Source organism: Phacochoerus africanus, chromosome 14, assembly GCF_016906955.1.
Source record: "Phacochoerus africanus isolate WHEZ1 chromosome 14, ROS_Pafr_v1, whole genome shotgun sequence".
Taxonomy (NCBI): Eukaryota; Metazoa; Chordata; class Mammalia; order Artiodactyla; family Suidae; genus Phacochoerus; species Phacochoerus africanus.
Window position 1 is genome coordinate 5,160,601 of NC_062557.1, and position 114,706 is coordinate 5,275,306.

The 114,706-nt window shown below is 53.0% G+C and overlaps 2 protein-coding genes across 23 annotated transcripts; both read left to right on the forward strand.

The window, feature by feature from the left end:
* The first annotated feature begins 10,213 nt into the window (after positions 1-10,213).
* RNF157 (ring finger protein 157) lies at positions 10,214-88,720 on the forward strand. 22 transcript variants are annotated; one of them, XM_047756675.1, is made up of 21 exons: positions 10,215-10,433; positions 32,204-32,322; positions 60,474-60,776; positions 61,039-61,127; positions 63,031-63,177; positions 64,502-64,619; positions 65,014-65,080; positions 65,336-65,379; positions 65,721-65,768; positions 68,185-68,256; positions 68,729-68,888; positions 69,029-69,141; positions 72,506-72,744; positions 73,464-73,572; positions 75,989-76,100; positions 76,693-76,880; positions 77,182-77,247; positions 78,036-78,084; positions 78,626-78,652; positions 80,691-80,801; positions 84,663-86,000. In XM_047756675.1, the coding sequence occupies exons 1-21, from the start codon at positions 10,346-10,348 to the stop codon at positions 84,740-84,742; spliced, it is 2,349 nt and encodes a 782-aa protein (XP_047612631.1). In that variant the 5' UTR covers positions 10,215-10,345; the 3' UTR covers positions 84,743-86,000. The 22 variants fall into 22 exon arrangements, 20 of the variants coding, with proteins under 20 accessions (XP_047612627.1, XP_047612635.1, XP_047612631.1 ...); XR_007131586.1 differs by lacking the exon at positions 84,663-86,000 and adding an exon at positions 86,951-87,083 and having other exon boundaries at positions 10,216-10,433; positions 76,746-76,880; XM_047756672.1 differs by lacking the exon at positions 84,663-86,000 and adding an exon at positions 86,951-88,720 and having other exon boundaries at positions 10,217-10,433.
* A 2,146-nt stretch (positions 88,721-90,866) lies between these two features.
* FOXJ1 (forkhead box J1) lies at positions 90,867-95,458 on the forward strand. Its single transcript, XM_047758775.1, has 3 exons — positions 90,867-91,128; positions 91,694-92,353; positions 93,987-95,458. Exons 2-3 carry the CDS (start codon positions 91,856-91,858, stop codon positions 94,752-94,754), a joined length of 1,266 nt encoding a protein of 421 aa, XP_047614731.1. The 5' UTR covers positions 90,867-91,128; positions 91,694-91,855; the 3' UTR covers positions 94,755-95,458.
* Positions 95,459-114,706: the final 19,248 nt, after the last annotated feature.

A 114,706-nucleotide genomic window follows, 5' to 3' on the forward strand; every position in this document is an offset into this window, starting at 1 on the left:
AGGGTATGCTGGGAAAAAAGTGGGGGAGGGGAAAGTAAATCCTGGAGAAAAGTTTGTTTAAAACCAAGTCCCCTGGGGAGGTCCCATCGTAGCTCAGCGGGTTACAAATCCCACTAGTGTCATGAGGATGCCTGTTGGATCCTTGGCCTGGCTCAGTGGGTTAAGGATCTGGTGTCGCCGTGAGCTGTGGTGTCCGCCACTGCTGTGACTGTGGTGTAGGCAGCTACAGTTCTGATTCAACCCCCAGATGGGAACTTCCATGTGCCCTAAGTGCAGCCCTAAAAAGCAAAAAATAAAAGTAAAACAAATAAAATAAAGCAAAGCCCCTGGGGGAAAGGTTGTAAACAAATTAATAAAAAAGAATTCTTAAAATTTCAAAAACATTGTAAATGAATGAATAAAAGATTCTTAAAAGTTTCAAAAAAATCATAAATGAATGAATAAGACTTTTCAAAATGTCACTAGGTACATAATAAAGCCCCCAGTTGTTTTTTGTTTTTGTTTTTGTTTTGCAAGGTTGGTGATGACAGGTGCCCTTGTCTTTCGGGAACACAGAGCCCTTCCGGGCCAGGGAGGGATGTATACCATTTCCTGACCCGAAGAGCCCGCGCCCGCATAGAGCAGGCACTCTTTGGCCCAAACCGGGTGCTGTTAGTAAACACGGGGGCCAGTCTTCCGCATAAAGAGGAAGGAAGTCTCTGCTGAGAACTGGGTTGTACAGCACAGAACTGGGAACCCAGCAGCACGCGCCTTGTCAGCAGCAATATCCGAGCCCATCACACCCTGGACCCCAAGAGCGATCAGAGAGAAAATCCTGTGACCTGCCCTGGGGGAACTGTCTAGACAGGAGCCACCCTCCCAAGCAGGCTGCGCGTGGAGCCCAGTCATCCGACAGGATTGTGCGAGGAGACAGGGTGTCTGTCCAGACCCGTGGGTAGTTACAAAGCACAGGTGCTACCAAAGTCTTTAGAGGAGAGACGTTTTAGGCCAAAAAGGACTTTCAGAGATGAGGGGTGGGGGTGGGGGGTCAAGGGACTTGTTGGAAAATGGTCCTAATTCAGCTGCGAGAGGATACGGGAGGAAGTGGGTGGGATAAGGCCGGCCGACCAAATTTGGAGAGAGGCGAGGGGAGGAGAAAGCCCCACGAATGGACCTTTGCTGCTGGTGCCACTACAGAGGAAACCACTCTGGCTCAGTGACCAGCAGGCCTGGCACGGGGACACGTCTCCCCCATGGAAGCTGGGAGGACAGACAATCTGTGGGTGAGACTCAGACGAACCTCAAACAGGTTTCTGCTGCCTGCCCCTGGTTGAGTAAGTGTCAGTCTCCTCACCTGGGAAATGGGAAGAAGAATCAAACTTATCTCTTAGGGTGGTTTTGAAGATTAAGTGAGACACTGCATTCGAAAGCTCTTGGAGGAAGTCATTGCTCAAAAACGATGATGCTTCATAAGTATTTCAAAAATGAGGATTCTTCGTAAGTATTTAAATAGCCGTTTATTTAATGGCCCTTGTGTATAGGAAACAATACGCCCAGTCCGGTCCATCTAGGGGATTTGAAGAAGACTGAGACCAGAGGTGTGCTGGTAAAGTGGCCCTGGGGAGTCGGGAAGGCCCGGCTGGCAGTGTTTGATGGTTTCTGTAGTTTAAACAGCCCCACTATGGTCAATTTAAAGCTACCAGCAGTTTGAAGTTTCTGTCGTGGCTCAGTGGCAACGGACCCGACTAGCATCCATGAGGATATGGGTTCGATCCCTGGCCTCGCTCAGTGGGTGAAGGATCTGTTGCTGCTATAAGCTAGCTGTGGTGTAGGTTGCAGACGTGGCTTGGATCCTGCGTGGCTGTGCCATAAGCCGGCAGCTGTAGCTCCGATTTGACCCCTAGCCTGAGAACCTCCGTATGCCACGGGTGCAGCCCTAAAAAGCAAAAAAAAAAAAAAAAAGTTACTGGCTGTTTAAGAAAATGGCTGGCAAAATTCTGAACAATCGGCTCTGGAGAGCCGTCCCCAACCCAAAGGGCTTTCTCTCTAGTTAGCAGATGACACATGAGTGAAAATTAAACAATGGTGGCTCACAGAGACCCAGCCCAGTCCAGAGATGGACGGCCCATCCGGCCGCAGGGGCTAGAGGGCCTTTGAGGGTGAGCTTCACTTCCAGTGCTGTGACTGGGGCTGCTGTGCTCTGGGGAGAAGGAAGGAGTGCAGACTGGCTTCTGCTCAGGCTGTTCAGGGGGATGGGGGGATGGGACCCTGGCATTTTGGGTTCCAGTGGGTGCGGAACGATGATGTCTCAGAAGATGCAAACCCTGGACTCTGCCTCCAGCCAGAGGGTCACAAACATCAGTTCCATCATCGGCATGATGAAGGCAGGTCTCGCATGCACATCCTGGCTCAGCAGATCTGGAACTCCGACTTAAAAAAAAAATCGCCTTTGGAATCCGATTACTTCATGCTGCACCTGCGGCATGTGGAAATTCCTGGGCTGGGGTCAAATCAGAGCTGCAGCTGCCGGCCTACACCACAGCCACAGCCACGCCAGATCTGAGCCATGTCTGTGACCTACGCCACAGCTCATGGCAACGCCAGATCCTTAACCGACCGAGCGAGGCCAGGGATGGAACCCTCATCCTCACTGGATACTCCTCAGGTTCATTGCTACTGAGCCACAAGGGGAACTCCAACCCTTTTTTAATTAAAAAAAAGAAGTTAGCATTTAATTAATTAAAAAAGAAGTTAGCATTCCTGCTGTGTGCCAGGAACAGTGCCAGGGCTTTTTACAGCTTGTCTCCCTGAATGTTCAGACAGCTCTTTGCTGTTCTCATGTTCATTTATAGAGGAGGAAACTGAGGCTCAGAGAGACAGGAGTTTCCTAAAACACACCGACCATAAGAGAAGAGCTGGGCTTTGAACTTGGTTCTGACTGGCTCCAGAGCCCGACAGGCCTTTTGCCTTTGGAAGCTGGGGACACCCAGCATATAAACATCAAGTGAGTTAGACAAAATTATTCACCCAGAAAGACTTCTGAGAAAGAAGAGCCATGGTTCTCGGAGGCAGCTTCGTGGCAAAGGTGAGATTTCAGCGGAGAGGGACTGATCTCAGCACACAGGTATATGACACAAGCAGAAAGGTTTTTCAGGAGCAAATACATGAGCAGGAGTGACAGGTGTTTTGGGGATTATGGGTACAAGGGTTTTTGGGGAAGCAGAGGGAGAAAAGGGTTCCGGGATGAAATATCTGTCTTGTGTAAGGTAATAGGGAGCCACTAAAGGTATATGAGCAAGGGAGGAACATGAAGATGGCTGCATATTAGGAAAGTTAACTTAAGGGGGATTTTTTTTTTCCCATGGGCCTCATCCACAGCATGAGGAAGCTGCCAGACCAGGGATCGAACTGTGCCACAGCAGCGACCCAAGCCACTGCAATGACAATGCCGGATCCTTAACCCACTGAGCCACAAGAAAACTCCCAAGAGTGATTTTTTTTTTTTAATTAATTTTTACATTTGGTCTGTACCTGCGGCATTCGGAACTCCCCAGGCCAGGGACTGAACCGGAGCCACAGCGGTGACACTGGGGAAGCTAGGGGAAGCTAGGGCCCTGGGGAACTTCCCTAAGAGTGATTTTTAATTTTTTTTTTAATTTTTATTTTTTTGTCTTTTGTCTTTTTTGTTGTTGTTGTTGTTGCTATGTCTTGGGCCGCTCCCGCGGCATATGGAGGTTCCCAGGCTAGGGGTTGAATCGGAGCTGTAGCCACCGGCCTACGCCAGAGCCACAGCAACGCGGGATCCAAGCCGCGTCTGCAACCTACACCACAGCTCACGGCAACGCCGGATCGTTAACCCACTGAGCAAGGGCAGGGACCGAACCCGCAACCTCATGGTTCCTAGTCGGATTCGTTAACCACTGCGCCACGACAGGAACTCCCAGAGTGATTTTTAGAATAGGTAAGTGCAGAGAGGACCAAGAGGCACAAAAACCGGAGAGGAAGCTCATGAGATGGCCAGACCTCTTTTCATATGCAGATTGCATCCTGGACTCTAAAACATAACAGTACACAACCAAGCACTGTCATAAACATACACCTCCTGGGACATAAAAGGGATCCGAGGTTTTTGACAGTTTGATTTGGGAGGCACGACAGTTAAGCAGGATCTGTGCGTTACTCTGTGAGACTCAGCACACTTTGAAGCGCCCTGGTGAGGAAGAATGGTGATCACTTAAACGAACAAGCAATTGGCGCAGGAATCAATGGCTCTCCGCACACAAAGTCTCGGCACGGGCCAGGGCTCAGACTTGAGCAGGGACGCGCTCTTAGTGTGGATGTGACACATGTAACCCGCTTGCTCCGGATCTGATCTAACCCGCTCTCAGCCCTCCTTTCCCATCTGCCCTTTGGTTTCTGTGCCTGGGAGGTGCCCCGTGACCGATCTGACCTCAGCTCCGGTTTCAGAGGAGGAGAGGCAGGGCATCGGGAGACGCTCGCTGAGAAGTTCCCCGGCATCCTATTCCAGCTTGAGCGCAGCCATGGATAATTTCCATGGGAGGGCAAGTTGATGGCATGTTGGCACCGTTATCACAACAGGTGGACATACACATGTGTTTGTGCTGGATCTCTGAGCTCGCTCCTTGAGTTGTTTGTCCTCTTAGACCCGCTCCAGAAGTCAGCCTACTCTAAAAAAAAAAAAAAGAGAGAGAGAGAGAGAGAGAAGAAACTAAGCCATCAGTGTGTGTTTCCCGAAGCAGAGTCCAGAGCACCGAGCCTGGGATCCCTAGGTTCTCAGCCAGGCTGCCACTGGCCCGGCCTTGGGCAAGTTCCCTCCCCTCTCCAGGCTACAGCTGCCTCATCCATCAGGTATGACAGCCTTTGGGCTTCTTCTAGATCTGATGCTCCAGCCAGGACTGGCGTTGTCAAGAAACCCCGAGAGAAGGAAGAGAATTTGTTTTCCTTTTCTTCCTTTGATTTTTCTAAGTAACCCCAGTTGAGCAGAGAGGTGTGGAGGCTGTCACCACGTCGCTTCTTCCCCGTTCTGGTTTCTTTGGTTGGCAGGAGACAGATGCTGGGCTTTTCGCCTGCTGGGAGTGTTTCCCCGGAGAAAAGCAGAGGGGGCAGCGGGTCCCCATAGGGCTGAAGTGTGAGTGGCGCCTTCTTTCACACCGACTGATCTATCACACAGCATGTGCAGCCCCAGATGGGGCTGAGCTCAAAGCCAAAAGAAGAGCAGGGAAGTGAAGGCAGAAGTGAAATGTACAGAAACGAGCTTACAGGTTCTCGGTGTTTGAGGGAAACAATCTGGGACTAAAGTAAAGCAAAAATAGAACCAACGCGCCTCGTTTCTAGAACCTACTCCTTGGATGGAATTCCTATCCTGGGTCCCTTGTTTCTCCCAAGGCCAGATGCCTGGGCAGCAGGGCGGGAGCCAGGGAGAGGCGCCTGCGTGACACTGCGAGTGATTGCCAGCTTGAGGGTTACACCCCAGGCACCTTACTCTCCCCGCCCAAGCCCAGCCACACCAGGCAGTGTAAACATTGTCTTTCACTTCGATCTCCGCTTGGAAAGTAGATAAGAAGCGACAAACCCAACTGAAGTCAGCCGCCTTGGTACGGTTCTCCTTTGTTGGAGGCACGCAGCTGAGCAGGAAATTAACAACAAGGCATTCACACATGGCAAGAAGCAAAATACGACAGGTCGATTGCTGATTTCCTATGTTCCTCCACAGAGAGCCTTAGGTTGCCACAGGAACCATTTGCTGGGTCCTTAAACATTAAGGATCAGGCCCTCTGTCAGCATCAGCCCGCTACACTGAATTGGAACAGAATGTGAATTTGCTGCTGGTGGCTTTAGCTTTTTGTTTTGTTTTGTTTGCTTTTTAGGGCCGCAGATGCGGCATATGGACGTGCCCAGGCTAGGGGTTGAATCAGAGCGACAGCTGCCGGCCTACACCACAGCCACCGCCAGGCAGGATCCGAGCCGCATCTGCGACCTACACCACAGCTCATGGCAATGCCGGATCCTTTAACCCACTGAGCAAGGTCAGGGATTGAACCTGCGTTCTCATGATACTAGTGGAGTTTATTACTGCTGAGCCACAATGGGAACTTCCTGGGGTTTTTTGTTTTGTTTTGTTTTATTGGCTTCACCCTCCACTTGTGGAAGTTCCCAGGCCAGGGATCCAACCTGCGCCACAGCAGTGACCTGAGGCACAGCAGTGACAACACCAGATCCTTAACCCACTGAGCCCCACGGGAACTCCTGATGGTTTTAGTTTTAATCCATGGAAGCCACGGGCCAAGGACCAAGGGAGAGATCAAGGGCTGTGTATTGCAATTGGGGTGCATCTTTGGGGTGCTCAGAACAGCCAGGGCTCTTCCTCTCCTAGCCTGGCAGAAGGGCCAAGGAAACAACCTAGAAAGGGCCTGTCTTAGCTCCTTCAGGCCCCCAGGCATCCCCCGCCCTGTTGCCTTGGGAACACTGTGCTACAAACAGGACAGCGACTGTCAGCTCTTCACCTGCGGACTCCGTCTCTCTCCTGACACGGGAATCTGTGAGAAGCATCAAAATGATTGGATGTGTGACAAAGGTGGTGACAAAGGCACATCTGAGCTGAAACCAGGACAGTCAAAATGAACGAACTTAAAAGCTCGAAGGGAACAGCTGACCTAGAAATTACTTGTTCCTGCACAAGTTCTCGCTGTGTTGCAGTGGGTTAAGAAACGGGTGATGCCCAAGCGTGTAGCATAGATCACAGCTGAGGCTCACATTCTATCCCTGGCCCGGGGACTTCCACCTGGCGTGGGTGCGGGAGGGAAAAAAAAGTGGCTTTTACCTCCTTGTCTTCCTTGGAAGCTTAGAGGAAACCCCTGAGACCTTGAAACCCTTGTCTGATATGATTCTAGTGAGGGCTGCATCCACAGGGTAGAAATGGACCGGATGCACTGAAGTTATTTACACGAAAGATGCAAGGTATCTGTGTGTAATTTCCCCATGCACTTATGGCCACCCTCCCTAGACCATCTGTTCAAGTTAAAAGTATTTTTATGGCTCTCTTGATGGCGGTCACTTCTGGATTTTTCCTCTTGTCTGTGCCATCTTCTCCCCTAGGGCCTCTCCTTGGCCCAGATCTCTGGCAAGGGAGTCAAAAGGCACCGAGGCAGGACCTGGGAGGAATGCAGGGCTGCCCGCACCCCCACACACACCCCATCCCTGCCCCCAAGAAGTGGCTCTTCCCAGGCTTTGCTTATCGCGCTTGGGCCCTGAGCCCTGGCTGAGGTTCTCCCCTCTTTTCCCAAACTGTAACACCATGCAATTTCATTGTAGACGACAGGGTTCTAACCCAATTCACAGAAAGCCTCTTTGACCTAAACTTTTCTCTGAACTACCCACCCCTTTCTCTTCTGCCTCGAGACCCTAGGCAGCTCATCAATACAATTGCTTCTTTTTTTAAACTGTCTTTTTTTTTTTGGATTTTTTAGGTGGTACCTGCAGCATATGGAGGTTCCCAGGCTAGAGGTCCAATCCGAGCTGTAGCTGCTGGCCTACACCGCAGCCACAGCAGCTCTGGATCCAAGCCGTGTCTGTGACCTACACCACAGCTCACGGCAATGCCGGAACCTTAACCCACAGAGCAAGGCCAGGGAGAGAATCCGCATCCTCACCGATAATAGTCGGGTTCGTTAACCACTGAGCCACGACAGGAACTCCTAGACTGTGTCTGACCCACTGATGGCTTCTTCACAAGAGCCAGTAAGGAGGAAGTTATTTCACGATCAGGGAAACTGCAGCTAAGGGCTCAGTCTCAAGTTACACAGCTGGTTCCAGCCTTCCTTTGTCCCACTCAAAGTCCAGTGCTCTTTCTTTGCCTCAGTTTCTTCAACTATAAAATGGGGATGATAATAACATGTATTTCATCGGGTCCCTGTGGGGGATGAGTACTTTAATGTGTGTAAAAGTGTCCAAAAAATGCGTAAAAATGTTTAAACTAGGGCCTGGCACATGGAGGGTGTTTAATAAATGCCCGCTCGTGTTACTGCACTATGCTTCATATCTTACTATTCCCGTCACTGGATTCATGAACCGTTCGTGGGAGGAGGGACCAAATTACAGGCTTGAGTGTTATCCAGGATGGGGAAGGAACCCGCTTCCCAAGCTCAGAGCTAGTTCACGGGGGATCAGAACAGATCCTTGCAATTAATCTGCTGCCGGGCTCTGGCTGGGACAAAGAAACCTGCAGACACGGGTAAACCCTTTCAGGGGATGGTGCCCCCTTTACCCAATGCTGAGGGCAGGAAGGACAAACAGAGGCGAAGATTCTGACTTCTTAGAAGAGTCTTAGACTTCTGAACAGAGTCTAAGATTATAAGGCCTTTTGCTCTGAGGCGGCTCTAGATTCTTCATGGCTTGTATTTTATCTTTACCAAGTAATTACACTGTAGGGTCTGGGTATGGTGAAAGGAGGGCATCAGTTCCCTTCCAAAGGTATGCCCAAGAGCTTTCTAGTGGTTAGGGTCAAGGGCTAGAGGAAGGGCTCTGAGCTCCGCCAGGGAGCCCTGGGTTTGAGAGAGGCTGCACATAGGTCTGTCTGGGCCAGGAACTTACCCTGTGGCTCAGGCCTGAGTCAGCCTGTCAGTCGATAAAAATGACAGACATGTGTTCCTGCCACCCTGGGGACCTTGGAGAAAAACCATGGCAACTGGAGCTGGTATCTGTGTGTGTGTGTGTGTGTGTGTTTAGGGCCACACCCAGGGTATATGGAAGTTCCCAAGCTAGGGGTTAAATCACAGCCACAGCTACAGCCACACCAGATCCGAGCCACATCTGCGACCTGTGCTGCAGCTTGGGGCAACACCAGATCCTTAACCCACTGAGCGAGGCCAGGGATTGAACCTGTATCCTGTGGATACTAGTTTTTACCACTGAACCACAATGGGAACTCCATGGGAGTTGGTATCTTTGTTACTAGGTATGAAGCTGAAAAGAGGGCAATGAAAAATACAAGAGGGAGTTTCCTTTGTGGCTCAGGGGGTTAAGGGCCCATTGTTGCCGATGTGAGGATGCAGGTTTGATCCCTGGCCTCGCTCAGTGGGTTAAGGATCTAGAGTTGCCTTGGCCTTGGCATAGACCTCAGCTGCAGCTCCTATTTGACCCCTAGGCCGGGAACTCAAATATGCCACAGGTGTTGCTGTTAAAAACAAGAAAAACACAGAGGATCATCAGGAAAGAGGCTCTATGGGTGGCTTTAAAAGCTTAATCAAGGGACCTTGACTCCCCAAGCTGTACTTGGAACCCCTTGCTGAAAGGTTGCTGAAACCACGTTCTTGAAATTGAAGTTTTCGCAGATCAGTTTACTCTCTCAGGAAAAAGCCCGCCAAAACAGAAATAGCATAAAGGGTTGAAAACACAAATGTCTGCAATTAGGTTTAGAATGAGGTCTTCTGCCTGCCCAGGTGTTCCACGGTTGGTGTGCTCTGCCTGGCCCCACTCCGGTTCCCCTGCATTAACGCTCTTCTTCCCAAAGTTTCCCAAAGGTGCGGTCCGAGGGGCCATGTCTCCTTCTCCTCTTGGGGCGATGGTCTCCCAACTTCAGGGTTACAGGAGCTGCCCAAGGGACCCGTAAACAGAACAAGTATAGAGCTCGGCGCCTTGAAAGGAACTAGGTGAGAGGGTTGGCGACGTTTTCCTGGAGGGCCACCGGCACTGACCAGTCTACCCGACCCCTGGGAGCCCCTGAGGGTCTGAGGCGCTGGGGGCGGGAACCCACCCCCACTGCCCGCCTGGGAGGCGGAGGGCGCCCCTCTGCGGGTTTGTGACCATCGGCTTTGGCACATGTCGAGGGACGGGGCTGGAGAGAGCCTCCGCCGGGCCGGGAAGCCGCGTGCGCCTTTCGGATGCTGGGGACGAAGGTGCGCGAACGCCCCTCGAGGAGGCGGCTCCCGCGAGGCCGCCGGAACCGCGCCAGCGGGCTCCGGGGGCGCCGCGTCCTCGGCCCCTCCAGCCCTCGCCGCGCGCCCGGCCGCCGCTCCGCCGCGTCCCGCCGCCCATTGGCTGGCGCCGCGCGGACCCTCCCGCCCCGCCCCGCCATTGGCCGTGGCCGCCGCGGTCCCCGCGCGCGAGCCGCCGCTGACATCACGCGGCCTGAGGCGGCGGCGGCGCCCCCGGCCCAGCCCGCAGCCCCCCTCGGCACAGGCGCCGCCGCGGGGCCCGGCGGAGGATGGTGCGCGGCGCGCCGGGGGCTCCCCGCCGCCAGAGCCGCAGCGCCGAGGCCGAGCGGGCCGCGGCGGGCAGCCGACCCCCGCACCCGGCGCGGGGCAAGCGGCCGCGGTGAGGCGCCGAGGGCGGCGCGGGCGCAGCGGCCATGGGGGCCCTGACCAGCCGGCAGCACGCGGGCGTCGAGGAGGTGGACATCCCGTCCAATTCCGTGTACCGCTACCCGCCCAAGTCCGGTGAGCGCGGCCCGGGGCTGGGAGGAGGTCGCGAGGCTCCCGCACCGGGACTCCGGGGGTCGGGGGGCCCAGGGGCCGACGGCGCTGCAGTGCGATCTTGGAGGGTGGGATGTCCAGTAGGAGGCCTGGAGCGGTGCTTTAGGGCCCGGGGCGGTCGCGAGGGTGGGCAGCCCCTCCGCCGGGGGACGCGGGCGGCCCGGACGCAATGCGTCCTGTGACAGAGACGTGCGCTGGGGAGACTGCGGCTCCTGAGGGGCGGGGTGCCTCGTTGCAGGCCAGGTCCCCGCCGTCCGCAGCACGGAGTCCGTTCCTTCCCGCCCGGGTCCCCGTTCCCCTCGGGGGGGCTGCGGCTTGGCGGGGGGGGGGCGGGCTTGGCGTCCGAAGCAGGCACCTGTGCTGGGTGCTGGCACAGGTCAGCACATCCAGGCCTCCGGTGAGGGAGGGACAGGCGCAGGTTTGAATGAGGTTTCTCCAGGGAAAGCTGCCACTGCCTGCTGGAGGGTGGAGGCCGAAAATGCCTTTTCCGTGGTGCTGATGCTTTTCGAGAGGCTGTCGGAAGAACAAGGGTGTCGAACAGAAATATTGGGGGCTCTACGTAGCAGAGTCACTCGGGTTGCTACTTGGCTGGAGGAGTGACAAGCCTGCTTTTTGGAATGAGGATGGCTCTGGGACAGGGCACAGGTATTTAAAATGTAGAGAAGGAGTCTCTTTGTTTTTAGAATCATTAAAGGGATAAATGTCTCAGCCTCTGGTTTGTAGCATAAATACTGGAGCTGGGGGAGGATTTTGACAGCACAAGAGGATCACATCAAGGACTTACTGTGTCGTACAGGGAGCTTGACTCAGGATTTTGTAATAACCTTTAAGGGAAAAGATTCTGGGAAAAACATATATTATATACATATATTATTAAACTATATATGTCTATATTATATCTATATAAAATCGAACCACTGCTGTACACCTGAAACTAACACGATATTGTAAATCAATTATACTTCCATTTAAAAGTTAAAAACATTGAAGAATAACTAAAAACAAAAAAGAGAAGAAAAGAACTAGCCAATTCCAAACTGCTGGCACATGACCTAACTCTCTGCTCTTCATTTTTCATTGCTTTTCTCAAGACTTCTGGGGACTCATGGCTCCCATCTTCTCTTTGGCTTAGGCCCCGTGGAGGATTTTCATGATCTTGGAGAGAGATCAGAACTGCAGCGGTAGAATAAAGACATGCTAATGAGAGGAGCTGGTTTCTCAGCGGTGTGTCCAGTTTGTGCCAGGTGAAAGCAGGGACCAGACAATGAACCTGCCCCCTGCAGGGTGTCGGCCGGAGCTGTGTTGCTCGCTGCTTTTGTGCCAGAGAATGAATCCTTGCAGAGATGAATATGCTTTAGGACAGGCCAAGATAAAGCCATGGGTCCTTAGTGTTTTAATAAAACTCCGGTTGATTATGACTGTATGAAACCAGTGCTCAGGAAAGCATGCGTCTTGCTTTTCCGTAGACGCAAGAATCTGTGGATTTTTCTTTTCTGAAGTCACTCTGCTTTTATCGATCAGAATATGGAGTGTGTTTTGCTGAGCTTAGGGGATTCAGTAAAGGTTGCCGCCTCAGAAGAGTGTGCACCACTCCTCACAGATGGGAGTAAACACGGGTATTTCACTGGGAGGCTGGTCCCCAAAGGACATTAATACAAGTACGAATCTTGGAGGATAGTAGTGAAAGGGTAATGGACCAAAACTAAAACTTTTCTTTACCAGCACCGTCACTTCAGTGCCTGTGGCCGTATATTGTCCTTTCTACTCTCCCAGTCTTTTAAGTTTTATCTAACAGGAAGTTGTTTTAAAAATTATTATTGGAGTTCCCGTCGTGGCGCAATGGTTAACGAATCTGACTGGGGACCATGAGGTTGCCGGTTCAATCCCTGGCCTCGCTCAGTGGGTTAAGGATCCAGCGTTGCCAGGAGCTGTGGTGTAGGTCGCAGACGTGGCTCAGATCTGGCGTGGCTATGGCTCTGGTGTAGGCTGGCAGCAACAGCTCCGATTGGACCCCTAGCCTGGGAACCTCCATATGCCACGGGTGCAGCCCTAAAAATGACAATTTAAAAAACCAAAAAAAAATTATTTTTATTATTATTTTTGGCTTTTTAGGGCCACACCCAAGGCCTATGGAAGTTCCTAGGCTAGGGGGCCAATCAGAGCTACAGCTGCCTGCCTGCACCACAGCCACAGCAACGCCAGATCCTTAAACCCACTGAGTGAGGCCAGGGATTGAACCTGCGTCCTAATGGATACTAGTCAGATTCATTTCTGCTGAGCCATGATGCGAACTCCTACGAATTTTTTTTTTTTTTTTTTTGGTCTTTTTGCCATTTCTAGGGCCGCTCCTGCTGCATATAGAGGTCCCAGGCTAGGGGTCGAATGGGAGCTGTAGCCGCCGGCCTTCGCCAGAGCCACAGCAACATGAGATCCGAGCCATGTCTGCGACCTACACCACAGCTCACGGCAATGCTGGATCCTTAAGCCACTGAGCAAGGCCAGGGATGGAACCCGCAACCTCATGGTTCCTAGTCGGATTCGTTAACCACTGCGCCATGAAGGGTACTCCCCTAGGAAATTATTTTTAATCAGAGCTTTTGTATGAGAGAAATCTCTGTAGCAAGTGGACCAAATTATGTAAGTTAAAGGTAAAACACAGAAAATAGGAATCAGAATATTCACGTCCCAGTCAGCAAACCTTTGTGTACTTAAAAATTTGCGTCCCTGCATATATGCGCTAGTCCAGAAGCATCTCTTCTCCTTCATCTGACCTTTAAATTTACCTGACTCTTTCTTGGATTATAGTATTTTGGACTCAAAGGAACCTTGTAGGGAATTTGGCCCCAGACCCGCTCATTTTGTTGCTAAGAAAATGGAGGTCCAGCCAAATGAATTGGTTTGGCCAGGGCTACCCAGCAGGTTCATGTTCTCACTGAGCCATCAACCATTCTCAAGGAATTGGATTGCGAACTTGCCCTTGGAGTTCCCATTGTGGCTCAGAAGGTTATGAACCCAACTAGTATCCACGAAGTTGCGGGTTCGACCCCTGGCCTCGCTCAGTAGGTTAAGGATTCGGCCTTGCCAGGAGTCAGGTCAAAGACACGACTCGGATCCTGGCTGTGGCTGTGACGGAGGCCGGTGGCTGCAGCTCCTCTTCGACCCCTAGCCTGGGAACTGCCGTATGCTACAGGTGCGGCCCTGAAAAGCCAAAACAAAAACAGCAACAAAAAAGAACTTGTCCTTGATGATTTGTGGCATGGAGGCTATTCTGCGTCAGAATTGAAACAAAACCCAGAGGCCTGTGTCCTGGGGTGAAGAATCCGTCTGGGTTGATCTTGGGGTCTCCTTATCTTAAACGCCGGTGATAGAACAAAGCAAATGGCAAAATCAGCTTTCAGCAGGGACTGACCTGGCTGAGCTGAGGCCGCCCCCTGGACTCACTGGAAAGTCTCTCTAACGCTCCTGCCTTGGAATTGGAATGGTTGTTTCAGCAAGCGGCACCGCCATCTGTCCCTGTCAGGCCCGTCCCATAGCCCAGCAGAAGTTGCTGGAGGTTTTTTTTGTATTTTTAAGGGAACCCCTTAGTTTTATATGCACATTGAACTGGAAACATACGAAGTATTGAGACCTGGGGGGTTAAGGATCCAGTGTTGTCACTGCTGTGGCTTGGGTTCAATCCCTGGCTCGGGAATTTCTGCATGCCACGGACGTGGCCAAAGGAAACAACGCAAAAGGTATCAAGAACAGCTAATTGCACAGTGGAACTTGGGTTTGTAGCTTTTTGGTTTGTTTGTTTTGTTTTGTCTTTTTAGGGCCACACCCGAAGCACATGGAGGTTCCCAGGCTAGGGGTCTGATCAGAGCTTTAGCCACCAGCCTACGCTACAGCCGCAGCAACACCAGATCCTTAACCCACTGAGCGAGGAGGCCGGGGATTGAACTTAATGACCTCAGGGATGCTAGTCAGTTTCATTTCCACTGCGCCACAATGGGAACGCCCTTTTTTTAAAAAAAAAAAAGAGCGATAGGAGAAAATAAAATAGCCTAAAATAGCCTAGAATAATTTATGTATTTTTTGAACAAGTGATGTAATCATGTGGTTTGAAGTTTAAAAGAATGGAAAGGCATGCAGTCAAAGTCTAGGTCCTTAACCCATTCCACCACCAGGGAACTCCTGGAGATCTTTTAATATTGGAGAGGGGTTTGGGGTTTTTGTTTTGTTTTTTTCTTTTTGAGGCTACACTTGCTGCATTTGCAAGTTCCCAGGCCAGGGGTGAAATCGGAGCTACAGCGGCTGGCCTGTATCACAGCCACAGCCATACTGGGTCTGAGCCATGTCTGTGACTTATACTGCAGCTTACGGCAATGCCAGATCCTTAACCCACTGAGCAGGGCTAGGTATCGAATCTACACCCTCATGGGTACTAGTCCAGTTTGTTACTGCTGAGCCACAACGGGAACTCCAGAGGGGTTTTTGGCTGTCGTTCTGTTTAAAAAATAACTGCCTAATATTCCTCTGTGTGCATGTGCCATCAGCTTTTAACATAGTCTTCTATGGGCAAAAACTTGCTTTTTCTTCAATCTTTCACTACTGCAAACAGTGCAGCAATGATTAATGTTATACATACATTCTTAGTTGGTTTTTAGCTTTGTTAATAAATACAGGAAAATTAATCGTTTAAATAACAGGGAGTTCCCATCGTGGCTCAGTGGTTAATGAATCCGACTAGGAACCATGAGGTTGTGGGTTCGATCCCTGGCCCTGCTCAGTGGATTAGGGATCCAGCGTTGCCGTGAGCTGTGGTGTAGGTCGAAAATGCGGCTCGGATCCCGTGTTGCTGTGTGGTGTGGCTCCCATTGGACCCCTAGCCTGGGAACCTCCATATGCCGTGGGAGCGGCCCTAGAAAAGGCAAAAAGACAAAAAAAAATCATTTAAATAACAGAAGGTATGATGAGAGTTTTTTCTGTAGAGTATTTCTTCATTAGCATAGAAAGCTATTTCTAGCACTGCTCTGCATTTGGTTGTGCCTTTGTAATTTAAAAAATTATTATAGTTGATTTACAATGTTCTGTCAATTTTTGCTATACAACAAAGTGACCCGGTTATATATATATACATTCTTTTTCTCACATTATCCTCCATCACGTTCCATCACAGGTGATTGGATATCGTTTCCTGTGCTATACGGCAGGACCTCATTGCTTATCCGCTCAGATGCCATGGTTTGCATCTATTAACCCCAGACTTCCAGTCCGTCCCACTCCTTCCCCCTCGCCCTTGTCATCCACAAGTCTGTCTGTGAGTTTGTTTCTGTTCTGTAGATAGCTTCCTTTGTGCCATATTTTAGATTCCACATATTAGTGATATCATGTGGTATTTGTCGCTTTTTTATGGCTGAGTAGTATTCCATGGTGTATATGTACCACATCTTCTTAATCCACTCATCTGTCAATGGACACTTAGGTTGTTCCCATGTCTTGGCTATTGTGAATAGTGCTCCAATGAGCATAGGGGTGCGTGTATCTTTTTCAACGAAAGTCTTGTCCGGATATGTGCCCAGGAGTGGGATTGCTGCATCACATGGTAGTTCTATATTTAGTTTTCTGAGGTACCTCCATACTGTTTTCCACAGTGGTTATACCAGTTTACATTCCCACCAGCAGTGTAGGAGGGTTCCCTTTTCTCCACACCCTCTCCAGCACTGGCTATTTGTTGACTTATTCATGATGGCCATTCTGACCAGTGTGAGGTGGGAGCTCATTGTAGTTTGGATTTGCATTCTCTGCTAATTAGTGATGTTGAGCATTTTTTTTTTAGGGCCACACCCACGACATATGGAGGTTCCCAGTTTAGGGGTTGAATCGGAGCTGTAGCCACTGGCCCTTCACCACAGCCACAGCAACGCCAGATCTGAGCTGCCTCTGCAACCTACACCACAGCTCATGGCAATGCCAGATCCTTAACCCACTGAGTGAGGCCAGGGATTGAACCTGGGTTCTCATGGAGCTAGTCAGATTCGTTTCCCCTGAGCCATGAGGGGAACTCCCCATTGGTTTATTTTTGTTTTTATTTCTATTGCTTTGAGAGAGTGACCTCAGAATACCTTTGTAATTTTTGCGTTAGAGCCTTATGTGCTTTTAAATCTTCCTCTGAGATCTTTGCTTCTTTAAAAGCCCATGATCGTTGGTTCAGCAAAGGTGTGGCTTTGCAGAGATGTTGCTTTTATGCGTGCAGGCCTGACTTTTGAAAGGGGTCTCCAGATTGGTACGAGTCATTGAGTCTATTTTCGTTGTCCAGGAAGAAATAGGCATGGTGTAAAGATAATTTCATTCATTTTAATTCAGCACCTGATAAATCTAGTTCATTTCTCTACATATTTGAGCAAATTGGAAAATAGGAGTAACTCATTCTGCTCAGGCGTTGAGGGAAATCTACTATGAAAATTCAGAATGGTAATCAGTCCTGAGCAGCTAACGTCATCATTCTCTAAATTTTTGTTATATTGGAGTACACATATGCTTGTCAAGTGGGTCTGTCCTGGGGGCAAGAGCAGTTTTAATTTTATTATTTATTTATTTATTTATTTGGGGGCCGCACCCATGGCATATGGAGGTTCCCGGGCTAGGGCTCTCATCGGAGCTACAGCTACCGTCCTGCACCACAGCCAGAGCCTTGCGGGATCTGAGCCTTGTCTGTGACCTACACCCCAGCTCATGGCAACACCGGATCCTTAACCCACTGAGTGAGGCCAGGGATCGAACCGCAACCTCATGGTTCCTAATCAGATTTGTTTCCACTGCGCCACAATGGGAGCTCCCAAGAGCAGTTTTTAAAGCGTGAGTAGTAAGACTTTGCCTGTCAAATAGTTATAAAAGTTTCTTTTAACTTTTAGGAGCCTCAATTTAATGTATGCTTTGAAATCAGGGGCTTAAAAGAACTTACTACAGAATAAGGTGTTATTTGGTTCTGGCGTGTTTTGATGTGTTAAATTAAGTAAGTTTCTGTAATTCATAGTAAATACATTCAATTCCATTTAAAAAAAAACCCCTAAATGTTGCCCTTTACAATGGTGAAGTTGGAGTTCCTGTTGTGGCACATGGGGTTAAGGATCCAGTGTTGTCTCTGCGGCAGCGCGGGTTTGATCCCCAGCCTGGCGCAGTGGGTCAAGGATCTCCGTTCCGCTGTGGTGTGGATCACAGCTAAGGCTCAGATTTGACCCCTGACCCAGGAACTTCCATACTGCAGGTGTGCCCAAAAAACAAACAAACAAAAAATAAAACATGGTAAAGTCATCAAGATCAAGAGTTCAAATGGTTGTATTACTTTCTGAGCACTTAGAATGTGGTCATTTTTCTACTTTCAAAACCCCCGGTGTTTTTGCTTGACATGTAGCTTACGGCATTGAGAGCAGACTGATTTCTTTCACTTCTTGATTTTGTCTTCAGATTTGGGACCTTTGGTTTCCTTCTGTGATGGTGGCTGTGTTCCTTGGCCTCTCTTTTCTCTTTCTGTTTGTTACCATCAGTGCATGGTATTGAGCATGGGATTTATACTTGCAGTGTGCTGTGCATCAGTCTACTGAGTCGGATCCCATGATTTTGATGCCTAGGCAAGCAGCAGGATAGAAACCCTCAGGTCACAGGCGTTCCCGTCGTGGCGCAGTGGTGAACGAACCCGACTAAGAACCATGAGGTTGCGGGTTCGATCCCTGGCCTCGCTCAATGGGTTAAGGATCCGGCGTTGCTGTGAGCTGTGTAGGTTGCAGACGCGGCTCGGATCCTGCGTTGCTGTGGCTCTCGCGTAGGCCGGCCGGCGGCTACAGCTCCAGTTCGACCCCTAGCCTGGGAACCTCCCTGTGCCCCTGAGAGCGGCCCACGAAATGGCAAAAAAGACAAAAGGTGAAGAGAAAGAACCCCTCAGACGGTGATGTGGATTGCAGGAGGAGGATTAACAGTGCAAGCTGGCTGGCTGCTGTTTTCGCCGGGGCTCTCCAGAGAACGAGAGCCAGTAGGAGGTACATCCGTATGCTTGGCCTCCATCGTGGTGGAAGCTGGCACGTCTAAAATTTGTAGGGCAGGCCAGCAAGCTGCAAACTTGGGAGTTGATATTGAAGTCCACAGTCAGGAATCTGTAGGGCGGGCTGCCAGATAGGAAACACAGGTGGGATTTCTCTGTTACCGTCTTAAGGCAGGATGCCTTTTCCTCCAGAAAATCTCCGTTTTTGCCTCTAAAGCCTCGAATACTTGGATGAAGCCCATCCGCATTAGCAAGGGTCATCTCTTACTTCAAGTCAATTAATTATAAATGTTGATCATATCTGCAAAATCTCCTCGCAGCAACATCTAGATTAGTATTTGGACAAACAGCTGAGCACCAAAGCCTAGCCAAGTCAACCTAAAAATTAACAATCGTAGCGGGTTCTTATTTTATCAAATTATTATTGCTAAATTGGCTCAAGTTTTTGGTTGTCGAAAGAGTGCTTGTGCTGGGAAAACATTTCTAAAAGTCTGGGGAGTTCCCACTGTGGCACAGCAGGTTAAGAAACAGACAGTGTCTGTGAAGTTGTAGGTTTGATCCCTGGCCTCACTCAGTGTGTTAAGGATCCAGTATTGCTGCAAGCTATGGTGTAGGCCATAGGTCACAGATGCTGCTCGGATCTGGTGTTGCTGTGGCTGTGGTGTAGGTCAGCAGCTGCAGCTCTGATTCAACCCCTAGCCCAGGAACTTCCATATGCCACAGGTGTGGCCATAAAAAGAAAAAAAGAAAAACTACAGTCTTTAAAAATCATCATTTAAAAAGTATACTCCTTCCAAAATGTCAGTGCTTATAATCTAGTATCAAAGGTAGAATGCAGGTTTACAGAGATGCGTACACAGAGTTCCCACTGTGGCTCAGCAGGTTAAGAACCCAACATAGTACCCATGAGGATGTGAGTTTGATCCCTGGCCTCACTCAGTGGGTTAAAAATCCGGCCTTGCCACAGCTGCGGGTTGCAGATGCAGCTGGGATCCAGTGTGGCTGTGGCTGTGGCATAGACGGGCAGCTGCAACTCTGATTTGATCCCTAGCCTGGGAACCTCCATATGCTACAGATGGGGCTCTAAAAAAAGGAAGAAAGAATACAGACTATAGCATGACCATGTGGAATATGTCACAAGAATGCAAGCTTGGTTTAATATCTGAAAAATCAGTCGGTGTTAATGCACCATATTAGTAAAGAATGAAAACTACATGATTATAGAAATAGATGCAAATAAAACACTTGACAAATCCAACACCTCTTCAGGATGAAAAACCCTCCGTAAACTCGGAGGAGGAGGGGGCGTCCTCGGTCTGACATAGGGCATCTATGGAAGGCTCGTAGCTACCATCGTACTTAATGATGAAATACAGAATGCTTTCCTGCTAAGAATGGGAACAAGGCAAGGATGTCTGCTTTCATGTCATTCAGTATTTTTTTTTTTTTTTTTGGCAACTCCCTGGGCAGTGATCAAACCTGCTCCATAGTAGTGACCTGGGCCACTGCAGTGACAACGTCGGATCTTAACCTGCTGCACCACAAGGGGACTCTTGTCATTCAGCCTTGACCGAAGATAATTAGTACAATAAGGCAAAACAAACAAACACATTTTTAAAAATTATTTATTTATTTGCCTTTTTTAGAGCCGCACCCTTGGCATATGGAAGTTTCCCAGGCTAGGGGTTGAATTGGAGCTACAGCTGCCGGCCTACGCCACGGCTACAGCAACGCAGGATCCTTTTTTTGTTTTGTTTTGTTTTTTGTTTTTTCAGGGCCACACCCATAGCATATGGAAGTTCCCAGGCTAGGGGTCGAATCAGAGCTGTAGCCAGATCTGAGCTGCGTCTGCGACCTACACCACAGCTCACGGCAATGCCAGATCTTTAACCCACTGAGCGAGGCCAGGGATTGAACCTGCATCCTCATGGATCCTAGTCGGGTTTGCTAACCGCTGAGCCATGAAGGGAACTCCCACATTAAAAAATGTTTAAAGTAACCACATTGTAAGGAAAAAAGCGAAACTGTCTTTATTCACAGATACATGATCTTATTTATAGAAAAATACCAAGGATTCCACAAAAACACCTACTAGAACTAATAAATGAGTTAGGAAGTTTGCAGAAACAAGATCAACCTTCCAAAACCAACTGTGCTTTATATACACAATAATCTGAAAATGAAATGAAATGAAGATGTAATTAAGGAGACCGTTCTAGGAGTTCCCGTCGTGGCTCAGTGGTTAACGCATCCGACGAGGAACCATGAGGTTGCGGGTTCGATCTCTGGCCTTGCTCAGTGGGTTAAGGATCCCGCATTGCTGTGAGCTGCAGTGTAGGTCGCAGATGCGGCTCGGATCCCACGTTGCTGTAGCTGTGGTATAGGCTGGTGGCTGCAGCTCCGATTTGACCCCTAGCCTGGGAACCTCCATATGCTGAGGGAGCGGCCCAAGAAATGGCAAAAAGACAAAAAAAAAAAAACAAACAAACAAACAAAAAAAAACAAAGGAGACTGTTCCAGTCCCATGAACATCAAAAGGGATACAGTTTCTTAGAAATTTAATGTAGGAAGTATATGACGTGAACACTGAAATTTCTAAAAGCCTGGTGAGATTAATGCTTTAATTAAAGACGTTCAAAAAGATCTCAATAAATAGATATTTCGTGTTCATGGATTGGAAATACAAAAGATGACTGAGATGCAAATGTTCTCCAAATTGATCTGAAAATTGAGTGCATTCTCTATGAAAATCCCAGTGGACTTTTTAAACGAAACTGGCTGGCCACTTCTAAGATGTATTTCAACACGCAAAGGACCTAGAATATCCCAACCAGTTTTGAAAAGGAAGGGCAAAGTTAGAGGAGTTTCACTACCCAGTTTCAGAAATTGTCCTCAAGCCGTGGCGTGGGAATGTCAGCGCCTTCAAGGCCCCTGTAAGGAGATGAAACCCAAAAGCCACTGGGGTCTCATTGTGGTGCCCCTTCCCCCACCTCGAACAGCCTGGAGGGGAAGGAACGTCAGGGACCAAGGAGACGGACGAGGAGAGGCATATAGAGAGATGCAGGAGGACCGTAAAGCAGAAATAAAGCCTGACGTTTATGAGACTGACGGCGCGACCTACTGCGCTCACGAGGCACCTGCGTGGCATTTGTGGCCAGGTGACTTTGGCAAAAGTGCCAAGATAATTTTACAAGGAAAGAATGGGTTTTTCAGCACATGGTGTCAGGACAAATTGGATATTGACAAGCAAAAAAAAAAAAATGAATTTAGACCCTTTCTTTACCTCACCAAAAATTAACCCAAAGTGGAACATAGAAGGAAAACATGACCCACGACATGGGAGGAAATATTTGCAAATCATCTATATGGTAGTGGAGGTGTACCTAGAATATTTGAAAAAACAGAATCTGTAAACAACTTGTCCTATTCCATAATAAAAAGACAACCCAACTGAAAAAGAAGCAAAGGTCTTTTGTAGACATTTCTCCAACAAAGATATACAAATGGACAAAAAAAAAAAAAAAACACGTGAAAAGATGCTCCACATCGTTGGGGAAATGCAGAGCCACACTGCAGTTAGATAGCACTTCGCGTCCACTAGGATGGCTTTGATTGAACAGCAGCTACTAAGTTTTGGTGAGGCTATGGAGAAATTGAGGTCCTAGTACCCTGGTGATGGGAACACAAAACGGTACAGTTGCTTTGGAAACCAGTTTGAGGGTTCCTCAAATCGTTAGTTATTTTGTAACTCAGCAGTTATACTCTTTTTTTTTTTTCTTTTTGGTCTTTTAGGGCCGCACCCGAGGCACATGGAAGTTCCTAGCCTAGGGGTCAAATCGGAGCTATAGCTGCTGGCCTACACTGCAGTCATAGCAATGCAGGATCTGAGCTGTGTCTGTGACCTACACCACAGCTCATGGCAACACCGGATCTTTAACCCACTGAGTAAGGCCAGGGATTGAACCTGTGTCCTCAGGGATCCTAATCGGGTTCATTAACACTGAGCCACGATGGAAACTCCCACCAGCAGTTATATTCTTAAGTGTGTGTGTATACACACACCACCAAGAAAAATGAAGAAAAATTTCACACCGAAAGACGTACGTGAATGTTCATAGCAGCATTATTCTTAATAGCTAGTAGGCAGAAAGAACTGGAATGCCCATCAGCTGGTGCATGGAACAACTGATAAAATGTGGAAAATCCACATTGCAGTGGAGTGTTATTTGGCAATAAAAAGGAATGAAGTACTAATATTTGCTACATCATGGAGGACATTTGAAAGCCTTAATGTTCAGTGAAGCAAGCCAGAGGCAAAAGGCCTTATATTGTGTAATCCCATTTCTATGACGTGTCCAGAAGAGGCAAATCCACAGAGACAGAAAGGAGATTAGTGACGTCCATTGCCTGGGGGCGGGGGCAACTGAGAAAGGACTGCTAATAGGTTTCTTTCTGCGCTAATGAAAATGCTCTAAAATTAGATAGTGCCGAGTAGTTGCCTAACTATGAATACACTAAAAACCATTGAACTGTGCCCTTTAAATAGGTGAATTGTTTGGTGTGTAAATTATATCTCAAACTGTTTTTAAAATGGATCTAAATTCAAAAGCTAAAACTATAAAACCCCTAAAAGAAGACACAGGAGAAAATATGTATTCGATTCAGACTGGGCAAAGCGTCCTTTGATACCATGCCAAAAGCACAATCCATAAGGGAAAAAACTAACAAATTGGATTTCTTCAAAATTAAAAATGTTTCTGCTTCAGAGGACAACATTTAAAGGATGGAAAAACATGCCACCTTCTGAATAAAAATATTTGCAAAACACATAGATAAAGAATTTGCATCCAGAATACATCAAGAACTTTTACAACCCAGTATAACCCAACCCAGGGGAGTTCCCATTGTGGCGCACCAGAAACCAACCCAACTAATATCGATGAGGATGCTGGTTCGATCCCTGGCCTCCTTCAGTGGATTAAGGATCTGGCGTTGCCGTGCGCGGTGGTGTAGGTCAAAGATGCGGCTCGGATCCCACATTGCTGGGGCTGCGGCATAGGCCAGCAGCTACAGCTCCACTTTGATCCCTAGCCTGGGAACTTTGATATAAAAAAAAAAAGAAGAAGACGACAATCCAGGCTCAGCAGGTTAAGGACCCAGCATAGTGTCCGAGAAGATTTGGGTTTGATCTCTGGACTTGCTCAGTGGGTTAGATCCAGCGTTGCCACAAAGCAGAGTTCACAGATGTGGCTCAGATCTGGTGTGGCTGTGGCTGTGGCAGAGGCTGGCAGCTGCAGCTCTGATTTGACCCCTAGCCTGGGAACTTCCATGTGTCACAGGTATGGCCATAAAGAGAATATTAAAAAAACAGCTTTTGGAGTTCCCTTTGTGGCTCAGTGGTTAACAAAAGCTGTTTTTATTTTTTTATTTTTTGTCTTTTTGCCTTTTCTAGGGCCGCTCCCACAGCATATGGAGATTCCCAGGCTAGGGGTCTAATCAGAACTGTAGTTGCCTGCCTATGCCAGAGCCACAGCAATGCAGGATCCGAGCCACGTCTGCAACCTACATCACAGCTCACAGCAAGGCCGGAGATCGAACCTGCAACCTCATGGTTCCTAGTCGGATTCGTTAACCACTGAGCCACGACGGGAACTCCAACAAAAGCTGTTTTTAAAAATAACAGGAACTTGCTAGTAGCTCAGCCACTACAGTGGCTGGAGCCTCAGTGGTTGTCATTGCAGAGGCTCAGGTCACTGCCATGGTGCAGAGTCAGTCTTTGGCCTGGGAGCATCCTCATGCCCTGGGCGCAGTCAAAAAGAGAAGAGTACTCTTTCAAGGTAAGCTAGAAAGAGTAGGGAATGTTTCTCAGTAGGCAAACAGTTTATTCAACCTGAGCACGCAATGAGATTACATTGTAATGAGCACACAGGCTCAGAGTTCCTGTCCTGGCGCAGTGGTTAACGACTCCGACTAGGAACCATGAGGTTGAATGTTTGACCCCTGGCCTTGCTCGGCGGGTTAAGGATCCGCGAGCCGCATCTGCTGTGGCTCTGGCATACGCCGGTGGCTACAGCTCCGATTAGACCCCTAGCCTGGGAACCTCCATATGCTGTGGGATGGCCCCAAATAAGACAAAAAGACAAAAAAGAAAAAAAAAAAAAAGCACACAGGCTCTGGAATAAAACCAACTGGATGTGGGGTCTGACACTGCCCCTTACTAGCTGTGTGACTCTTGGACAAAGTACTTAACCTCTCTGTGCCTTACAGTTCCTCTTTGGTAAAAACAAACAAACAAAAACCCTTGAAGGATTGTGAGGAATAACCCATGTAATACTTTTTTTGGTCCAGTGCTGGCACAAAGTAAGCCTTTAATAAGAGGTTGTTACTCCGGAGTCATTACGAACAATGAGGTTAATCCATAAATACAGATATGGACCGATGCCTACAGTACATTAGGAAAAAAAAAAAACCACACAGCAGATCAATATGTAATATCCCAATTAGATTAGCAAACAAAATAAAGCAAAGCAGAAAATGTGGTTGTGTTCATATGGAGAGAGAGGAAACTCTGGAAGGTCACAAACTGACCGTTAATAGTGGAGTTACTTTTCACAGAACAGAGTTGGAAATCCATCACTTTTACATTGCATACTTCTAGGCATTAATTTTTTGTGAAAGACATGTACTACTTGTATCATTTTTTAAATAAGTAAAAATACGAATAACAAAAGCAGCACTGTGGCGTTAGACCTGAAGAGTTCCCACTGTGGCTCAGCGGGTTAAGAATCTGACTAGTATCCATGAGGACGCAGGTTCGATCCCCGGCCTCGCTCAGTGGGTTAAGGATCCAGCGTTGCCGCAAGCTGGGGCGTAGGTTGCAGATGCGGCTTGGATCCCAGGTTGCTGTGGCTGTGGTGTCGGCCGGCAGCTGCAGCTCCAGTTTGATCCCTAGCCTGGGAATTTTCATATGCCGCAGGTATGGCCCTACAAAGAAAAAAAGAAGAAGGAATTGAGTTGAACAATTAGAAATGTTTAAAAACAATTTTGTGGAGTTCCCTGGTGGTGCACGGGGTTAAGGATCCAGTGTTGCCGGGGCTGTGACTTGGGTTTCGATCCTGGCCCGGGAATAGTCACATGCCTTGGGTGTGGCCAAACAAAACAAAACAAAATTTCGTTACTTTCCTTTTATTTTTGTGACCTAAAGCTTAAAGTATGTTATTGAAATGTCATGTAGATAAAGATTTTTCAAATGTATGAAAACCTAATCGAATTTTCATAGCCAGTTTTCCTCTATTTTAATTTTTCTTTTCTTTTAAAATTTGTATTTATTTAAAAATTTCCCATATTTTAATTTCATGTGAAGTTACTTTTAAATCCAATTCCATTTTCTGCAGTAATCAAAGATACAACACCATTGGTCCAAAAATAGATGGTTGAAGATTAGTATTTTTCATTTATAGGCAGGATATTTGTTTAACTAATTTTACTGTGACTTCTTCTTCTTTTTTTTTTTTTTTGTCTTTTTGCTATTTCTTTGGGCCACTCCCACGGCATATGGAGGTTCCCAGGCCAGGGGTCGAATCGGAGCTGTAGCTCCCGGCCTACACCAGAGCCACAGCCACGCGGGATCCGAGCCGCGTCTGCAACCCACACACCACAGCTCCTGGCAACACCGGATCGTCAACCCACTGAGCTAGGGCAGGAACCGAACCCACAACCTCATGGTTCCTAGTCGGATTCGTTAACCACTTCGCCATGACGGGAACTCCACTGTGACTTCAATTTTAAAAAATACAAAAAGAAGATTGATTACAAATCTTGCAATAAAAACTCCCAATTAGCATGAGCTAGTGACTAAAATCCAAAATATAATTTACTTCATCTTTTGACTCTATCAATTATAAAAATTTTATTGCGTACTCAATGTCTTTGAATTTTATTAGTTTTATAATAAAGTTTATAAACTTTATTAGTTTTATAATAAAGTTTATAAACTTTCCATGACTTCAAAAACTTTTCATCTTTGCTTTGGAATCCTACCCTGAAAATAAATAAATTGGTATTACTTAGAGGCCTAAATAATTGGGGTTTTTCCCCAACCCTATTACTATAGACGGATATATTTTAGTAATATAATAGATTTGGAAAGAAAAGTTATTTTAAAATTCGAGTTTTTAGGGAGTTCTCTGGTGGCCCAGCGGGTTGAGTCTCTTGCATTCTCTCTGCTGTGGCTCTGGTTGCTGCTGCGTGGCGTAGGTTTGATCCCTGGCCCAGAAATTCCCACAACTGCCTGTGTGGCAAAAAAGAAAAAAAGAAAAGAAAACAGTTTTGTCTGTGAATCTTTAGGGTATCCTTTATTTTGTTAAGGTTTTATTTTTTCCGTTGCTGTTGATTTACAGCGTTCTGTCAGTTTCTGCTGTACAGCACAGTGACTCACTCATACATATATACGTATTCTTTTTCTCTCATTACTCCCTACCATACCTTTAGGGTGTCCTTTGTCTTTTTAGGGCCGCACCTGCAGAATATGGAGGTTCCCGGGCTAAGGGTCTAATCGGAGCTGCAGCTGCTGGCCTTTGCCAGAGCCCAAGCAAGGCAGGATCCAAGCCTCATCTGTGACCTACACCACAGCTCACGGCAGCACCGGATCCTTAAGCCCACTGAGCAAGGCCAGGGATTGAACCCGCAACCTCCTGGTTCCTAATCAGATTTGTTTCTGCCGCGCCACGACGGGAACTCCTAGGGAATCCTTTAAACACAGAGTTGTAGACAGAGGGCAGGGGGCGTGGTGGCCCTTTCTTGTGTGATGTTACCGTTCATAGCGGTTTGGCGGCAAATGTCGGGATGTCTCACCGGGGTGGACATAAAGTGTGTAACCCATTACGCAGTATTTAATTTCATGGTGACGTTAGGGATACGCCCCAATGTCTTAATTCATTGGGTAAGATATTTAGGAGTAAATTCCGAGGTTTTTTCCTTTTTGTTCATATGCTGCGTAAAAAATTGTTGTATTTTTTTTTCATGCATAGTTGAAAAAAAGAACACAAATAGTTCCTTAAAACTTTTGTGTATCTGACTTCATGTTGAAATAATATTTTGGATATATTGGAGTATTGGAATATCCAACATTGGGATATATACAATATATTCAATTAATTTTACTTTAAAAAAATGTGGCTGTTAGGAGTTCCCTCTGTGGTGCAGTGGTTTAGAGTCTGACTGCAGTGGTTTGGGTCACTGCAGAGGTGTGCAGGTTCAGTCCCCGGCCTGGTGCAGTGGGTTAAAGGATCTGGTGTTGCTGCAGCTGTGGCTTGGATTCAGTCCCTGGCCAGGAACTTCCATATGCCACAGGTGCAGCCATAAAAATAAAAAAATATATGTATGGCTGTTAGACTATTTATTTATTTAAAAATTTTTACCTGCCCCACAGCACATGGAGCTCCCAGGGTGGGGATCAGATCTGAGCTGCAGTCTCCACTTGAGATTCAGCTGCAGCGACACCAGATCCCCAACCCCCTGTGCAGGAGCGGGAATCAAACCCTCATCCAGTGCTCCCAAGATGCTGCCGATCCCTTGTGCCACAGTGGGAGCTCGTAGATAATTTAAAATTACACATATGGGGGAGCTCCCATTGTGGCTTAGCAGTTAATTAACCCAAATAGTATCCATTTGGACACAGGTTCGATCCCTGGCCTTGATCAGTGGGTTAAGGATCCGGCGTGGCCGTGAGCTGTGGTGTAAGTTGCAGATGCGGCTCCGATCCGCTGTAGCAGTGACCGTGGTGCAGGCCGGCAGCTGTGGCTGCAATTCGACCCCTGGCCTGGGAACCTCCATGTGCTGAGGCTTCAGCCCTAAACTGACAAAAAAAGAGAAAAAAACCTCTAGAACTTTTTCTCCTTGCAAGGCTGAACCTCTGTACTCATTCAACACGAATTCCCCCTTTTCCCTCCACTCACAGCTTATGTTTTAAATAATTTTGGAGATCTGTATATCGTAAGGCTTCTTTTTTCCCCAGCTTTCTTGAGGCGTAATTGACATATAACATTGTGCAGCTTTAAGGTGTACAACCTAATTATTTGATCTGCACGTATCTTACAGAATGATTCCCGCAAGGTGTGTCTTCTTAAAGCCCAAAAAGAATTCTGAATATGAGTTTTGGTTAAGAAGTGATAGCCAACTAATAATGGAAAGCTTGCAGGCTATCTCCTAGTCATGGATTTTTTTCCCTATTAGCAGGTAGACAAGTGTTTTAGTGACGTTCTTTTTTTTCTACTACTTCTGATTTTATCAGAGCTGCAGCTGCCAGCCTACACCACAGCCCCAGCAACGCGGGATCTGAGCCGCGTCTGCGACCTACACCACAGCTCACGGCAACGCCGGATCGTTAACCCACTGAGCAAGGGCAGGGATCGAACCTGTCCTCATGGATCCTAGTCAGATTTGTTTCCATTGTGCCACAACGGAAACTCCCTATTGCTGATTTTCAGAGTGCAGTTTATATGAAGAAGTGAAAATGTGGGCAAATTATCCCCATGCTTTTTTTTTTTTTTTTTAAACTAGAGACTGTTAGTGTGTTTGGCGTTCTTTCTTTCTTTTTTTTTTTTTTGGCCATTTCTTGGGCCGCTTCCGCGGCATATGGAGGTTCCCAGGCTAGGGGTCGAATCGGAGCTGTAGCCGCCGGCCTACGCCAGAGCCACAGCAACTCGGGATCCGAGCCGCGTCTGCAACCTACACCACAGCTCACGGCAACGCCGGATCATTAACCCACTGAGCAAGGGCAGGGATCGAACTCTCAACCTCATGGTTCCTAGTCGGATTCGTTAACCACTGCGCCACGACGGGAACTCCGTGTTTGGCGTTCTTATCTGCTGTTGTGGTCCCTGTAGTAACTGGGCTCCGATCCACACATCTGGGCAGGCTGGGCAAATGGAATGCTTCACACAGGCGGCAAGGGGCACCCTTGCTCACTGCTTCTCTCTCTCTCTCTGTCTCTCTCTCTCTCTCTCTCTCTCTCTCTCTCTCTCTCTCTCTCTCTCTCTCTCTCTCTCTCTCACTTGCTCACATCCAGTTGGGGTTATTGGAAAGGTGCATTTCAAAGAAAGGAGAAAGCAAGATTTTGGCTTTTATTTTATTTTTTCATTTTTATCTTTTTTTGAGGGCCACACCTGTTGCATATGGAGATTCCTAGGCTAGGAGTCGAATCAGAGCTGTAGCTGAGGCCTACACCACAGCCACAGCAACACCGGACCCGAGCCACACAGCTCATGGCAATTCCGGATCCTTAACCCACTGAGCGAGGCCAGGGATCGAACCCAAATCCTCATGGATGCTAGTTGGAATCGTTAACCCCTGAGCCACGACAGGAACTCCCTCCCCATTCTTTATTTCTGATTCAGACAAGCTCTCCTGCAGTGTAAACGCCTTTCCCTTTTCTGATTTCACCTCATGTATATAATAAATGGATAATGTCTCATGTATGGGAAATAGATTTGACTGAGGTTCAACAGCTAATGACAAATTATTTGCGATGGCTTCTGCTTAGGGCAACTCAGCACCTCCCCTCCTATGAATTATGCACGTGGAAGAGAGGGCAAGCAAGTGCTAGACGTGAATAATGGATAATTCAGCTTTCCTAAGTGGTGAATTGCAGCGTTGTGTCATTGCAGACAGCTGCTCTGTGTGCTTCAGTCTGGACGGAAAAGCTTCCAGCGTTCCTAAGTGACAGCTTTGGTTTTGGCTGCTATTGCTCTCAAATTATATTTTCCTCCTTGGTTTTTTGTTTGTTTGTTTTTTGTTTTGTTTTTTGTCTTCTGTCTTTTATGGCCTCACCCGCAGAATTTGGAGGTTCCCAGGCCAGGGATCTAATTGGAGCTGAGGCTGCCGGCCTACACCACAGCCACAGCAACGCCAGGTCCAAGCCGCGTCTGCGGCCCACACCACAGCTCAGGGCAGTGCCGGATCCTAGTTGGGTTCGTTTCCGCTGCACCACGACGGGAACACCAGCTTCTTCATAGGTTGATCGAGATGAATCTCTCTGTCTTTTTTTTGAGTTTGCCGTAAACCTAAGCAATTGAAACATGTATCCTGGCCACATGCCACAGGAGACTTTTGCGGATTCCGAAGCTCTCTGTATGAGTCCAGGAGTCGGGGTGGGTGAGAACCTTGAGAAAGTATGTTCTGGCATGCGTCCTTCACTTTGAACAGGTCACCTTTGTGGAGGACTAGGTGGCAGAAACGTGGGTTAAGAAGCATTCGTTCAGTCATCGGATTGGGAAAGCGGTCGCAGATGGAATGTGCCGTGTTGCCTAAGCCTCCCTTGGTGACTTCGTGTCATCGCGTCCTGGCACAGTTCCTCCATGTGTCCAGACAAGGCACCTGCGGATTCTGACCCTGACGGCTGACTGTATCGGGTTCTTGTAGAGTTGAAAATGTCCCTGCCTCCTGGCGGGTCAAGGTGGGGCCAAGCGAGCCGGCCATGCCTGACGGGTGTCCCTACCACCTTGGCCGTTAGCCCTGCTAACGAATTTGACATGAGGGCGTGTATGTGTGTCTGTAGGTTTCACAGCGCTAAGCTGTTGTTCAATTAAACTCCATAATCGGTGTGGTAGTTGGTAGGTAAAGCCTGGGGCAGTGTTACTTAAATGTGTGTTTTCTGGAGTTCCCGCTGTGACTCAATGGGATCAGCAGCTTCTTGGGAGCTTTGGGATGCAGGTTCGATCCCCAGCCCGGCACAGTGGGTTAAGGATCCGGTGTTGCCACAGCTGCAGCTTGGATCTGATCCCTGGCCCAGGAACTCCATATATGGAGGGGCAGCCAGAAATGAAAATAATAATAATAATGATAATAAATTTATATGTTCCTATTAGTCATTTTGCATCAAATAGGAAAAATGAAGAGCTTTGCTGTGGAGGGTTATGGAGGTATGCACGTGGCGGGTGGAGGTGTTGAGACTTTCGTATATAGGTATCAGCCGGCTTATGAGACTCTAGACCAAGAAGTGTGTGTGTGTGTGTGTGTGCACGCGCGCTCGCGCGCACACACTGACACCTGCAGCTAAGATTCCCAAATACGTGAAGGACAAGGAAATATATGTCGGGTTTAAGGGAAAATATCAGGAGCAAAACACATGTATGTGTTCACTGGCGTGCGTTGTGGCGCCTCTGGTCTCTGGGCTTGATGGTATCCTGGGCTCGGGTAAGGATTCAGTTAAGGACAAAAGCAACACAGTCATCTGTTTTTATGTTTGGTAACTTGGGTTCTCACTGCTGTGATCTCGCTTCTTTTGTGCCATTGTTCCCGATCAAGAGAAGAAAATTCTGGAGTTCCTGTTGTGGCTCAGCAGGTTAAGAATCCGACCAGTATCCATGAGGTTGCGGGTTCGGTCCCTGCCCTTGCTCAGTGAGTTAACGATCCAGCGTTGCCGTGAGCTGTGGTGTAGGTTGCAGATGCGGCTCAGAGCTGGTGTTTCTTTGGCTGTGGTGTAGGCCTCAGCTACAGCTCTGATTCCACTGCTAGCCCGGAAATTTCCATATGCTGCAGGTGCGGCCCTAAAAAAAAAAGAAAAGAAAAGAAAAATTCTCCCAGGGTTAGAAATCACTCGGAATATTTGTTGAAAGGCTGAGGGTTTTTTGGTTTGTTTCTGTTTTTCCAAATCAGCTTTTTCACTTCGTTTGGTTTGACGGGTGTCTGTTTGCTGTTTCTGTCTCCTGCCCGCTAGGAAGCTACTTCGCCAGCCACTTCATCATGGGAGGGGAGAAGTTTGACTCGACTCACCCTGAAGGCTACCTGTTTGGAGAGAACAGCGATCTGAACTTTCTGGGGAACAGACCCGTGGCGGTATGCTTACAATCCATTCCCTTCCACGTGGGGCCGAGCGCCGAGTCAAATGGTCTTGACATAAGTGGGTAGTAGCTGGTTTGGCACTGGTGGTAGCTTGGTCTGGGTTGAGAGGGACCCCGAAGCCTCTTTGCTGGGTGGGGGCTCCTGGCACTCGAGGCTGACCTGTGGGAAAGTACAGAGTCTGCCCGCAGGTGGGGACGTCCCACCAAACCCAGCTGTCCTGGGACCTGCAGCTCTGCCTAAGTGCCCCTCTTCAGGCTGCCCTTGCCCAGCCCTTGCTGGCGCCCACTCCACTTTTTGTTCCTCTTGATACCATAGCACTTGATACCGTAGCAGCTTTGATTTCTCTGTTGCTTTCTCTGTCTATTCCCTGCCTCCCCCATGCAAAGGAACATTTCATAGGGCGAAGGTCCTTCTGCTGTTGCCTCTCAGCACCCAGGGCACAGCCTGGGACATGATGATAAACCCTTAATGAAGCTCTGTTGAGTGCATGGCTGAAAACGTTTCCCTCCATATCTGAGTTGATATCAGACTCTCTCCGTTCATTCAACTCATTCCATAAGCTTTTATGGAGGCTTTTCTCTGCGCCCAGCCTGAAGCTTGGTAATAAGCGCTGCCATGTGGCTATTGAGTGGCTCCTGTGTGTGAGGGAAGGCCCTAGAGACGTCTCAGCCATTACTCCGAATCGTCGTAAAGACCCACCTGGCGGAGGGCTTGTTATAATGCCCCTTCTGTACGCAAGAAAACTGGGCTTCCAAGAGGCCCACAGCGACAGCAGCTTTATGAAATGCGTACTGTGTTCCAGGCCCCGCCCTAAGGGCCTTGCAGAGAGTTTTCCCAAAGTCCCATAACTAGATCCACCTAGCCACGGATCAGCGACCTTCCTGCTGCTTCTCACTGCTTCACGGTATCTCGCCTTCCTCCAGAAACTGCCTGCTTCGCGGGGCAGACCACACATCGGAACGGGAAATGTTTCGGGAGCAGCAAAGGCTGAAGGATCAGGTTCAGTAGGACTTGAGAGCAGGGGAGGAGCGTGGCAAGGGCAGGTGCTGGGCTCTTGGCGCCGACAAGAGGTAGCGGGGTTGACCGAGCCTTTGGCGAATGGCTGGTTTTCCCTGGGCAGGCGGGGAAGGGGCTTCCTGGGAGTGAGGCGCAGAGCACAGGCCGGAAAGCACTCAGATTTCTGTTGAATCAGCAACCGTTGATGGAGCCACTACGATGTCCCAGGTGCTGCGATAGGTGCTGGGCATGCAGAGCTGAAATGAGCATGGTTTGTCCGTCCCCTGGAACAAATAAGGAAGCCAGTCTGGCGGGAGTGGACCTTTCCTGATGGTGAAACACGGTTAGAGAGGGAGGTGGGCGCTCCATCACTCCCAGAGGCTTCTGACTCTCCTGTAGGCTCGGGGAATGTTGAAGATTTGTAGGCAGATAAATGTCCCGGAGAAATTGAGTGCTTTTGGTTTAGGTTTTTAGGAAGGTTAATCTGACGGCGGTCTTCCCTCCGGAGCTTTAAAACACTTTTGTTGGTGGTTTTCACTGTTTTCTTCCTTTCTATCTGGAGTGACCTCCCCCCCATGTGTCCCCTCCTGAGTCTAGTGGTTCATTTCAAATTACCGAGTCCTTTCTGCTTCAGAGTCACTTATGACACCTCACGCTTATCAAACATCTGCTCTTTGGTTTTGCTATTGCTACCTTAGCCATTTGAGTAAAAAGATTTTTTTTCCCTGATTGAGCCGGATGAGCACTCTTTCTCACTAGCCTGGAGTCCGCTCGTGCTCAGGAAACACCCTTTCTTCTCCGGTGGGCTTTTGCCATTGGCGTCTGCTGCTTCTCCCCTTTTCTTTTCTTCTAGTATCAAAATGGTTTTCTATACTTAAAATTTTTGTTTTTTACCTTTTTGGTCCATAAAGATGATTTTTAAAACAAGTGAACTTAGGGAGTTCCCGTCGTGGCTCAGCAGTTAACGAATCCGACTAGGAACCATGAGGTTGCGGGTTCGATCCCTGGCCGTGCTCAGTGGGTTAAGGATCTGGTGTTGCTGTGAGCTGTGGTGTAGGTTGCAGACGCGGCTCAGATCCCGCGTTGCTATGGCTGTGGTGTAGGCTGGCGGCTACAGCTCCGATTTGACCGCTAGCCTGGGAACCTCCATATGCCATGGAAGTGGCCCAAGAAATGGCAAAAAGGCAAAACAAGTGAACTTGGAGTTCCCGCCATGGGGCAGCAGGATCGGCAGTGTCTTGGACATGATAGGACACAGGTTCGATCCCCAGCCAGTCCCCGGTGGGTCGGGGACCCAGTGTGGCTGCACATGTGGCTTAGGTCGCAGCTACGGCTCGAATCTGATCCGTGGCCCTGGAGCTCCATGTGCCTTGGGGAGGCCGAAAAAGAAAAACAAGAACCAAAGAGGGGGAGCGCTTCTTCAGGTTCGTTTTGAGGTTTCTGTGGCTGACAAACCTTCCCCAACTCTTACCTTCTCGTTCACCCCCCTGTCTGAGCCTGCGAGTGGCAGAGCACCTTGACCTTCACTTTGAGGCTTTATCCCAAAGGAGCACCCACGTGGACCTTTCCGTTGTTGTTTTTGTGGACTAATCATTAAACATGCTTAATGTTGCACAGAGCAAATGCTTTCAAAAGACACCAGGCACCATGATTTCATGTTAAGAGAGAAAATCAGGGTAAATTCAAAGAGGTAGGTAGAGAGAGTCCCGTGGTGGCCTAGAGGCTAAGGATCTGGTGCTGTCCCTGCTGTGGTGCAGGTTCAGTCCCTGGCCCAGGAATTTATGTATGCCGTGGGTGCGGCCAAAAAAAAAAAAAAAAAAAAAAAGAGGCAGGTAGAAATATTGACTGCAGAAGAACTGAAGCACGTTTCCTTTCCCTTTCCATCTTTCTTAGCTACTAGCAGCTGACACTGGCTGGTCGTTCCAAGCTCCGTGTAGGTGTTAGCTTATTTTGCCCTCCTACCCTAAGGAAGAGGGTGCTGATTTGATGGAAAACAAGAGACACATGGAATTGAGACCAAGTTGCAGAGCCTGGACGTGACTGAGTCAGGATTTGTCCCTGGGGGTCCAGCTCCAGAGCCTGGGGTCCTCGGCCCTTTCCCACTGGTCAGATCAAGGGTATTCAGGAGCCCTGCCCACATCCCAGTCTGGTCCGTTGGAGCAGGTCCCTAATTGCGGTTTGTGAGATATGGCGCACGACCCGTTCAAAAGTAGCCAGGGGCGGTGGCATGGTCTCATGAATCTCTCCTGAGAGTCCCTGCTTGGGGTGTAAATCTGCCTGCTGACCCGACCTCCTGTGTGTCAGCTTGTGTAGGGCAAGGCCCGGCAATTGAAGGCTGATCTGTCACCTGAGTTCTGCAGAGCTGACCTCCACTGTCCAGGAACTCGCATCTCGCTGTCACTCAGTGGGTATCAGGTTGCAGAGGAAAGAGAACAGCCTTATAAAGCCATCCAGCGGCTCCAGGCAAGGACAGCTCCTCTTCCCAGAGAGGCAGGGACAAAATACATTGAAACGAATTGTTAGATTAAAATATAAATGCTGGAGTTCCCGTTGTGGCTCAGCGGGTTAAGAACCTGACTAGTATTGGAGTTCCCGTCCTGGCTCAGAGGTAATGAACCCAACTAGTATCCATGAGGATGTGGGTTCAATCCCTGGCCTCACTCAGTGGATTAAGGATCTGGTGTTGCCATAAGCTGCTGTGTAAGTCACAGACGCAACTTGGATCCCACGTGGCTGTGGCATAGGCTGGTGGCTGCAGCTCTGATTTGACCCCTAGCCTGGAAACGTCCAAATGCCATGTGTATATATAGACACACACACGTATATGCAAATGCCATAGACTCCCTGGCTCCTGGGATTTGTGGCATTTGTTGTCATTTCTTTATTTTTCTGGCCACACCTGTGGCATGCAGAAGGTCCCAGGCCTGGGATCAAACCCACCCACAGCTGTGACCTGAGCCACAGCAGTGACAATGCTGGATTCTTAACCCACAGAGGCACCAGGGGAACCCCAATTTCCTGTCATTTCTGAATAATCAGACTAAGACAAGGACCACTCCAGGGAGTGGTTACACTGAGCGGACCTCCCATTTAGCTTAATCCATCCAAGTCAAGCTTATTATCAAGTCTTCAGGTCAGATTTAAAGAACCAGAGTGTGTGCGTGTGTGTATTTAGAAAGATGGTTGAACAGAGCTTGGAATCAAGATTTCACGTTTTACTTACATATTATTATTATTATTATTATTATTATTATTATTATTGCCTTTTAGGGCTGCACCCGAAGCATATGGATATTCCCAGGCTATGGGTCAAATCAAATTGGAACTATAGCTGCCCACCTACACCACAGCCACAGCAACTTGGGATCCTAGCCACATCTGTGACCTACACCGCAGCTCATGACAACGCCAGATCCCCAAGCCATTGAGCAAGGCCAGGGATCAAACCCAAATCCGCATGGATGCTAGTTGGATCTGTTTCCGCTGTGCCATGATGGGAACTCCCACATCTGTCTATTAAATGCTTTGCAACCTTGGCAAGCCTGCCGCTCAGGCTCTCAAATTACCCTCTTGAAAAGAGGAGGCAATTCTGACTTTATTAGGAGTGTCATGCTTGAAAAATGCATTGGAATTGCTGCATGAAAGGAATATGGAGCTGGAGTTCCCCTTGTGGTGCAGCAGATTCAAATCCGACTCGTATCCATGAGGATGTGGATTTGATCCCTGGCCTCGCTCAGGGGGTTAAGGATCTGGCGTTGCTGTGAGCTGTAGTGTAGATCGAAGATGCGGCTCGGATCCTGAGTTGCTATGGCTGTAGTGGAGGCTGGCAGCTGCAGCTCTGATTAGACCCCTAGCCTGGTGAATTTCCATATGCTGTGGGTGCGGCCCTAAAAAGCGAAGGAAGGAAGGAAGGAAAGAAATAGGTTAGCTCACTCACTAACCTCTCAGGTTAGTTATTTCTGTGGCTGTTGACTGCTCTGGGTGGAGAGAATACTGGTTCTTCGTTTACTGTCTCAAGTAGTGAACCGGGCTTCTCGAGGTCTTTATGTTCTGGTCCCTGTACAGAGGAGAGAAGACTGCTGTGTCTGTACAGCATGGTTGTGCAACGTTAGGTAGAGGCCATCCCCCCCCTTCCTGGATGGCGAAGAGCTGGTGCTGACGTTTTGGTCCTTTATTGCATGAGATCTTATTTTGCCGAGGCAGATTACTGCCGCGCTCTCAATTACGTCGAGGCTCAGTGCCTTCGGGATTGTCAGAGTATCGGATGGTGTCTTGCCCTACCTGCGTTCAGATCTCTGTCGTCTGGGAGGAAGCAGCTCGGTTTTGGTCGGGGCCCCTCATTCTCCACATCCTCTCGTTCGTTCTTTCTCAGGCCCCACACACTCTTCTCACGCTCTCTGCAACCAGGCTGCTCAGCTGGCTTAAGAACCAAGGCGGGCTTTCCTTCTTCCTCTAAAAGAGACAGATCCCGAAATTGTGCTTACATCCAGTCCCTGTAAACCGAACTCTCTTATTAGTCACAGGTGTGCAGGGAGACCAAGTTCTTGAAAGGAACTTGGCGGTGTGTCCATCTGGGAAGCAGAATTTCGCCCGGTTTTGTATCAGCCAGGGTGCCGTTCATTCATTTGTTCAGGAAATACCTACCTACGAGTCGTGTGCTGTGCCAGCAGCTGGGAGTGCATGCTGGCCCTTGCCTCAAGGAGCTCCGGCTGAGAGGGGTGGGCGGGTTGCCCCCGACCGTGGTGGATCACGGTCATTCTGTGAGAAAGACCGGGCCAGGGCACCCTGGGAGCACAGGTGAGTGGGGTCCCCCTGCCCAGGGCCCCAGCTCCAAGGGGTGACTCCTTGGGCCTGGAGGTTGAGCAGGATTCCCAGGTGGAGATTGGGAAGGTCGTTAAGGCCCAGTTTACAAGCGACGTGAGGAAGCTCACAGATGCAAAGATGCATGACAGGCTTCCAGGTCGCAAATGGACTGAAGGGACTGGGGGCCGATGAGGTTGGAAGGATAAACTGGGCCCATGTTTGAAGGGCCGTGAATGTCGTATTGAGCAGCTTTTAGTTCTCTGTCCACGGCAGGAAGAAGGTCAATGGTCAGGAGAAGCTCGTCAGTGACCAGCTTTGGGGTGTAGTTACGCTGTTGCCATCCTGGAGCCTCCATCTATAAAAATACCTTTTTTTTTTTTGGCTGCACCTGCAGCATATGCAAGTTCCTGGGCAAGGGATCAATCCAAGCCGCAACTGCAACCTGAGCTACCATGGAGATAACACCAGATCCTTAACCCACCATTCCACAGTGGGAACTCCCTAAAAAGACCCGTCTTGCTGGCACCGTGACAGCAATCATGACTTGGTTTTCATTTTAGAACGTTAACCCTTTAAATCCACTCAGTGAATTAGCAGTAGAGTGAATGGAAACAAGAGGAAACAGGGGACCCGTTAGGAAGTAGCAGTTATTTTAATGTAGTTCAGAATGAAACGTGCCTGAACTAGGACTGTGGCATTCAAAACCAGGGATGGGGCAGGTTCAAGAGCTGCGGGCCGTGCGAGGCGAGGAGGGGATGCTCAGCGTGGGTTTTGTCTGCAGGTCGGTGTGTGTCCAGGCCCCCGGGTAACCGGACAGGTTGGTCACAAGCGTCTCGTGCCTTCGAGCCAGGCTGCGGTAACAGAGCACCGCAGGCCGGTGGCCTAAAGAACAGAAAGTCATTTCTCACAGTTCTTCTGGAGGCCGGGAAGGCCAAGACCAAGGCGCCAGCAGATTGGGTTGCTGGCAAAGTCCCTCTTCCTGGCCGGTGACGACTCCTTCGTCCTGTGTCTTCACGTGGCAGAGAGAGGCTTGATGTCTTTCTTCCTCTTCCCATGAAGCCACTGATCCCATCTTGGGGACCCCACCCTCCTGGGGACCTCATCTCACCCTCATGGCCTCCCCAAGGCCCCATCTCCGGCTGTCGTCACATTGGGAGTTGGTCTTTGCCGTATGAATGGGGGCGGGGGCGGGGGACGAAACGGGGTCCAGAGCACAATCCGAAGCCTACGGAGAGTGGGCCTCTTTCCTCTGTGTGCGTGGGATTGGATTTTTCGCCTTTTGCCTGCTGTCTTCTTTCTTTCTTCCTTCCTTTGTAGTTGTACTGCAGCTGGCTTTTGTTGGGGGCGTTCAGTTTGGCAGCATCCCTTTTTCCGCTGCGGCCCAGCTGCTTCACGGCTCCGCACCACCATGGGAAGGAAAACTCACACGCGCGTGTGTCTCCTCTGCCCTCGGGGTTCTACTGCAGCACTGATTCACTTTTGACCCCAGTGGGCTTCCCGCACATCGGGCAGGACTCGTTAGACAAATTATAGCGTGTCAAGGCGATGAACCGGTATTCATCCAAAAATAAAGTCGATCTGTATCCCTTGAGATAAAAATATACCCACCACCGCGTAGTTTGCCTAAAAAAAGCAAGATGCTATATATAATGAGGAGTCTGGTTTCACTTCTGATAAAAAAAATAACAGCGTATAAAAATATACGTGTACATTTATGTTAATATTCACAGGTGCATAAAAATTCATCAGAACAGTGCATTTTTAGCTGTGAACCCGTGTCCTCTTGGGGTTCCTCAGGGAGGGGAGCTGCTTCTTGCTTCGTATTCTCTCTTGTTTGAATTTTCCCTGGTGAACATGTTTTCATGTTTTAACTAAAAGCATTTTAATATTCTTTAAAAATAGAGAAGGGACTCTTGCTGGGCTCAGGAAGGAAGTAGGTCTGGGAGAATATGTAGAAGTAGGAAAATTAAGGAAGTCGACAGTATAATGGGTTTTGTTTATTTATTTTTTTTTAGTGAACTGCAGGAAGGGTGGGGTCTGCCGAGTGGGGTTTCGGCATGGACCAAGAAGTGGCTGTGGCTTGTGGAGAATGACAGAGACCTCAGAGTGAGCATGAGAAGGGATGGAGCTGGCAGCTTCATCCTCTTGGTGTCAGCGTGCAAGGATTTCACCTTTAGAGAAATGTCAGGATACAGCCTTCTTTTTTTTTTAGGGCTGAACCCTCGGCATATGGAAGTTCCCAGGCTAGGGGTTGAAATGGAGCTACAGCTGCCAGCCTACACCACAGCCACAGTAATGTCAGATCTGAGCCTCATCTTTGACCTGCACCACAGCTCATGGCAACGCCAGATCCTTAACCCACGGAGCAAGGCCAGGGATCGAACCCATAACCTCATGGATCCCAGCCTGGTTCGTTAACCACTGAGCCATGAAGGGAGCTCTGATGTGGCCTTCTTTTAACAACCTGAGAGTAAAAGAAAACCCAGGCAGCTTTACATGAGGATTTTTAAATTTTTATTTATGTTTATTTATTTTTGTCTTTTTAGGGCCACACCCCTGGCATATGAAGGTTCCCAGGCTGGGGGTCCAGTCGGAGCTGCAGCTCTCGGCTACACCACAGCCACAGCAATGCAGGATATGGGTTGTGTTTGCGACCTATACCACAGCTCATGGCAACACTGGATCCTTTAACCCACTGAGCAAGGCCAGGGATCGAACCTGTGTCCTCATGGATATTAATCCCGTTTGTTGCTACTGAGCCACCACAGGAACTCTACATAAGGATTTTTTTTTTTTTAGAAACAGCATTTCTAGGAGTTCCCTGGTGGCTCTGCTGGTTAAGAACCTGGCATTGTCACTGCTGCAGCTCAGGTTCCATCCCTGACCTGGAATTGCTACGTGCCAGCAAACGGAAACAGCTGGAGATATAAAGATAGATAAAATGAAATCCCTGCCTGAAGGAACTTACTTATAACCCGGGAATATCCACATGTTGGAGGAGGGGCTGGCGAGCAAAGGCACAGAAACCTCTAAACAAGGTGATGTCGGGCCTTGCAGATGGCTCAGGGTACCAAGTGTCGGGCCCAGAGGGTCGGAGGAGACACAGCAAGAGATAAGGCTGTGGGTGCCAGCCTAGACCAGGGGCCCTGTGCTCCTTCCTGCCAACTTTGGACTTTTATCCTGTGGGCGCGGGGAACCACTCGTGGGTTTTAAAATGGGAGTCCTGGAGTTTCCGTCGTGGCTCAGTGGTTAACAAATCCAACTAGGAGCCACGAAAGTTGCAGGTTTGATCCCTGGCCTCGCTCCGTGGGTGAAGGGTCCGTCGTTGCCGTGAGCTGTGGTGTAGGTTGCAGATGAGGCTTGGATCCTGCTTCGCTGTGGCTCTGGCGTCGGCTGGCAGCTGTAGCTCCCATTCGACCTCTAACCTGGGAACCTCCACATGGCTCGGGAGCAGCGCTAGAAAAAGCGAAAAGACCAAAAATAAAAATAAAAAACCAAAAACCTGGGCGTCCTCTAACGTGCGTTTTGGCAGATTCACTCAGAGGACCATGTGGACGATGAGTCAGAGCTGACCGTGAGGGCGAGGGCGACTTGTGAGCACAGAGAAAGGAGAACCCGTTGTTCAAACGAGACGTGATGCAGTCTGACCCCGGGTCGCAGAAGGAAGAAGCGGGCCCTGATCAGGGAGGCAGAACTGCCGTTGGTAACCGAGGGAGCGTCCAGGGCTTGGTGGTCAGACTGTCTTCCAGGCCTCCCAGAGAACACGGCCAGCCAGGGGCTCTTCCTGTTTCGTGCGGCAGCGCATGCCAGCATGCCGGCTCCTCTCAGCCTCGTGCCCGTCCCGGAATCATCGCGTGTGCTCCGCTGCTCTGCCAAGCTCCCAAGGGGCCCCTTCCCCCACCTCGCACGAGACCCAGGCCTCTGCCAGGGTGTCAGTTCTGAGGCCTGGGAGGCTGCCCTCTTAGCGTCAGCTCGGCCTCATGCTGCTCCGTATTCCAGCACCTTCGGGATCCACACATCCCTCGAGATCCTGCCAGCGCGTGTCTTAGCCTGATCCCCTGGTGTGTTTGGGGTGATTGTTACAAACACCTTCTCTTAGCAGGTCCAGCAGACGCCTCCGAGGGACACTGAGACTTGGCCCCAATTATGGTCTAGTGGCCAGAGGAAGATGGGGCGGACCTTGGTAGGGCAAGCCCTGTCTCGTAAGGTGCTTGTCTTGAGCGAGGGGGAGAGGGAGTTGGCCACTTTGCAGGCCCAGGGTTCCAAGTCGGTTAACACAGACATGCACGTCTCAAGGCTTAGAGTTCATTCCTTTCCATCAGGCCCTGACTGGACTCAGGAAACCTGCCTGGGCCGAGCTCTGCCAGTCCTTCCAAGTGGGAGAGTGTTTTTAGGCTGCCCAACTATCACACTTGGCTTCACGCTGGTTCTTTTTCCCCTCGGCATATGGACGTTCCCAGGCGAGGGGAGCCACAGCAACGCCAGATCCTTAACCCACTCAGTGGGGCCAGGGCTCGAACCCACATCCTCATCCATGCCAGGTGAGTTCATTACCACCGGCTGCGACGGGAACTCCTGGGTTCACGTTGATGGTGGCTGTGTCTGAGTCAGCCTTCTTCTGCTTTCGGTGAACACACGGGTCTTAATAACAGCCACCCAGCTCCACAGCTGGAACTGCCGCTGGGGCTGGGGACACAGACCTGGTGAGGGGCAGAGGGGGGTACCAGCGTGTCGCTGCCTGTCCCGCACACATGTCTGCCCTTGGTTTGGCTTGGTTTGGTTTTTCTCTTTCTTTTTACAGCCTCACCTGTGGCACATGGATGTTCCCAGGCGAGGGGTCGAATCGGAGCTGCCGGCCTACACCACAGCCACAGCAACGGGATCTGAGCCACATCTGTGACCTACACCGCAGCTTGCAGCCATGCCAGATCCTTAACCCACTGAGTGAGGCCGAGGATCAAACCCACATCGTCACGGACACTGTCTTGGGCTCTTAACCCACTGAGCCACAGTAGGAACTCCACGCCCTTGTCTTTTAATCGAATACTATGTCTTGGAGACCATTCTGTATCCCTTTATATAGGCCGAGGTTCTTTTCCTTCTTTTGGTTTCAATGGACCCAGTACCCACTGTGGACAGGACCGTGTAGCCTCCTCTCCTGGCATTGCAGCAGCACCTTTGTCATAAGTCAGGTGACTGTATCTCGTTGCTCCAGTGAGGGATCCACTCATATCTCATATCCAGCCTGGGAGAAGCCTGGGAGAAGGGGTGGCGGCAGAGGGGAGCAGGTGGCCGTCCTGGCCGCCAGCGTTCTAGAAGATGAGCAGGGCGGGGCTGGGGGTCTTGGCAAGCCCCTTCCGAGACCCTGACTTAGCCTTCTGCTTCCAGAGCTCCCTTGCCCTTGCTGGGCCATGCCCCGTGTCCCCGGGACTGTCCAATCCTGATTCACTCTCCGGTCAGCACCCGCTGCTGGAGGGGACAGGTGATCTCCTGGCCATGTCGTGTCTGGGAAAAGATCTCGGCGTGGAAATGCTTTTCTTTCCGACCTCCCAGCCTCCTCTCTCGGGCCTCAGTACACCCCACTTCTAGGAGGCGCTGCTGTCTCCGATGCCTGAGCCTCCCTGGGGTTCTGGGCAGAGCTGTGTCTGCCACTCGGAATTTCAGCCTTTTCTGTTCTAAATCCGTTTCTGCTTCTCTGTGTGGGTTTCGGCTTCTCATTGTTTATTTCCTCTCCAGTTCCCTCTGTTTGTGTGGTTTTACACTTTCTTCTTCCTTGTCAGTCCCTCTGCTGTTATTTCGGTGGGAATTCAGAAGGGCGCGGAGCTGAGGACCAGTGTCTCATCTGTCCGAGGAGGCTGGGAGGCCGCTGTAAGCCTTTGCACTCATTTCTTCAAACTTTCAAATCTGTCCAGATGGGACCAAGGAAGCACTCCTTGACTAAATTCTCTCTCATTTCTTCAAACTACATGTCAAAACCTGATAACTAACCCCTTATATAGCTAATATAAAATAAAATTTTGTAATAGAATTTAAATTTTAATGTACATTAAAATTTAATTTTAATATAATGTAATTTATATTATAGTCAACTATAATAAAATAGTGGATTACAGTAGAAAGGGAATGAATATACAATATATTTAGGCTTTGAAATTTTTGGGTTTTTTTTTTTTTTTTTGGTCTTTTCAGGGCTGCACCCCTGGCATATGGAGGTTCCCAGGGTAGGGGTCTAATCGGAGCTGTAGCCACCAGCCTACAGCCACAGCCACAGCAACACCTGATCTGAGCCGCATCTGCGACCTACACCACAGCTCACGGCAACACCGGATCCTTGACCCATTGAGCGAGGCCAGGGATTGAACCCGCAACCTCATGATTCCTAATCGGATTCGTTTCTGCTGTGCCACGACGGGAACTCCTGAATGGGTTTTTTTTTGGTTTTTTTTGGCCTTAATCACCCTCCATAATAGACAAGGGCTATAAATCCCATTTTATAGATAAAGAAACTGACGCCCAGAGATGTTAAATTACTCACCCCAGAATGGAGACAAGAAGCTGGATCTTCCAGGCCCTGCCGTCCTCCCCACCTGACCCAATCCTTTCATTTTCATTCCTTCTTTTTAGTCTTGCACACAGCTCGCTGGCAAGGCCAGAGGGTCCTGGCTCCTTGTTGAACTTACATACTCCTCCACAAACCCTTCATTAAAAAAAAACATGGCAGGAGTTCCCGTCGTGGCGCAGCGGCTAACGAATCCGACTAGGAACCATGAGGTTTCGGGTTCCATCCCTGGCCTTGCTCCGGGGGTTAAGGATCCATCGTTGCCGTGAGCTGTGGTGTAGGTCACAGACACAGCTCGGATCCCGCATTGCTGTGTCTCTGGCGTAGGCCGGCGGCTACAGCTCCGATTCGACCCCTAGCCTGAGAACCTCCATATGCCAAGGGAGCAGCCCTAGAAAAGGCAAAAAGACAAAAAACAAACAAAACCGAACACATGGCAGTCTGCTTTTTCGTTATTTTGTGAGTGTTAACTGTGCCAAGTTGCCATTTAGGGCAAATATTCAAAATCCAAGGGGTGACCGTGGGCACATGCCAGACGCCTCTGAAGATTTCGTCCTGACACTCATTCTGCATTTGCCCATTTTAACCTCCTGCGTGTGCTGGTCTAATCTCTCTGGGTGCTACGAAGACATCTCCAGCACAGACTTGGCCCTCTCTCTGGCAGGAAGCTCTCACACACACACAGGGGAGGTGATAAATGAAGTGCAAGCAGAGCTTCCAGAAGCTCTGAGAAAGACTTTACTTTGTGACCTAAGTTTTGCTGACTTGGAAAGTGCCACTTAGTGCTTGAACTTTTGGTTGGTTTGTGTGATGCTGTGTTTCTTCACAAACCAGAGCATAGCAAACTGCTGTGGTTTTCAACAGTGAAACTAAAGCATCTGGGTTGTAGGAATTTCCTCGAAATTTCTTTGAACCATACTGAAACTGAGCGTACACACTCTCACCTCTGTTTCCTGTTGTCAGGGTCCACCCTGGCTTTACGGGAAACTATATGTACTGGTGTTGCGTTTCAAAGAAAAATTTGGCTCACTTTTTCAGCTTTTTAAAGAGATGCATAATGGCCTTAAATTGTAATGAAAGTGTTTTACAAATGTCTATAAAAGTCAAAGACCTCCGGGTTCGGTGGTGTGGTTACATGTAAATTGCATCCCTAAGCAGCACCCTTATTTCACTCAACTCAAATCATAGCCCTGATTATTACAGAAATGAATCAGACGTAGGCTTTGTCTTTAGAAGGCAGCTCTGACAAAGCGAGCTTTGCGGCAAAGCCTGCTATAATTATAGACTAGAATGTAGTCCCATATTTTCCGTTTATTAAACTTCTAAAAGCTTTTGAGACCAGAGGTGCACCTCCTCTGCTAATCCATACTGTTAAATATGTTTAAGGAAAAAATAAAAATCATTAACCAAAAAAACCATTTTTTTAAGAGACTTATTAGCCCAGGTACTTAAGAGGAGTGATAATAAGAAGAAGTGCCAGTGGGAAACCTATACAGTCCACAGAGTTATTTCACGGTAAACAGTTGAGCTGTCCTCTCCTCAAACCAACCCTCTGGGGTTCATGATGCTGGTGGGGGCCTGGACTGTGCTGCCACGTTTCCTCATTGCCAGCTGCTCCCTGCTAGGCCCTGCCAGCAGGGGGCGCTAGAGGGTCTGCAGGGCTGGAGGGGGGGAAGGGCACTACCCAGAGGTCGGGGGCCCAGCTTCCCTGGGGCCCCTGGGATCTGAGAGATCCCACCTCTCCCTTTCATTCCTCCAGCCCTGGGGGTGGCACCCTGTCGGCTCAGGGTCCCCTTTTGGTGTTTCTCCAGTGGCTGTTGAGCCAGTTCCTTCTATTAAATTCTCTGTTCAAATACCTGGTGTCCTCCTTGGTTTTCCTCACCAGTCCTTGATTAACCCAACCTTTAATCTCACAAGGTAGAAGCAGGTATTATTAAGCATGTTTTACTGGTGGAGAAGGGGAGACTGAGCCTACAGCAGTGTGTCTAAAATTGCACAACCAGTAGCGCGAGAACCCAGACCCACACCGGGGCTGTTTTGAGACCCTCTGCTCGCTCCCTCCTCTCAGCATCACTCTTGCTGAACTTAATTTTGTTTTAATAATCTTATACTCACAGAACCATTGCACGGGTAGTCGGGAATCCCTGTGTACCCTCCAGCCGGCTTCTCGGATGTTAACGCCTCACACAACCTTAGAACAGCGATCCCATCTAACTCACAGAGGCACATTGCTGGGGCTTATTTATTTTATTTTATTTTATTTTATTTTATTTATTTATTTATTTATTTATTGTCTTTTTGCTGTTTCTTTGGGCCGCTCCTGTGGCATATGGAGGTTCCCAGGCTAGGGATCCAGTCGGAGCTGTAGCCACCAGCCTACGCCAGAGCCACAGCAACGCGGGATCCAAGCCGCGTCTGCAACCTACACCACAGCTCGCGGCAACGCCGGATCGTTAACCCACTGAGCAAGGGCAGGGACCGAACCCACAACCTCATGGTTCCTAGTCGGATTCGCTAACCACTGCGCCACAATGGGAACTCCCAGTTTTTATTTTTTATTTTTTTAATTACTCAAATGAATGTACCACATCTGTAGTTGTATAATGATCATAACAATCTGATTTCACAGGATTTCCATCCCACAGCCCAAGCACATCCCCCCACCCCCCAAACTGTCTCTTCCGGAGACCATAAGTTTTTCAGTGTCTGTGAGTCAGCATCTGTTCTGCAAAGAAGTCCCGTCTGTCCTTTTTTCAGATTCCACATGTCAGTGAAAGCATTGCATGTTGGTGTCTCATTGTACGGCTGACTTCACTTGGGATGATAATTTCTAGGTCCATCCATGTTGCAAAAAATGCTGGTGTTTCGTTCTTTTTGATGGCTGAGTCATATTCCACGGTGTATCTGGACCACCTCTTCTGGATCCAGTCCTCTGTCCATGGACATTTAGGTTGTTTCCATGTCTTGGCTCTTGCAGATAGCGCTGCTGTGAACATCGGAGTCCATGTGTCTTTGCGAGTCGTGGTTTTCTCTGGTACTGGTTTTTAAAACTACAGATTTTATTGGGACTACACCAGTTTTTCCACTGGCATCTTGTTTGCGTGCCGGGTTACCTTCGGTTGTCACGTCTCCTTCATCTCCCAGTGCTTGACAGTTCCTGGGTTTTTCCTTGTTTTTCATGACCTTGACAATCCTGAGATGTACCGGCGAGGTATTTCATCGAACTCCCGTCCGTTTGGGTCTTCTGATGTTTTCTTGTGATGAGGCGGGGTTACGAAGGTGTGGGAGGAATACCAGAGGTCAGTGCCTTTCTCATTGTATCATTTCAGAGGCACAGATGGGCACATGGCCCACCGCCAGCGAGGGCAGCCTTGATCTCTCTGTCAAGGTGGTGTCTGCCAGCTCTATCCACTATAAATCTTTCCTTTTGCACAATTTGTCTGTTTAGAAGCCTGTCACCGAATCCTCTTGCTGAACTTTTGACTTGCCACTTAATCCTGAGGCTGTGCTTTCTTGGCAGATGATTAACTCGTACTTAAAGAACCTTTATGTTAATTGACCAGGCTGACTATAGAAGGCCGGGCGATTACTACAGAAGCCGCTCTCGGTGTTAGGAGACAGGACCGTGCAGTGCTTCTTGGGGACTCATGACCTGTTTCACCATCTTTGCTTTTGCACTGTGTTTAAACTTGGAACTGGGCTATTTTTAGCCTCAGAAAGCTTATGGTTAATGCTAGGACACCTGTTTATTCTGGATGAACTGGAATCACCTTTGGCAAAGCCCAGAAAGACGATCGGAGGCCCAGGGTCTTAATAGCATGCAGGAGATCAGTGAAAAGAAGAAGAGCCACAGCGAAGTGGTTGCCACCAGTGGGAAAGTCGGAAGCGTTGAAGGATGTGGTTCAAAGAGTGGAGACTTACAAGGATGGAGTGACAGGTGACAGGCGGGGATGCAGAGACCTCAGGTGGGCGGTCCAGGAAAGGATGGGGTGGGACACAGGGTGAGGGAGAAGCCAGCGACACGAATCAGCCTTGGAGTTGGACCCAGGACATGGTGGGTCGTAAGTATTTGTATTTTTTCTCTGAACCTAAGAGTTATACTTCTAATTCAAGATTTCATTATAAACAGACTTTAAAGGAGTTCGGACGTTAATCTTTTTAATGTATAGTTAATATATGAGCCACAGAAAGGAGTTCCAGGGGTTTGCATAACCTGGGCTCCTCACCGCTCAACGGGGTGGCCGAAGAATAACCGTAGCTCTCAAAACTCTTGGACGCTCAGCAGGGCAAAATGAAGCAGATGTTGCCGTGTAAAACTAGTGTAAAATAGAGATCCTCACGTTTAACCAATTAGAAATTAAAACGATCAGACGTACGTCACAGGTCTTTACTGTATGCTGTTTTCTAATTCCCTGAGGTTTCTGTATTTCATGATTAGCTAAAGAAAATAAAATCTCGTTAAGAGTTTTGGCCTGTTTTGTTTTGTTTTGTTTTTTAGGGCTGTATGCTGGCACATGGCGGTTCCCAGGCTAGGGGCTGCACTGGAGCTGTCTCTGCCGGCCTACACCTCAGCCACAGCCATGCTGGATCTGAAACTCGTCTGTGACCTACGCCACAGCTCAGGGCAACGCCAGATCCTTAACCCACTGAGCGAGGCCAGGGATCGAACCCTCGTCCTCATGGATGGATGCTTGTTGAGCCACCGTGGGAACTCCAGTTTTGGTCATTTTGGCCAAGCCCACAACATGTGGATGTTGTCTGGCCGGAGGTCGAACCCGCACCACAGCGGCAACAAGGCCAGAGCCTTACCTTGCTGCGCCACAAAGGAACTCCCTCGCTGGGGTTTTTGACTCATTCAAGGCCTCCCTCCTCGGCCTCCGGCTGTATCTGCAAATTTGTTGCCAAGCCAAAGGATCAGACTACCTGGGCTTAGAAACCGGTGTTTGATTGGCTTATAATCTTAACTCTTTCTCCATTTCACACTGCTACTCTTTGTCTAAAGCCAGAGCTGAGCTTTCTAACATAGCAGACAGACTTCAGGGCTCATTTTCCTTCCAGAAATATGAGAGATGGAGACCCAAACTCTTGGAATTGAGCTTAGATCTTGCCTAGATAGTTTTAGAGTCAGTGTATTTCAGGCAGGGCATAGACGGACAGCGTGGAGTTTTCCAGTGTGAAGCTTCCAGTTTTTCATTGTTGAAATAGAGACCGGGGAAGACTTTGGTCCACTTGCCCTTTGTAAACATTTTTTTCATTAAGGTATAGTCGATTTACAAGGCTCTGTCACTTTCTGCTATACGGCACACTTGCCCTTCCTAATAACTGGCCTATTGAAAAGACCTCTCTCTGTCAACAAAAATGACTGGGCCACTGACCCTTGGTGGCGTTAGAACATTCACATGCTTCTTTGGAAAACAACAACAACTCATGTCGCGTATTTTCAAATACCTGCTTTGGTTGATACTGGTCCTTACCCACTCCGACCATATTCTTTACTTCCAGTACTGGGCATCTCAAAATCCCTTCCTTGCAAGTGGATTCTTGGAGTTCCCGTCGTGGCGCAGCGGAAACCACGAGGTTGTGGGTTTGGTCCCTGGTCTCGCTCAGCAGGTGAAGGATCTGGCGTTGCCATGAGCTGTGATCTGATGTGGCTGTGGCTGTGGTGGAGGCCGGCAGCTGTAGCTCTGATTGGATCCCTAGCCTGGGAACACCTGTATGCTGCAGGTGCAGCCCTAAAAAGACCGAATTAAAAAAAAAAAGTGGGGAGTTCCCATCGTGGTGCAGTGGTTAACGAATCCAACTAGGAACCATGAGGTTGCGGGTTCGATCCCTGGCCTCGCTCAATGGGTTAAGGATCCGGCGTTGCTGTGAGCTGTGGTGTAGGTTGCAGACGCGGCTCGGATCCCACGTTGCTGTGGTTCTGGCGTAGGCCAGTGGCTACAGCTCCAATTGGACGCCTAGCCTGGGAACCTCCATATGCCGAGGGAGCAGCCCAAAGAAATAGCAAAAAAAAAAACAAAAAAAAAAGTGGATTCTTATTTGTGAGCTGAGTTATGAGTCTCCTGACTAGATGAATTCTGGAAGTCAGGCATTGAGAAGGGGGTGCTTGTCTGAAAGGAGCTGTTTCTGACCATTAGTCACGATTTACCAGCGTGCCCAATGGAAAAGATGACTGTGTCAGCTTTACGAAAAGCACTTTTTTCCCTTTTAATTCTCCTTAAAATTAGCTGATGGTAGGCAGAATCCTTTGTATGTAAAAGCAGCTCAGCTCGAGGAGGGCACTCGGACTGTAGAAGCAGCGTTTCTCCTGCCGGGAGGGGTTTTCAGGTGGGGAAGGGGGACCGGAAGTCGGTGGGTGTCACTTGTCCTCAAAGGAGCCCTGTCGCCCTGTAGGTGCATCTGACGTCAGAGGGTACAGAACTTGTCCTCTGAACAGCACGAGTCAACACGCAGACCACAAGAAGAGGGAGAAGATGGGTCTGGGAGGGTGGTTAACAGCCATCTGGATGATTTTCGTGATGGCAACTTTTCTCTCCGGTGGCTCTCTGATTGTTACCCCCCATTAGGGTGAACAGAGAGCGCTGGGTAATGGGGCTACTCATTGCAGGGTTCAGATGTTTGGGAATGGTCATCCTTAGATATGGTGTCACATCATAGCCAGGACGTTAGTCCCACGTGAGCCCTCCCAGGGACCTGGCCGAGGTGTTAACAGACTATACATAGGCTGCCTTCCTGGATGGATCCTTTAACCAAACCTGAACACAAAGCATCTTTGAACTGAGGTTATCTTGTGCCACCTCTTGGTGTCTCCTTCACGTCTCTGGTTTGAGTGAAAACAAGTGTCTTTTCACGTTCCTCAGCTTTGTGGTCACCAGTCTTGCTACACTGGGGATGGACTCCCCACGAGCATTGGATGGAAAATTAGTGAACAGGGGGTTTTACTGCTATAAATGTAGCTCATTGACTTTTTGGTGTACAGCAGGCACAAGACAGCCTGTCCCGGGGCCACAGCTGGTTAAATAGGCAAATTTGTATTCATTTCATGGCATTCACGCAGAGAGTAGACCGTTCTTCCTGACACGGGTCTAAGAAAATAGTCTGAAGTATCACCGGTCTAAAAATATCCACTGGTAAGTCCTGGACACACTACATCGCTGAGAAGAGAGGAAGCAGAGAAAGCTGAGGAAATAACCAGGCATCAGATAAAAAGGAACTGAAATTTAAATATAAAAGCCCTAAAATCTGTAGAAGCAGGAACTTATGTAAATGAGCGCTATAAATGGGCGCTTCTTATGACCCCAGATGTTGATTTCCATATGAACTGTTATCTGTTTCTCCGACACAGATATTACAGGCCTGCTAATATAGAGAATGAGTACTTTTCTGTTTGAATCGTGAATGGTCTAAAATCATTTCTTTTCAGAAGCAGATTTGGGGCATTTGGGGCTTTTTCTTCCTCAGTGAAAACGGCAGGAGGCCATAGTCATTTGTTTTCCTTTTACCTGCCCCTCCCCGTTGTCCCTCCCGGTCCCTTTCAAGGCTTATTGAATCATCGTCTGTAGCAGTAGTGAAAACTGGAAACAGACCAAGCGTTCGTCAGTAAAAGGTGGGTGACTACATGATCGCTGGAGGTAAACTCCCCTAAAAAAGGAACCAGCGCTCCTTAGAGACATGATCGATTCCAGGGAGCAGACAGGAAACCACAGGATGAGCCTGGACTATCTTGTGGTGTCAGAAAGTGAGGAAGTGCTCAGAAAATGATGGGCCCAACTTAGGGCGCTCCCAGCGGCCAGCTCCTGGCTGCCACATGCATTTGGGATCAGGCCTGAATCTCGTAGCAAATGGTAGTAAATTATGTACTCTAAAAAAAACCCTTTTTATTGAAATGAATGATTTATTTTTACAAATGGATTATAGTCCCTTTTATAGCCTTCTGGAAATTGCCCAGTGATATGCAACTGAAGTAAGGCATCCTGTCATCTCATAATGCATATTTTCTACCACAAAAATAGGCAGCCGTGGGGGTAATTTAACACAGTATTTGAAATTAGAATGGTCAGAAAATCTAGGATATGTGGTTGATCTATATGCGTGTGTGTGTGTGTGTGTGTGTAAATATATGTGGACATACACATCCAGGGTGCCCTTCTGGTCCGTCTAAACTGGCAGTTCCACATTTGGCCACCAGGGGGCACTTTGCTGATGTAGGGAAATGTACACGGAAACTGCTCGACCCCAGGATGGAAGGACTATGGACGTATTCCTCCGCAGAGCCTTGATTGGCAACCCCCTGGGGCCCACTGAAAGCGTTCCTCTGGCTGAGCAGGTACTATGCTCCTATCCTGGGCTTGAGGGGCTTGAGATTTAAATTATTCTGAGACTGAGGCTTTCAGTACAGGCGTGAGCAGGCCACTGGCCAGGGTCGGGTGAGCTGTACTCCGGGGCAGTGCACCCGATGCAGGCTCTGTCAGGATGCTGGACCCCTTCCGGTCAGGACTGAGAGAGGTGCGCTTGGTCCGCCAGTGAATCCCAAGCCTGGCACAGCACTCGGGGCTTAGTGAGCGTGCTGAAGGAACAAGTAAATATCTTCCTTCTTTGAAAATAACTTAGAGGAGGAATTCCTGTTGTGGTTCAGCGGGTTAAGAACCCAACTAGCGTTCAATCCCTGGCCTCGTTCAGTGGGTTAAGGATCCAGCGTTGCCATGAGCTATGGTGTAGGTCACAGATTCGGCTCGGTTCTGGCGTTGCTGTGGCTGTAGCTCCGATTCGACCCCTAGCCTGGGAACCTCCATATGCCGCGGCTGTGGTCCTAAAGAGAAACAAATAAATAAAAAAGAGTAGAGTATTAGGTATGCTTTTGTGTGTACTGCTGCCTGATCATAGGGCATAATCAAGAGAGTTTGGACTAGCTTCCAGAGCCTGAACAGGTTTCGGTATCTTTTGCAGTGATCATGTAACTCTTAGATTCTCTCTACACTCTTACCTAGAACACCCCGGGGCTCAGGACCGCCTGTGGACTTGCTCTGCCATAGCTCAGGCAGTTGCAGGCACAAGAATATGGCTTTTGGGGAGTTCCCGTCATGGCACAGAGGAAACCAATCCGACTAGGAACCATCAGGTTTCGGGTTCGATCCCTGGCCTTGATCAGTGGGTTAAGGATCTGGTGTTGCCATGAGCTGTGGTGTAGGCTGCAGATGTGGCTTGGATCCTGCATTGCTGTGGCTGTGATGTAGGCCAGCAGCTACAGCTCCGATTCGACCCCTAGCTTGGGAACCTCCATATGCCTCGGGTGCGGCCCTAAAAAGACAAATACATATATGGCTTTTGCATTCAAATACTGCCTCTGGGTTCAAATCCTGATCCTGCTACTCATTAGCCCTGAGACCTTCAATAATTATATGAACCTTTTGAGTCTTATCTGCAAAATGGGCATGTGGATCCTGATATTCCTCATTTATCCAGTCAAGCAACATATTTTTTAGGTCCTCCTGCATGTCGCCCTGCTCTCCAAGAGTTTACAGCCATGTCTGTAAGTGTTTCACGTATTAGGTAAGAATGTATCTAAACTTGAACTCTTGTAGTGATGGGAGCCCAGGGTATGTGAATGCGTTTACTCCCGCTGAACCTTGTGCTTAAAAATGGTGAAGGTGAGGGAGTTCCCTGATGGTCTAGTGGTTAGGACTCAGCATTTTCATCACTGTAGCCTGGGTTCAATCCCTGCTCTGGGAATTGAGATCCCACATCAAGCATCACTACATGCCGTAGCACCGCCCCCCCAAACAAAAAGTGGTGAGGGTGACACATTTCATGCTATGCACATTTTTTCAATTACATACAGTAAAATGCAAGAAAATATATCTCTAAAAAAGCGAGTATGATGCCTGGCACAAAGTAGGCAGCTGGTAAACATTTCCCTTTGTTTTGTTTTGTTTTGTTTTTCTCGCGGATGGCTACTGGCAAGCTGTAAATACAACAGCTACCCGAGTTTCACCCCATTAGAAGGGCTTGCTTCTGGCAGCATTTTCTGGTTGCATGAGTGGAGTGGGGAACCTGAGCCTTGAGTCTCTGTCATCAAGGGACTGACCCCACAGATTTGGTGAACCAGGACACAAGCAAACCTGGTTTCTTTCTTTGTCCACGTGTTTTTATCCAGAGCCTGTCTTCATTCTGAAACGTGAGAGAGAATTCTAGAAGCTTCTTTCAGGTAGCATTCATCAGGCTGTGAGAGTTTATTTCCTCCAGGATGATGTCTGAGAAACGGGAAGGCGTCCCCTAAGCCTGTTCCGAGCTGGAGGCAAGAAGTCAGGATGCGCCACGTAGAAGGCCTGTCAGTCTTCTGCCATCTGTGCGCCCGTTCGCTGGACTCGTTGTGGCAGCGTGTTTGCATCCCAGAAAAAGGAAAATTCCGTCCGATCGTCCCTGTCCTCACCCACGCCCTGACACAGCAGACAGAGGCTGAGAAATGACAGTTCTAAGGTCCTCAGAAAGCGGGTGTGAGCTGGGAAGCGGCTGCTGATACGGTTCCGGGGCACACCTGGCGAGCCGCTCCTTCGGGGACGTGCTCAGGCCTGAGTGTGTTGGAGCTTCAGCTCCCTCGGTGCCAGGAAGACGTAACCTTGCTTGCGTGTCACCCATATGTTAGCATAGGACCGAAACCTCTGGTTCTGAATGGAAATAAGATAGTGTCTTTTGCTCTATGGAATTCCCGCTGTGGCTCAAGGGGGTTGGCGGTATCACGGCAGCGCCTGGGCGCAGGTTACATTCCTGGCTGGGCACAGTGGGTTAAGGATCTGGCATTGCTGCATCTGTGGCATAGGTCACAACTGCAGCTTGGATCTGATCCCTGGCCCAGGAATGCCACATGCTGCAGGGCGACCAAAAGTGAAACAAAGAGATACTTCTTTCGCTTTAAACATGACACAGTATGGATGCCACTAGAGATTATCATACTGAGTGGAGTGGGTCAGAAAGAGAAAGATGAATACCGTATGATACCACTTATAAGTGGAATCTAAAACAAACTTATAGGAGTTCCCGTTGTGACTCAGCAGTTAACGAACCTGACTAGCATCCGTGAGGTTGCAGGTTCGATCCCTGGCCTTACTCAGTGGGTTAAGAATCCAGCATTGCCGTGAGCTGTGTTGTAGGTTGCAGACACGGCTCAGAAACTGCGTTACTGTGGCTGTGGCGCAGGCCAGCAGCTGTAGCTCCAATATGACCTTTGGCCTGGGAGCTTCCATATGCCGCAGGTGTGGCCCTAAAAAGCAGGAAAAAAAAAAAAGACAAGTAAAACAAACTTATCTATAAAGCATAAACAGACTCACAAACAAAGAGAATAGACCTGTGGTTGCCCAGGCAGGGGTGGGGAGGGCGTGAGATAGACGGGAAGTTTGGGGTTTGTACGTGCAAACTATTACGTTTAGATTGGATAAACAGCAAGGCCCACTGTACAGCACAGGGAACTATATCCGGTCTCCTGGGATAGACAAGGATGGAAAATAATATTTAGAAAAGAATGTGTGTGTATACACACACACACACACACATATATTTACATAACTGGGTCACTTTGCTGTACAGCAGAACTTGGCACAACATTGTAAATCAACTATACTTTAATTTTTGAAAATATGACACAGTCATGGTGTGTGTCTTAAGAAGGTTCTGTAGGCAAGAGAAAAAGTTCATTAATGCCTTCCTAAGAACAAAGAGTGAGTGGAGACATAGGTTAGTGTTTTCAGATCTTTTAATGCCTGGTACTTTAAGCCTCTCATCGTCTCTGGATTAAGAGGCTATATCCAGGAGCATCTTAGAGAAAGACGCCAGTAGAATGTGTGCAAACCTCCACTCTGCTCCCAGGACCTGTGTGACTTCGGGGGCTATCATTGAACTGCTCGCGACCTGAGCGTCCTTATCTGCGAAAAGGGACCAGCCACCTCTCCCTCGCAGGGCTATTCCAAGGGTCACTGAAATTATGTATGTAAAGAGCTTAGCCTAGTGCCTGGCACCTAGTAAGCGCTCAGTAAATGATCGTTTTAAAAGCGAAGGAGTTCCCATTGTGGCTCAGCAGCAACGAGCCTGACTGGTGCCCATGAGGATGCCTGGCATCCTCAGTGCATTAAAGGATCCCTGGCCTCACTCAGTGCATTGAAGGATCGGGCCTTGCCGTGAGCTGCGGTGTAGGTCGCAGACGCAGCCCAGAGCTGGTGGTGGTGTGGCTGTGAATCTGATTCGACCCCTAGCCTGGGACCTTCCATATGCTGTGGGTGTGAAAGAGAAAAGTAAATAAATAAATAAGAGCGAAGATGACAGGAAGCTTGGAGTCACTAAGCTTTGTGGTCTCACCTGGCCTCGAGAAGAAGGGGAGGCCACTCTAAGAGCAGAGAAATACCTTCTTCAGTTCGCCTGTTTCTCCTGTTTCCTCCATCTTCCCTGTCATCTCTGAACTGACAAATTACATGGGTCCGTCAAGATCCCAGTTGAAGTACCACCTCCTCCATGCCGCCTTCCAGGTTACCTCAGCCAGAAGCCATCACTTCCTTTCTAGTTGCCCTTTTTGTGGCATTTCTCTGGGTTTGGTGTTACCGTTATTTACGTGACTGTCATCTGCTCCCAGGAGTTCCCATCATGGTGCAGCAGAAACAACTCTTGACGCGGAACCATGAGGTCGTGGGTTTGATATCTGGCCTCGATCAGTTAGTTAAAGATGCGGCGTTGCCGTGAGCTGTGGTGTAGGCCGCAGACGCGGCTGGGTTCTGGCATTGCTGCGGCTCTGACGTAGGCTGGCAGCTACAGCTCCCTTTGGACCCCTAGCCTGGGAACCTCCATGTGCCCTGAGTGTGGCCCTAAAAATAGAAAATAATGATAATAATGAATATGCTGCTTCCTGAAAGAACAGGACCTTATCTTTTCCACTTTGCGTCTCTCCTTACGGCAGCACTGAGTGTTTCTGGTGGACTCTGACTGAGTCAATGAAAGGCCACTAAGGAGTTCCCTGGTGGCTCAGTCAGTTAAGGATCTGGCATTTTCACTACTGTGGCTGTGGTTGCTGCTGTAGCCTGGGTTTGATCCCTGGCCCCGGGAACTTCCTTATGCCACAGGTGCAGCCCCCGGAAAAGGCCACTAAGACAGAAGGCAGGTAGGAGCTTACAAACAAGATGTTTCCCCTAAAGAGATTTTCAGTGGTTTTCTTTGGGGAAGGGAGAGATAAGGAAGAGTTAGAAATTTAGGAGTGTGGAGTTCCCATCATGGCCCAGTGGTGAACGAATCCGACTAGGAACCATGAGGTTGCAGGTTCGATCCCTGGCCTCACTCAGTGGGTTAAGGATCTGGCGTTGCCATGAGCTGTGGTGTAGGTCACAGATGGCGGCTCTGATCCCACGTTGCTGTGGCTGTGGTGTAGGCTGGTGGCTACAGCTCCAATTTGACCCCTAGCCTGGGAACCTCCATATGCTGTGGGTGTGGCCCTGGAAAAAGCCAAAAAGAAAGAAAAAAAAAAGGAAGAGTGGGTTTATTATACTCTGAAGGATGGCGTGTGTGTGTGTGAGTTGTGTACACACACACTTGATCCCACCTGTACCTCTCCCTGAGCACTGAGTGTCATTGCCAGTTATCCTCACATGTAATGTTCTCAGTGGAAGACACAGACCACTAGCCTTTTTCCCCCTTTCTTCCCAAGCTTTTCCTTTTTCAGGGGGAGGATATGCAGAAAAATGGACACCAAGTGAGTGGAAAACCTGTGTTTTTTTTAAACTCAGGTAGGCGCTGGGGATAACGCCCATGTACCCGTGCAAATGAATACGATTAACTTTGCTACTCCAGAAAAAAATGTTAATCCGAAAGTCATTTATTTTGGCTTTAGAATAGACAAGCATTTGTGTCGGGGTTTCCTGCCTAATTACTTTTTGCTTAAGCTTATTTTAAAATTGTTCTAAATTCCTTTAGTGTGACAGCCCAGCAAGTAGGGGGTGGAGCAATGGGCCAGGCGCGATCGGCGCTAGGATTTCAGCTTTCCTTATAAAAGCCTCCCGACACGCTGCACGCAGGAGAGCAAAACTGGAATCAGCTTTCTGGGGAGCAATTTGGCAAAAACAGTTTTTAAAGCCTTCAAAACATGCTTATTACTCTTTGATCCAGTAATTCCACTTCTAGGAATTTGTCCGAAGGAAATAATCAAACAGGCCTGCAGAAATATAGGGACAAGGCATTGACCATGGCATTTATAGCAGCAAAAAAGAAAAGTAAAACCAGCTGAAAACACTGAATACTGTGGAAGGGGTTCCCGTATATGCTCCTGTCTCTGCTGTGTGTACTGATATTGTCAGTTGTAGGCTTTTTAAATATTTGCCACATCTTTCTAAGTGGGAGACAGTAAAATAGTGTGTGCAGTTTGAAACGGTGCCCGGCTGTAGTGGGAGGGAGGGAGGCCTGTCCAAAAAGACATGTCCTGGAGCTCCCTGGTGGCTCCGCAAGTTAAGGATCCAGCATTGTCACTGCTGGGGCTCAGGTTCCATCCCTGGCCCAGGAACGTCTGGATGCCTAGGGCCTGGCCATAAAGACATATTCTGTGGTATGAACTTTGGTCTTGCTGAGTGGGGACATTATGACTGATTCTGTACATCTTTTTTTTTTTTCCTTTCTTTCTTTCTCCCTTCCCTTCCCATCCCATCCCGTCCCATCCCGTCCCATCCCGTCTTTTCAGGGCAGCATATGGAGGTTCCCATATGCTAGTTGGCTAGGGGTCCAACTGGAACTGTAGCTGCCGGCCTGCACCACAGCCACAGCAACGCCAGATCCAAGCTGCATCTGCAACCTACACCGCAGCTCATGGCAATGCTGGATCCTGAACCCACTGAGCGAGGCAGGGATCAAACCCCAAACCTCATGGTTCCTAGTCGGCTTCGTTCCCCCTGTGCCACTACAGGAACTCCCCATCTTTATGTTTTTCAAGTTTTCTTCTCGAACATGTATTGCTTTGTAATTAGAGAACAGACAACTATCGGGAGTCACTATTACGGCTCAGTGGGTTAAGAACCCAACTAGACAAAGAAAGAACAAAGAAAAAAACAACTGTTGTGTAACTAAAACAACATGTGCTGAAGCTGTCCGTAAAAAGGTAAAGTGTCGCTCCGTCGGTCCTCTCACTGCACATCTGATGGTCGGATTAAACGTATTTCCTTAAGGGTCAGCTGGAGCACCAGCAGGCACACCGAATCCATAAAGTCAGATGCGCCGTAGGTTCGATTATGTTTCCCAAGTAATCTAGCCGCATTCAGCAAAGATCTGTGAAGGCACAGAGTTTCACGTGAATATCCTGTTCTCGGACGCCAGCCTTGGGTAGACTCTCGGGAACTAGGAGCACCACGGTTTTTGCACAAGCTCCAAACACAAGTAGGTTTTCTGTGAGTCATATGTAAAAAATGTTTATTGCCCAAATTATATTCTAAGAATCCTGGGAACCTTTTAAATCACTTGTAATCTTCAAAAGCAATTCCCAATTAAGTTTTTTATAACTGTTTCCTTCCTTCCTTCCTTCTTTTCTTTCTTTCTTTCGTTCTCCTGCTTTTAGGGCTGCACCCACGGCATATAGAAGTTCCCAGGCTAGGGGTTGAATCAGAGCTACAGCTGGTGGCCTACACCACAGCCACAGCAACGCCAGATCCTTAACCCACTGAGTGAGGCCAGGGATCAAACCTGCGTCCTCGTGGATCCTCGTCGGGTTCATTACCGCTGAGCCACCACAGGGACTCCTACTGATTCCCGCTTCTTATCTCCTCATTATCCTCAGCTCAGACCTGCACACCCAGATGTCCACACGGGGAAAGGGAGTGAAAGCATCTGGAGGATGGCAGATAATCACAAGCCTCTGATGACCCCAAAGAGCCCTTGGCTCCCATTTAAAAAACAACAACAAAAAAACCCTCTGCTTTCTGTGATCAGCTGCAGAGGAAACTTGTTCTCCACTGTTTGCAGGCGTCTGCTCTGCACACATGATCAGGTCTGCTGGTGTTTGCAGTTCCTAAATTCCTCCGACGCCATGTGGCTTCGCCGAAGGAAAAGCCCGGCGGGTCCGGCTGCCCCGTGGTGTAAGGTCAGATGGAAAAGCCTTTTGTGATTAACTCGGCCACCATGTGTCCCTTGGTATTTGGAACTTCAGTGGGAGTTTTTATTAGTTGTCCGCATTTCGAATGCCGACTCACCTAAGCTTCGTCAAATGGGGAAAGCAGATAAATGTTTTGGACGCCAAGTCGGATCCCAGTTCTACCACTGGCTGTGACCTTGAATGGGTTCATTTAATACGGTTCTCGGTCTTTCTAAACACACCGTCTCCTCCGCTTTGTTCCCTGCCACAGTTTCCTTACGCGGCTCCTCCTCCCCAAGAACCAGTGAAGACGCTGAGAAGCCTGATCAACATCCGGAAGGACACCCTGAGGCTCGTCAAGTAAGTTCGAGTTCGAGGCCAGGTTCCAGGGGCAGCTGACGCCCCAGGAGACGCACAGAGCAGTTTCTGCCAGACCCAGAGCCCGTCCTGCAGGCCTCCAGGGGGTGGGCTGCCTGGATTCGGTGTCTCTGCCCTTGAACTTGTTGAGAAGGTCGGTGTTGGTGAAGAACCATGGCTTCCCAGGAGGCCGTCGTCAGCACCTGGACCTGATGAACGTTCCAAGAAAAGAATTGCTGGGGGAGAGGGTGAATTTTGCAGATACCTGGACAAGCCTGTGTGCAAATGGGCTATTTGGGAGTTCCTGCTGTGGCACAGAGGGTTGAGGATATGGCCTTGTCCCTGCAGTGGCTCAAGTTGCCATGGAGGTGCAGGTTCGATCCCCAGCCCAGCACAGTGGGTTAAGGATCTGGCGTTGTCACAGCTGTGGAGCAGGTTGCAGCTGTGGCTCAGATTCAATCTTTGGCCCAGGAACGTCCTTATGCTCCAAGTGCTGCCAAGAGAAAGGGGGGCGGGGGAGAGATACTTGAACTTGGCACAGGAAATCCTTATTTTATTGCTCATGTTTACCTCTCCACGTGTTTACTTTCTGAGCATCCTCTGGTGCCCTGGGCTGTGGTTTAATCACCGACATCCATATGAGTGTTCATGCACATCTGCCTCCGTTGTGCTGTCCCTGAGCCAGCGGGATTTTTAAGCCAAGGCTGCCAACTAGATAGCACGTCCGTCTGCTGATTTTTACCAGTTCCCTGGGGACAGATTAGGTTAGGGCAACCCGGAGGGCCCGCATTTCCCCGAATGGACAAGGAAGATGACTCAGAGACTGTTATGTGCTTGTCGAGATCAGGAGGTTTCTTTCTCTCTGATCATGTAAAAAAAGATAACTACCTCGGAGTTCTCTGGTGGTTCAGTGAGCAGAGGGCACAGCGTTGTCACTGCTGTGCCAAGGTTTCAATCCATGGCCCAGGAATTTCTGCATGCCCCAGGAGTGGTGTGTATATGTAATCCATTGATATATGTGTATATATATAATTCCTGGTCCACAGTTCGTTCATTTAAAGTGTACAGTTTTGGGGGGTTTTTTGTTTTTTTAGGGCCACACCTACAGTATATGGAGGTTCCCAGGCTAGGGGTCGCATTGGAGCCACAGCTGCTGGCCTACACCACAGCCACGGCATTGCGGGATCGGAGCCACATCTGCCGAGAGACGGGGACGGGGGGAGAGAGAGAGAAGAAGGAAGGGAGGAAGGAAAGGAGAAAGAAAGAAAGGTTTCTCTCTCCATTGAAGCCCTTTTCAAGAAGTTACTGAGAGTTGTGCTCCAGTAAAACGAGAGTGTAACCCAAGAGCGAAGAAGCCAGGAGGTATGGGAGACGCTGTTCTGCGGGTGGGAGGCAGAGGGGACTCACAGGGAGACTCCAGGACGGTGGCAGTGAGCAGGAATGCAGGGCTCCGGGTCCAGATGGAGCAGGTCAGGGGGCTCCAGGAGGGACCTGCTCCAAAGGACAAAGTGCATGAGTTCCCTGGTGGCTCAGCAGGTTAAGGATCTAGCATTGTCGCCCCTGTGGTGTGGGTTCCACCCACTTTAAACAATCAACAGTGAGGGCATTCCCATTATGGCGCAGTGGTAACGAACTTGACGAGCATCCATGAGGACGCAGGTTCGATCCCTAGCCCTGCTCAGTGGGTTAAAGGCCCCGGCATTGCCCTAAGCCAAGGTATAGGTTGCAGATACGGCTCGGATCTGGTGTTGCTGTGGCTGTGGTATAGGCCTCAGCTGCAGCTCCAATTCAGCCCCTAGCCTGGGAACGTCCATATGCAGCAGGGGTGGCCGTTAAAAAAAACCCTTTTGTTAAAATAAAATGTTAACTTGCTGCCCCGAAATGCTGCGTCTTTGTGGTTTTCCAGGTGTGCCGAGGAAGTGAAGGCCCCGGGCGATGAGGCCGGCAGAGCCAGAGTCCACTACAATGTGGAGTTCACCTTTGACACCGACGCTCGGGTGGCCATCACCATCTATTATCAGGCCACCGAAGAATTCCAGAGCGGCATTGCCAGGTAAGACCAAGGGGCCAGGCGAGCCGTTTCCTTCCCAGACATGCTGGGGCCCCAGCCGGGTGCACTCACCTGCGGGGCAGCACGTTCTTTTCTGTAACCAGGTGAGATCTGGTTCCTGACCTGCGGTGGTCTTCTACGCAGCCGCACTGTGCCACCTTTGCCCTTCAAACTATGCCATCCTGGCAGAGGGACAGACAGCAGCATCGCCCTGCGGGTCATGGAGAAGCTGTTAAAGATCTGTTAAGCTTCCTTTCTGTGTGTGGGTGTAAGAAATAAGTTATTGGTTTTTTGGTTTTTGTCTTTTCAGGGCCGCACCAGCGCCGTATGGAGGTTCCCAGGCTAGGGGTCTGATCGGAGCTGCAGCCATCAGCTTACACCACAGCCACAGCAACGCCAGATCCGAGCCGTGCCTACCACCTACACCACAGCTCACGGCAACGCTAGATCCTTAACCCACTGAGAGAGACCAGGGATCGAACCCGTGTCTTCATGGATGCTAGTCAGATTCGTTTCCACTGAATCACAATGGGAGCTCTGATTTTTTATTTATTTATTTATTTATTTTTTGTCTTTTAGGGGCACACCCGCGGCATGTGGAGGTTCCCAGGCTAGGGGTCAAATCAGAGCTACAGCTGCCGGCCTCCACCACAGCCACTGCTATACCGGATCTGAACCACATCTGCAACCTACACTACAGCTCTTAGAAACACCAGATCCTTAACCCACTGAGCAAGGCCAGGGATCGAACCCAAGTCCTCATGGATACTAGTCAGGCTCATTAACCACTGAGCCACAACGGGAGCTCCAATCAATAAGTTTTAGGGAGTTCCCGTCGTGGCGCAGTGGTTAACAAATCCGACTAGGAACCATGAGGTTGTGGGTTCGGTCCCTGCCCTTGCTCAGTGGGTTAACGATCCGGCGTTGCCGTGAGCTGTGGTGTAGGTTGCAGACGCGGCTCAGATCCCATGTTGCTGTGGCTCTGGCGTAGGCCGGTGGCTACAGCTCTGATTCGAGCCCTAGCCTGGGAACCTCCATATGCCGTGGGAGCGGCCCAAGAAATAGCAAAAAGAAAAAAAAAAAAAAGTTTTAATGCATTACCAAGCAAGGGCAAAGGAAAGGAATTATAAAGGAGATCCTTTTTTTCCCCTTTTTTCCTCCCCTCCCCCACACCTCACCCCCCCCTCCCCTCCCACCCCCCCGCCACTTCCTTTCTTTCCCTTTCCTAAAACCCGCTGGCAGTTGAGAACAGGCATGGGACGGAGGAAGCTGTCAGGTCATCTGGCCCCATAGTAACTTGCGCTCTGCTCCCCACTTTGACCCACAGCTACATTCCCAAAGACAGCAGCCTGCAGTCGGAGACGGTGCACTACAAGCGTGGGGTGTGCCAGCAGTTCTGCCTGCCCTCCCACACCGTGGACCCCTCCGAGTGGGCCGAGGAGGAGGTGAGCTGCCGGCCGGGGGACAGAGTGCAGGGCAGGGTCCGCACACAGACACACGGGGCACGGGAGCTGCTCAGGACCCAGCCGGAGGCAGAGCGCCAGCCTGGGTGTCGTGGTCCGTGCGGCCCTTCTGCCTGGCAAGGTCTTCACGCCCTGGAATGGTTCTCCTCTCCCACAGTAGCCGCTGGCCTAGGACATTCTGGGAAAGCTGGGCTCCAAGGAGGGAGCTGCAGGCAGAAGCCTCTCCACCCATGAGATGCTTACGGAGAGACCGGCGGCCCGAGGCAGTTTCCGAGTGGGGAGCAGAGATGAGGGTCAGGCCTCCTGACAAGCCTCCCCCTCTGGTGGATTCCCCTGCCCTCTAAACGTGCTGAGTCCCTTTTTCTTTTCCTTCCAGCTCAGCTTCGACCTGGACAGAGAGGTTTACCCGTTGGTGGTCCATGCCGTGGTGGACGAAGGAGACGGTACGGGCGCCTCCTGTCTGCTGCGGCTTCTGCAGCACACGGTCCTGGCAGCGGCTGCGGCCTAACACCCACAGGTTCCTCCGCGGGTGTCGGCCCGGGGTTTCCTGCTCCCAAGCTCCTCGGGCAACAAGCCTCCTGTAGGGCGACAGCCAGGGGGCCCGTTCTGCAGGACGGCGGGGAGTCGGGGCGGCGGGCGGAACAGAGCTGTGTTGTCGGCCTTCTCCTTCTTCATCCCTGTGCCTTCCTTTCTTTCAGAGTATTTTGGCCACTGCCATGTCCTGCTGGGCACTTTTGAAAAGGTCAGTGGGTACCGTGTGGGCCTCGCTTTGGTACGTGTGGCACTCTCTTTCCCGGGAGGAGGCATGGAGTTTGTTTGCTGGCTGCCTGGGCGCGGCCGGGCGGGGCATTAGGGCAGCAGCACCAACTTGGGCACAACCTTCGATTCCTTAGGCCTGGTTTCCTCTCTTTAAAGCCGAAGGGCTGGACTCTGTGCTTGGAAGATCCTCCAGTGTTAGGTGTCCACGCCGGCCGGGGAGCAGGGGGTGTCCCAGAACGTGTATAATTGAGCAAAGTAGCAAAAGAACAGCCGGGGGGCCCCTTGTCCTCCTCCCTCGTCGTAACTGTCGTGTTTTCACCCCAGCACACGGACGGGACTTTCTGCGTCAAGCCCCTCAAGCAGAAACAAGTCGTAAGTGTCGAGGCCGGGCTCTTGCCCCTTCCCGTCCCCTTCTTCACTCTTTCGCTAAGCCCTCTTCTTTCCCTTCCACCTTTTTTTTTTTTCCCCCTTTTTAAATCAAAGAAGAAAAGCAAAAAGGAGTGCTTTTCTGTGTTTGAAACTGCTTGGGTGGCCTGAAAGGAATACTGAGTTTTGGTGTCCGGGTTCCAGTGTTGGGGCTGAGGCTGCCGTTATCTGAGCAGAGGACTCAGAAAAGCAAAGGACAAGATTTGTCTCCTGGGGGGGTTTAGAGAGAACTCTTTTGATTTAAAATGCCAGGGGGAGCGGCATTTCCAACGAAAGGCTGAGAGCACCGGGGTCCAGCTCAGGGCCAGCCAGAGCCCTTGGCTGAACTTGTCTCAATGTTCCTTTCCCGGGATTCAGAGTTTGCTGGCCATCGGCCGCCTTCCAGAATGACCTGCAAGTTACGCATGTCTGCTGGAAGTTGTCATTTTTTTGTTTGTTTGTTTGTTTGTTTTTTGTCTTTTCCAGGGCCACACCCATGGCATATGGAGGTTCCCAGGCTAGGGGTCTAATCACAGCTGTTGCTGCCGACCTACGCCTCACTGGAAGTTTTAACACCCCCCACCCCCATCCCCAGCCGGCCATGTGCCATCACCTCCCTTTCACCCTGGCAGAGGTGGGGGAAGACAAAGAGGCGTGGAGGGGAGAGTGGCGTCAGTGACACTGCCAGGGGAGGGTGAGCCATCATACAGAGGGTGTGAAGCCATCGGGTGAGGACATGGTGGGCTTGGTTGAGATGCCAAGAAAGCACCCCCTTCCCCCCCAGCACATCCATGACAGATACCCGAAACTGTGCATTATTCATCCTTTGGGGTATCAAGTGCACTCTGCCCTTAATGACGTCGATAGTAGTCTGTAATACTTTAGTATGAATTTGTTGATAGTGTCCTTTCCAATATAATCGCTCTGTTAAAGCAAGGTGTCTTTGTTTTTCGTTTTGTTTTTTTTTTCTTTTTGTAGCCACACCTGCAGCATATGGAAGTTTCTGGGCTAAAGGTTGAATCAGAGCTGCAGCTGCAGACCTACACCCCAGCCACAGCAACATGGCATCCGAGCTACATCTGTGACCTATGCTGCAGCTTGCGGCCATGCCAGATCCTTAACCCACTGACTGAGGCCGGGGATCAGACCTGCATCTTCACTGAGGCTAGTCAGGTTCTTAGCCTTTTGAGGTACAATAGTTACTCCCTAAAGCAACTTTTAAGAGAGGCCAAGACGAAAACAGATTCTGAGCCCGGGGAGCTGCCTGGAAAGGCCATGCCTCCTTGATTTGCTTCAGGGGGAGGCCTCTTCCCCAGGGGCCCGGATAGGGTGAAAGGCCAGGGTAGCTCCATGAGAACGGCTTAGCTCTTTTCTCGTTGCCGGACTGGCGTTAGCAACAGACTTTGTCAGACTGGAGAGTGGGATATGTAAAACCCCAGACAGGCTGGGTCTTAGGGGAGAGTCTCACTGGGGACAGAGGCCAGGCAGAGAGAGGAGTGGGCTGGCCTAAACAGGGGACGGGCCAGCCTTGGCACTGACATGGCTAGGCTGCTGGGACTGGGACTAGGCATTGAAGTTGAGGTTTTAACAAGCGGGGCTGGAGTTCCCATCATGGAGCAACAGAAACGAATCCGACTAGGAGCCATGAGGTTGCAGGTTCCATCCCTGGCCTCGCTCAGTGGGTTAAGGATCCGGCGTTGCCCTGAGCTGTGGGGTAGGTCACAGACGTGGAGCAGATCGTGCGTGGCTGTGGCTGTGGCTGTGGCTGGCAGCTACAGCTCCGATTCGCCCCCTAGCCTGGGAACCTCCATGTGCCATGGGTTCGGCCCTGGAAAAAAAAAAAAAAAACAAGCAGGGCCAACAGGGATGGCAGGGATGATTTCGCTCCGTGGGTCGGGGTGCTCCATGACCGGGGTGGGGGGCACAGTCTCTCTCTCTTTGCTTCTGCCTTTTCCCTTCCCGCCTCTTCCTCGCCCATATTTCTTCTCTTTCTTTCCCGTTTCCGTTCCTTCCCTTTGGCACTGTCTAAGCTTAGCTGTTATTGCACAGTCTGTGCTTGTTTCAATGCGTGGCAGCCCACGCTTTCCCTGGGCTCTGCCGTTCTTCCCTGTCCGTCATAGGGACCCGCAGTACACGTACTGCTCTCGTTTGGGTGAGCGGTCCCGCTCCCGGTTGGGTATCAGGGTGGGTGCCTTACACATGCGAGTTTCTTTCCTCTCCCAGAGAGGAGACACGAGTCCGTAAAAGCATCCAGGCCTTTGATTTTTGTCACTGTGAAGCAGTGTCCTTGGTTACCAAGGGGGGCGGGCGGCGGGGCAGCGAGTGCCCGTTGTCATCTCGAGGCGGAGTCAGGCTGCCCTTGAACTTTCCCCTTGCTCTTCAGGTGGACGGGGTCAGCTACCTCCTTCAGGAGATCTACGGGATTGAAAACAAGTACAACACGCAGGAGTCGAAGGCAAGTTCCCTCCCCAGTGCCGCGGGCCCTCCCGGGAGGCTCAGGGAGTCCTTCCCCGACACGGCGGGATCTAGGAATCAGTGGAATCCGTCTGACCCTAGTGGGTATTTCCCCTTCCTCCTCTCAGACGATTAGCCGCCTGTATGACCTTGGACATGAGAAAGTAGGCTGGTTTGGATCGGGTTTCCCGTCCCTCAGTGCATCCTCCCCCCACCTCCCCAGCCTTCTGGGCCCCTTCCATGCCAGGCGTCAGCAGGACCAGATTTGCGCCTCCAAGGATGCCTCGAGACAAGCACTTGTCAGAAGCAGTGAGACGGAGCCTGTGAACACGCTTGGCAGACTCCCCGCTTGCGTGAAGCCATGCGATGCTGTTTGTATTCTGAATCTCAGCTCTGCAGGCTGGCTCACAGAGAAGGCGTGGGACGAGAGGGTCTTTGGGTCCCCGGCTGAATCCCCGTCTGTCTCCCGGCAGGTGGCTGAGGATGAAGTGAGCGACAACAGCGCCGAGTGCGTGGTGTGCCTCTCCGACGTGCGGGACACCCTGATCCTGCCCTGCCGCCACCTCTGCCTGTGTAACACCTGCGCAGACACCCTGCGCTACCAGGCCAACAACTGCCCCATCTGCCGACTGCGTAAGCCCCGAGCCGCGCGGCGGGTGGCTGCCGGGTCCCCAAGGGACGGGCTCGGGGAGGTGGGCCCGTGGCTCCGCGCGGCTCTGGTCCACCCTCCCTCCTGCATCGCGCCGTCCTGATGGCCCGTTTCTTCCTCGCAGCCTTCCGGGCACTGCTGCAGATCCGAGCCATGAGGAAGAAGCTGGGCCCCTTGTCCCCAACCAGCTTTAACCCCATCATCTCCTCCCAGACATCTGACTCAGAAGAGCACTCAGTAAGGCGGGCTTTCTCCACCTGGGGTCCTTCCGTGGGGGCCTCGGCGGCACGGTTAAACCTCGGCGCCCGAGAGCTGGCCGCGGTCGCGTCGTATTAAAAGCACCCGATGGTTCAGTGGAAATTTGGGTGCTGATGGTTAGAACCTCCACTTCCCGCCCTGGGACTCTATCCAGTTAATAGTTACCATTTCTAGAGCCCTCTGCTTGCACTTCCGCTGTGTGTGTGCACGTGTGCCCACTGGAGGGGTGGGGGCCCGCTCTGGAACTCCCCCAGAGAGAAACAAGGGGGTGCCCGTTTGGGATTTAGACACAACTTACAGTTCGTATCTGGATCATCAGAGAAGGTCCCTGTTCTCCTTTATCCCATTTCACGGCTTCAGGAACTAGAAACCAAGCAGATGAAACAACGCACCTCGGCCTCCTGGTGTTAAGTGTTGGTGTTAAGAGTGAGGGCTCCGAGGTTCCCGTGTGGCGCAGTGGGTTAAGGTTCGGTGTTGCTGCCGCTGTTGTGCAGGTCACCGCTGCCGCTTTGGTTCGAATTCTGGCCGAGGAACTTTCCCAGCCAGGCCGTGCGTGCAGTCAAAAAAAAAAAAAAAAAAAGAGTAAAGCCTCCGAGTAGGTTTTGCCTTCTGGTTAACACAGTAGTGGAGAAGATTAATGACTAGTTATTCAGTAAATGGTGTTGGGATGTTTAGGTTGCTGTTTAGGGAGGAAATCAGTTCATTTAGCAGTTCACTCTTACCAGAGGGCAAATTCCAGGTGGAGTAACTAGTTAACTGTACTGAAAACACAGCAAACCAAAACATTAAAACCTAGAATAAATTATAGATGATTCTCTAGTGACTATGGATGGGAGAGGGTTCTCTAAGCTTGGAAACAATGGAGCACCACAAAAAGAGAACTGGTAGGTTTTACCACATAAAAATTATTTAACTTTTTGTGTGTGTGTGTCTCTTTAGGGCCACACCCACGGCATATGGACTTTCCCAGGCTAGGGGATTGAATTGGAGCTGCAGCTGCCAGCCTACACCGCAGCCACAGCAACACAGGATCTGAGCCATGTCTGTGACTTACGCCACAGCTCGTGGCAACGCCGGAGCCTTAACTCACTGAGCGAGGCCAGGGATGGAACCTGCGTCCTCCTGGATACTAGTCAGGTTCATTTCCACTGAGCCACAATGGGAACTCCTGAACTTTTTTGGGGGGCCAAATCCTGGGCGTGTGGCAGTTCCTAGGCCAGGGATGGAACCTGAGCCACAGCAGTGACAACACCAGATCCTTAACCTGCTGAACTCCAAAAGTTTATAAGAAGTTCCCATCGTGGCTCAGTGGTTAACGAACCTGACTATTAACCAGGAGGACACAGGTTTGAACCCTGGGCTTGCTCAGTGGGTTAAGGATCTGGCATTGCCATGAGCTGTGGTGTAGGTCGCAGACACAGCTCAGATCCCACATGGCTGTGGCTGTGGTGCAGGCCGGTGGCTACAACTCCAATTCAACCCCTTGCCTGGGAACCTTTATATGCCATGGGTGCAGCTCTCCAAAAACAAAAAAAAAAAAACAAGTTTTTAAAACATTAGATGTGTAAAAAGTGACCCATATTAAAAGGCAAACAACAAATCATTTAAAGAGAAAAAAAAGTATTCACATTTGCCTCAGAGGAAACGCTAGTATCTTTACCATAACTCAGTTGAATGAAAGAGCAGATAAATAGGCAAAGGATATATTAAAATTTCTCAGAAGAGGAAACATTGCTGGCTAAGAATCATTTTTTTAAGTCAACCACATTAAAAATCAACAACAGGAGTTCCCGTCGTGGCGCAGTGGTTAACGAATCTGACTAGGAACCATGAGGTTGCGGGTTCGATCCCTGGCCTTGCTCAGTGGGCCGACGATCCAGCGTTGCCGTGAGCTGCGGTGTAGGTCCCAGACATGGCTCGGATCTTGCGTTGCTGTGGCTGTGGTGTAGGCCGGCAGCTACAGCTCTGATTAAACCCCTAGCCTGGGAACCTCCATATGCTGTGGGAGTGGCCCTAGAAAAGACAAAAAAAAAAAAAATCAACAACACACAAATTAAAATGAGATACCATTTTTCACCTTTCAATTTTAAAAATTTCCTTTTTTGAAAATACCCCATGCTGGCCGAGAAGTAATTAAAATAAGTATTCTGTACTGCTTGTAGGAGTGTAGCTAGAAATATCACTGAAAAAAAACAAAAACAGAACAGCTGTATGTATCAAGAGCCTTAAAAACATTTGTATTTGGTGAAGTTCCCATCGTGGCTCAGCGGAAACGAATCTGACTAGCAGCTGTGAGGATGCATGTTCCATCCCTCGCCTCGCCCAGTGGGTTAAGGATCCAGCGTTGCCATGAGCTGTGGTGTAGGTCCCAGACGCGGCTCGGATCCCATGTTGCTGTGGCTGTGGTGTAGGCCAGCGGCTACAGCTCCAATTCGACCCCTAGCTTGGGAACCTCCATATGCCGAGGGTGCAGCCCTAGAAAAATCCAAAAAAAAAAAAAAATCATATTTGGTAATCTAAGGTCTCCAAATTTCTACCAAGAAAATGATCTGAAAAAAGAGAGATTTATGCACAATAAATGAACGGATGTTCACCAAAGTATCGTTTACCGTAGGAAATGGGTTCAGCTAGACACCAGCGCCCGCGAAAGAGTTGGGAAGTATATGGTGTTTATGAAAAGGGACACACGGGGAGGAAACGATGTCTGTTCGTGAAATAGGCTGGGTGTAGAGTTGATATTTACAGGTTGATCCTGACTGTGTAAACGGGACAGAGAAAACAATTGGAAGAAAATACACTGGCATGCTGACAAAAGTTAGCCCTGTGGCATATGACGGTTGATTTTTTTTTCTTCTTTCCACTTTTATGTATTTCCCAAATTTCCTGTAGTGAACTCGTCTTTCTATTATAATCAGAAAAATGCACATTAGGAGTTCCCACTGCGGCCCAAAGGGATTGGCAGCGTCTCTGCAGCCCCAGGACGCAGGTTCGATCCCCAGCCAGGCCCAGTGGGTTAAGGGATCCGGTGTTGCCGCGGCTGTGGTGTAGGTCACAACTGTGGCTCGGATCTGATCCCTGGCCCAGGAATTCCATATGCTGTGGGGGCACCAAAAAAGAACAAAGAAAAATGCACGTTATTAACAAATCTGTAAGCAGAGCCTAGGAGTATGTGGTTCTCTGATATTTTATCTTTCTTCTGCCTCTAGTACAGAAGCTGTTCTTGCCAGAACCCCCAGACTAGAGACAAAAGAAAGCATTTTCCCAGCGTAGTGGAAGAAACTTACTCACATCATGAAACAAAGCGTACGTAATTAATTGTGCAACCTGCCTCTGCTTCCCCTAGTCCTCAGAGAACATTCCACCAGGTTATGAAGTGGTGTCTCTCCTGGAGGCCCTCAATGGGCCCCTCGCCCCGTCCCCAGCGGGGCCCCCGCTCCACGTGCTTGGAGACGGCCACCTCTCAGGAATGCTGCCTTCCTACGGCAGTGACGGCCACCTGCCTCCCGTGCGGACGCTGTCCCCCCTCGACCGCCTGTCCGACTGCGGCAGCCAGGGACTCAAGCTCAAAAAGTCTCTCTCCAAGTGAGTGGCCGCCAGGCCAGCGCTCAGCCTCGGGGTCTTTGATGGGACACGCCCCGTCCGTCTGTCCCCTCCTGTCCCCTCCTCGATGCTGGCCCAGTCCCGGGTCCCAGGGCAGCATGGATGCTCCGGGCTGTTCTCAGAACTGCTCATTTTACTGAGGACCTGGGGGGAAGTCACCCCAGCCCCTCGGAGGGAAGATGGGAAGGGATGTGGGTGCTTGGGAGGGTCCAGCCCGAGGAGCCCCTCAGTGTTCTGACTCGGGGAGGGAGGGCGGGGGGAGGATGACATCAGTGGGGTCACCCAGGCCCCTGCAGAGCGTCACTGAGTCTGAAGAAAGCTTGTGACCTATATTTCTTAAGCGTTTAAATCCAGCGGGGCACACGTCATAGCGAGTTTCCACGACCGGGAAAAGGAGGCTGGTTTACAGATGAAAACATTTAAATACTGCGAATGTCAGTGGTTTTGGTTTTGGGTTGTTCCCGAATTCAGGCCCAAGTGTTTGAAGGAGCTAAAGGGAGAACCCAGCGTTCCTGATGCCCAGAAGGGGTCTCGGCCCCTCTGGCGCCTTTTCCCCTGTCCCTGCTCCTTCTGAAGATTCGGGTCCCTTTCAGTTCCCCTCCGGTCCCCTTCGCGCCGGGACATCTGCTCCCTGCAGTGCAGGCAAGCACCGTCCTTCAGGAGGCCGTTGGCTGCAGCCGCTTCTCCCTCCGGACTTGCAGGTCCATCTCCCAAAATTCTTCTGTGTTGCACGAAGAGGAAGACGAGCGTTCTTGCAGCGAATCGGAGACGCAGCTGTCCCAGCGGCTGTCAGCCCCGCATCTCGGGGAGGTGAGATGTGCCGGCCTGCTTTCTTCTCGGTTTTAGACTCTGTTTTCCTAGCTGCCCGCCAGCCTCTGGAGATCTGTCTGCTCTGGTTCATTCCTCGACACCTTTTGAACACTCAGTGAGACAGTAGCAGAGGTGTGGCCAGAACCCTTCTTTCAACAGGTGTGCAGAGCCTGGGTTTCTGAGCAAGCCCTGCCCCCTGTGCTGAGGACAGCAGCAGGGGGAGACGCCACAGTCCTCAACCTCGTGGTGCTTTTTATACCCTGGGCAGTTGGGGTGGGGCAGACACAAAAGACAGTGAGCACAGAGGTATCAGGTGCCGCGGGCGGTCAGAATGTCAGGCAAGGGAGTGTCAAGGTTGGAGGTGAGGATGCTCGATTTATTTTTTTTTTTTCTTTTTTGTCTTTTTTAGGGCTATACCCACAGCATATGGAAGTTCCCAGGCTAGGGGTCTAATCAGAGCTATAGCCACTGGCCTACACCAGAGCCACAGCCACGCCTGATCCAAGCCTCATTTGTGACCTACACCAGAGCTCACGGCAATGCCAGATCCTGAACCCATTGAGCAAGGCCGGGGATCGAACCCACAGCTTCTTGGTTCCTAGTCAGATTCGTTAACCACTGAGCCACGACGGAAACTCCCTTTTTTTTTTTTTTTTTTGATGCTCGCTTTAAAAAGTGGTCCAGGGAGTTCCCCTGTGGCTTAGCAGGTTGAGGGTCCATTGCTGTCAATCCTGTGGCGCAGGTTCCGTCCTTGGCCTGGGAAGTCCCACATGCCACAGGCATGGCCAGGACGAAGAAAACAAAAAGTGGTCCCTGGCCAGAGGAGGTGAGACGGACTGTGCAGATGTCTGGGGAGAGAGGGTTCTGGGCTCAGGCGCAGCAGGTGGAAAAGCTTGGGGAGGAGGGGGGGAGGCCAGTGGCCGAGTAGAAGATGGGACCCTCTCTCCTGTGCACCCTCACAGGCTTCGTTTGACTGAGGGCAGAGGTCTGTCACACCCACTTCCGGTAAGGGGTGGGCTGCATGCAGGGGGGCCTAGGAAGGGGAAAAGTGGTTCCAGTCCTGAGCAGCTCCTGGTCCGGTTGGAGACGGGACCCGTATACCAATACCACCCCCAGATCGGGCACATAAGGGTTAGAAAGTGTTTGTTGAATGAATGAAGGAAGGAAGGAATTTTAATTAGAGGAAATGAGTGCGTCCAAAACAGAGACACGGACGTGCGGCGGCCAAGACGGGGAGGATCAGATTCGGTGCAGGGAACCGGGAGAAGCGTGATGGGGGAGCAGCCTCTGAGCTGAATCTCAGAATGTCTTAGACGAGAAGAGACAGCAAGGAGTTCCCGTCTTGGCTCAGCAGAAACGAACCTGACTAGTACCCTTGAGGACGCAGGTTCGATCCCTGGCCTTGCTCAGTGGGTGAAGGATCCAGCGTGGCTGTGGCTGTGGTGCAGGCCAGCAGCTACAGCTCTGATTGGACCCCTAGCCTGGGAACCTCCATATGCCGAGGGTGTGACCGTAAAGAGAAAGCGAGAGAACAGGTGAAGCCTGGGGCAGGAAGGGGGCTCCGAGCAGGCCGGAGGTGCGTGGGAGCTTGGCTTCACAGGGGCCCCCCTGGCCAAGGTGTGCAGACTGGATCAGGCGGGAGACAGACTGAGCCAGGCACAACCCCAAGGGCCCAGGCAGGAGGGACGCCTGAGCTAAGATAAAAAAAGAATGTCGGGAGTTCTTTTGTGGCTCACTGTGTTAAGGCCCCAGTGTTGTCACTTGTCACTGCAGCGGCTCCGGTGGCTGCTGGGGCATGGGTTCAATCCCTGGCCCTGGAACGTCCACATGCCACAAGTACAGCCAAAAAATAATAAGAGAAGGCCTGGAAAGGACAGGCCGTGAAGAGAGAATCAACAGGGCTTTGCATCTGCCTGGGGCGGGATGAGGTTTCAAGCCCAGGTGACGGGTGGGGTGCCGAGCGGGCTGGGGGAGGTGGTTTTTGCCTTCCGTCCATCGAGCTGGAACTAACCCACCCGCCCAGTGGAGAGGCCCAGCAGGCAGTGGGGCCTCCGCTAGTTTTGTGTTCTTCTGCTTCAGAAAGAAAGCTGTTTGTAATCCTGGGGAAGCCTGGGGTGTTCCCGTGTGACAGCTGCTGGGTGACCTGTGTCACCTGAGCTGCGGTCTTTGTGTGGCCCCAGCAGATGCTGGGCCTCGGGCAGGATGTGCTGACTGAAGTTTGCACTCCCCTGGGAGACAGCCCCTCCGGGTCAGGGCCACAGAGCCTCGATGACAGAGGAGAAACCAGCGCGGTCTCTGCCTGTCACCCTCTGCTGTCCCTCCCAGGATCCCTGTCCCCTCCTCGCCCAGGCCCCTGGCCCTCACAGCTACCTTCCCTCCACCATGTTTGACCGGCGCCCCCTCCGGTTCCCCCCAGGAATGTGACGGCACCCCAGAAAGTGAGAACCTGACCATGTCATCGTCAGGCGCTGTCGACCAGTCGTCCTGCACAGGGACGCCTCTGTCGTCCACAATTTCCTCCCCAGAAGGTACAGGATGGGTTGGGAGCCTCTGTGTGTTCTTCCCCGTCAGCCGAGTCCATGGCGCTTCTCAGGTTTCCTCCAGGACGGACTTGGGGACAGAAAACTAATACCTAAGCAGCGTCACAAAATAGGCCCTGACTTGAGCAGAGAGGGGGCCTCGCTGTCTGGCAAGGAGAGGGGATCTTGTGCGGATCTTGCTGCAGAGTGAGGGGAGAAGCAGGTGTCTTACCCCCAGCCCTGCTATTGTGCCAGGAAAAAAATCCCCATCCCTGAGGTTGAGTTCTGAGCTCTAAGATGTAAAGGCACAAAATCTTGGAGAACCTGAAATCTAAACGTTCCGGGGGAGTTCCCTGGTGGCTCGGTGGGTTAAGGAGCCAGCACTGTCACTGCCGTAGCTCAGGTTCCATCCCTGATGCAGGAACCAAGCCACGTGCACAGCCAAGAAAATAATACAAATACAAGACAATAAAGCCTTGTGGGTGAGGGCAAGTTCGGGCGTGGGCCTCACTGCCTGGCTGCAGGGAGAGGCCGCCCCTCGGGCAGCTCACAGCAGCCACACCTGACCTCCGTCTCCTTCCTTCGACTGCTGCCTCCAAAGACCCAGCCAGCAGCAGTCTGGCCCAGTCGGTCATGTCCATGGTGTCCTCCCAGAGCCAGCACTCGCAGGTCAGCACCGACACCGTCTCCTCCATGTCCGGCTCCTACATCGCGCCTGGCACCGAAGAGGAGGGGGAGGCCCTGCCCTCCCCCCAGGCCGCCAGCCGGGCCCCCTCAGAAGAGGAAGAGGTAAGGGAGGGACGAAGGGCCGTCCCGGCCGCTCCGCTCTGAGCTCGCCTCCCAAGTAACTCGAGCCAGGGGCTGCCCGGCAGGGAGTGGGGGGGATCTGCAAAGCCCCCCGGTGCTCGGCAGGGGTGCCCGGAAAACAGGGTACCACAGAGTTGGATCAGAGGCTCCCTCAGATCTGATGTATTTGGCACCACTTCTGTCCCGAGGACTTGGTTGTGGTTTGCTGCCAGGCAAGCCGGGTAGGCGAGGCGGGTGGGAGAGCCATGGCACCCACGCCTTGATTTTTGTGGCTCTTCTGCAGGTGACCCCAGCAGCATCTCCAGACTACAACTTCGTGGGCCTGGCCGCCGAAGAGCAGGATGCAGAGGTAACGCCAGAGTGGCCCGTGGTGCCCCCTCCCCATTCGGACGGGCCTTCCGCAAGGGATGCACGTAGCACGGGGCTGTTCTGTGAGAAGCCTTCTAAGGGGGTGCCCTTGGATCGGTTAGAGGCAGGGTGCAGAGCGGGGGGCTGTCCCGTTCGCAGAGGGCTCGGGTCTCGGTGTAACAGGCTGGGGTGAGTTCCAGAGGGAGGTCTCCTAGGCCAGACCCTCGAGAGTGTGTCTGTCCTCCACTCACTCGGTGAGCACTGACCTGGGACAACTGGCTGACGGCTCCCCCCAGCACAGGGGACATAAAGACCTAGGGACAAGCTTCCTGCCTGCACCCCCACCGACTCTGCCCAGCCAAGAGCCGCCCGGCGGGGGAGACGGGGTTACAGGACAGTGGGGAGAGGGCGCTGACCAGCAGGAGGGGACACGTGTGGCAGGCCCCGCTCACAATGGGGGCCCCGGAGCTCTTTCTGGGGCCAGATGTTCTCAAAGGAATATCTGCAGAGGGTTTGGGATGCTGAGGATTCCCGCACGTGCTCACGGTTCGCTTTTCACTTGACAATGTGGACTTCCACCTCAGAGAGACAGTGTGAGCTAAGCCAGTGCCAAGGCTGCTCCCGACAGCCCGAGGGCCTGCCTGTCCCCTCCCTCAGACCCGGTCCTCCGAGGACCCTGCCTCACCAAGCAGAATCCGCCCGGCCCGGCCTCCGGGACGGGTGTAGATACCGAGGGGGGTTGGCTCTGTCCCTGGCCAGTCGCCTCACAGCACCTTCCTTCTGTCCCAGGGAAACGACCTTCTAGAAGAAGAGGACGGATCCCCGACTCAAGAAGATGGTAAAAGACCTGGCCTTTGCGCCCTTGTTATTGTTCTTTCCTGGCTGTTCTCTAAAGGGTGCAGACAGGGGCGCTGGTGTGACGGGGTGGCGCTGCCCAGTCGCGTGGCCTTTGGGGAAAGCTCGTCATCTTGAGGGCCGTCAAAGCGGGCAGGGGCTCCGAGGACCTCCATGGTCTTCCCAGCCCTTTGGGGGCCGGAGAGCCGAGGATGGCCGGAGGAGGAGGCTGCAGAAGACACACGGGGGCCCTGTTGGCGCGGAGCGGATGCTCAGGCGTCTTGGGCGGCTCCCGTCACCTTCCTTCCTGCCTCAGCGTCCCGGCTGCTGCTCGCGGAGCTGCTGGAGTGGCCCCGAAGCTTAGCGGCAGCAAACGCTTTCCTCCGCGTGGGAGGAAGGCCGGTCGGGCAGCAGGTTTGGTTTTGCTTTGAAGACAGCAGCAGAGGGCTCTTAGCAGCCAGCGGCTCGGTGGCGGCTCGGCTGGCAGCTCAGCACAGACGGGTGTTCTGTAGGCGGCTGGAATGACTCTCTTTACCGTCCTCCAGGCCTCGCTTATATCTTCATCGGAAGAGGTTTGTTTCTGGTGGGCCTCGGCAGGCGGAAGGTCCCGCAGAGAAGGGAGCAGGCGGGGCGGGGGCTGGGACTCCCACCGAGGAAGGGCGTGCAGGTGTCCCCGGGAGCACCCGCGCTTCCCTCCGCTGCCCCCAGCTGCCTCCGCAGAGGGGCCACCTCCAGAACAGACCTGGCTCCCAGCCGGGACGCAGATGTCATCCCAGCCGCTTGTGCTTCAGCGCTGGCCGTCGCTTGGGGACGGGCGGAGGTGTGCACACACACACTGGACCCCTTCGGGCCACTGGGGCTGCCACCCCGGCTGAGCCGCCGCCACCCTGTCACGTGCCAGGCGAGACCCGAGCTGGGTGAGGCCCCGCCTCCCCTCGGCTGCTGTCTGATGTCTTCCGTGCTCAGGGCTCCCGAGTTCCCCTCAGGGATCGTCGCCCCCACCCCGTCGAATATTTGCTGCCGACAAGTGCAGGGTCGCGAGCGGTTTCCAGCCGATGTTCCATGGCCCACGCGGCGGATGGATGTCTGTTCCTCGCCCTTTCACTGAGAGAAAGAAGGGGGAGGCCTTGAAAAATAACACCTAAAACTGTCCCCTTCCCTCTGACACAACTGTAGGGGTCTGGTCAGTCCCTTAAAACATACTCAAAATAACTAAGTCTCATCAGAAAATAAATCAGGAGTTCCCATCGTGGCGCAGCAGAAATGAATCCGACTAGGAACCATGAGGTTGGGGGTTCGATCCCTGGCCTTGCTCAGTGGGTTAAGGATCCGGTGTTGCCTTGAGCTGTGGTGCAGGTCGCAGACGTGGCTTGGATCTGGCGTGGCTGTGGTATAGGCCAGCAGCTGCAGCTCCAATTAGACCCCTAGCCTGGGAACCTCCATATGCCTCGGGTGCGGTCCTAAAAAAGGACAAAAAGGGCCAAAAAAGAAAATAAATCATAGGAGTTCCTGTCATGGCTCAGTGGTTAACGAATCCAACTAGGAACCATGAAGTTGCAGGTTCGATCCCTGGCCTCTCTCAGTGGGTTAAGGATCCAGTGTTGCCATGAGCTGTGGTGTAGGTCGCAGACAGGGCTTGGATCCTGAGTTGCTGTGACTCTGGCGAAGGCCGGTGGCTCCAGCTCCGATTAGACCTCTAGCCTGGGAACCTCCATATGCTGCGGGTGTGGCCCTAGAAAAGACACAAAAAAAGAAAAAAATCATAATTTTGTGAACGATGTGATCTTTGATTTGATATGCAAAATTATGGAGAGTTCCCTGGTGGCCTAGTGGTTAAGGATCCAGCGTGGTCACTGCTGTGGCACAGGTTCAAGCCCTGGCCCCGGAACCTCTGCATGCGGAAGGTGTGGCCAAAAGAAAATTATGGGAAGTTCCCGCTGTGGCTCAGCCATATGAACCCAACTAGTATCCATGAGGATTCGGGTTGGATCCCTGGCCTCAGTCAGTGGGTTAACGATCTACTGCTGCCGTAAGCTGTGGTGTAAGTCACAGATGAGGCTCGGATCGCGCATTGCTGTGGCTGTGGCCTAGGTCAGCAACTGCAGCTCCTATTGGACCCCTAGCCTGGGAACCTCCATATGCCACGGGCGTGGCCCTAAGAAAACACAAAATCATGGAACTGAGGAGCTTCGGTTGCTGTTCTAGGTGTTAATCATTCCACAGAGCTTCGTAGTCATATGCCACACCCATGCGTGGACACCGCAAGGCCAGGGCCACGTCCCTGTGGCTCTCCTAGCTCTTCCCAGCCCAGCATGGCTCTGCTCTGCAGCCCACAGCCCTCCCCAGGGGTCTGGCCTCCCAGGAACAAAGGCTGGAAAGTCGAGGGGAAAGCCGAGCAGGCGGTGCGAGGACACGAACACACCCACGCAGCTGGACTCCTCTCTCCTCCACTCTTTACCCACTTAATGGTTGTCTTTCTTTTAGCATATGATTTGATTTTTTGGGTTTTTTTTTTTTTTTTTGTCTCCATCCTTAAGATTTTAATTTTAAGGACAGCAAAGCAGAGACCCATACGGCCAGGCCTCTCTAACTGCGTTAACTCCGTTACAGGCCAGAGGACGTGCGCGTTTCTAGGTACGGAGTGTGACAATAACAATGACTTTGGCGTCGCCAGCGTGAAAGCACTGGACAATGAGCGGTGCTCTGAGGCCTGCTTACCCGGTGAGTGGCAGTCTGCTGAACATGAACTTGGTGGGAGACGCTCCCCTGCTCGCACCCCTGCTCGCACCCGGAGGCACCCATCTCCTGCCCTGCCGCTGCTGCAAGAAGGCATGGTGTGTGCTAAGATGCTGGAAGCCAGCTGCTGAGAGGAAGCGAGGCTGCCTCAGGCGAGGCCTGGAGCAAGGCGCTCTGAGCTCCGAGCCGGACTGTGGGCACAGGAAGGAAGGAGCAAAACCCCCTCTCCAGACGCTTCCACCTTGGCCTGACCGTGCCCCCCTCCATCACGATCCTGCAGATCCCATGGCAGGGGGGCCCCGTCTTGTTTCCATCAACAGGGAGTTTGAGGGAGCTCCCTGGTGGCCAGCGGCTGAGGATCCAGCATCGTCATGGCTGTGGCTCTGGTTGCTGCCATGGCTTGGGGTTAATCCCTGCTGGCCCTGGAACTTCCACATGCCTTGGGCACACCAGAAAAAAAAAAAAAAAAAATTTCAGGGACGTCGAGGCAGGCACCATGTCACTGAGAAGGTCTCGCAAAGATTGCCTGAGCCCTTGAGAAGGGAACCTGCAGCTCCTCAGAGGAACAGGCTGAGTTAGACTCTGAGAGGTGTCTGCCAGCCAGCATTTCATAGCCAACGTGTCCCTCGAGCTCTGGGTTTCCACCAGTCGCATTATACCCACTAGATCTGGGTCCCAAAGGAGAGCCCAGGGGATGAGGGTGACTCCTCTCCGGAGCCCCAACTTTAAATGTGACCCAGGGAGTTCCCGTCGTGGCTTAGCAGTAATGAACCCGACTAGTATCCTTGAGGATGCAGGTTCCATCCCTGGCCTCGCTTAGTCGGTTAAGGATCTGGCGTTGCCGTGAGCATCTGTGTAGGTCACAGAAGCAGCTCAGATCTGGCGTGGCTGTGGCTGTGGTGTAGGCCAGCAGCTGTAGCCCTGACTTGACCCCTAGCCTGGGAACCTCCATATGCTGAGGGTGTGGCCCTAAAAAGAAAAATATATGTGACCCTGGCCGTCAGTGCCCCCCCCTTATTCCTTCTCACAACACTGGACAGAATCTAGGACGAGTCCCTGTGAAGGAGCCTGTCACTCACACTCCCGCGGTGCCACCTGCTGCCCGGTGGACTAGGTCCATATCCCACCCCTCCCCCCCACCCCCAGGTTCACAGCAGAGATTGCCTTCACGTTGTGTTGCTTGTAACCCCTCGAATATGCCCTGAAATGAAGACCTCCTTCAGCCCTGAGCAGCCAGGTCTCATCATGGGTCCAGTGCTTTACTCGCTCGCGACGTGGCTCCAGGCGCCCGAGGGCCACAGCCACTCTCCATCTGCCTGGGAAAGAGCCGGGTCCTCACAGCCCTGGCCCCAGGCGGGCTGTGGGCAGGGAAGCCGTTGTTCCCAGAGATGCTTGCCCCGAGCCTTCCCAAGGGCTCCGGTCCTTCCCCGGGTGGCCTTGATCCGGCCAGGTCCGGGCTGGAGCCCCCGGGGTCCAGGGTCCCCTTCACTCCCTGCCCTCCCACTCCGTACCTCGCTTCTGTCTGTCCATCTGTTCCTCATGTCCTTTTGCCGAATGTAAGTCTGTCTGTCTGGTTTGTTTCTTTTTACACTCATTTGTGTTCTCCGGACTTTGTGTGAAAGAAAGTTCATGTTCACTCCGTGCCAACACTGTCCTGGCGGAGCGTCCTGGCCCCGAGCTCACTGGGCGTGCGCACATCTTGCTGACGGCTCCGTTCCTAGCTGGCGAGGGCCTGTGTTCAGCAGCTGAGACGTTTCCAAGGAAAAAAAACATTTGTGAGACTAGATTAATCCCTGTTCTGCAGAAACGGGGATGCTTCTGTGGCAGAGGTTACAGGAAGGGCCACTAGTTGGGGAAGATGACATCTCTGCCCTTGCTCCGTGCTGGGTCTGCAGCAACTATACCAGCCATCCTGTCACTGGGCTTCGAGAGAGAAATCTAGGGAGTTCCCATTGTGGCTCAGCGGGTTAAGAACCTAGCGAGAGTCCATGAGGATACAGGTTCGATCCCTGGCCTTGCCCAGTGAGTTAAGGATCCAGGATTGCAGCAAGCAGTGGCATAGGTCACAGATGTCATCGCCGTGGCTGCGACGTAGCCTGGCAGCTGCAGCTCCAGTTCAGCCCCCAGCCTGGGAACTTCTGGATGCCACAGGTGCAGCCCTAAAAAGAAATAGGGAGAGAGACAGACAGAGATCTAGGTTCCTCCCCACCCCAGGGCTCCCCCACCCACCCCCATGTTTTGGCAGAGGGAGCAGCTGGAAATTGTTTTAGCCAACCATGCTGGTGGCAGCTCTGCTTCCTCCTCTTCCTGATTCCCCCCAGCCAACCTGCTCATTGGTGTTGATGCTGCTCTGGGGTTGCGGGAAGGCAGTGAGACCGGGAAGGAAGCCGGGACCCCTGGGGTTCAAGGTGATCTGGGGAGCCAGCCATGCCGAGATTAAGCTGGGTTCACAGATCAGGCCGGACATAAAACCAGATGCCTGTGGTGATGGCCGGGAGGGGGACTCGGGTGCCAGTGCTTGAGGCGTGTCCCTTGTAGCCTCACCCAGGGGTCTCAAGGGCGCTTGCAGCAGAGAGAGGCCCACGTGCTGTCCTGGTGAAGTGTTTCTCAGCTTCTGCTGTTAGCATCCCCCCGGTAGCACAAGGCTGGGGCTCTGGAAGCATCTCTCGGGTTGATGGCAGGAGTGTCCACTTGAGTGAGCCCCGGGGAATAAATAGGCCCATCATGCTCAGCTCTGGGTTCCGCTCCACCCGATGATGTGCCGCCGGCTGGGGTGGCCATCCCACGGCTCCTTCCCTCTCCAAGTGGATGCCACTCCCCTCAGGGGCCCAGGGAGCACCCTGTGGTCCACCCTCCCTGAGCCCACACATGCTCTGCCAGGAGCCCCACCTGGTGGCAAGGACCGCTCAGTCCCCACCCTTGCCGCGCTCCTCACCCTGTGGGACCGATGCCAAGAGCACCTGCGTCATTCCAGCCCCTCTTCCCCTGAGAAGTTTCTGGGTCTTGGACTTCCCACTGTGGCTCAGCGGGTTAAGAGCCCGACTAGTATCCATAAGGACACGGGTTCAGTCCCTGGCCCCACTCAGTGGGTTGAGGATCCGGCGTTGCCGTGAGCCATGGTATAGGTCACAGGCCCAGCTCAGATCCAACACTGCCATAGCTGTGGTGTAGACCAGCAGCTGCAGCTCTAACTCGACCCCTAGCCTGGGCACTTCCATGTGCCATGTGTGCGGCCCTACAAAGAAAAGGGCGGGGGGGAGCTTCTGGGTCTTGGCCCCAAGACCAAGGTGGCCAGTGGTCTGTTCTGAGCTTGTCCTGAAAGGGTCTCAGAGGGAGGAGCTCTGGGCCGCCGCGGGGCAGGCGGTGAGCAGATTAGAACTGTGAGGCTGTGTCCCGGAGACGTGATTCCACAGAGTCTGCTGGATGCCACACAGGTGGCAGCATGGTGGTCGGGGGACCAGTGCCAGTTCCGTGAACAAGCTCTGGGGAGTGTGGTGGTGAGCAGCAGAGACCGTTTGAGTTTGGGAGTGGAAATACAAACGTGGTTTTAAATGGCTGCGCTGGGCAGGAGTGGGCAGAGCCAGTGAAATCTAGAGGTATTCATGGAGACCCAAGATGACCAACAACGAAGACGCCATTAGGAAGGGCTATGGTTTGCAGACAGTAAGGAAAAATCCGAATTAACTTTGTCTTTCCCCCGCTCTCAGGCAGGGGAGTGTCACAGCCCTCCGTGTATGATCTGTGTGTGATCGGGGCTGGGGAGAGGCAGGCGGGGGTGCACCGAACCTCCCTGGATGCGCTCCCCAAAGCTGCCCCTAGAGGTCCTTTCTCGCTCCCATTTCTCAGTCCGCAGAAGAACTGAGCAAGAGGCACCCTGGCCACCTCCCGGGAAGGACGTTGCATCTCCAGGCTCCCTTTCTGGCTGAGAGCTGGACAGGACGGGAGCTCTCGCTCTCGAGGCCCCCTGCACTTTCCAGGCTTCCCTTCTGCATCCAGGCTCCGCCCTCTGGCCCGGGCCAGCGGAACAGCAGCAGGGTTTTGCCAAGGGCCCGGCAGGGGCCTTTGTGGAGGGGAGGGCACCACACGGTGTATCGAGAAGCCAGAGCGAACAGAGACTGCAGATCTGAGTCTTGACGCTGTTTGTGAAGGAGCCAGTCTTCAGCCCTGGCTCGGCATCTGGAACATTGGCCTCTGCAGCCAGGGCTCTCGAGCCTTCAGAGCCAGGCGGCCTGGCAGCTGGCGTTTCACAGCCGGTGGCAGCGTGATGGTGGGGTGTTCTGACTTTTGCCTGCATGTGTGTCTTCTCTCTTGTTTACCATCTGCTTCTGGTCTTTCCTACCGAGCAGCCACAGTTCCTGAGTCCTCCCCCCTAAACATTGAGGAATAGGTGTGAGATCTAGCAAATTACAGCCATAAACAAACAGCTCACCTTATTTGGTGGCTCCTAACTTAAAGACCAGTCTTGCCTGCTCCTCATCCTGTCACCTTTCGAGCCCGCCTCCCTTAGAGGGGAAGACACTGTTGACCTATGTCCCGACTCCGGGACCCCAGAGAATAGAGGTCCCCACATGCCATGCGGCTGTGAGAGGTACCTGAGAGCTTCCTGTTCCACTCGCCCCCTTCCCCGGGGGTCCACCTCCACAGACTACTATTAGGATGGATTATCCCACCAGGACAGTTATGGGAAATAAGCAGTTTATACCCACTTAATCCTAGTGTTTCTGCCATTAAAGGGTTGCGTGTCTTGGGCCGCCCTAACCTGAGGCTGACCCCAGACATTTGAGAGTGGCCTCCCTTGAAGGTGACCGCAGTGAGCCCCAGGCCTGTCCCCCAGGGTTGGAGGGCTCCAGCCTTAGATCACGCCCTCCGATGGGCCAGATGCTGCTCTCAGCTCCTCCCAGGAGGTGGTGTGATGGGGGGGGGGTCCGAGGAGTCAGCACTTTGCAGGCAGCGTGAAAAGTGGGGTGGTGTGCAGGCTGCGGGGAGCACTTTGGAGCACGCTGGACCCCATCCGGGTGGGGGGGCCTTATGATGACAGGTGCTAGGAGACACGGCTCAGAGGTGCTCTGGCCAGAGGCCAAAGGCTTTCCCCACCCCCAGGGGTCAGGGCTCCATCCTGTCTCCTCAGGAGGAGCTTCTCACTGCACTGCACAGAATGAATGGGATGGAGCCATCGGGGGGCTGGGGGGGACAACTGTGTGGAGACTCAGTGGGGAGATGATGTGGCCGGAAGAAGCCGGGGGTGGGAGGAGGGGCAGCTCTTGTCAAGCGCCCTGCTCAGCGCTCTGTGTTACCTGGCTTAGTCCAGGAAAACCGGGGCTCCAAGTGCAGTGACCTGCCGGGATCATAAGTCCGGACGTTACAAACTGGGGGCGTTCCCCGGCTTTCTGACTGCAGATGCAGGCATGACTAAGTGGTGGACAGGCAGGAGGTCGTGATGGGGTTGGATACAGAGCACAAAGGAGAGAGAGGCACCCAGAGCGGGTTACCAGCGAGGGTGGCCGCTGCTTCTCGTGCACGAGCCTCAGGATTTGGGGGAGGATGTTGTTTAGTGGGTGGGACCCCAAAGCTCCAGGGCAGGTGTCTTCTGGGGTTGGTGGCAAACCTCAGTGGGCTGTTCGGGTGCAGAAAGAAAAGAGCCATCACACTGCCCCCCCCACCCTGTGCCATTCAGTCCCTGGCGTCTTGCTGGGCAGCTGATCACTTCCTGGCCCACCTTGCCCCCTGCCTCCCCGCAGTAAACACTAACTCTGAGCCCAAGTGAACACGCGTCTCCTTCTCTTCCACTTCCTCCTGCCCTCAAGAAAATCTCAGCTAGACCAGTTTCTTTTCCTTGTCCACCGTAACACACTGGCAAACTTCAAAACCAGATAAAGATACACAAGTGGTCCCTGGGGCAAGCTCCCCGAACAAGGGCCATCCTGCCTGTCCATCAGTGGGCACAAGGGCCATGGCTGCCCCCAGGCCGGCGGGCACCCCTCGGCTCCTCTCGCGTGCTGTGGCTTGCGCCTCATGGGGGTTCCAGGGAACACGCCTCCCGCCTGCTTTCCTGCAGACTTCTGGGCTGCCCTGCCGGAGACGCCACCCAGGGAGCCGAGGGGCCGGCTGCAGTAACCTCTCCTTCCTCTCCTCAGGTGCCTGGCAGGCTGATGACAACGTGGTCAGTCGTCGGAACACACCGCGCCGGCGCCTGTCGTCTGGCAGCCTGGAGGACCCCGAGAGCAGGCCCTGCGTGTGGGGCCCTCTGGCCGTCTGAGAGCCCCAGCCCCGCACAGGGCTCCCCCACAGTCCTCGCTGCACCGCTGACCTCCTGGGCCTCCTCGGCAAGACGCACGGGGACGTTATAGACCCACAGGAAAGCTGGGCCCTGAGGGCACCTGCTCCTTCTCCCAGCTTCATCTTCTTCCCTGACCGTGACTCTTCCCCGCTCAGAAGGGACCAGAAGCCTCCTTCCTCCTTGCGGGCTAAAGACCCTCAACAAGCGGCAGCCCAAGAGAGCCTCTGCAGACTGACTCTGGAATGTTCCCACCGCACCTTGATCTTCAGGAGGAGCCGAGGTGCGCGGACTGGTTGTTTCCTGTGCATCCTCACCGGGCAGACCAAGAAGGCTCGGAGTTTGGGGGCTTCATTACAAACATCCATCCGGTATTTTCTGATCTCGGGGACATCATGACCAATCTGAGACCTCCAGCTTGGGGCGGGGTGGGGGCTTGATTCCTGGGAGAAGGGAAAGCCGTATTGCACTGTAAGCGGCATTTCTCTCGAAAAGCATTAGGAGCGCCTTTCTCAAGGACAAGAAACAGGAGCAACCCCCCCAGAGGGTGGTGGGGAAAACAGCTCTTGCCTCTAGTGGCAGAGCCTGTGCCTCATGGGTCCGCCTGCTTAGGAAGGAGGCCTTGACCCTGCGAATCCCCCAGTTAAATGATGACCTTCCAGAGGTGCGCTCATGAGGGCCAGGGGCTCCATCCTAAGGTGACATTGCAGCAACACTTTTTGACCCCTCTGTGTGCCAGGCACATGTTAGGAGCTGTCACATCTTACATTTCATGGCTCCCGCCCTGTCACCCTGTCGGGTGGTATTCTTACCCCTGCTGTCTCCATCCCCACCCCGTTTTCTTAAAAAGTTGAGGAAATAGGCTGAGAGAAGGGCGGACTGGTGATTGTCATCTGGTGCCCAGGAGCCCAAAGGAAGCTGGGGTCAGCGGTGGCCTGGGAACCTCCCCACCCCACCTGTCTTCCTCCCCTGCCCTCTGGATCTGCTGAGCCTAACAGGGTCGGGGGGCCGGGGGTGGGCGGGTACTGCCTTCCATAGGCTCATTAGAGATTTAGAGATGGGGTCATTCAAATCACGGGCCCACCCCTCCTCGGCCCAGTGTAGGGCAGGTAAACAGCCCGAAACGGGAAATAACAGGCCAGAAGCTGCGGGGTGTCATCCTCTCCCAACACGGGTGTCGTCAGTGGATCCCTCACAGCTCTCGACTAGACACGGTGTCTGCCGGCCTTTGGAAGGGGCGATGGTTTCACGCCAGGAGGGGAAGCCAAGTTGGATCCCAGAGTTTGTGAGGCTGAGCCCCAGGCCGTCTTAGTAGCTGGACTTGACGCCCTAGCAGAGCTTCCCAGGGTCCTTTCCAAGGCCTCAGAGAGAGCCCAGTGCCTGGCGGTCCTCCCGTGTGGCTTCTCTGCACCACCAGGCCGGCAGTGATCCTTTGGCTGCCTTGTGGCTTGCGGTTCACGTCCTGCCCTGAGGGGTGGCGAGGCCTGTTGTCCTGACAGACACTACATGAGCCAAGCTTCTGTCCTGAGTTCCCGTGTCCACCCTTTCTGAAGTCCTGCAGTGGACTCTGCTGTTTCAGACCGCACTTTGTGTCTTTAGGTCTTTTTTTTTTTTTTTTTTTTTTTTTTTTTTTTTTTTTTTTGCTGCACCCATAGCACGCAGACGTTCCCGGCCCAAGGATCAAACCCATGCCACAGCAGTGACAATGCCGTGATCCTTGACCCACTAGGCCACCAGGGAACTCCTCGATGTCCTTTCCTTCCCAGATTGTTCCAGCCCCTTCCGTATTTAAGATTTGAGCAATAACCCTACTTCCTGATTTCCTTGAAGGCTGAGCCCCAGAAGCACGAGGGAACAGCGAGCTCCCTTAGCCTGGGTGGTGGCACACAGGCCTGCTGGGAGAGGAGGCAGGGCTCGCAGTGTGGTGTCACCTGAGATGAAGCAGATGCAGGTCAGCGGCAGCCACGGGGCCAGGAGCCCGAAGTCACTGCCTTCACCTCTTCTGGAGCGTCTGTCTGCTCCCAAGAAGAGGCGCAGAGTCCCCGAGGCCTCGGTTCCATAACCAAGACACACCAGGGTCAGAAGTGGCCTTTGGCTCCTCATCAGACGGCCCCTGCTCTCCCCTCCCCATCCCCACTTCTTCCCGTTTAGCTCCCTGGCAAGCCGAGAGGTCCCATCCAAAGGGGCTGGTCCTCAGCCTGATCAGGGAACAGGGCATCTGCCCCACCCACCATCTGGGGACAGTCATGTGTAGGCAGGTAACCCAGAGAGAACGCGACAGGGCCTGGCTTCTCAAATGAGGGCACAGACTATGGGAGGCCTGGGGCTCCTGCCTGCCACGCTCAGGTCTGAGCTCACCTCCACATGGGGTGGCGATCCCGGCCTCCTCGCAGAGCCCCTTTGCCTTCCCTTGCCAGCCCCTCCCACCAGAGGTCATGCCCTCACTGGGGCATCTCCTGGGCACAGACCCACACACTTTAGGCCAGCCTACCTGGGGAGGAGTTCGTGTCCTGCCCACCTCAGCATGCTGGTTGCTCCCTGCTCTAGGACCTGCACACCTAGTGTGTGTAAGTGTGTGTGGACTAGTGTGCCGTCTCTGTACCCCACACTCCCTGGAGTAGGCTCCTGGGCGCGCTAGAGTGGGGACGTCAAGGATGCAATATGTATGGATTGCTGCATGATTCTTAACGAATAAAGCTGTTTACAAGGGAAGGAGAGCTGTTAACTGCAGCTGGTTTGTGAAAGTTTCTGTCCAACTTCCTCCAGCGCTTTTTAATGTTTTCACTCAGGAGAAGCTGGGGGGGGGGGCGGCAAGGAGGAGGGAAAGACGTTTTGGGGTGGGAGTTGATGTACCATTCCCTGGGCACAGCTCCTGCTCAGAGGGCGGATAAGGAGCCCCCACCCCCGCCCCATCTTTAAACCCGAGAACTTCCAACACTGCAGCTTGTCAATAATTGAAGAGCAGGAAAGCTGGTGACTGGAGGGAGGCTTGGGGAAGGGGAAGGGGGGGGAGGGAGGGCCACAGTCCACTGTTAGTCCCTGTCACATAAAGGCGGGTAAAATTAACGGGGCAAAGGATCTCGGTAGGAGAATTAGGCAAGTTCATGACTTTTCTGAGTTTCACCCGCCACCTCTGATTCCTGGGCTATCTGGAAAGGAGGGGGAGCACTTCCGAAGAAGCCTCTGGAACGTCAGCTTCCGGGCATCTTGCTGAGAACAGGGCAGAGAGTGGGGGCTTACCGGGAAACACTGGATTACCCTACCCGCACTGGGGAGACTGCGACCGGTGCTGCGGTTCTGCAGACCTGAGCGGCAGGTGGCATCGGAGAGTCAGACCTGCCTGCGGGCACCAAGACGACGCTCAGTGTCAGGACTGAGTGACGGGCCGCAGAAACGTGAGGAAGTGCCACTCGCAGCCCAGAGGAGAGGAAAACCCCAAGCACATGGTTCCCGAGCCTGAGCCGGCTCCCAGCTTTTGCCCCAGAGCCCCGGGCTGCGTCCCAGGAGCCGTCGTCCACACCTCGGAGCTGCCCAGACCGTAAGGGGTGGGGTGGGGCGGGAACGCGGGTCCCGCGACGAACCGCACGCCGAAGGGCCCGGGGCCTCGGCGGGAGCGCCGAGCCACGCGCCTCTCCGAGCCCTGCGCGGGGTCCTCGGGCGGGAATGCACAGAGCCGGGACGCGGTGGCGGGTAGGGGGCTGGGTGGCGCGGGAGAGGGCGGCAGAAGGAGGGAGTTCGAAGAGAATTACCGCCAGAGAGAGTGGCAGGAGCCCGCGGTTTCCTTGGAGACACGCTGACCAATGGCAGCAGCGGAAGCTGTTTATGGGGGCGGAGCGTCGCCATGGCAGCAGGAGAAGCCTTCCGAGCGACTACTTAATACCGGTCCCCGGGCCGCTGGCGTTCAGAGAGGCGCCGTCGGGCGTGGGGGGGACGACGAGGGTTGCTGGCAGGGTCCTCGAGCTGGGGGCAGAGAGCCGCGGGGGGTGGCAGGACCTTCTTCCAGAACCTTCCTTTGGCCCGAGCTGCGCTCTGAGCCAGGTAAGGGACGGGGAGGGCTGCGGGCCGCGGGAAGAGAGGGCGTTGGTACAGGCCCGCTCTCCCATCCGTCCCCGACGGAAGTGTTGGGTCTGGGTAATGACAGCAGTGGAGTTTAGGGGACACTCACTTCCTACCCCTCTGTAACTCTTGGTCCTAGTCTCTTCCTTCCCCTTGAGCCTGATATTCCTTTTCAAAGATCAGACGACCTCCCCCGCCCCCCGCCCGGTCTCATACCGCCCTCCTGGGCTCTCTCGCCCTATTTCCATTTGTTGTGGAGGGAGGGGGGTTTAATTTCGCGCTCTCGGGGATTAGGGAATAGCCTCGGATGCCCCTGCACTCTTCCCTCGTTAGGCCAATGAAGACTCCTCTAAAACATCAAAGAGGGAAAGAGACAGGTGGACCCTGTGGAGGTCGGGCCCCTGGGCACTGCTTCTGTTTCCCAGACCTCGGCACTAAAAGATCCTCCCCAGCTGCGGGATCGATTTTGGAGGCGCCTCCCGCCTCGCACGCACTCTCCCCTCCGGGGTGGGGGAAGAGGGCTCAGTTCCCGTTTTGGTCCCCGCAGACACCACATTCGACTCGGAGGAGGCGACCCCCGGGGTCGTGGGATGGAAGCGCGCTTCCGGGAGCCTGTGTAACTGGAGCCGCGGGAGTCAGCGGGCCGGAGAGCGCCACCCTCGGCTCAGCTCGTGGATGTTGACCGCCCCCTCAGAGAGTCCCCGCAGATATGGCGGAGAGCTGGCTACGCCTCTCGGGAGCAGGGGCTGCGGAGGAAGCCGGGCCGGAGGGCGGCCTAGAGGAGCCCGATGCCCTGGATGACAGCCTGACCAGCCTGCAGTGGCTGCAGGAATTCTCCATTCTCAACGCCAAGGCCCCCGCCCTGCCCTCTGGGGGCACCGACCCCCACGGCTACCACCAGGTGCCAGGCTCGGCCGCGCCGGGGTCTCCCCTGGCAGCCGACCCCGCCTGCCTGGGGCAGCCACACACGCCAGGCAAGCCCACGTCGTCGTGCACGTCCCGGAGCGCGCCCCCGGGGCTGCAGGCCCCGCCTCCCGACGACGTGGACTACGCCACCAACCCGCATGTGAAGCCGCCCTACTCCTATGCCACGCTCATCTGCATGGCCATGCAGGCCAGCAAGGCCACCAAGATCACCCTGTCGGCCATCTACAAGTGGATCACGGACAACTTCTGCTACTTCCGCCACGCTGATCCCACCTGGCAGGTAGGGGAGGCCCTCCCTCCCTCCCCCCCTCCCCGTGCTCGTGCTCGCAAGGGCTGAACTCCCATCCCAGATCCGCAGGCCAAGTAGGCGGGGTGCAGCCAGGGCCCCGAGGGAGAAAGGCCGTCGAGGAAGGACCTCCAGGGAGCCCAGTGCTTGGAACTGCCCCCTCTTTGACTTCAGAGAAGGAGGAGGGAGGGTGTTCCGAGGGCTTTAGGGGTGCCTGCCCTTGAGGTTCAAGTGGAAGAACTTGTCACTCAACCGGCAGGCCCAGCCCAAAGACCAGGGATGAACTGTGGGTGGACACAGTCCCCTAGGGGAGGCTGAGGGACTAAGGGGCACATTTTTGTCCCAAGTCCTAGAATTCCTAGACACTACCCTGCCCAAGGCCAGTTTGTCAGAGGCCGACTGGGAGCGGAAGTCGGAGCATCATGCCTGCCAGGCGCCGCATCCTGCCTGGTTTCAGTTGGCTGGAGGGGACAGGAGGGGAGAGGGGTGTGCCGTGGGGTGTGAAGGCCAGCCGCGTCCCAGCGGAAGGGCGATGGGGCTTTCCTAAAGCCGCTGTCCCAGTCTCCCACCCTAAACCCTCCCCGGTTTCCTGCCTCCACGCCTCCCCCTCCTCTCATCAAACTCCCTGGGGGGACAATTACCTGAGCCAGGTGCTTTCCACAGGGGCTCTGCCTCCCGCACTGGCTTCATGTTCCAAGTCTCCGGAACCTGGCACAGAGCAGCCAAGGGGCCCAGGCCGCCATGTAAACATCCCAGCCTCGCCAGGGGCCGCCACCCACCTGCCGGCCCCGCTGACCAGGCCCCAGACCCCTGTGCCCCAGCATGGTTTGGACTGTGCCCCCAGGCGTGAGCAAGGCAGGATGGTGATTTGAGGCTGGGCACACGTTGCCCTGAGCCTCTTTGATCATCAGGATCAGGGCCCAGTCGGGGCGGGGGGGGGGGGGGGGGACCAGGACCCTGAAGAAGCATCGGCGACAGCATCATGGTTCCAAACGATTTCATGTTCGCTTGGGCCCTGACCCTGGGGCAGTACCATTTGTAACCTTGGTGAGAAAGTAGAGACCCCCCCCCTCCCTCCCCCAAGCCTGAGAGGCCCCAGGAATGAGTGCTATGCTCTTGGCTGGGTAATAATCAACGGAGGCCTCTCCTAGCCGGGGGTGGGAGGAGGAGGACGTGGCGGGGGCGGGTGAGGGCCCAGGCCAGCAGCCGGCTCTACAAACAAGGAAAGTCATCAGATCCCCCCCACACACACACACCCACTCACAGAGAAGGCCAGCCAGGCCCAGGCAGAGGGAGATGGCCGTCCAGGCCCTGGGGGAGCCGAGGCCTTTGGCCAGAGGCCTCGAGCGAGCGGCAGGGAAAGAGAGGGGAAGGCAGGACAGGGTGGCACGGAGAGCCACCCTGCGGTTCGGGGCTCGGATGACTGAGCAGGCGGATATCCTGGCAACAGGGAACAAAAGCCCCCGTGGCTGGTGTCCCAGAGCCTCCTGGTCCGAGCAGCGCCTCTGTCCCCCCCTCTCCCATCAGAGAGAAGCTGGTGGGGGGCCTGGCAGTAACACCAGGGCCCGCATCGCTGTCCCTGCGCACTCACCCTGCTGCCCTCGTTCTCTCCTCGCTCCCTGTGCAGAATTCCATCCGCCACAACCTGTCTCTGAACAAGTGCTTCATCAAGGTGCCGCGGGAGAAGGACGAGCCGGGCAAGGGGGGCTTCTGGCGCATCGACCCCCAGTACGCCGAGCGCCTGCTGAGCGGGGCCTTCAAGAAGCGGCGGCTACCGCCGGTCCACATCCACCCGGCCTTTGCCCGCCAGGCCGCGCAGGAGCCTCGCGCCGCGCAGTGGGCCGGGCCGCTGACCGTGAACACCGAGGCCCAGCAGCTGCTGCGGGAGTTCGAGGAGGCCACCGGGGAGGCCGGTTGGGGTGCGGGCGAGGGCAGGCTGGGGCATAAGCGCAAACAGACGCTGCCCAAGCGGGTGGCCAAGGTCCCGCGGCCTTCCAGCACCCTGCTGCTGACCCAGGAGGAGCAGGGCGAGCTGGAACCCCTCAAAGGCAACTTCGACTGGGAGGCCATCTTCGACGCTGGTGCTCTGGGCGGGGAGCTGGGCACCCTGGAGACCCTGGAGCTGAGCCCGCCGCTGAGCCCCGCCTCGCACGGCGACGTGGACCTCACCGTCCATGGCCGCCACATCGACTGCCCGGCTCCCTGGGGGCCTCCGGCGGAGCAGGCTGCCGACAGCCTGGACTTCGACGAGACCTTCCTGGCCACGTCCTTCCTGCAGCACCCCTGGGACGAGAGCGGCAGTGGCTGCCTGCCCCCGGAGCCCCTCTTCGAGGCCGGGGATGCCACCCTGGCCGCCGACCTGCACGAGTGGGCCAGCGTGGGTGCCTTCTTGTAAGCAGCCAGGCCCGCCCCCACCTCCGGACAGCGCCCGAGTCAGGGCCCCCGACTGCCCCCCAAAGCTGGCCCACAGACACCCTACCGACCGCTCAGGCAGGGGCTGGGCCGGATCTTCTGAGGCTGACCCCACGAGGCCACACGGCCCCCAGCCCAGGCCGGCCTCAGATTCCAGCGCAGACGGCTGAGAACCGGGGCCCAGGACCAGAATTGCCGCCTCCCCTCCCCAGCCTCCCGTACATACAGTGTTTTATTGACCCACTTCTTCCCGGCCCCAGAGACACCGCAACGGCCCCACACTGTGAGAGCTGCAGCTTGGAGGGGCTGAGCGGGAAGCCACAGTACTGGGCCCGCCCGGAGCATCTTAGCTTCAAGGCCTTGGCCTCTCCCTCTCCCTCTGTCCTCCCCAGGTCTCTATCCAGAGAAAGTTCCCAGGTACAACAAATGCTAATTAGACGACTGCAAATTAACCCCCTGGAGGCTGCTCCCGCAGAACCTCCCTGGGGCTGGGGCCAGCAGTCAGGGAGGAGGGGGGGGGCTAAGGGGAGGAGGGCAGACAGAGCAGACAAGCGAGGTCGGGGTGCCTGGTGGAGCAAGGAGATTTTCTAAGGCCTCTGGGGTCTTCTGGCCCCATCCCGAGAGGCGGGGTCAAAGGTGTAAACCCCTAACCTTTGAGCCTAACTTCAGGCTGAGAGTGGTGGGGAGTTGGGGTTCTGGGGGGTTGGGGGCCGGGGCAGCCGAGTTGCAGAGGGGAGGACGACAGACTAAAATAGCGAGTGTAGCTGTAGCTGAGGCTTAACCAGGAGGGACGCGGTCCTTGCTAGAACCACTGGGGCCAGAAAGTGGGGGGTGGCCCGGTGCCCCTGCCCGCACTTGTGCCGGGGAGTGTCTTGTGCCACCCCAGCACCCCGGCCCGGCCCGTGTCCCACTTCCACCCTCCGGCCCCAGGGGGCCCTCTAACCTTTTTCATGGAAAGTTATTTACAATAAAAAAATTTTTAAAATAAAGTTTTAAAAAAATCTGAAATTGGACCTGCTTGTACCTTTCTTTGGGGAAAAGCATGGACCACCGTGGGGAGGGGGCTTCTCTTCACGGCCCAAAGGGGAATGGCTGGGAGGAAAATGGGGGCATCGGAGGCCTGCGGAGTACCCCCCCCCATGAACTCCCCTCGACCTCTGTCTGTGCAACGGGGAGGCTGCACGCATGGCCCCCAGGAGCAGGCGGCAAAGGAGCCGCAGCCCCCTCCTGGGCCCTGGGGATTCAAAGGCCGAGCTCGCCCAGGGCTCGGCTCACATCCCCCACCTCCCCCACTGAGAGGGCCTGCCCAGGCTCGCCTGCTGGAGCCTGCGGTCCTCGCCTGGGCCTGTCTCCAGCTCCTCCCGCCCTCTGTCCTCTCCTGGAGGGACAGGGTGTGAGGTCAGAGGGCCCCTGGCGGGCGCCCCACCCCCATCCCCCTGCCCGTTCCCTCCGAAGCAGGTTGAGGACCAGGAAGGCTATCGGGAAGATGGGCTGCCTGGACCCTCCCCGCCACCGGCAGGTCCGCCTGGAGAGGATCCGCCCTGCTTGAGTTCTGATGGGTAAACTGAGGCACAGTTTGGGTGCTTGGGTGACACTCAGCAGGCACCTTTCAACCACCCCACCCCAGCTTTGCCTGGAACCCACTCCCCCCCACCCCACCCCCGTCCCTCCCCCCAGCCCTGCAAGCTCGCCCTCGTGGTGCACAATCCCTCCCCCCAGAGCACGCTCACGCACGCGCACACAGACACACACACACACAAGCAGAGGCACAAACGGGCACTGTCCCACACAATCCTGCCCAGCCTCCTTGGACCCCACGCTCCTGAAGCCCCTTTCTTTCCCGGCCCTCCAGGCTGGCTCTGGGCCAAGCTGGCATTCCCCTGCTAACTCGCCGCTTTCACTTGCTAATTATTCCAAATATTTCTGAAGGGCACACACACTGCGAGGCCAGCAGGGTTGGGGCCGTCCTGAGCTCGGAAGCCAGCCCATCCCCTTCCCACAGCTCGCTGGTCCAGCCCCCCTCCGAGCCTCCCCCCACCCCATGCTCCCCAGCACTGCAGGAACAAGAGGGGCTCCAGAAGCTCCACTGGCCCCCAGGATCAGCCTGCAGGCCCTGCCTAAGGGGGTGTACCCTGGAGTGACCGGGGGCGGGGGCAAGGAGTGCCATTGTCCCTCTTCTCATCCTCTGCCTGGGCCCATGCTGAGGAGAGAGGGCAAGATCAGGGCAAAATTGCCCGCTGCCAGGTGGGCAAAGGCTGAAGAAGGCCCTGGCTGCGGGGAAGAATCACCAGGAGCTCCTGATAATCCCTGAGCCTGGGCCTAGAGTCTCCGGGGAAGGGGCTCAGGCTTCCCGGTTTTTTAGGCTCCCCAGATGCTGCCAATGAACCGCCAAAGCTGGGGCTGGGGGGTCGGGGCTCTGAAGGGGCCGGAGCTCTGGGCTTTGCACACTCTTACAGTGAGTGAGCGAGCAGCAGGGAGCAGGAACACTTGCTGTCAGATCCTGTCCCTGCTGCTCATCCCCGCCCTGGCTCTTGGCTGGAGGAGGATTTTTTTTTTAAGAGGCTCTTTTACGGGGATGAGTGTAAATTCCAATCAAAATATATTTGGCCCCATTGACAGTAAGTTGCAGACATGAAGCCCCACCGGCGCTAAAGATTTCAGTGTGTAGGAGTTCCCGTCGTGGCGCAGTGGTTAACGAATCCGACGAGGAACCATGAGGTTGTGGGTTCGATCCCTGCCCTTGCTCAGTGGGTTAAGGATCCGGCGTTGCCGTGAGCTGTGGTGTAGGTCGCAGATGGGGCTCGGATCCCGATTTGCTGTGGCTCTGGCATAGGCCGGTGGCTACAGCTCCGATTCGACCCCTAGCCTGGGAACCTCCATATGCCGCGGGAGCAGCCCAAGAAATAGCAAAAAGACAAAAAAAAAAAAAAAAGATTTCAGTGTGTATGTCCTTAGAACAAGGACACTTTTCCATTACCCAGTCCCGCCATCACCATCAGGAAGTGAACGTTGACCTGATAATCCCATCTAAGCGTTTCTCAGATTGCCCTGTAAGGCTCCTCCGCTCCAGCGCCCACCCAGGGCCCTGTGTCGAACTGAGGTGTCCTTTCTCTTGCGCCATGTGGCTCTGCGCCCATGACGCAAGCTCTCTGAGCAGGTTTCTCATTTCTTTTCATCTCCATCTTTGCCGTGAGAAGCCCCTGAACGTCCTAAGGCAAGAAGCCACCCTTCTGTCGCCTAATGTGCCACCTTTTCCCCTTCCCCCCTCCCCCAGGTACCCCCCAGCCAGGAAGGTGATGGAGGGGACGGGCGGGAGCTCAGACCTTCGGGATCCTGCCCTCCCTGCACAGCGCACCCTGTTCCACAGGACAGGCCACCCCTGGCTCTGGGGACTCTCGGGAGATCTGGAAGCCGCCCCCCCCCCAACCCCCTTCATGGGATTCCATGCTGCCCTGGATGGAGCAAAGGGGCCAGGCCTCCTGCTGAGCTGAGCTATGGGCAGGAAACACTCCCCCCTCCAAAGGTACTGGGGACCCAGACTTGCAGAAGGAAGCGGGTGAGCTGGAGGGCGGGAAGGAAGGCCTGCGAGGGCGGGTGGAGGGAGCCCATCAGGAGTGAGGTGGCTTCCATCCTGGGCTCTGGCCCAAAGGTAAACAGGTGTATTTGGACTCCCGGCAGGGGACAGTGGGCTGGCCAGCGGGGCAGGCCCGGGCCTGTCAGCGGGGAGGGTGTGGAGAGGGGCCTGCGTTAACCATGGAGGGGGGAGTCGCCCCGTCTTGCTGAGGCATTCTAGGGGGTTGAAGAGGAAATCACAGGTGATGAGGGAGGGAGCCAGGGGAGGAGCTTTGTGAGGCCACCCAGGCTGGGCCTGCACAGGCCAGTGTGAGCCAAGGAGGGCGTGGAAGCCCTGGCGGGGGGGGGGGGGGGGGGAGGAAAGGGTGTCACCTTCTTCCTGGCATGCTTGTATCCAGCCCACTCTGTGGCCCTCAGGAGACAGGTCAAAGCCACCGTGACCGGCCTGCTGGGGCCTGAACTTTGCCTGTGCGTGTCAGGAGCAGGCAGGGACCAGCCGGTGGGTACTGTCCCCCAGAAGCCAACCAGGCGGAGCAGCGGGGCAGGGGAACACGGGGCACACAAAAATCAAGGGGGGAGATGGGAGGCGGGTCTCACTGCTGCCCCCACTCCGGCTCCCAGCACAGGGGTCTTTCTCCTTGAAGGAAGCAGCTCTCTGAGATCCCAGGAAGGCAAGCGGTCCAGGAAGTGAGGAAGGCCTGCAGCTTGCATAGCGCCCACCTCCCCACCCCACCCCCCGCCCACAGCCCCCACCTCCCCACCCCCCCAAGCCCAAAGCCCCCACCTCCCCACGCCCACAGCCCCCACCTCCCCACCCCCCCCACGCCCACAGCCCCCAAGGCCCTTTGAAGCCACAGCGGACAGCAGGCGGCCTCCCAGCACTGCTGTTTGCCCAGGGAATTAAGCTGAAGGTGAGAGGCCGCCCGCTCTCCTCTGCCCCCCGCCTGGCTACCCACCAGCCATCAGGGGCTCTGCCCACCCCCACCCCCAGACCGCCCTGCACCCCCTTTCTGCCTCATGCTGGGCACCAAGCCCTGTGCCCAGCCTCAGGGGCATCCCAGTTGCCTCCAACTTGCCTAAAGGGAACTGTGGGCCAGGGGAGGTCGGGGTGGGGGTGGGGACAGGCAGCCAGACCCTGCCTCTGGGTTCGCAGTCCCAGAAGCTCACGCATCTATGGACCCCTGTGAGCAAAGAGCCGGCTTCATTCCCACACTGCAGCATGGCGCTCAGGCCCTGCCACTGAAGTACTGATGAATGAACGAGCAGATTGTCAAAAGCTAGAAAAACAGCTGATGGCCTTGGAAAACCGTGACAGTAAAACACTAAGGGGCCCTCGTCGCTGGGGCCAGGGTGCTTCCTGATGCCCGGGGTCACAGAGGATCCAGCCCAGCGCACCTGTGAGAAGGGCCCCGTGGCGCCCTGTTCTGGAAACACAGGCCCCTTTGCCGACCCTGGGGGTTCGGGGGGAGTAACAGAGGGGGCGGGGCCCTGGATGCCCGCTGAAGCCCAGCGCAATGTGGCAGGTGTGAGCCCGGTGAGGCGGCAGGGATGGAGGGAGGCCGGCAAGGCCTGGCCTCCCTCGTTCTCCTTGGCTCCTGGTCCCCAACTCCCCCGGAGCCTAGGTCCTGGGAATGAGGGTCACAGAGGGCCAAGAGGGTGGTGAAACTGGCATTTAAGGGCCCCCTCACATCTTTTGTTACCCCGCCCAAATCCACAGCGGCAGCAAATGGCCTTTGACCTGTTCGCTGCAGGGTCACCAGGTCAGAGCTGTGCCCAGCTCAGCTGTCCCTGCTGGCCTCGCCCTTGCATGGGGTCCTGGGACCCCCTGGGCTTGACAGCCGAGGAGCCCAGCTTCCCAGGGTCTAAGCTGGGCTGGGGGCTCTGCAAGGGGCCTGAGCCCCTGGAGCCTGCGGTCTGGCTGAAGAGTAACGCTGGCCTGGTGGAGGCTGCCCTGGAGGCAGGGCCTAGAGCTGGCACTGTGCCACATGGCCGGGTGGGCTGGGGCCCATCCATTCAAGGCCAGCGCTGGGGAGAGGGGTGGGGTGCTGGCGGGGGGTTTGTAGAGGGCCAGGGTTCAACCCCCAGCCGCAGTCCCTGGGTCTCTAGGCTCCCCATTTCATGTGTGGGACCTACTGGGAGGGAGCCACTGAGAGTCTCCCAGATGAGGAAGAGAATCACCAACCAGGCCCCCAGCTACCTCTGGGCAGAGAGAGGTGAGTCACAAAAGCGGGCAACGCCCACCCTGCCCCTTCCAAACACCCAGCTCAAAGGCTCTGCCTGCCTCGGGCCAAGGGAGTTCTTGTCACCTCCCAAACCCCCCCCTCTAGGTAGATGACCCGTGATGACCTCCAAAGGGACTTGGGAAGAGACAGGTGATGATGTGGCCACAAAATGAAAATCAGTCCCACCTGGAATTCCCATTGTGACTCAGCAGTAACAAACCTGACTAGTATCCATGGGGCTGCGGGTTCCATCCCTGGCCTGGCTCAGTGGGTTAAGGAGCCGGTGTTGCTGTGAGCAGTGGGGTAGGTCGCAGACGCAGCTCGGATCTGGCGTTGCTGTGGCTGTGGTGTAGGCCAACTGCTGAAGCCCCGATTTGACCCCTAGCCTGGCAACTTTGATATGCCTCGGGTGTGGCCCTAAAAATTAAGACAAAAAGAAAATCAATCCCCCCTGAGGAAATGGAGGACCGCAGAAAGAGTGGAGAGCAACTGCGGGGAGGGTCGGGGGGAGACACCACTGCCCTTAGCCCTGTTCCCTCGAGGTCGCCCCAGGTGTGCCATGGAGACAGTGGAGTCCATTCGTGAACAAAATACAGATACTTGAAACTGGAAGGAGACAGAGCCAGGGCTGAGACAGTCCCACGGGATCTGATGAAGGTCAAAACTGCAGCCCCCCCACCGGGTAGCTGGACTCTTCCAGAAGTGAGACCCGAGAGAAGGACAGAGAGCAGGATGGAGCCCTGGAGAAGGGCCACTGTGAGGGAGGCAGGAGCCCCCTCCCCTGCCCACGCACACCTACCCCTGTTCCTGGCCGACCCACCCTGTGGAGCCCACGGTGAAAGTCCAGAGGCCGGACTGGGCTGGGAAGGAAGGCAGCATTTGCCCAGAAGGATCTGTGAGCTCCCGCAGGGCATTTCGTGAGTCTGATGGGGGCAGAACCCACGTCTGGGAGCAGCCAGCAAACTGAGAGAGAGTCCATAGCAGGTGGAAGGGGAGGGGGCAGGGATGGGCGGTGGTGAAGACAGGCCCAAGGGAAGGGGGTTGAATTTTGTTTTGTTTTGCTTTTTAGGGCGGCGCCTGAGGCATATGGAGGTTCCCAGTCTAGGGGTCTAATCAAAGCTGCAGCTGCCGGTCTACACTACAGCCCCAGCAACGCCAGATCCGAGCTGCGTCTGTGACCTACACCATAGCTCAGGGCAACAGCGCCAGATCCTGAACCCACTGAGAGAGACCAGGGATCGAACGGGCACCCTCATGGTTCCTAGCCGGCTTTGTTTCCACTGCGCCACGATGGGAACTCCCAAAGCATTTTTCCGGATGAGGAAAACTTGCTGTGGCTCAGTGAGTTACCAACCTGACCAGCATCCATGAGGTCGCGGGTTCGATCCCTGGCCTCGCTCAGTGGGTTAAGGGTCTGGTGTTGCCATGAGCTGTGGTGTAGGTCGCAGATGCGGCTCGGATCTGCATGGCTGTGGCTGTGGTGTAGGCTGGCAGCTGCAGCTCCCATTCAAGCCCTAGCCTGGGAAGCTCCATATGCCACGGGTGCGGCCCTAAAAAGACAAAAGAAAAGAAAAAAAAAAAAGATGGGGAAACTGCATGTGCTTGAAGGCAGAAGGGGGCGGCCTGAGGACAGGGGGGCCTGCAGGTGCTGGGGAGACGGGATGTTGGGAGAGCAAAGGAGGGCCCTCCTGGTGGGAGCAGGAGGGAGAGGGTCTCAGAGGAGGAAGGAAGGGTGAGCCTTGCCCTGGCCCCGCAAAGCAGTCACTTTGGGGCCTCGTGGTTGGAGAGGCAAGAGGAAGGTTAGGGGCAAGGCAGCTGTGCCAGGATGCCCCAGGGGAGTGTGGGAAACTCCAGCTCCGGCTCCCGCTAGTGTGAGGAGGGAAGCGAGACTTGGAGTCACAGGGTGAGGCACTCAGGAGCCGGAGACACGAAAAAGAGGAACAGGAGCCCAGGGAGGGCAGGGCAGCCTTGGCCCTTGAGACTGCCATGTGCCAGCCCCACGGGTGCCTCCTGCCCCCCGTTGGCAGGACTTGGGGATTCCCAGCTGCAGGAGGAAGGCCGGGGTCCCCCGTGCTGGAAACCCTGGTCAGTCATCACCTGGCCGCCTGGTCGATGCTTCCTGATACCTGTGGACACAAAGGTGGGCAAGCCCCGGGCTTAGATTTCCTGACCCACTGAGCTGGGGAGCAGGGTGGTCTTACCAGGGCAACTCCCCAGTTTCCCTCCCAGGATCAGGCAGAGCGGTTTTCTTGGAGCTCAGAGGCCACCACGAGAAGTGACCCCGTGGCCCCGGAGACTGGTGGCCGGTGGTGCCATGGTGCCCTGAGCGGGGAATGCAGCGTGAAAGAGGCCTATGGGGGAGGTGGGGAGTCAGGCTGGGGACCGAGAGTGGTTGACACGCATGGCGGGGGGGGGGGGGGGGCTGAGAGGCTTCTGGGTAATGAAGGAAGGTTCTGGTCGCCTTGGCTCAGAAAAGGAAGCATACTGTGTGAGCAGAGCTCAGTCAACCCCTTTCAGCCCCTCCACTCCCCAGGCAAAAACCATTCATTTGATTTCTACCTCCACGGGTCAGGTTTTCCCATTCTAGAATTTCATGTGAATGGCCTCACGCAGTTTGTACTTTGTATGTGGTTTTTTCACTCAACATATTATCTTCAAATTTAACTACGTGTCGCATGCATCAGTAGTTTGTTCCTTTTTTTTTTTTGGTCTTTTTTTTTAGGGCCACACCCACAGCATATGGAGGTTCCCAGGCTAGGGGTCAAATTAGAGCTGTTGCCGGCCTACGCCACAGCCACAGCAATGCCAGATCCGAGCCACAGCTCACAACAATGCTGGATCCTTGACCCACTGAGCGAGGCCAGGGATTGAACCTGCAACCTCATGGTTCCTAGACAGATTCATTTCCACTGTGCCGTGATGGAAACTTCAGTAGGTTGTTGCTTTTTTACGTCTGCGTGGTATTCCATCAGGTGACCACAGCAGTTTATCTTTCTCCACTTGATGGATATCTGGCTTGCTTCCAGACTGTGAATGAAGCTGCTATGAACATTCCTGAACAAGGATTTTGGGGTTTTTGTTTTGTTTTGTTTTGATGGTACCCACACCATGTGGAAATTCCAGGGCCAGGGATTGACTTGCCACAGAAGCGACCTGAGCCACTGCAGTGACAACACTGGATCCTTAACCCACTGTGCCACAAGAGAACTCCAAGTAGTATGGCTTTTATTTTTCCTTTTCTTTTTCAGCTGCACCTGAGGCTTATGCAAGTTCCCGGGCCAGGGATGAAATCTGAGCCACGACTTCAAACTATGCCACAGCTGCGGCACTACCAGATCCTTGACCCATTGCACTGGGCTGGGAGTGGAATCTGGGCCACTGCAGAGACAATGCTGGACCCCTAACCCACTGAGCCACAGCGGGAACTCCTAGTATGGCTTTTTTTTTTTTTTTCTTCTCTCTCTCTTTAGGGCCGCACTCATGGAATATGGAAGTTCTCCATAGCTAGGGGTTGAATCAGAGTGACAGCTGCCAGCCTACGCCACAGCCACAGCAATGCAGGATCCAAGCTGAGGCTGTGACCTACACCCCAGCTCGCAACAATGCTAGATCCCCAACCTACAGAGCAAGGCTAGGGATTGAACCCGCATCCTTATGGACACTAGTTGGATTTGTTTCTGCTGAGCCACAATGGGAACTCCAGCTTTTTTTTTTTTTTTTTTTTAAATCCCTTTCGTTCGAGTGGGGCTTGGAAAGAGAAGACATAAACACATGCGGTCCAGCTGCCACGTTTCACTGGACTATGCTGAGCTGATTCTTAAAAGCGTCAGCATGGGTGCTCAGCAGGCTGCAGAGAGGCCAGGTGTGACAGGCAGAAGGAGAGGAGGGGAGCTGGGGCTCCAGGTGAACACCTACCTGGCTGGCGCAGGGCAGGGGAGGGTTAGGGCCAGTGGGATCCTTCTTAAGTGCACTTCTGGCCATGTCACTCTTCAGCTGAGAAGCTGCCATGACTTCCCTCAGGTCCGGAAGACTCCAGGAGCCCGCTAAGCACCATCCGGGTGTCCCTGTGCTCGTCGCTCCACCTGCTCCTCCCTCTGTGATCTGTTACACGCTGTTTCCCCCTCTGCCCCCTGTCTCTGCCCTCTGCCCTGAGTGAACACGCAGCCACTGTCCCTCTGCACCGGGGTAACTCCCTTTGGGACTTAGTTTCAGGGTCCCATCATTTGCATCCCCAGCTATGACCCCCCCCACCCCCGCAGCAGGAAGAACTCTGCAATCTTGGTAGAACTCACGCCAACTCTTTCTGCACTTCTGCTTGAGAAGGCAGTTACATATCTCGGGGTCCCCAGGCTGGTACCAGAGCCCAGTGTAGGCAGTGTCACATCTTCAAGGAAGGGCGGAGCAGGCTGGAGCAGCTCCCTGGACACTTGCTCTGCCTCTGGCCGGCCAGAGTTTTAGAAAGCCCGCCTCCCACGGTCCACTCCTGAACCTGAGCCTTTTTTGTGGGTGGACCTAGGGCTCCAGGTGGATACCCACCTGGCTGGCTCAGGGCAGGGGAGGGTTAGGGCCAGCGGGACCCTTTTCCTGCTTCACCCCAGCAGACTTGCACAACTCAAGGTCAGAGGACAAGTGATGGGGCTCTGTCCTCTTCCTGACCAGGTGCTCAGCACAGACCTTGCCCTGCTGCCAGCACAGACCGCCCACCTTGGGGCTCCCGGCTGCTGTCCGGAGTTCAAGTTTGTTGGGGAAGGTCTTGGGCTGAGCCCTGAGCTCCAGGAGCCTGTCACATCCACTGGCGGGGCCTCTGGCAGACCCCAGGTTCCAAGTGACCTGAGCAATTCGCCACTCAGAACTCCTCTGTGGGACGGGGGTGGCAGCTGGACTGGTCCCCCGTTATGGAGGCCTAAACCTTTCGTCTGCAGGAAATAGGAGGCGCCTTCCAGTCGAACCAACAGACGAGGAAACCAAGGCGCAGAGAGAGGAAAACCCTCTGAAGACGTCAGCACACGTGAGGTTGGCCTCTCCTGAGCGCTATCGCCTGGGGCACCCATCCGGGCATTCGCCACCTCTCCATTCGTTGCCGTCCTCTAGTGCCCTTGACTCCACCACGCTGGCAACGTGGGCCTCCCCTGCTGGATGGGGAGCTCCAGGAAGGCAGAGGCAGTGCCTGGTTCTCCATGGCAGCTGCCAGGAGTCGGGAGTGGCACATGGTGTGTGCTCAACAGAGCGTGGCGGACTGGATGGACGGGTGGGCATGCACACCCCCAGGTCTCACAGTGACTGATTGGCAGCGCTGGATCCCGAAGCCAGTGCTCTGAGCTGGGGAGACAGTGGAGAGCCAGGGCGAAGGCAGCTCGGCCTGCCGTCCCTGCCCTCAGGGACCCCAGGCCTTGCCTCCCAGCTCACCCCGCCTCCTGCCTTATTCACAAGCCCTTGCTGAAGATCTGATCGTGTGTGGTGCCCTGCAGGTAGGGTACACTGAGAACTGAATGTGCCCATCATGGACTCTGTGCTCACTCAGCCGTTCAACAAATCTCAGACAGCTGGGAGGACGCTTCCAGAACACAACAGAAAACTGAACCCACAGAGCAAGTGGGTCCCAAGAGTGCACCAAGGACGCCCCTCCTCCTGGGCAAGGTCATCTCACTCAATCCCCTGCCTCAGGGCAGCTCTCAAGCCAGGGAAGGAGGTTTCCCACGGCAGAAGCCAGATCCATCAGCCCCAGCCCCTCTGGGGGAAGACCTGATGCTGGGCCTGATCCCGGCAGGACTGTCCTGTGTCCCCCGCCTCCCAGCCAGCAGATCTAGCGTCCCCCTGAGCGCCACTACCTGAACAAGGCCGTTTTCTCTCACTGCCACCTCCCTACGTCCACACTAGTTACCGGTCAGATCACTGCCACAGCCCGCGGGCCACCCTGCTGAGGCTTCTCACTACACACAGTCCTGGGAGTTCCTGTTGTGGCTCAGGGCTAACAAATCCGACTAGTATCCAGGAGGAGACAGGTTCAATCCCTGGCCTTGCTTCATGGGTCAAGGATCTGGTGTTGCTGTGGCTGTGGTGTAGGCCAACAGCTGCAGCTCCCATTCAATTCCCAGCTTGGAAACTTCCATATGCCACCCCTGTGGCCCTAAAAAGACAAAAAAACAAAAACAAAAACAAAACAAACAAAAAAAAAACACCGTAACACGGTCCTTAGCTGATGCCTGGTCCCTGATACCACTGCCCCCCCCAGCTGACTCTGGACCCCTTGCCCCCTTCCCTACTTCCCAGCTGCCAGAAGGGCAAGCCCTCTTCCTGGGGTCCCTCTTCCCTCCTTCAAAATCCAGTCCACACACCTGTGCCTCCCCACACCTCCCTGATCTGTCCAGGTGTCTGGGAATGCTGTATCTCCCAGGCCAGGCCTGGAGACCTTTGGCCCTCCTGTGTCTGAATCCCACAGGCCAGCAAAGCACCCCAAATTCCCAAATCTCTCCAAGAGAACTCATCTGCCAACTTCACCAGCAAGAAAGACAAATACTGTATGACCTCACACACGGAATTTAGAAAAACCACCACACTCATAGAAACAGAGATCAGGAGTGCCCTTCGTGGCCCAGCGGTTAACGAACCTGACCAGGAACCATGAGGAGTCAGGTTCGATCCCCGGCCCCGCTCAGTGGGTCGGGGATCCGGTGTTAGCGTGAGCTGTGGTGTAGGTCACAGACGCAGCTCGGATCCTGCCTTGCAGCGGCTGTGGTGTAGGCCAGCAGCTGTAGCTCCAATTCGACCTCTAACCTGGGAACTTCCATATGCTGCGGGTGTGGCCCTAAAAAGCAAAAAAAAAAAAAAGATCAATTTGTGGTTAGTGAAAGCAGGGGACGGGAAGAGAGAGAATTGGAGGAAGCTGGTTAAAAGGTACAAACTACTAATTGTCAGGTAAGTGAATACTAGGGATGCAATGTGCACGTGTTCACCCAGTTAACACTGCTGTATAATACACGGGAGAGTTGTTAAGAGTAGATCCTGAGTTCTCACCACAAGGAGAATTTTTTTTCTGTCTTTTTTTTTTTTTTAGGGCTGCACCTTCGGCATATGAAAGTTCCCAGGCTAGGGGTCGAATCAGAGCTACAGCTGCCGGCCTATACCACAGCCACAGCCACGTGGGATCCGAATCAAACCTGCGATCTACACCACAGCTCGGGGCAACACCAGATCCTTAACCCACTGAGCGAGGCCAGGGATCGAACCCACATCCTCATGGTTCCTAGTTGAATACCTTTCCACTGCGCCACAATGGGAACTCCCCTCTTTGACTCTATCTGTATGAGATGATGGATGGCAACTGGCCTCTTGCGGTAATCATTTCACGATGCAGTTGATCCTTGAACAGCAGGGGTTAGGGGCACTGACCCCGAAGGTAGTGCAAAGTCCACATATAATTTTACAGCCGGCCCTCCCTTGCCACAGTTCTGCTTCACAGATCTACTGTCCAGGACCACAGTATGTATTTATTGAAAAAAATCCAGGTTGGGAGTTCCTGTCGCGGCGCAGTGGCTAACGAATCTGACTAGGAACCATGAGGTTGAGGGTTCAATCCCTGGCCTTGCTCAGTGGGTTAAGGATCCAGCATTGCCGTGAGCTGTGGTATAGGTCACAGATGCGGCTTGGATCCAGAGTTGCTGTGGCTCTGGCATAGGCCGGGGTCTGCAGCTCTGATTAGACCCCTAGCCTGGGAACCTCCATATGCCATGGGAGCAGCCCTAGAAAAGGCAAAAAAAAAAAAAAAAATCCATGTCTAAGTGAAATCCCACAGTTCAAACTCCTGTTGCTCAAGGGTCAAGTGCATGTGTAAATCAAACCATCACGCCCGACATCAACTTATAAGTCACCTATTTCGCAATAAAACTGGGGGGAAATTAATTAATTTCAAAAAAACAGCCAGCAGAAGTGGTCCAGTGTACCCTGGGCAGGCTGTGAGCCCCTTAAGGCAGGATCCCATCTCTTCCCGCCCTGCCTACCATAGCCTTGAGTTAACTGATAGTTGAACTTGACCCTTCCCCTCAAAGATCCACCTGCCTGCCCAGAGCGACCACGTAGGGGCGCTTCCAGGCGCCCCCCACTCCCAGCCCGCAGGCAGAGGGAGGGTCCATCCATCGGGCTGGGGTCTCCATTCCCCCAAGTCCAAGGCCGGCCAGGTTGGGGGCGCTCGAGGGCAGCGGCGCGGAGAAAGCGCTGAGTCACGTTCCGGGCACGCGGGCCCCGGGGCTGCGGGAGCGCGCCTGGAGCTTCGCGGCTGCCAGCGCGGACCGCAGCCCGGCCGCCGGCGTCCTCGGTTGCCAAGAGCATCAGGGCCGGAGTGCGGCAGGTGCCAGCGGCTGAGGTCACCGCGGCGCGCCGGCCCGGACCCCCCTTCCCGGGCCCGTTAGGGACCTGGGGGGAGCGTCGGCCCCGGCCGCCGGGTTTGCGCCTCTCTTCCCGCACGTTCTCTCCTCTCCGGTTTTCCTCATTTATGTGCTTCTTCCCCGTTTCCGCGTCCCTCTCCTCTTCCGCACCCCATGTGTCCCTCTTTTTGTTTCCATCCATCCACCTGTCCTTCGGCCTCTCCTCCTTTCCTTGCACCCCCTGGACTTTCGGAGGTTCGGGGTGGGGCGCGGCGGTGGCGAGGTGCCGGTGGGTGTCGGGCGCCCCCTCGCGGTCTGCTTGGCTGGCCACTCGCCCCCTACCCCCTTACCCGCCCAGGGCTGGGGTTCAAGGTCCAGGTAAACGGGAGCAGCGCGCCCCCCAGCGGCACAGACACGTCCTCGAGACCTGCTCTCAGGGTTCTGGACCGTGGAAAGCGGCCTCCTGAAAAAGGGACCTTGAGACTGAAGAGAAGCAGGCCGGGGAAGGGGTAGATGTTGCCGCAAGCAGAGGAAGAAGGAAAAGTCTCAAATTTGTTCACATGTTTTTCCATGCTGGAAAGTCTGCGGTCTGAAGTGGAGTGGGAGGGAAAGGAGGTGAGCTAGTGCAGGGTGTGTGTGTGTGTGTTAGGACAGGGACAGAGGGAGAGGAATGGAGCTAGGGGACAGGAAGTGAGCAGGAGCCACGAGGAGTCATCTCGCAGCATCCTTTGGCTGGCAGGAGTTTAAAAAGCTAGTGGGAGGAGTTCCCTGGTGGCTCAGCGGGTTAAGGATCCAAGTCACAAATGACAGTTTGAGCAGTGATTTGACATCTCGTTAAGAATGCAAAGAGGGGAGTTCCCTGGTGGTTCAGTGGATTAAAGATCTGGCTTGTCACTGCTGTGGCCTGGGAACTTCACATGACGTGGGAGCTGCAAAACAAACAAACAAACAAAAAAACTAATGGGGGAGTTGCCATCATGGCTCGGTGGTTAGCAAAGCTGACTGGTATCCATGAGGACTGGGGTTCGATCCCTGCCCTTGCTCAGTGGGTTGGGGATCCGGTGTTGCCATGAGCTGTGGCGTAGTTCGCAGATGCCGCTTGGATCCCGTATTTCTGTGGCTGTGGTGTAGGCTGGCCCTTGTAGCTCCCATTCATCCCCTAGCCTGGGAACCTCCATATGCTACAGGCAGGGCCAAAAAAAGACCAAAAAAAAAGAAAAAAAAGCTAGTGGGAAATTTTCATTCAAGGGTTGGTCACGCTCCACATGCAGACAGTGGAGAGCCTCTTCTCTGGTGGCCAGAGCCCTCCGGTCTCCTGGAGGCACAGGTTCACCAGGCGTGGGGTCGGCAGCAGGGCCGTGACACGCAGACTGCAGCAGGGAAGAGCTAGGTGCCTCCTCGACCCACTCTCTCTCGCTTTGGGATCTAACAAGGCTGAGTCCTCCAGAGTCTCCCCAGGAGCGCTGGGTGCTGGTCTCAGGTGCACCATCTTGACAGATGGGACTGTGGCTGTGGGTCTAGAATGTTCCTGCTGGTCCCAGGAAGGTCATTCTGATGTTTCTGTGTGAGCCAGCCTGCCACATCATGAGGGACAAAATAGAGCATCTGCTTCCTGGCTCTGGCACCTTCCAGGTGCTTCTCTGCACCTTGGTTCCCCCTCCTGTGAGAACAGAAGTACTGACCCCACCCCCACTCCCCTGCCGCAGTGCACGCACTGGTTGTGAGGACTCTGGGAGACGCTCATTACAAAGGCTCAGCACGGTGCCCCCACATGGGCACTCACACCTCAGGCTCACGTCCTGGCCTGTAAAATGGGGTCCATGTCGCTCGCGTGTCCCCTCAACCAGTGCCTTGTGTTCCCTGCTCTTTTTTTTTTTGTCTTTTTAGGGCTGCACCCGAGGCATTTGGAGGTTCCCAGGCTAGGAGTCGAATTGGGGCTGTAGCCGCCGGCCTACGCCACAGCTCACAGGAACACGGGATCCAAGCTGGGTCTGCGACCTACACCACAGCTCATGGCAGCACTGGATCCTTAACCCACTGAGCGAGGCCAGGGACCAAACCCGCAACCTCTTGGTTCCTAGTCGGATTTGTTAACCACTGCGCCACGACGGGAACTCCTATTTTCATTCTTTTTATGGCTGAGTGAGTTCTATTGTGTATGTATAAACCACATATTCTTTATCCATTCATCTGCCGGTGGGCACTTAGGTTGCCTCTGTGTCTTGGCTCTTGTAAATTAGTGCTGCAATGGGGAGTCCCACTGGGGTGCAGTGGTTTAAGAATCTGACTGCAGGAGTTCCTGTCGTGGCTTAGCGGTAACGAACCCGACTAGTATTCATGAGGACATGGGTTCGATCCCTGGCCTCGCTCAGTGGGTTAAGGATCGGGTGTTGCTGTGGCTGTGGAATAGGCCGGCAGCTATAGCTCCGATTTGACCGCTAGCCTGGGGACTTTCATATGCTGCAGGTGTGACCCTAAAAAAACAAAGGCATTTGAGCAGCAGCAGCAACTCGGATCTCTGCAGAGGTGCAGGTTCGATCTTCGGTCCAGTGCAGTGGGTTAAAGGATCCGGTATTACCAGAGCTGTGGCTAGGATTCAATCCCTAGCTCAGGAATTTACAGATGCCAAGGGTGTGGCCATTAAAAAATTAGTGCTGCAGTGAACATTGGGGTGCATCCTTGATCTTTAAGGACCAGACCTGACCGCTCAGGATGCTGTCAGTAACTCAGGACTGTTTGGAGGACAGGCGAGAGGAGTTGTCAAGTTTTCAAAGGTGGATAAATTGACAGTTTGGAACTCAGAACACCTTTCTAAGCAGGGGTGGTCACCTGCAGAAATCAGTTTAGTTCCTAATACACTCCAGCTACACCTGGAGGGGCAGGCACTGGTTAACATCTCTTGAGTACCTGCTGCGTGCCAGGCCCTTTCTCTTTGCTGTATCACTTAATGCCCGTGGTATGTTTTTCAGAGGGAGCCTCTCTTGGCTGAAGTCACGTGGCTTGTGGGTGGCAGGGCTGGGAGCAGCCTCATACCTGGTTCTCGCTCCTCTCTGTGCCACCAGAGCACCGGCTGTGATGGCCACAGGAGTCAGCCTCCACGTGGAACTCACTCCCGTGGGAACACGCATCCAAAGCCAGACTCCCACCTGCTCCACAGACCCCTCCTGGGACCTGCCCTGGGTAAGGTGACAGGTGAGGGGTGGGAGGCCAGGGCAGGGGGTCTAGAGAGGGGCAGGGAAGTGCAGTGATTCTATTCTTTTTTTTTTTTTTGTCTTTTTGGGGCTGCACCTGTGGCATATGGAGGTTCCCAGGCTTGGGATCTATTCGGAGCTGTAGCTGCTGGCCTACGCCACAGCCACAGTAACATGGGATCCTTAACCCACTGAGCGAAGCCAGGGATCGAACCTGTGTCCTGATGGATACTAGTTGGGTTCATTAACCGCTGAGCCATGACCAGAAGAACTCTAAGACAGTGATTCTTTTTAGCTGCACCCCTGCCGGGCATTTCTGCTCCTTCTGAATGTGTGGGTTCTAGTCTCAAAGCAGAGAGGCTCGGTTGCCTCCAGAGGTACAGCTGACCTCTTTCCCCCGCTTCCCCTTCCAGGATGTGTACCCAACTAGCATATCTCACCCCTTTGGTTCTCCCTCCAGGCCCCTGCTCCCCCCTTGCCCTCCTGGGTCCAGCTGTCGCGAACTTATTTATGGGCTCATCACAGATTTGTGGGGCATTCTTTTTGTGTCCAGCCAAGACTGGGTGCTGGAGGCAGCCCTTTAGAAGGCTGGCCCAAGGTCTCCTTGTCACCCAGCCTTCCTCTCCTTTTGTCACTCAGCTGTGAAGAACACTAACCTCATGCCTGCCTTTGATCTGTCCTCAGCAGGCCTCCTTTGTCCTGGCCGCTCCTGGCTCCCCCTTTCGCCTGTGGGGTCCTTTATCTTAGCAGTGGCCACTTCACAGGCTCTGCCGGAAGGGCTCGGGTCCAGCCTTCCAGCCCTCCCTCTCCAAGGTCACACTTTGCCTCCATCCCTCCAGCAGGGATGCATCCCTAAGTGATGTCCCAGCCTCTTTGAGGACCTTAATTCAAAGCAGTGTGAAAATAAATTTACAGCTCACTTGAAAAAGAAGCAAAATTAGAGTATCTAGGAAGTTGTTTGTTTGTTTTGAGAAAAAAAAAAAAGGCCAAGAAGGAAGAATATCTCCAACAAATATTAAAATAAATATAATTAAGTCATAAAGCTATATGGCCTTAATCGGTTTGGTACTGGTGCTGAATTAGGTAAAAACAGTTCATTTGAACAGAATATACCGTAAATACTTATGGGGACTTATTTATGATACAGGTAGCATTTAAACTAGTGGTTGACTAATTATTGAAGAAATGATATTGGGACAATTGGGTCTCCACCCAAGAAAAAAAATGCAGATGACTCCATGTTGTAAACATTAAAAAAAAAAAAAAAAGAAAAGCAGGAGGAGGATCTTATAATTTTTCTTCTTTAGCTTGTTCATGTGATGGATTATCTCAGTTTATTTTCAAATGTTGAACCAGCCTTACACACTTGAAATAAATCCCATGTAGTCATGATGTATACTTTATTTTTATACATGTTGGATTCTATTTGCTAACATTTTGAGTATTTTTGCATTTGTATTCATGAGAGATATTGGATTATAGTTTTTCTTTCTTACAATGGAACTAGGAAGTTACCAAACTAAAGAACAGTGTGTGAGGAGTTCCCATCGTGGCTCAATGGAAACGATCCGACTAGCATCCATGAGGACGCAGATTCAATCCCTGGCCTCGCTCAGTGGGTTAAGGATCTGGCATTGCCGTGAGCTGTGGTGTAGTCGCAGTTGAGGCTGGGATCCTGCGTTGCTGTGGCTGTGATGTAGGCCAGCAGCTGTAGCTCTGATTGGACCCCTAGCCTGGGAACCTCCATATGCTACAGGTGCGGGGGCCCGCGCCCCAAAAAAGAACAGGCTGAGAAGGGAGCAAGCTCTTGCTTCCTCCCTACCCCCCACCCCCCAGAAAGAGCATCCCTGAGAGTTGGGCAGTTGGGGCCTCCAGGGGACCCTCACATTTGTGCTCTGAGCAAGTTTGGGAATGAAAGCCAAGCATCCGAGGCTGCAGCTGAAACACCGCTTTCTCCTTTGGCTGAAGCAGCTTGTGCTGAGTATAGTTAGGGAGTCACAGCTTTTACCAAATCAGTGTCCACTTGCCAACAGCATGTGCCTGACATTGGGCTGGGAATCACCGAAACTGGTCTTTTCATTCTTTTACTTATTTATTTATTTAATTTTTCTTCTTTTGGTCTTTTTAGGGCCGCACCCACAGTATATGGAGGTTCCCAGGCTAGGGGTCGGGGACAGAGTGCTCACCCACGGCCCCAGCAGCATCTGAAACCATAATCCTGATTTGTGAGCCACCCAGCCCGGCCAGGGTGTCTGCTTTGGAGAGGGCTGTGTGGTTTTACTGGCAGGGGGTGAGGACCAGGCTGTGGGTAGAGAAATATAAGTCTGCAAACAGTGCAAGGCGAAGCCTGAGAGATCTGAGACCTGTCTAAGGGCTTGGGGCCCAGGGTGGTGGTGTCCTCAGGGAGAGACTGAGGGATGCACGCATTCAGACACACGGGGAGCATTTCTCACGGGCCTTGGAGGAAATCAGAAAGCCTTGGTTCCTGCGGCTGGCTGCCGGAATGTCTCAACTCCTTGGCGGGGTCTCCTCTAAATACAGCTTGGGGGCGTGGCCGGGGGTGGGGTGGGGAGAGGGTAGGAGACTGGT

What these genes read in the sequence shown, in the direction of transcription:
- RNF157 (XM_047756671.1), top strand. Translation starts at nt 10,346, where the DNA reads ATGGGGGCCCTGACCAGCCGGCAGCACGCGGGCGTCGAGGAGGTGGAC. An exon ending in CGTGGTGGACGAAGGAGACG is followed by an intron (nt 65,081 to 65,335) that starts GTACGGGCGCCT and finishes CCTTTCTTTCAG; the next exon opens with AGTATTTTGGCCACTGCCAT. An exon ending in CCCTCAAGCAGAAACAAGTC is followed by an intron (nt 65,769 to 68,184) that starts GTAAGTGTCGAG and finishes CTTGCTCTTCAG; the next exon opens with GTGGACGGGGTCAGCTACCT.
- FOXJ1 (XM_047758775.1), top strand. Translation starts at nt 91,856, where the DNA reads ATGGCGGAGAGCTGGCTACGCCTCTCGGGAGCAGGGGCTGCGGAGGAA. An exon ending in ACGCTGATCCCACCTGGCAG is followed by an intron (nt 92,354 to 93,986) that starts GTAGGGGAGGCC and finishes CTCCCTGTGCAG; the next exon opens with AATTCCATCCGCCACAACCT.